The sequence below is a fragment of the Cyclopterus lumpus genome, chromosome 12, assembly GCF_009769545.1.
Source record: "Cyclopterus lumpus isolate fCycLum1 chromosome 12, fCycLum1.pri, whole genome shotgun sequence".
In the NCBI taxonomy this organism is placed as follows: domain Eukaryota; kingdom Metazoa; phylum Chordata; class Actinopteri; order Perciformes; family Cyclopteridae; genus Cyclopterus; species Cyclopterus lumpus.
In genome coordinates, this window is record NC_046977.1 from 12,566,752 (window position 1) to 12,710,930 (window position 144,179).

The 144,179-nt window shown below is 42.4% G+C and overlaps 5 protein-coding genes and 1 long non-coding RNA gene across 7 annotated transcripts; 4 read left to right on the forward strand and 2 right to left on the reverse strand.

The window, feature by feature from the left end:
• The first annotated feature begins 33,235 nt into the window (after positions 1–33,235).
• On the forward strand, positions 33,236–93,716 carry LOC117740501 (matrix metalloproteinase-17-like). The gene is made up of 10 exons (XM_034546952.1): positions 33,236–33,739; positions 66,418–66,550; positions 67,600–67,735; positions 77,464–77,750; positions 83,181–83,357; positions 83,848–83,950; positions 85,607–85,689; positions 86,263–86,415; positions 86,602–86,859; positions 91,646–93,716. Exons 1-10 carry the CDS (start codon positions 33,605–33,607, stop codon positions 91,969–91,971), a joined length of 1,791 nt encoding a protein of 596 aa, XP_034402843.1. The 5' UTR covers positions 33,236–33,604; the 3' UTR covers positions 91,972–93,716.
• Positions 93,717–100,096: 6,380 nt separating this feature from the next.
• Positions 100,097–119,962, forward strand: ulk1b (unc-51 like autophagy activating kinase 1). The gene is made up of 27 exons (XM_034546499.1): positions 100,097–100,825; positions 101,770–101,862; positions 102,260–102,301; positions 104,380–104,412; positions 105,615–105,651; positions 106,967–107,140; positions 108,768–108,841; positions 109,033–109,134; positions 109,514–109,572; positions 110,082–110,164; positions 110,390–110,440; positions 110,560–110,651; positions 110,814–110,979; positions 111,139–111,193; positions 111,358–111,444; positions 111,850–111,993; positions 112,082–112,230; positions 112,815–113,077; positions 113,458–113,663; positions 113,873–113,994; positions 114,219–114,344; positions 114,828–115,012; positions 115,433–115,611; positions 116,254–116,372; positions 116,499–116,656; positions 117,025–117,160; positions 117,437–119,962. The coding sequence occupies exons 1-27, from the start codon at positions 100,736–100,738 to the stop codon at positions 117,490–117,492; spliced, it is 3,081 nt and encodes a 1,026-aa protein (XP_034402390.1). The 5' UTR covers positions 100,097–100,735; the 3' UTR covers positions 117,493–119,962.
• On the reverse strand, positions 109,574–111,925 carry LOC117740238. Its single transcript, XR_004610598.1, has 2 exons — positions 111,810–111,925; positions 109,574–111,514 (listed from the first exon to the last, which is right to left on the reverse strand). It is a non-coding gene; the product is annotated as an uncharacterized LOC117740238 (long non-coding RNA).
• A 61-nt stretch (positions 119,963–120,023) lies between the features above and the next one.
• Positions 120,024–125,289, forward strand: si:ch211-222n4.2 (uncharacterized protein LOC101885505 homolog). 2 transcript variants are annotated; one of them, XM_034546905.1, is made up of 7 exons: positions 120,024–121,201; positions 122,132–122,179; positions 122,548–122,665; positions 123,833–124,028; positions 124,160–124,260; positions 124,367–124,426; positions 124,573–125,251. In XM_034546905.1, the coding sequence occupies exons 1-7, from the start codon at positions 120,892–120,894 to the stop codon at positions 124,697–124,699; spliced, it is 960 nt and encodes a 319-aa protein (XP_034402796.1). In that variant the 5' UTR covers positions 120,024–120,891; the 3' UTR covers positions 124,700–125,251. The 2 variants fall into 2 exon arrangements, with proteins under 2 accessions (XP_034402796.1, XP_034402797.1); XM_034546906.1 differs by lacking the exons at positions 124,160–124,260; positions 124,367–124,426 and having other exon boundaries at positions 124,573–125,289.
• Positions 125,290–127,333: 2,044 nt separating this feature from the next.
• On the forward strand, positions 127,334–136,100 carry crkl (v-crk avian sarcoma virus CT10 oncogene homolog-like). Its single transcript, XM_034546511.1, has 3 exons — positions 127,334–128,604; positions 129,318–129,792; positions 133,766–136,100. Exons 1-3 carry the CDS (start codon positions 128,294–128,296, stop codon positions 133,898–133,900), a joined length of 921 nt encoding a protein of 306 aa, XP_034402402.1. The 5' UTR covers positions 127,334–128,293; the 3' UTR covers positions 133,901–136,100.
• Positions 136,101–138,734: 2,634 nt separating this feature from the next.
• On the reverse strand, positions 138,735–141,723 carry LOC117740630 (T-box-containing protein TBX6L-like). Its single transcript, XM_034547144.1, has 9 exons — positions 141,708–141,723; positions 141,232–141,379; positions 141,008–141,110; positions 140,127–140,291; positions 139,892–140,038; positions 139,683–139,759; positions 139,456–139,529; positions 139,118–139,319; positions 138,735–139,000 (listed from the first exon to the last, which is right to left on the reverse strand). The coding sequence occupies exons 1-9, from the start codon at positions 141,721–141,723 to the stop codon at positions 138,802–138,804; spliced, it is 1,131 nt and encodes a 376-aa protein (XP_034403035.1). The 3' UTR covers positions 138,735–138,801.
• Between the last annotated feature and the right edge of the window lie 2,456 nt (positions 141,724–144,179).

Here is a 144,179-nt window from a genome sequence, read left to right on the forward strand (position 1 = left end):
AATAATATAAAGTTTCTTATCATTTCTGGTGCAACATACAGATATAAAAGCAATCATTTGTAATCTTCAACATTTTACAGAAATGAGTAACAGCTCTATGAATAACAAAGAGGGAGAAGTAGCACATACATAAATAATCTATGAGCTAATATTACATTCATATATATGGCACCCGTTTGAAATGCTGTCAGCCCCTTAAATGGCTGTTATAATCTGTTATCACTGCCATCGTAATACTTCAGCCATCGTAATACTTCGTAATACTTCAGCCATTGTAATACTTCGTAATACTTCAGCCATTGTAATACTTCGTAATACTTCAGCCATCGTAATACTTCAGACTTGGTCGAATGTGCAAACTGCACTGACCCACACGTTATGAAATGGTCAGAGTTTTAAATACATACAGATTTAAATACATGCTTAATTGTGTGAATTATAACTAATATAAGTTCCTGGCCTCAACTCAAACCAGCCTTAAACTCGTTGTGTCTGACGAGGGTCGGTAACTTTCTCGAAGGTAGATGAAATTAATGATTCATAATTGATGTGTTAATCGATAGCCTAATCTTAATGAAAGTAATATTCATACCGGATAAAATACACTATTTTATGATTGTAGAAGATGTCCCATATTTGCTGAGCAAGGGCTTTATACGAAGGGATTTTAAGGCCTGACCCATATAGTCGCTTCTCCAAAATATTTGCCCGTTGAGTTCAGTCAAGCAAATGAACGCCTCGGCTATTAATTGCACTAATACATCAATTCATTGTGTTGACTTTTGGTTCCACAATCGGACACGAACAATGGCCTCCTGGGAGAAAGGCCTGTGTTGTTCTGGCCCATCTTACTACTTCTCTGTCGCTCCTCTTACTTTTTATCCCCTGACTTCGTCCTTTGCTCTAGTTAAAAGGACTATGGCCATTAGACGACGCTGCTATTGTGAACCTCCCTGTGGTGATCCAGTTTATTAATAGATGATAACGGCCTACTAAGCCAATTAAGAGGGAGAGTACCTTAAATCTATGCTCCCGATGGCAACTGATAACAGACATTTAATCACCTGATAACATTCTGAGGTTTGTCAAGTCTCAACCGTACAGCTTTGGGAAGTAGACAGACAAATGGACAGTAAACGTTGTGTTTCACTCGAATTGCAACAATGAATGCTACGTGACATCATATTGTCAAATTGCCTGGGATTCAGTAGAAATAACGCACCTTGGATATATATTTAAATTTGATATTGTACCACATTGATTTTCTCCACCGTATTAAACATTTGTAATGGATACCCAAATCTGCTTTTAATGGAATCAATCCAAATGCTGCTGTATGACTGCACAAATCTGTTAGACGGGGAAGCCTCCATGATTAAATAAAACACTTTTGCATTCCTTATTCCTATCAGCATGTGTCTTGCCTTGATACTCTGCTAGGCATGGGTCAAGTAGTTCACCTGGCCAATCGTGCATGTGTGAAAAGACAATTATTTTATTATTTTCGCCCCTTTATCTGTACAGCTGCAGAGGCTTTGATAAGGCAGGCGAGTGATGCCTTATGTAGCATTTTTCAACGAGTAAATGCACGCTACCACTGAGAATAGATAAGTGTGAGTCAGACAGAGTCCAGTGAGAAAAACGTATGCAGGATGAGATTCATCCCTTACATTTCTAATGTGTGTGGTCCTTCACATGTATGAACTCTGTGTAACATTCAGCTCCTTTGGTCTATATTTAAAATATAAAAAGGAGATGAAGGAAAGGTCGTCAACACGGTAGATCAATATGTATGCCTCAGCAAATCTTACACTCACTCTGTTTAGCATCCAAGTTGGCAAATGGTTGCCGATTATTCTGCTTTAACTGCCACAATAAATCAGGGGTAACGGCCAACAAGGTTAAGGCATTCTTGTGGGGTTAATTGTCAGATACTGACAAAAGGCAGTAAAAACCGAGGGTAGGATATTATAGCAATGGGTAAACAAGGTTATCCTAACCTCTATTCTTCTCTTTGGGAACTTTCGTGTCATGTTTGCCCCTCTTATTAGTATGCAGAGAGGATAAGAAGTAACAGGGGAAATGAGAAGTGTCAATATTTTGGGCAGTCTACTTCCTGCTTAAGCTTTATATGTATCATGTCAGGTGCTAGCTGTCTTTAAAAAGTCGAGGACTCAAACATCTGGGCGCCAAACGGATTACTGCAATCCAGTTGATCCTCACACACAACAACTTGAGGAAACATCCAGTCCACTCGAAGCCTTTTGGGAGACAACCCAAAGACAATCCTGAAACAATTGTTGTTTCAACATGAAGAACTAAACAGAAACCTCAGATTTTTAACTGCTGTCCCATAGCAAGTCCTATTGCTGTGTCTGTGCTAAAGAAAGGTATATGGCTCCATACATTATCATGATGATATTTAGGGAGAAAAAACATTCTGGCTTGTTTGTATTTCTTTAAATCAATCACATTAGTCTTAGGCATCCTGGGCTTAGGCTAAGCCCAGGATGCAGCAACAGTGCCCTTGCACAACCCAAAGTCTACATCCAACTAACGGCTGACAGACTTCCAATACTGTAAATACTCTTTTCTGATTATCAGAGACATTAGTGCACAATAGTCCAGCAAAAGAACAAGACAAATAAGTCATGTGAATAGTCACTTCTGTCTTGTATGTTCATACCGCTGTCTATTGTGACTATAATAACCACAATGCCCCAACCAAACTTTAAATTACAATTGTATGCATAATCAAATCAAGCTCAGCACATCTGCACTGATTGATTCTAGACCAATTGCTCCCTGGCATTTGCAATTTCATTAACTCACACAGGCAGAGATAGATTGTGTGTGTGAGTGTGCGTGTGTGTGTGTGTGTGTGTGTGTGCATGTACGTGTGCCTGCGTGAGTCAGACTTTGAAACAGGAGAGCTTGCAGGGCGGGGGGAAAGTGACTCATGTAAGTAGTTAAAAAGAACCATGAGGGCATGGAGTGTGATTTGTGTGATTTTTCAGTGAGACATCTGAGGAGATGGTGAGGGGAAAAAACAAAGTTTGATTTGCAGAGGAAGGCTTCCATTCCCAAATGCAATTGATGTTTATTAAAACTAATAACAGTCCATATTTATGATTTTCATAGCCGTACATTAAGATGATTAAATCCTCAGCCTAATCTTTTTGTGGATAAGTATTGAACTTATACTGCAGAGTCGACTGATTTAACTCAAGTGGCTGAACTGTGATAGGATGTGACGTGGTGTTGATCTACCTCGAGAGTTCCAGTATGTGACTTTAGAAATAGGAGCATGGGGGAAGGAATCGGTTGTGAGGGCCGCCCGCTGTAGTGGATTTGACAGATGTGGTCTGACCACCAACGAGAGGACTGCTCACGGGGTGAGGGCACCTCGGCCACAAACCAGGACAGAGACACATTGGTCTAATTAAGACGTTGTAAAAAGGAAGAGAGCGGACTGGCAGGAGTCCCAGTGGCAAACAGAGTCTAGGATGTAGAGATTCCCCGTGTTTGTGTCTGTCTTTCCCTTTTATTTCATAAACCCTCTGTTCACATTCATCTCTGCCTTGAGAAATTAAACCACTATGTCTTTGTTTGGGACAAATGAGCCCCCAGTCCTCACTTAATGCAGTCTTAAAACCCGTCCCACTCACACTGAACAGAGGAGGCAATCTGCTTCCCCCCGTTAGAGCGAGGTAATGTGTTTACAGTCCTTAATGCCCTTCATGCCCTTCATGCCCTTCATGCATTCAGTCCCTCCATTATATAGGTTGAGCTCAAAGGGCCATTTAATTTAATGTGGGTTGACCTGCTGCATGGTGTCAATGTTCCGTCATCATAACGGTTTATAAAAACTCTGCCTATCTGACTCGGCTCTATTGCCAACTTTTTTTGGCTCAACTTTAAATGTGTCGTCCGCACAAACCTGCATGTTGTAAATGGATGAAGTGAGCTGGTGTCATTTTGGCATGAAACTTCACCAGATATGTGTTCAGAAGTTACTCTGATCATCAAATCGTGCGCTTGCAGGGAGCAGCTTCCCTTCGTCTTGGCACCCATGCCACCAATTAGATTGGACATTGACGGCTTGAGTTTTTTGGTGTAATTCTCTGGCTGCCACTTGCAGCTTATCACAGCTTGTGTTTGTTTACTCACCAACTCTCTTGTGTTCTCTCTGCTTCTTTCTTTGTGTGTTGAATGAGTGGAGGGAGAACGACAGAAAGATCTCACCTGACACACAACGTGGCTGATGTTTTTGAACAAGCATGCACACCTGCAGACAAACTGCACATGCGTGTAATGTGCTACCCTGTGTTTTTCATCAGTGTGCGTACGGTTCTGCCATCAAGGTGTAAGTTGCTTTTGACATATATGTGATATGGACCATGGTTTTGGATAAAGTACTTTATTATAGTTTTTTCCCCCTAAAGCCGTCCCCTGTGCCCACTCAGTCCTCCCCCGTTCCCTCATCAACCTCCAAGTGGAGGTGGAGGCCAGTCTTCTGTGCCACTTCTGTGACTTATGTCTTAGCATTTTATATTAATAATAGCCATTCCTGTCTGCTACCTGTTGCCTGTAGAAAATATTTATTTCTCCTCCATCTCAAAATGTAGTAGACCAACTTAACGGAAACAGTGAGATAAAAGCTCCTCAACAACAACGACTCAATAAAAACACCTGTTTCCACCGGGAATGTCTCATTTGAGATGAAAAAGAAAAAAAGCTTATGCCATCAGAATCATTTGGAATATTGTATAATCATATTAAAAAACACCGCACACTTTTAATACTTGCTGTGTCTTGTTCGGGTGGTTTGTCCTTTGAGGTATGTCACATGTGCCTCGTTATTAAAATACACAATAAAAGGGTTGGGTGTTTTTTTACTCTGGGACCAAAAGGCAAATTATCCACATATCTATGAGTATTCATGTTTCTGTAAGGGTTTATAGTAAAAATAACATTAATGTTTTCTTTTCTTGATAAGGAATTCCAGGAGAGCGATTGTCAAATAAGCCTCAAATTTGCAGGATTTGAGCGTGCGATCACTTTGTACTGTGTTTGTCAGAAATGAAATAACATTTATAGAAATCATTCACTCAATCATGAGGAGAGACGCAGACGTTTGTGTAAATGATGTACCAGCATTGTGGCAACCAGTACGACACTCACAAACACACCTGTCGCCACTCAATTTATATTTATCCCATCGCATCCCTGCATCCCTGCATCAACAGCAGGGTAATAGCCCCTGGGATCTGAGAGTCAACAGATCTTCTTTTTCAGTTGAAAGAATCCGAAAATAGACACAAAAAAAGAGAATGAGTGCCAAAGCAATCTCATTCGAAACCTATTCTCATCTTTGAATAGGGAATTTGGAGGACTGTCATCACTGGTGTACTTGATTACGCTCTATAATTACTTAAACCTGAATTGTGTTCCGAGAATCCCGTGATCTAATCTGTTCTCCAGTGGTGCTGTACAGTTAGCAGCTGTTGTTCACAGCGACGCCTGTATCATTACGAGTCTCTTGTCTGTCCTCACAGCGGGCTGAGTGCAAACTGGAGCTGTTCCCGAGGCATCATCCAGCTTCATGCTGCTTCCTCAAATTATGATGTACTGGTGGGCAATGATGTATCACGTTAAAATTGGTTATTGTGTAAAAAGGTATGTATGACAAAAGGTATTATGTATTAAATGTATTGCAAAAATCAGTTTTCGTGTCCTGATACTTTACAATGGATAATGTTACATTCGCAGCTTTTCTATGAAGCGATCTCTGTGCTTTACTGTCTATCATTGACCGATGGTCAATCCTGGAGTCTTTTGAGAAGAATATAGGATATTATATTGATTGTAATTATAAATGAATACAAAAAGAAGACAGCTTCCGCCCCCAACAACCTTCGAACAGTGAAGCCCAGGACAAACAAACAAAGTCCATAATGCTTCACCTGTTTGTAATCGATAGCTCTACGATCAATAATTGAACACATCCTTTCTGGTCATGCACTACACTTTACACATATTGTAAAAGCATTTTTTCATTGCTTCTTTGGAGGATCTGGAAGCGTTGGGAACCTGATCCACTCAGTTCCATCCTTGGAGAAATACATTCCTAATCTCCTGCCAGTATGTATGAAAAAAGGGCTTTTTTGTTGTCTGGAATGGTGATTGCAAAAAAAAACATTTTGCCAGTGAGCAAAATGGACTCTGTATCCAAGTAATATTAGTGGTTAAGATAAATGACACACACATTACATCTGCAGACTGAGATTGTCCAATGAAGATAGTACGGCCCTCTTTGATGATCAGGAGTAAGGACCTGTTGTGTCCAATGGAAAGCATCTTGCTGTGTTTATTTCTTTATTTTTTCTATGTACGTACACTTTTGTAAATTAAAGAAAAACTGCCTCTTATTAAATTTGATTGTTGTTACCCGGGACATTTGTGTTTTGTTTTTCTTCCATGTTTGTTCATATTCCAGCTATGCTCTCGAACAATACATATAACACATACACAAAAGTCCATACAGCACTTGCTGTACCTCTGTCTGCTACTCATTAAGCTTGTTGCTACGAGCCCACAATAATGATTGAACATGGACGAGATGGATTAGAATATCCTATATATATTTTAAAAGACAGTCAGAAGCTGCAGAACAGCTACAAAATAGATTTTGTCGTGAGCTTGTTCTGTCATCTATTTTCTACGGCGTGGTTCTATCATTCCAATGATATATATAGTCCTGTCATTTCAATAGAAACACGTGTTGTCTGTTTCATATACCCAAGCTGAGCAGCATCAAATCTTTGTAAAACTCTGAGTCAGTGTTACGGAGCCCGTTAGCCTCTGGGTCACAGTGTGAGTCTGAAAGAAAAAAGAGAGTAATGAGAAATCAGACTTTTAGTGAACTGAATTTTGTAAAGAGGCGAGTCGGTCAGCAGCTTTTTGTTTTCTGGGCCAAATTTACATTTCAATGGGTTTGGCAGAGGTCCGACTTTCCGGGAGGTGATACAGTGTTCAGAGTCGATGAGCAGGAGGAACACTGGAGATTTGTTTCTTCTCGTCTTCGGCCATATTTTATTGACAACGGCGAGCAAGAAACCGAGCACAGGATTCATTTTGTTCAGCCGGTGTGTGACCTTTTTGTGGTTTAATTTAAGTCTGTTAATAAGAAGCCTTTTCAGACACGGCACAGGCTGTCCTCATGTGAGGCAATTCAAAGATACACGGTGTTGCTGATCAACACTTGATCTACATCTGTCGCCAAAAACAAAATGAAGTATAGATATTGGAAAAGGCTTTAAAGTATGCGATTCGCTGCTGAAAGACACTGACACAAAAGTGTGTGGAGGATATCTGGTGTTGGTCATCATGCTTGTCGGGAAAGATGAATTAAAGATATATATGACTCCACTGCTGACAGTTGCTGTTATTCAAAGCTGCCATTTGGGAGCTCAGGATAGCTCAATAAGTATCGGCTTGTCCAGTTTCTTATTTTCTTGCTTAATGAAATTATGTTATGGATTTTCTTATAAGGTTTTTGGCAGGGCTTCCTTTGAAGTCTGCACTGTAATTGACAATAAGATTACCATCCAATGAACCCCTGTTCCTCAATTCCTTTTTTGAACTGTGCCAGGATGTTGGGCCATGTCCGCGCAATAACGTGCATATAGATCAAAACACAGGCAATTTCAAATGACAGCATTTTCAAGGTCAGGTTTTCTTTTTTATTATTGTGTTCCATATTAAAAATCTGTCAGAACATTTCTGTAAAAGGTACTGTGATATGAACAAATATTCTTATACTATATAAGATGTCTATAAAGCCCACATGCTGTTTAGGCCATTTATTTAGGTAAACGTACCAATACAGTAATACAAAAATACTCAATACTCAACTGCTGATACCAATGCAGTGTTTTTACTGTTGTAGCTGCTCGAGGTGGAGCTAGTTTCAACGCCTTAATGTATGCTAGGTCAGGAGACCTCAAAAGGTACCAAGATAAATCTGAGGGTTCGTCAGACTATTAATGAGAGAGTTAGAAAGAAAAGAAAAAGCTACGTTTTGATCAAACAAATCTGTAATAATCGTAATTGTACTTAAGTACAGTACTTGAGTAAATATACTTGCTTACTTTCCACCGCTGGTTAGACATGTAGGTCGTAACATATTAGTACTGTATATGGGAGGATCACAATAAACTGCCATACAACGATTAATAAATAAAAATGTGAATGAAAGTGACCACAGTCTTGTCTTGCAAAAATATATTAGCGCTGTATGTTCACATCAATCAGGTACAGCATTGATTATTTTTATATAATGTCACTCTTCCAACAGACAGACAAAGTCCGCCTCCAGTTTCTCCAAACAGACACAGTTACTTGCTGCAGGCTTGTGTTTCTACAAAGTGCCGCAGTCTCCACAGAAAACAAGTTTCCCATCGCAGGAATATCTGATACAAGCCACTCATCCCACTACATCAAAGCCCCGACCCGATCTGTTATCCTAAATACAGAATACAGTGCATGCAGACAGCAATCATTCTCAACAGAATTAGACAGAGAGCAATGCATTCCCCCACCAATTTCCTCCCTGATTTCAGAAGGGACTGATGGTTGCGCTGCAAAGTGGCACCTAATTTCACCTGAAAATGCATGGCAGTGTGTTTTTGGCATTGATTTCCCTTTCTATAGTCACAAATAACAGCAGAGGGGAAAAAAAGAAAGAGAGAATGTAAAAAGAAAGGGAGAGTGGTGAGGGGGAACTCGACACTAAAGACAAGCTGAGAAATTAGACAGATATCGGGGAAAGACAGACATAAAGAAAATATACCCCTCATTAGTGTTACATTAGTCTCATTAGTCCAAATCAGCTTAATGTCCAGAAAATGTCACTCACACTCTATCCTCCAACACAATATAATACAATTCAGTATATTAACAGAACAAATAAAATCCTAAAAAATACCAGAAACTCCTCTCTTTTTTTTAATTGTTAGAATTGTAATGTTAAGGTATCCCTTAACACGTAATGGGATTTGAAAAGCGTCCAGGACATCTGCCTCACCCTCCTCACACCCTTGCCGTGGCTTGGTATCTTTACCCGCCCTCTTTCTGAAACACCTCGGCTCTACTCCCACTTCTCCACGCTTTGCCAAAATACCACAAAGAAATACCAGCAAAAAAAATCCACGTTGAAAAGGCATTGAAACAGCTGCCTGCCGAAATATCAGAGTTCTGTGTAAATATACTACAGCGTTAAAATCAATGTTATGTCAGGTTGAAAGAATGCATCCATTGTCTTTTCCATTTATCTGTGACCGCATAGCCCGATAGCCGGGCTGAGCGGGCTATTCCAGACGTTGCTCTGCCCGGGATGTTTCCAGCTCTTCCTGGGGAACCCCGAGGCGTTCACAGGCCAGATGAGATATATTCCCTCCAGCTGGTTCTGGGTCAACACAGGGGCCTCCGACAATTGGATGTGCCCATCCTAATGCCCGGAAACACCTCAGTTGAACCCTTTGGACGCAAAGAAGCAACGGTTCTGCTCCTCGCACTCACCCTCTCACCCCCCATCTCTAAAGCGTACAGAAGCTGATTTTGGTTGCTTGTATCATTCGTTCGTTCACTACCAAAAAGCTCATGACAATAGGCGAGGGTCTCTAAAGTTGATGGATTGGTAAATTGAGAGCTTTGCTGTCCGGCTCAGCTCCCTCTCCACCACAATGGTCCGGTACAACGCTCGCATCACTGCTGATGCCGCACCGAACCGCACCGCTCCATTTTATCCTCACTCTCGAACAAGACCCCGAGATACCGTAACTCCCCCGCTTGGGGAAGGGACTCACACCTAACACGGAGGCACAATCCATCGTTTTTTAACAGAGAACCATATGGCTTCAGACATGGAAGCACTTCCTCTCTTAATAATATGAGCATATATTCCCACGGTTTTCAATATGAGACGATATTGAGCATGAACCTAAAATGATTGGCTTTTTGCCGCTGACTGCAGGTGACGGTGCGTCAGTGACCTGCAGTACAAGACAGAGATGAGCTCAATCTTGTTTTTTTTCATTAACCTTCTTTCTATTTTTCAGCCAACTGAGTGCCTTCAAGTGCATGCTTCAATTGTTCCACTCCTTTTAGTGGAGCTACTCAGCTGGGAGACGGTCGTCCCTGTGGTGTTAAAACCACTTACCAAACTCAGGCTTTCTGTACACACAAGTGAAGAGCTTGGATAGCTATTAGTTTTAGTCCTACACATGTGTTCTTTTAGCTCTCATTATGAATGAAAGCCTCTTTGTCACATCAAGTTCAGTACCTTTTCTAACTTTTGCCATCTTTCCCCTGATTCCTCCCGTCACCCTCTTTCTGTTTGTGTCTTCACTCCTTTGTATTCTAAAGGAATACACAGCCCAATCCATCTAAATGAGATCCTGGACAGCTGCAGTGGGTTTTTATTTTAACGGTAGATGTCATCGAGCTGTGTAGCCTATTGTTTAGAGGGGGTTGTAGGGTTTTTTATTGTCCTTCTCCATCTTCCCTTTCCCTCCTCATGCAAGAAAGCCAATAAACTATGGGAGAACACAGCAGGAGGGAACACTTGGGTTTGGGCCTGACTGCAAGGACCTCAGCAGCAGCTGTGGCAACGGCAGTGTTCCTGTTTCCATCCCATATTTATTCTCCTTTAATGTATGTTTTAGCCTCTTGGCCGGCTCTCAAAGACAAACCGCCCTGCGTCCCTGGACCCCACTCGGTGTAGAGTAGCCATTGTTCCCCCTAAAACATGAACTCCTTCACATTCATCCTCTCAGGCTCCAAACTCCGGAACGTGGGCAAAGCCGTCTAAACAATGGGCTCTGAATAACCGTGACACTGGATGTGCAGACAGCTTTACTAATTTGAAAAGACCCCTAATGAGTGAGGCTGAATGCCTGACCATGGGCCACCAAGCCTGAATCCTGAGAGTTGGTATTGTCTCACCCCTCTGAAGGCTTTGCATGGGACCATTTTAGAATTGTCTGTGCATGTCTGCTCGTGTGTGAGGATTTGCTCTGAGAATATTCATTTGGGAGAGCAGGTCATTCCCACAGTGCAGAGTCTGTTGTTTGGTCTTGCCTGATTTGCATCATCTCTAAAGGCTATACTCATGTTCACTGTTCTGATCTCTAGTCTCTCTTTGCATCCTAACTACCTTTTTTTTTTGGGAATGTCCATTTAATCTTTTTTTTAAAACATTTTATCAAAGACTTTATACTGCTTATCTATTTTCACTCCCTGCCTGCTCCACAAAGAGATGTGGTTAAGGACCGCTGGCTGAGGGGATGCAGTTCTTTCGATAATGAGCTTCCAGGCAGTGGAACAGCCCAGTCACATCTAATATCTCTTAATAAAAGGAGAGGGGTTACCTCCCTCTGCAGAGAATGCTATTCAGCTCAAACTTGTTGGAGTGATGGGTGAGGAATGGCTTTTAATCAGGGGTATTACAACTCTACAGGGAACACTAATGGTCTCCCATTGACCTCTGGCCCTAAATATTATATTATCAGCGACTTTCTTTTGGCTGTCAAATGTCAAACATCAACCCTTTCTCTTCCTTGAGACAGAATTTTCCTTTTCCCTATATCCCGGCTTCCTGTCTTCTCCTGCTTGCTGCGATACAGGCCAGCCACTCCACATTCAACAAAGCGGGGGGTCGCGACCTGTGTGAGCTTTATTTCGACTGGCAGGCATGATGTCTCTACTGGGTTTCCTCTTAATGGCAGTAACGTGCATTTAAACGGGCTTTTAGCCAAACCAGCCATGTGTGTGCCTATAACAGCATAACCCCGACCGACTACGTAGCAGCAGAGCAATAACAGAGCTGTGACACTTAGACCCTCTGGCTTCCTACAGAATTTCAGTTTTTCCTTTTCAATTGGATGACGGCTGTATCGACCAGTTCCCCTGCTGCGCTCCCGTCATATTGTTATTGTATAAATACGCCCTGTTGCCCACTGTTAAAATATTATGGTTGCAATAACTTTTCTCGACAAATCCTCAGCGCTGCAGTGTCAGTGACTGAGTGAGGTGAAAACCAGCTTTCTGCAACCAGCTGTGGTCTCTGGCAGACAGGACCACTGAGAGTTTAACAGCCGTGTCAGTGCTTAATTAGAGAGCCCGACCAAAGGAAACAGCTCATGTTCCTTGTTAAACATGCTGAAGGCCATAAGCTCACTGTGCAGACTGTCTGGGGGTCAGCGAGCCAGACAGGGTTGATGAAGTTTCCCCGTACGTGCTTCCTGAGTTCCAATGAGGTAAGGGTCTATTCGTAGCATGTGTTTTATGTCTCAATATCAATCAATATTTTGCACGAGACAAATATCACCGTGGCCACCGTTTATTTTAACGACTTAAATAGTCGTTACCACCTTTACATTTGAGTAAAAAAGCATGCGTACTAAAATATGTATTTACTTGGAGGCACAAGTGCAAAAGTTTACTTGTAGTTTTAGTTCAACTTGACATACTCCAAGTGCTCGTACTCAAGTATGTTTTTTTTGCGTTTTCACTTGCGTGTATACCTGCAAACATTCACGAATATAAAGTTTCCAACCCTATATTCCAACGGTATGTGCATGTAACACTAACACTAGCCTTGGCTCGAATGCCCTCTGATGATCCTGCTACATCCTCTCTGGCAGCTCTGGCTGCTTGTGTCTAGTTTAGACCTCAGGTGCTCGCACAGAGTCCCAAAGTCTCAGGCTGAGGTGCAGCCATGAATACCGGCATCCTGCTACATTCAGCCACTTGCCTCTCTCTTCTCTGAGATGGATTGCAATGATATTCATCCTGTCTCACCTATAGAGATGTGACCTTTTCACTCTATTCACAGCCGTCACTCTTCATCTTCCCTTCTAAGATGAAGCAGCTCTTTCTTCGCCTTCATGTATCATATGTAATTTAACCTGTTGGTCTTACATTATCTTTTTATGATTGTGAGCATATAAGCGAATTAAAATGTTAGTATACATATATATATTATATCATGTAAAATGTAATCCACTGTTTCATGATTTAAAATGGCGTCATCATCCGCATACTAAAGAGAGAGATGTGTAAACGAGTATAGGTTATGAGTCTGTAGTGTGTAGTCGGCAGCACTGCTGCATGGCAATTATGTTCTGAAATGCCCACCCATCTGACAAGGAGTAATAATGAATTATTACAGCTAAGAGCAATCCATCAAACCTTTTTGGAAGACATCTGTGTTACATCCTACGAGAGAATGTCATTCAAGTCATTAGTCAGTCAGGAATTAAATAATACTGTGTTTTTTGGCAGAGCAAATGTCCCCCGGGAATTGAACACAAATTATGAACATCAGGTTTGAGGGCGGAATAATGTTAAAAATGTCCATGACACTGGCATCAATTATCCCATAAGAAATTGTCGATGAATTATAATTAACTATGAAATGAATAACATCCATACCAACTGAAGTAAGAAGAGACCCAATTTGACAATTCATCTCAGATTAAAGTCGTATGATTCTTTGTCTGGGGTTTGTCTGGTGGATCCAAATAACAGCACAGGCTCGATCGGGCTGGCAAAACAAAACACCCCAGGGATGCTACAAAGGGATCAGCCAAGAGTAGCAGGACAGCGGGTCATTACACACAACAATTGTCTCGTGGGCCATGGAGCTACCGTGGTGGAGTGGTATCAGAGAGGAGTGTGTGTGTGTGTGTGTAGCATGGCCACTGTTTAACAAAAATATGTGCACAAAGTACGATGGTCGCCTGTTAGTGTTCCTTTTTCAGTGCCCACACTTCATGAACTCTCCATGAACTCTACTCATGTAAATCAAACTGTGCTCCTAACTTGATTAATAACTTAAAATCGAAAACTTTTTCATGCATTAATTAGCCACTGTAAACACTTGTTTAGCGGAAATGTGAAAAGTAGTGATGTTCATACAACAAAGTAAAAAGTGAGTGCATAAAGTCATGGACGTATTGCAGAATATTTGGCAATTTTTGGAAATGTTTAGAGGACTTGCATTAATTGCGGAAATAAAAACTGAATATAATTTCCTAAAACATCACCAGCCATATCCTCTCATGTAGCAATTCAAGATGTGCGCTGTCAGAGTCAGTGGACAGAAATGAAAAGGAGAACAGGGTGTTATCAGCATAGTGCCGGTGGGTGAAGTTATGGGACATTCAACCGTAAAGTTCAGGTTGTGATAACACAAGGGAATGAACATTTCATGAAAACACTGCCACATAGAATATTTTTGTTTATACGTGGTATGTTAGGTAGGAGGGCATGTGTTGGAAAGAATAATATTCCTTATCGTGTCAACTGAGGTCAGCACATTTTAGAATACGATTACATGTAAGAAGCCTCCATTAAAATGCCATTTCCATAAGACTGGATTTCTGCTCACCGTGAACATGTGTGAAAAGGATAAAGGAAAGCATCCTTTATCATCTCTGAGCAACGGAGGTGATGAGCCGCCTCCGTAATATGGTGTGACTGTAACGGCGAGATTGGAAGGGAAGTTGATGTATTAGAAATGGCGAAATGAATACATAATGCATCCACGACATCTTATCAAGTCATTGGATTTTTGTCATAATCTGACAGGATGAAGGAGATAATTGTTTTACAACAGATGGTTTAAAATGTCACATATTGATCTCTAAATGGCCCATAGGTGTGAATGTGAGAGTGAATGGTTGTATGTCCCTACATGTGCCCTCGATGGACTGGCGGCCTGTCCAGGGTGTCCCCTGCCTTCGCCCTATGTCAGCTGGGATAGGCTCCAGCGCCCCCGCGACCCTAATGAGGATAAGCGGTATTGAAAATGGATGGATGGATATATCTTCCAGTCACAGTTAATTTTTAACTCCTCATTACGTCTCCATCCTACATTCTCTTTTTCCCCCCATCTCATCTTTTCTTTCATCGCCTCTCTTGCCCTCCCTTTGTCTACAAAGCCCTCAAATGACCCAAGTGGAGCCTGAACACTGAAAGGCTAGTGTCTCCCTCAAGCGCCCCGATTTCCTTGATTTAAATCATTGAGCATGTTAGTGACTTCACAAAACTACGAGTTTTTCTCGGAAAATTGAATAGCAATCCATCCGATGTGTTTTGTCACACAAAAACAAAATGTTTAATACAAACTGGAGATCAGTATCCATAGGACGGGATGCATTATGTTGCCTGGAACCATCCCAGATCTGTCTGTTGCGGATGCTGGCAGGCGAGAGAGTATAATCATTTTCCAATTCTGAATGGAAATGTAATCAAAAGATAATGAATGTCTCAATCAATTAGCAAATTCTCAATTATGTATTTATGGAGCGCTGAGAATAAAAATAGTGTTATTTTCGTAATTCAACTTGAGTTCTCAGCTGGTTTAATGGGATCGGGAAATAGTTATTGAAAATACATAGTGTTATGTTGTTGAAAACTAAATAAAAAAAGAGAGTTAAAGAAAAAGAAGAAAAAAAGAAACGTGCCTCAATTAAACAAACTATTTATAAATGGTTGTTTCATAATCTTAAATGCACAGCCTAGGCTGGAGATAAATACCTTGGTTTTAATGCAGACAGATAAGTGAATCTTCACACGGGTAGCCCTTGAAATGTCCTTGCAGATGCATAAGACCAATGAATAGCCTCCACTACAATAGCTCTTATCTTTTCTGTGGAACAGGGCTGCATGCACAAGTTCTTTGCCACGAAACATCCCACAAGTATGGATGCAAGGGAGAAGAGCAGTCAAATCCTCTCCTCTGATCCCATTGATGTCGAAGCTTAACTCTAATTGAGGAAGTGCTCACTTGACAGAGAACCTCCTATATTACTCATTTAAGCAGCTCTCCTTGAGCCTGAAAAAAAGATGTCCTTTACTCCCTGGTGTCCTGCAGTCAACTTTCAAAAGATCAATTGTAATTTGGGCTGAATAACCTCAATGGCTTCTGATGGATTGATCACATGGGCTCATGGGGATCAAGGGATCGATGCATTTTAGAAAATGAAATAGGCGAACGAGTGCTCTGTGTTTACTGCCATCGGAGTGAAACGCACATTCAGTTTAGCTCGAGCTCCACCAAGCCTGGCATTGCGTTGCAGATGGATGTGTCCACTAACAGTACGTCATAAAAGGCATGTATAATTCATATGGGGCCGAGGAAAATGTGCTGCCATTTGTTGATTTTAACGCGCCGCATGTTGTTCATGGAGATTTCATGGGTCTTGTTGCTGCTTGGGATAACTGATGCTAGTTGGTTGACAAATGACAATATGACTCCGGGTCCAGTAAACACATGGACTGGATTCTGCATGTGAAAGTGTATTTCTGTAGAAAAATGAACATACGATGGTTAAAGACAAATCAAACAAATGTGCTCCGATTTGAGGTTTTACTCTAACTCCGGGGCGTCCGGGGCGCTGCTGCACAAACAGGAGGCTAACGCATGTCATGTGGTCATGGAATGATAAAGGCGAAGGACGCGCACAACGTTGTTAGTTTTGCACAGGGGTCCTCCTTTCTAGACTTTGACAACTGTGTTCTGCCACTTGAACATGAATATGTGCAGCACAGGAACAGAAAAATTCCCTCACCCGTCAATTATTACAAAATAAATGTCTTTTGCTCTGGAGGTGTATCGTCGACACAGCTTAATTTAACAACTGCTCACCGGTGAGGGATTTTCATTGTTGCCGTCAGCTGGATAAATAACTCCTGTACACAGTGCACACAAATACACTTAATCATCGGGTTAGATCAGTGGAATTGTGTGACCAGCAGTGCCAGCACCATGGAACAGGATAAAGGATGATAAATTCCTCTGAGAGCCGGTTGGCTGGTGATCCTTCCGAAAGAGGAGCACAGATGCAATCATGAGCTTGGTTATTTTCAGATAAAGTCACACATGCAGTCACACACAAAATGACACATGCATCAAGGTGCTTGTCCATTTACAGCTCATCTCAGGAGGGCTTAAGGGATCAAAGGTTGTTAGTGTGTACATGCAAGATATAGCTTCTAGTAACTCTACGTGGCAGCATCACTCCCCGCGGACCTGAAATCATCTTCACATTGCAATCTATGGGTTCTCAGCAAATGCATCATTGTTATTGTTTCTCAGATCCGTTCCACCCATGGCCTGTGATGCTAGACTAGTGGTCGAGCCACCGGCCCATCACATCTATTATTTAAAAAAAACATGTGTTTGCAATTTTTTCGAGGCTCATTAGAGAGAGATCATCCAAAGACTGAGGATACAATTTTAGTTGTGGTCTGGCTTTTCAGTCAGGCAGTATGGACGGCTTCAATTCTGCCCTGTAACACAGACTGAGAGGGGAGGGTACAAACAGACGTAGCTGTTTGCAGAGACAATGTCTTTGTTTTGTCACATCATAATCTTCACACACAGATCCTCCAAATCTGAGAGGAATTGATTGTTATGTTCCTCAGCAGAAACCCATTTCTATTTGAAGGCGTCTGGTGAATGAAGAATGACCAGTGTGCTGCATTCGTAATTTGTAAATCTAATTTGTTACATTCTCACTGAGGACCTTACTCAAAACATTTCCATTTGGAGAGGAACAGACATACGGCTTCTGTTTTAAGTCTTTTTGTAAATTTGGAAAGAGGAACTTGAGATAAAATATTTATTTTGAGATGACACCCTCTTAACCTCTGCTAGATAGACTTTACACTACATTCAAGGATTTGACTGTTTTAAATGTTTTAATGAATGTTCTTAATTGTTTTTAAATCTTGTTTTCTTTTGCTTTATGTTTTGATGCTTTTAATGGTTTTATTTGAAGCACTTTGAGTTGCCTTGTTCTTGAAATGTGCTATACAAATAAACATTATGATTCTCAGTGTACTCATCTTCATAAAATCTGATATCTGATTTCCTCTTGCGGAATAATGGAGGTTATCCTTGGTTAAGACCAACAGAAAGGATATCGTACAATAGGGGATTAGCTATGGTGGTTAATAACATGAATGACATACTCGGTGTGTATCATTTAAATGAAGCACAAAGTGAATGCTGCCACCACTCTGATGGATTAGTCATTCATTTCAAGATGAATACATTTGAACTAATGGCAGTCATTAGTTAGTCACACGCTTTGCCAAACATCTCAAGCTAGATCCATCGAACAAAGTGACAAAAAAGCAACCGTGAGATCATAAGAGGGCCAAATGTTTCCAGAGAGTCTCCAGATCTCTACCCACGATGACAATCGGAGGTCCAGATGGAAAATCTGCATTGCAGAATTATGTTGTGACCGGAAAAGAGGTTTTACAAAGTACAAAGCAGCAGTTTTATCTGCTCATTATGGATATCACTGACTCTTTTCTCAGATGAATAATGAAAGAAAGCTTTCTACGACATGATGTATTATGTGCCACAAACTAATTACATTATTACAAAATTATAGTGAATAGAATTACGTGCTATTACAGTAAAGTGTTTGAAACATGTGTCCAACTACTGGCATACATCTTTATCATATATGAAAAGATTAAAGCAATTGGTTGTGAGCATTCTACTGGGTATTGGGTGAGGGCACACAACCTCGAGAAGATCCCTCTATTAAAATGAGAATAGGTCATACAACTGTTTAGTATGTTATTGGAACACAAGCTATGGGTTCTGCTACAGTGACACCATAATTAATCAGCATGCTGAGGTGGAAGCTCGCACATGAACTCCGACGCTTGCGGAAATTAACCCCAATTACTTCCCTGCCTCCACAGAGGAGACAGTGATAGCTCTGAAGCTCGGGGTGGACCGTGACAAAACCACCGGTCAAAACATCTGCTGAGACTGACAGCAGAGGATGGTGCTGTTCCACACATGTTTTATTTTCCACAACTGTGGGAGAGGTTTCAAGAGGGGCTTCCAGTCCGTCCCAGTAAGGCCGGGGCAGCACCTCTGTTGATTTGACGGTTTGGGTGTTGAGGTTGAAGCCTGATATTGAAGGAGGATTCACGTGTCTTGTTAAATAGTTAATGTTGTTCCAACTGACTGACATTAAAGAAATAATGTAACTCTACAAAGATTACACGTCAGGTCAGATCTTGTGTAAAAATGAGTCGGGTGGTAACAGATCGATTCGTGTTTATTTGGCTTTCTCTGAGGTTTGCAGGGTGGCATACTTACTGCATCTTAACATCTTAACATCTTACCTGCATACAGGATGGATAACTGTGTGGTGCTCGCTGAGATGTGCCCCTGATATAACCCTACTCTGTTTGTAAGTTCCCCATCTTATCGTTTTGTTGGGAGTGGGAGTCTGACTGGCTCGAGGGACTTTAAACGTCATCTGTCTATTGGGGAAGGAACAGCATCAAATGCAGGCGGTGCAGTGGGTTTGTCGTTGGGCTCGTCCCTATACGCACTGCAGTGAGTGTGGCACAAAACTTTTGGAGAGGAGACACTGTGTTTTCCCCGTGACGGTCCCCTCGTTGTTGTGCTGGGGGACTTCAACCCTCATTTGGGCAACGATGGCGAAATCTGGAGGGGGGTGATCGCGAGGAAAATAAACACCGACTGCACGCCGCGTGACGCCCATGCTGCATTGCAGGCCCCGCTGGAGGGAAGGAAGGTATAGGAGAAACCGAGCGGGTCAGACTGCCAGATCCTGCTGCAGTAAAATTAGAGGTTTTTGATGGGAATGTGGCGCTTGCAAACACTACCACTTTCGTCCACAGGGACAGGCAAAATCAACACAAAAGTTCTTAGTAACTTTCACTTGACTTCGATCAAAGATTGGTGGTTGACTTTAGGGTTAATCTCATACGCAGCTTGAACCCCGAAGAGAGGAGTAGAACTGTCATGCATCCTTGCGGAGGTTGGGCACATGGTATCCAAGTGGGCCGTGTTTAAAACTTCAATTTTGGGAAGCAGTTGCTTGGAATTAAGGTCAGAAGGTCATTCATGCCTATCGCGTTGGAAACCTGCCCATTGGTGGATATCGTGAGGAAGGAGGCCCTTCCGGCTTGGTTGGCCCATGGGGTCCTCTGAAGCAGCAGACAGGTAACAGGAGGCCAGAAGAGCGACTGTCTCAGTGGGCACTGAAGCAAAGCCAGAGGCACTAGAAACGAGTACGGCGACATCAACTCCACAACCACATCCGACTGCCTACTCAAAACACATCGCTTTAGTGCAGTTGTATGACCCCACACAGGAGTTCATTAGAAGTTAACTTTTTGAAAACAATTTACAGCCCAAGTCTTCAGTGGTTCAGGGGTCATGCACAGTATCCATGAGCGTCCTAGCTGGGAAGGTAGTTCTCATTTTTAAAACATCTTGTTGGAGGTGCTGAGGGAGTATGGGGTGCCGGGCCATTGCTATGAGCCACTCGGTCCTTAATAATCAGATTTGTGTCCACATTCTCAGCAGTCAGACGGGTGCAGGCTCGGCCAGGATTGTCCCTCCTTCAGTTTATGATCTTCACGGATAGAATCTCAGGCAAGCAAGTGTGTAGTTTCTCATGGGTATGCAAAAAAAGGAAAAAGCTAAATGAAACCCAAGGAATTTGTTTTAATGGTTTGATCACTTAACACCAGCTCTCTCCTCTGCCACAAGAACAAAGTAATTTACTGTAATGTTCCACCTTGATGATTTGTCTGCTGGGTTATGGGATACACAACTGAGTTAAGGTGCAGGATCTGCAGCACGGAAAGACACAGTAGCAGCCGATGAGAAATGCTCTGCTTGCTTCTTTGGTTGAGTGGGTTATAGACTTTATTACACATGCTCTTTGATGCCCCTTATGTCTCATCCGACACCGGAGATAGTGGGGCAATTAAGGGAAAAGCCCCAATCCCCCACTAGTCCTTTCTGTTACGCTCCGCCCTGCCACTTACTTGTATCCAGCTGCTGATGAATGAAGTGCCATGAAAGGGTTACCCAATCAAATCACTGACCACATAAATCAAAGACTTTTTATTTCCCCTATGGGATGCCGGCAATATCATCAGTGCCACTATTCAGCAAAGTACTTTGTTCCTTTTTGTGTTTTGATGTTCCCGGTAGTGTGCTTCAGCACACAAACGTTTTCTAATATTAAAGGGTGCATACATGCATGTGCATGAGCATACATGTGTTAGTACAAAGGTGCACATTTTGTGCGTGTTTTTGTTAGCAAGTCTGTACATCTTTATCGCACTTGCTCTGCCCGGTTGCACAAAGGCTGGGCCCATTAACCACTTTCATTTGAGAGATTGGATGAACATGGAAGGATGGATGAAGGGAGACGGGACAGAAACAGTGACAGAAAAGAGGGAGAGGGAGAATGACGAGGGGAAAGAGAATGATAGACAGCCGCGTGGAACAGTAAAGAGACCCGAGAGGAAGAGAAGAACATGAAAAATGAAAGAAAGATGAAGCGAAATAGCGAGAGAGGAGGAAAGGCTCATGGGAGAAAGAGACCGAAGGAGTGAGAAATAAGGTAGGCGGCAGAGGAAGATTATAAAGTGAGACAAAAGGAAGGAAGGGGATATGGATGTGGGATCTTCTTGTGGAGGATAATGGCTTCCCTTCGCCACTCTCCTCTATTGCTCACTGAAGGGCACATCAGTGTCTGGGGGCACGCATGTTTCAGAGTTGGGGAAGTTTAGGAAATTCCATGGACCTGAAGAAGATGATGATAATCCAGTTAAATTGAAAAATGGGAATGTGTATGGATCCTCGTTCATCCTGTAATCAACCCTTACTTACGCTCATGCAGATAGTTTATATGATTAGGATTGACTGAAGATAATACTTTCCTTAGTAATGCCCGACTGAAAAGGTCATCTATTTCAAGCGTGTACGTTGGAGAGCCCTCCAGTGTTTAATGGAACAGTTAAATGGAGAGTCACCTACAAAGACCAACAACAAGCGTGAATTATTACATGCATCTGTTCAAAATAAACCTCAGTCTTCACAGGAAACAATTTGTGTTATGTTTAGTCAACAGAACTATTTGGTTAGGTTTAGGAAAAGGTCATAAATGAGCGCAGAGGAGCAATAACCAAGCTGCGATATTTGATGGGTTGGGAGTGAGAACTGTTCAAATGTATTTGAAAATCAGTAAAAGGGCAGAAGGCTTCCTCTCAGAGTGTCAGGGTATTGATGCACATAAGCAGGATTCGCTTCGTTGGATCAGTCTTCGTTGAGAAGAAACAGCCGGACGGAGATGGATGACTTTCCTAATCACCGCTTTACTGTTTCACACCTAAATGCATCACATGACAGAGCCGGACATTATAATTCCATTGTTTGGGCACCGTGTAAAATGTGAGGGAAGTCGCTGATAAAAGTATTCAAACACGTAAATATGTAAACCATTGTTTATATAGAGTGACTTCAGAAACTCTTCAGACTCTTTACCTTTTAGTCGATTTGATTTGTTCCAGACTTCATCAAAAGGAATTATTTGCTACCCAATCTGCACACAATATCCATCAGCTAAAAGCTATTTTAAAGACGATTGTATATAATTTAGAGGGGCCCCACGTAACAAAATAAAGCCACATTTCACGATGCATTTCAGAGATAAAACACGTCTTTCAGTGCGAGGACATCTAACTTGAGGGTGAGATCATCTTAAACGAAGGTAATGAAGAAATTGTGGACTTCAGTATTGTAATAATCACAAGTGCGTGAACATTGTGGAACCACCAGAGCTCTTGCTGTTGCTGACTGTCAAACAAGACATGAAGGCTGCCGGTCCGAGAACAAGCCATGACCCCCAATGACCACTCAAACAGGGCATCAGTGCCCGGGCACTGCGCCAATCGAGAAGTTGCAGTAGAGTAAGACTTTGAACACTCGATGGCATATGAAGACACAATTGAGATTTGTAAAGCACTTTAGGACTTAGAGCATGTGGGACATTATTTCTGGCTTGAGTGCCGAGCTCTACATCTGGGGACTGTCCGGGGCCATGCAAACCATAATTGCACGGTCTCTAATGGTGGAAGTGTGGAGAACCCAGAGACCCTCGAACAGTGGGGAGAAGCTACTCTGCCTTGTATAGTGCCTTTTATTCCTACAACAACAGTGCTGTAGTAGCTTTAGGACAAGTCGCTGAATCCTGGCTTTATAAACCTCCACAGCCACTCTGACAACGGCGACAAAATATGGAAATAAAAGGTGAAAGGATCTGAATATTTTCAAAGGAAGCTGAATCTACAAAGCAGTCTTTTTAGACTCCAGGATGATTTCTCTCTTGCTAAAATTGTCTTAAAGTGCCAAAAATATAGTTGTTATGCTTTTTCATTTTTTCCCACGAGGATCCTGAAAGAAACACTCACATCTATTGGACACAAACACATACGCAAGCAAAGATGGGGGGGTGGGGGGGGGACATACAATGATGGGATGGAGAATAACATTATTTATTCATGAGCTGAGTGGATGATGGCCGGTCAGTGATTTCAGTGTAAAAAAAATGAAATATAAGTCTAATGAAATGAAGCTGGTTGTTTGAAGCTCAACAATACCGTGGCCACTAAGAAGATGGATAAACTGCAGACAGACCAGGAACAGGGCTGTGTGCACTCTAGCGGCACAGAAACGCTGCACTCTGTTTATTTGCACTCTGATGATTCCATTAATGTTAATTTAAGGGAGAAATCAAAAGAGGAAATGGAATATTTTGGAAAGCCCAGAGCAAGGCACATTTATCTCAACTGTGTTCACATTTATAAGTAATCAGGGAAAAGGTTAAGACAGGTTGTTTGTGTGCGCATGGGATGAATCTTTAACACCACACTGACAGATTTATGAACTGACAATATCTGACGTATCAATAACTGGAGCCACTGTTGTTAGGAGCGTGTTTCCAATGTCTGTTACTTTTTCTTATCAATAAGTTATTATAGACAAAGTGATGATTTCATTTATTTAAGGGCTGGGTCTAAGAGCATATTGACAAACTGAATGAAAATTGTTATACCAATTCTTTTTGAACCCCACCGCTGGCAGTTATATCCGTGAAAAATATAATTGTTCAGAATGATTTCCATTGTGTTTTCTATTAAGAAGTATGCAGTGATATCACATTTCAATAGTTAAATAAGAATAATAGTGAGTATCTGGCCACCTCTCAAATAGTAAGCTGATCTGCAGGTAGGAGCCACTTAATATTTAATATTCATTTAATATTTATTATTTTAATATTCATGAGCTCTGTTCACAATTTCACTGTGCAGTGTTCTTAGTTTCTGAGAACTTGAAGATAGAAGATAAACACATTTGTGTTTCTGCTAAATACCTTTCATCTTTATTCAGTCAAATATTATGATAGATCATATATTTCACATCTGAAAGAAAAGGGGAGAAACTAATTGGCGCGGTGTGGGCTGAATAATTCATTGTCATTTTAATAAATATTTAGGAGTACTGCCTGTAATTAATGACTGCATTAGTTAAAAAGTGTATCACCAATGTTTGGGATGCATTTCTGTGCTTGGTGGGGCGATGACTGCACGCTTTCTTCACACATTTCATTATATTTCAGAACAGCAATATCATCCTTCAGGGATGTTACTCCGACAACAAATTGGGACAAGGACACAGAGAGTGGCGAGGAGCCGGCTGCAGATGTAGTAAAGTCAGAACTCCCTCCCATCGTTCCCCTTATCAGCGTTTACTAAACTGCCAGAGGACGAGGCCAGCCTTTAACACGGCCTGCAAAACTGTCAATACCAAACCATTTGGCATTGTAAACTCCTCCAGTAAGTAATGGGCAGTATCTCTGTCTTCCCACTCCTTCCATTTATAGGTTCACTCTCTTTTCTCACATTGCCTCCCCTCCACTCTAAACAAAATCAATTTAAGGAAGGTATTCAACTATTTGGAGGCTTACATTTTAATATTTGACCAGATGTGCACCTCCTGCACTCTATGCCAGTTAAAGAGACAATGCACTTAAAGGAATCAGGTTTTTTAACATGCCATTGTGCAAACCTGGGCTCAGCAGGAAGCTGCCGGCTGGAAATTAAGCTGGATAACTAAATAGCTATTAACCTCACAGTTTTTACTGTTACTTGCTAATATTAGAGCCTTTAATTGCACTCCTTGGGGTGTTTCCATGGCCTAATTCTGTCTGTTCCATAGAAAGAAAGAAAGCACTTGTGTGTAGGGATTCATGTAAATTATAAGCAAGCCTTTTACGGCAGTGATTGTCAAAGTGGGGTCTGGGGACCAGGGGTCTATGTTCTGGAAAATCTTTTCATATTCATTCATTTAAATTATCATGACATATATTTCTATAATCTCTATAATTTCTATAACAGTGAACAAAATCTAACACATCAATAACTCTTAGAATCTTAAAATATGTTTAATATGCAGAATATCCGTCTTTCCAATACATGTCTCCTGTGTTATTCTCTCATAACTACAGCACGGGGCGTCTCCAGTATATTCTCTATATTGTGTCTGAAAGAAAACGAGAACCCGTATTTAGTTTTAAGCTAATAATAATAATAATAATAATAATAATAATAATAATAGACTCACAGGGTTTAGTTAATATTTCCACATACGTGTGTTTCTCTGTCCCTTAAAGATTATTTAAGTGTTTACTCTCGTACCAATGTCATCTAGAGACATTCACAACACTTATTCTTGTAAATCTAAGTACAAGTGCTTTTCAGGTGGGCCGACTCCTTTGGTTGTTGAGTAGAATGTAACCTTGTAAGACTTAGGCGCTCCCTCACGTTCAGAGAGTATGCAAAAGAGGGAGGATTCTTCTTTGAATTGCTCTACTTGATAAACACCAGTTGCCGGTGTTTTTTATTGTGAGACACAGCAAGGCTTTCAAAGGCAAGTGGTATACGCTGACAAATACAAAGTATGCAAATGACATGGGCGATGGAATAGCGGGATGTGTGAAGAGCAGATGAAAGGGGAATATTGAGAAGCAGAAGGAGGGCGGGGTGACGACAACGTTCCTTCCGTGATGCATTGCTTTTGCCGCATCCCCTATGGTGCGGCTGTTTGTTATCTGTCAGAGCCCCCAGCAACGTCGAACTGAGGGAAAGCAAGCCATTGTGATTAGCCCGCCCTGTTCTGGCACTTACTAACATTGAAGAATGGGAGCTGAATAGACCACCCGTTACGTGCATTTCAAAGTGATACTGAAAAGCATTTGTGGTGGGAAAGAGGAAGCTGGAATGGCTGCAAAGGAGCAGAAGGTGTACCGAGGAATGTTGCATTTAGGATACGGGGATTGGGAAGATGGAAAAAGAGGACGGTTGTGAACAAATTAGCTGTATAAAGCAGCAGGGTGGTCCTACTTCATGCATTAAGTAAGACCACCATTGCTCATATTTTTACAAATGTCATAGTTTGTATACATACATACATACATACATACATACATAAGGAGAACACATTTTTAAAAGTTGAAGGAAAGTCCTCCATTAAAGGTCTTTATAAGTTTCTGCAATGTAAAATTAAAGGGCAATCTCCTGATCTTGGAATCTTAATGTGTCGCTAGATGCAACTGGAAGGACTTACACTATGCCATTTATTTGTGTGGGCACTGAAATTACTATCACACATCCTCGGGCGACCAGAACCAATCGCAACTACACTAGACTCTGATTAGCAGGGAAATGAGAGATGCATATCCACAACATGTAGACCTATACAAGCTCTTGACCTCCCTCTTTTTAAGTATCCCATTCCTGCTGCCGCCTATTCAGACTCGAGGGAAGAGAAAGGAAGGAGATGGTAGATGTCGGACCGCCGACATTCATCTTTTTTACAGCGGCGGTCTCTGCATGCAGCAGCCCTCTCTCAGCCAAGATGTCAGATTTCATTAGACTGCGCTGCAACTCGGCTGTAGCCACAGATCTAATCAAGCATGTAATCGTACTATTGCTACTAACAACAAATGGAAATGCGTTCTCGGATCGATATGCACGTCATGAAAGCAGAATGATGTGGCCGCACGCTGTTAGATTAGCTCTACGACCGCCCTCGTAAGGCCTCTTAAGGCTCGACTACGGTGGGCGTGAAGTGCAAACTATAACGGCGAATCAGCAAACACGGCAACATATATATATATTACTTATAAGTAATGCAAGTAAGTAAGTAATGCAAGGTCTAAACACTCCGTTGTCGGGGCGATCTAAGATGCTTAGTGTGTAACCTTTGCCAGTCACGCCCAGTGTTTCAAAAGAGAAACATTCTTTTAATCACAGCTCATTAATTACGCTTCTCTCAGTAGAATGCTTTACGAGGCAGTGAGTACAATGTAAAAAGAAACCCCCACTTTACACATTGTTAGGAAAGCAAAGAGAGAGAGAGAGAGAGAGAGAGAGCGTGAAGGACTGTTGCTTGTAGTGCCACTGTGGGGAAGCTGGAGCAGAATTGATAATGTTTCAGTGATGAATGATAGTGCCAGAACACCTGCGGATCCTGTTAAGGAGCGAGGAGAGTGCTGTTGATCTAAATCATTGATGGCCCTCGCTGATGGCCCATGCTGGGGTGCTACCGAGGAGACGAGCCGGTTCTTAACACAGAGCACGTTTTCTATTAGAGCGGTCGCTGTGACAAGGTGGGAGCAGGTGCGAGGCTCTTTTCGCTGCTTCGGCCGCTGTAACACTGGCGGGAGCAGGCGCCGCCTTCAGAGGACGGGCAGGGAAACGCGTGCTGTGGACTTATCTCACATATCTTGAAGTTCTTTCTCCTTTGCCGTGCAGTTGGATGTGTCAGTAGCTTATGTACATGCTTTTTTTTTTCAGTGTGAAAATTGAGGAAATGTAACATTTACTTTCTTGCAGACTCTCATATCCATCTGTTAAATATGAAGCGGAAGCTAGGAGGCTCCGCATATGGAAATAGGTTGAAATCGCCTGGTTACGTCCAAAGCTCACAAACTCCACCTCATATCACCAAATGACACAATCATTTGTTTGTCTGTCCAAAAATACAAGTCGTGAAAAGTTTTTAACGGTTTTATTCGGGAATGTGTTCTAAACTATTTCTTTCTTCATATTTAGTTATCGATCTTCTCATCTAACTTTAGGCAAAATAGTGAATAAGGGAATATCTTAAAATGTCAAACTATGTTTTGAATTCATTTCAGCTTTTTTAATTTAAGAAAGAATAACTACTACTACTGCTTCAAACTTTGACATTGGCTTCAATCAGGTCTGTCCTTTATGTTTAGAAAGGGAGCCGCTATTAATGAAAGTGTCTTTGTTTTAGGTTAATGAGAAAACTAATAAAAAAATAAAACATAAACTTCATTGATCCCACAAGGGGAGATGTTAAACATCGTGTAGGACTCATGTACTCTGGTATTTTCAGGGGACACGAATATATAAATACTTAAACGGATAACTTTGATGATGGTGTGACAATAAGTGCAATGCTTTAATATTATGATGATAATGGATAGACATGAGCTGCAGCAGTTCAATGTGGCTACAATCTTTTTATGGAAACACACACATACGCAAACACACGCTCTAATCTCTAAAACACATGTAAAACAGACGCAGCCCTCGAGGAGGCCCTTATCGTAAGAGGAGTGCAGCACTCTGGCTTTTCTGTCTGTACGGAACGCTTTTTCTGTCGACAAAATGAATTACTGACGACAGGAAATCATACAAATTCACAACAGATTGTTAGAAGATGCAACAATAGCCTCGGTCAAAAGATACTGCTCTGGTTTTCACCGCATAGTCATCACTTATCTGTTGCTATCATTGATGCAGAAGCACTTTAAATGAATGGAAAAAGTCAATTACAACTTTGCAGAATAGAGATTTTCCGCATTCAAACTTCCTCGGGGTCACAGATGCTGGATTATCATTTATCCAAATTCCTCTCAAGCCTTGATAGACCAGTGACCTCTCCAGGTTGTTTCTATGTATTCTTGCCGAGATGATTATGAAGGATTTATTTTATCTTTTATTTTGTTCTAATGCCCCGTTCCCCTTTCCGTAGAGCACAATGGAAAAACTGCATTCTAAACAACCCAAGAGGATTCTTTTTGTATGATAATAAGGTTTTCTTCTGGTGTTGCTGCACCGCAGTGAAGGTAAAACAAGCTGTATGATTTGCTCAGAAATGTGACAATACATGCAGTCTTTTGAAAAAGTAAGGGTGGAAAAAGAGTTGACTTGCTCTCTGAGATTCAGTGTGGGAGGAGCCTTTTAATAAATTGTGTCTCCCATTCACATGAATGCATAAAAAACAAGGTTATATTTTTCTTTGTTAATTTGCTTTGAACCTTGTGGCACTCATATGTGACTTTTTACGTCATGGGATCTGAAGTGAGCTTCGAGTTGATCATCAGACTTGGTGAATGAAATGGTCTGAAGGGAGAGACCTTTCATAACATACTTGAGTAACTCTATGTATTGTGCTTATTATGAGTATACAGAATGTTAACTTAGTGTTTCTTAGGTACAGACAAATGTGTTTGATTCTAAGATGGGATATGAAAAGTGCAAGTCAGTTGCAGCTTTATCTGCCAAATCATGCACTACTGTATGTTATCACTAGAAATAGAAATGTAACACCTTTCCGGGAAAGAAACATATCCAATGTTGAGGCCAAACCCATCAGGACCTCCTTGTGAACTGCTGCACAGTCACCTGTAAAGAGATGCTTCAGAGCTCATGACATGAAACGGAGTCTATATTCAATAGGGATTTCACAAAGTATGGGTTATGAAACCTTTCAGGAAACCTGCCCTGTGTGATCAAATATGTTTTTCAGTCATGTTGATAACTATGAACGTCCCTAGATGTGCTTTTTGTAAACCTTGTGATACCGACGATCAGCTTCTCAGACGTGTTAACAAACGGTTACATTTACAGCAGTATTCTCCCAATATGATCTGGCAAAAATGTTTCCTCTCATTTCTCAAAAGGGCGATAAAGCATTCGCAGAGAGCCTCTAATCTTTGGAACTGTCTGCCTATCTTAAAGCCAAATCTGAGATCTTAAATCCAAACTAGTTTTCATTTTCAAATCCTGGTTAATTACCGTCTATTGGGTAAACGGGTGGTGGAGCTCCCATCCACCACCACAGAGGCCCAGAGAACTAATCCTACTGCACTCAGCCTCGTGGTCGTGGTCCTGCCCGGGAAGCTGCTGGTTCGAATCCCTATAGCTGCAGTGACTCCTCACAGTGGTCGGTCACAGTACTGCGTGACCTTCCTTGATAAACCTGCTTTTGGCCTCAGCTTTGTTTATTTGCTGACTCGGTTTTTGATGCTCCTTTACTGAAATATTTATTTTTTATGCCGATGATAATAATAATCCTGATTAATATTATCAGAAACACCATTTGCATAAGAAAATGAATGAATATAAACAAGCTTTGCACACGTAATATTACATATATATATATATATATATATATATATATATGATGGATGATGCAAAATGTTTCATAGAATACCCATTACGTAGAATTTGAAAAACTATATATTCAAGGCTTTTCCCAATTAAATGTGGAACACACACACACACACAACACAAACCACACACACACACACACACACACACACACATGAGCGATAAGACAACGAGATTAATGAATGTTGTTGGTTTTTAACACTGCAATGCTAACTTGACTAATGGGAAAGCCCATTAAGTAGCGCTGACAGTGTGAATACAAAATACATTAAGTATGAATTATGTTATTAACAACTGCAAACATTGTCTCCATAATCAAACAACATCCCACGAAGCCACGCAAAGACACTCTACATGCCATGATTCGATGGCATAGAAAGATATTTGACAATGTTCCTTCATCTTTAGGGTTTGATCCTCACCAATGGAAGGGGGGTCCGCATGCAGCCAACTTGGCACAACATGCGACGGTGAATATTAAAATGTGCAGCGTTACAATGGTGGCCACCTTAATGTGAAACCGAATGGCTGAAGCTTCTTTTTGCCAGCAGACATATGAGGCACAATATACAGCTGCGACAATTATCATAATATTGTGGTTACACGAGAAGTGTAACAGGGACTGGAGGCGGTAAACTTGAGAAGTTTAAAGCCTTAAGCGGTACGACGGCAGAACTCCATGCTGCCGAGCACAAAACACATCTTTCATGCCTTCTCTCCTGTGGACCGCTGATGAGCGACTGCTGTAACGGATCTGAATAGGAAATAGAACCAGCCAAGGAGGTTTATATGTGTGTATGGTCTTTGGTGGATGGACTGGCTGATCAAATCATTGATCATGAAATATCCTCAGGTTAGTAAATGGAGTGCATTTTGATATTTAACATACAATATGAATACATTCATTATTCTCTCATCATGGGAAGCAAAGAGCGGGCTGCTGAAGTTGTATTATGCGTTAACTAACTATATTTCTGCAGTTGCTTTTCTGTTATGTTTTTCCACAATAGGATGAATATGGAAGTGTAATGAGCGGTGCAGCATCTCTGCATTTCAGAGACGAGTGCCCTTTCTTCGCATCAAGAAGAGAGATATCTACTGATATATGGATTTAATTGGGTGTCAATGCATTACTTGGTGCTTCACAGCATGCCTAGACCTACAAGTGGGAAACAAGGATATAGACATTAATTATTACATAAAAAAATGAAAACTCAATAGTTACAGCTGTGGATGCACTGGATACGCTTAATTTGTGTGTGTGGGCGTTTGTGTCCATGCACTCATTATGCATTTTTTTGCAGTCGAGACATGAGGCAGTGGTACAAAGGAGAGCTGTGAATCATTAGAGGCAGTGCACTGGAGGTTAAGGAGACTGTCAGTCAAAGTAGACACAGAATAGTTAAGATGCTTGCATGTGGCTGTTTGCATGTGGGTGGGCATCGAGGCGTGTGTGTGCATCTGCATTATGATTCAAGCTTTAAATGGATAATTCACCTTGATGCTGTGGAGGCAGTCAATGGCGATTCTCAACAGTGCTTACAATTGGTTTTCACTGTTTAAAATTCAAAGAGGGAACATCCTTTTTTTACGTGCACAGGTCCGAGAGCAGTGGTGCAGGGTCGTCGACAGGTCAGCACGGCTAGAACTAATAAGGATTTCAGAGTGTGGCTTGAGGACATTTCACGAGGGTGGATAATTGCCATTTTAGGGGATTGATTTTGAAGGATCTTGCTTGTCATTACGCTACCGTGATGCTCTTAAGTTTCAAATTGAGAAAATAAAATGTAATTGCTTGTTGTTCAAGTACTACCGACTTTAATTGACAGCAGGCTTTCTTTTGAATCCATTAATTTTAAATTAGGGTTTTATGAAGTTGTATTTAATCTCTCATGGTCTGTCCAAGCAAAAATAATAATGATCATTGTTATGATACTAATATTATTAGTCAGCAGTAGAAGCAGCTATTATTACTGATGTATATTCATGTATCTATTTCCCACTATCACATAACACAACTACTACTGCAACAACATGGCCAGACTTTAATTATCTTATTGACTGTATATTTGTGATGACTCATGAATAAAGGCCAAAGAGATTAACTAAAGAGGCACCTCAAGCCGAATTCAAATTATCTCCCAGCTGCGTAAATATGGTAAGAAAGAAAAAATACCAAATGACATACTGTAAGCGGCTGGAAGTTTGAAGACTGAACTTCAAAATAAAAGCACAATCTCACAGGTTTGGGTTGGCTGGTATATTTTAAATAGATTACGTAATGCATTTAATAATTTGGTTTAAAACATGTTGAAAGTTTAACACATCACACACGCGTTATAACACGTTATTAAACAACCCCGGAGTTGTGTTTTCAAATTGTTTGTATTGAGAACCAAATAACAATGTACAGAGATATGAAACCGTGAAGTGTACCAAATACTTTGTTGGGCATGCACCCAACTTACACAAATTCAACAACTCTGAAATTAAAATGTATCATTCCTGTAAATTATTTCAGCATACACTGACTTAAATAATATGAACATTGGGCAAACATGGTTTTAACATGAATATATATATATATATATATATATATATATATATATATATATATATATATATATATATATATATTTAGATGAAGGGACCCAAATCCCTACACGGTTAAGTGCGCTCGTGTCATTTACCACTTTCAATTTCTCAAGTCCATCAAAACTGGATTTTATTTTGAGTATTTTGTCCGGAAGTGTAAAAGGTTATTGTGGCCGACTTGAGATCGATCTCCGCTTGCGCGCGACACCACCGCACGCAGCTGCTTTCATTTTCCAGCAGCTCGAGACGCTACGACTGAGAGTGGGAGCTCGCGCTTCTTGCTCCAGGGGAATATTACCTCCGATGCACTCGAGATAACAGACAAGAACACGCTGCTCACCTCCTGGTTCCGACCACTTGCGCGTGAAGTTACGAGCGTACAGTTCCGCCGGCGCACGAGCTGCTCTCGTGGTCTCAAGTGTCACCGGCGCCGGGTTTGAATGTGTTTCATGTGTTTGCGCTCAGCGGCGAGGAAGACTTATTACTCGGGCAACATTTCCAGGCGCGTCGGCGTGTGGCTTCACCCCCGTGGATGCGGCTGTCGGGGTCGCTGTCTGAGCCCTGCGGGACCCGCCTGTCATAGAGCACCATGATGTCTCTGCTTCTTCACAAGTGGATGAGGAATATTTCACCGGAGATGCTGCTGTTGGTGCAGATCTTGTGTTTTTTACCTCTGACTGGAGCCGCTCCGTCCCAGACGACCGAGCAGCTGGACACCGGGGTGGTAAGTTTTCTATCTTCTCTATCTACTTATGGGGAAAGTGTGTGTGTGTGTGTGTGTGTGTGGGGGGGGTGGGGGGGGGGGGTGGGGGGGGGGGGGGGGGGGGGGGGGGGGGGGGGGGGGGGGGGGGTCGCAAGTTCTTCTACCTGCTAGCGCAAGTGTATTTTGTGTGCGTGTGTTTTTCTTCTTTCTGTCATAACCTCCTACCAGCAGCCCCCCCCCCTTCCTTCCTTTCATACTTGGGCTACTCGCGAACGACCAGAAAAGAGCACGCGCTGTCTTCTCCCAATACTTGCTCAGAATTTTAACGCCGCTCTGCAGCTCAACGCACGAGGCAAGAGTGTCGGCACACACACTTACACACACACACACACACACGCGCACACACACACGCACACTGCGCGATAAAACACCTATATGTCTATAGGAACTTTATTTACCTGCTCAGGAATCACCCCCATTGCAAAAATATATAACTAAAAAATTGATGCGCCAAATTGCCTAATAAATAGATGAATGTGAGGAGATGAGCCTTGAGGTTGGATATCGACCTCTTTCACGATACGCTGACATCCTGCGCTAATAAGATAACTGGAGCTCAATGGGACAGCATGGACCCATGAGAAATTAAAGATTATTTAATCGTTTTTTTTTCTCAGTGATACCTAAGAAAAGACTGGAAACCAAGAGTAGGCAATTGCTGTGTTTAAAAAAAATAGAGGATCCCATACTGGAGTCTGGTGGAGCAGTAGATCGGCAAGACAATGACTTCACCCCAACTATTAACAAGTTAGATATATCCTCTTTATATTTTCACTCAGGCCTATGTTTTACTTTAGTAATGGGGGAAGCTACACCGGCTGTAAAGTAGTCATTGACTATACATCTTCTTCATCTTCATCGTCATCATCGTCCCACAGTATATGCAAAGCATACAGCCAAGACACCTGCAAATGGACTGATGCGTCTGTGTGTTTTCTTATCCTTTATCTAGATATGCTATGCTGTACATAACATATGATCCTATCCAAAATTCCTTTTGAAAAAGGTGTATTTCTTGACTTAAAGCTGATTATTATTTTTTTTTAAGTTGTGTTTTTCTTTTCTTCCCCCTGAAGTTGCATTTTACACAGCATTGTATACCTTTCCTATTTTGGCTACCTGCGTTGTGAGATTGCACAGATCATTTCTGATCTAGTTTAGGCTGTGTGTGGGCAATACAAAGAGAATTTCAACTAAAATAGTATGTTTGTACATAAGTTACATGATCCAAGATATGGTTTCTAGAGGAAAAGAACCCCCCACAATAAGCCTGTTAAGCTTTAATTACCCACGCTTTCTCATAGCTGCGGTGGATGCCAACAACCTTGACATCTGGACATGGTCCGTTGCACTTTTCGCTCTGAATCAATTTTCTTCCGGTTTTCCAAAAGGTCAGTTTGGCAACACCTGGCAGGATTTTCATTACAACCTGTACACATTTCTTTCTTGCTGTGTAGTTCTGGCCCCAAACATACATCACGAGAATAGCCCTCCTACTACTCATTTTGTTTCCCAGTTGCAACATAATTCCATGACTCCCACTCTGAGAAGTAGCCATATTTTAGAGCTTCATCTCAACATTTGGGTATTGATAAAGAAAGAAAAAAATATGTTCTACCGATGGAAAATTTCCTTTCTGACTTTTGGTTAGACAAAAACACACACCATTGCATCTCTTTCACTCTGAGCTGTTTAGTAGTGCAGCAAAGCAGAGGGGTTCATTTGAGGATTATCATTAAATCTTGAATTGAAAATGTGTCTGTAGTTGGTTGGACCTGTGACGTATAATCCGACACTATTGATGTAAATGTCATGATCGTTATTGGCCACTCATATCTTTAAGTGTTGTTTTTTACTAAAAAAGTTGTGGACTTTAGCTGACACGTCATTCTGGGTAAGGTTTTTATTGTTGTATACAGTTTTGTACTGTACTTCTTGCATACACTTTATGTCTTTATTTTCTGGAAAAATGGGTGAACTATGACACACAACAAACTCATTTTCTACCGTTTTCCATGGCAGAGAAAACAACACTCAAGGTGGAAGCTTGCCTACATTACTATAGATCTGTGTGATACGCTCCAAAGTGGCACTGTAGTCTTTGTGCAGTCTGAGGGCCATCACATTACTCCTGCTGCGATGTCTCGGATGCCCGGTCCCGCTTCACTTGCCAGTAAACGCAAAGCAACACTGCCAATCCAGTGATGGATATGGGCCCAATAGTGTCCACGCATTTGTTCTATGGACTTAGAGGCACTAAATATGACTCTCGGTGGAGGTCACGAGAGTTTACGCAATAAAAGTTACCATTTCCTGAATGTTGAGCCTCTTTTGCCAGCATATTTCTGCTGAGGAAACTCCTTTTAAAACAATTATTTCTCACTATGCATGTCAATTTAGCAGAAACAGAAGATTACTTAAAAAAAGTCTATACCGTCTGCTAAAATCCCTTAAACTTAGCATTTGAGAATCTCATATTGCATTTTTAAATTGATAGCCAAACCGAAATCTCTGTGTGTACCAAGTGCTCACACCCTGGAGGCTTGCATGATGGCTATGATGTGTTTGTAGAAGAAGAGCAGCTTTAGTGACAGGTTGGTCTTTTGCCTTGGTGGAAGAAGACATGCATTCCCTGGCATCACAGCATGTTTCTTAATGTGTCCACACAAAACAATCTGAGAAGTTACTTGCCATACTCTTAAGGGCTTTTTTTTTTTTTTAGGGCTCTTAAGGTACCCCAAAGGACTTCATGTCGTAACTTCCTGCGCCAAGAAACCACAAAGACATGAAAGTGCTATATATATATATATATATAATTTCTTTTTTTGGGTGACCAAGAAATAGTTGGAACACAGATTCTTTCTTCCGTCCTCAAGAGAAGACACGGGAACAGGATGTCTTTGTAGCAGCTCCAGGGGAAGTCTGTTCTCCGATCTGCTGTTTAGCATGTGACTCCCTCACTTCGGAGATGATGGGCAGTACAGAGCTAACGTTCAGATTCGTAGGTAACTTTTGCACTAAAGAAAAGCTATCATACCGTATGCTGAAAAGCCCTGTGAGGGGACGGCATATGTGAAGGCTTGCAAGAAGATAAACCTGATAAAGGGGAATACTCTTTAGACATAACCTGCCATCAATTACGCGATGGATGAAGTTTTATTCATTGTAAAAACAGATTGACAGAGCTTGATCACCGATGGCACAGAGGCAATTTATCTGGACAACATAATCTAACCACAGCTCCTAGTTCATCTGGAAAAACAGAGAGAAAGTATCAGTGCGGACAGCTCCGATGATGATTACTTGGCCAATGACGGATTCCTTGTCTCTGGGGTGCAGCGGGGAGCCAGAGGGCACACAGAGCATCATTCTGCGCCACTGGTAGGGCTGTAGAGTACAGATGTGATCAGATGATTGCACACATCATTATTTCTCTACTGTGTATATATATGCATGCATATGTGTGTGTGTGTGTGTGTGTGTGTGTGTGTGTGTGAGAGAGAGAGATCATAACTGCCATTCACCCAGGACTTAAAACGCCCAAAACGACCAACTAACCTCAGAACAATCCTCTCATTTAAATCTTTGCTCCCCCCTCCAGTCCCTATCACACTTCATCGCAGCGATGCTCCATCACTTGGCATATAGTCGAGACTGTGAATCTTATGTATCGTCTAGTGTAGCGTCTTCATAACAACCGCAGACTGACTCCTTTAAGTTGCTGAACCACAGCACAGATCAGAGAGTCATTTCATAGTATTGCTGCTATCCAGGTTGATGTATCGCTGCATGGAACTGACTTGCCATTTCAGCACTTGGGGGACCTAAGTCATAACAGCTAAAACGTACTGTAATAAGTTTTCTGCTCATCGTGTTATGTTCCTCGTGAGGAGTATTTTCTTCACTGAAACAGAACCGCCAAGCTACCCAAAGGAGCTATTCACCTGGACATTCAGGGCTACTCCTTTTTATGATTAAGTGAGCGGGAGCGGAACAGATTAGCGTCTGATAAATTACCTGAATAACTCTACATCCAGCAACCAGTGGAATTATATACATTTAAAGAACCACGACCAATTATCCACAGGCCTTAGACTGTGCAAGTGTGTGTGTGTGTGTGTGTGTGTGTGTGTTTGCCTGGAAGGGCATCCACAACCCGCCAGTCCATTTCTCACTCTCATTTTGCAGTTTAATTTCTTCAATGAGAACACCATCTGGCATCAATTCCCCTGGAGCAGTAGGCACCTCCCCCTTTTTGCTCCCATGTCGCAGCCAATGCCTCTGCCTCCACACAAAATATCATTTTGATAAATTCTTTAAAAAACCCTGATATTTAGGAATATCTGGGGGTGTAATAGTAGTCCCACCAGGATCCAACCCAAAACTCCTCAGTTTGCAGTGGCTTCTCTGATCAAATTATGATGCATTGTACAATCCTTTTGGGTTATTTTGAATGGTTAAAAAATGGCAAGGTTTCTGAAAAGACTGCCGATACGGCTCACGTGATAACACCCATTGTGGGTTCAGTAATTAGGTAATTGGTGTTCTTAAGAGAACCATAACAATGAGCATGAGCATTCGGCACCAAGATACGCAAGCTTTAAACATAAGAATATCTACTTGCTCTCTGCTGTTTGAATCCGCACTCTTCAAGTACCATTAATCCTCCACCCGACAGTGGCTCAGGAATTTATAGATGGAAAATGTACATTTTAATAATTCAGTTTTTGTTCTGAAGACTATAATAGGGACATCATTTCATTTCCAAGGCACATTTCTCTGGCCGCCAACAGTACCACTACCCTCATTAGTACAGTCTTTGCCTAAAACGTGTGTACATTTATTTCTCCGTCATTACGTTTCTTTCCTTTCATTATGCTTCTACTCTTCACGTAGAAGGCTTTCTTTCTACCAGCACATCATGGTTCTTCTTATTACAGCCAGAGGTCCAGGGATGGAGGAGGCTCAAAAACATAACGGGGGTCCAGTGACCGCCAAGGAGCAGCACGATGGAGGGATTTCTGCACCGAAACAACAAATTGATAAAATGGTTAATTAGCATGTGCTAAATGAAGAGGATGTTTCAGCCAAGAACATGAACTTCTTAGTCTTTGATTTATGGATGTTATAGCTATAAGAGAGATTGATTTGTTAGCGCTAGCTCAGTGGGTGATGAGGTGTGCAGGAATATTTAGCCACACCAGAAAAAACCCACACTGGATGCTGGTTTGCATGTAAATCTGTTATTACACTCCCAGCCCAGGTCACAAGGATACTTTTAGCACCGCTGTTCCACTTCCATCGAGCTGTGTGACCTTCTGTCTGTAGAAACACATCTTGGGACTCAAATTGAGGGCGAGGAGATTATTTCAGGAACAATGTCTTGCGGGAGAGGACTTGAGTATATTTTTCCACCAAGATTGACAGAGAGCGAATGTTCAGCGTGTTATACACGGCACATTCTCAGCTTCTCAGGAAAAAAGGGAAGCCAGTCCCTCAAACGGCTCCGATCTGTCACCCCAGCCTTGTTAAGCGTAAAAAGTTCTCTAAGACTGTCAGCGTTACCCAGGAGTTCATGATTTCCTCAGGAATGAATCCTACAAGGGTCTCAAGAGCCACCTCATTGCATGGCGGCTTGGGACTGATGCGTGGCAGCTGCGTGGCTTCTGTGTGACGCTTTCAGATAATGACAACGCGTGGACGCCAATGAATTCAGAACTTGATTTATGCCATCTTTATGTTGACTCACGAGTACAATAAAAGATGATTGTCAAGACTTGCAAGACCTTTGGCCACATATTCTCATATCTTGACATTCAAGTGCAGCGGTTTGAGGCCTGAAGAACCATCAGCAGTCAGGGAGCAGATTTATTTATTTTGGTGTTTGTGTCTCTCTTTGTGAAGCACTGAACTCTAATTTGAGGCTGCTCGAAACAAAATCAATACTGTTCCGACATTTGACGTGATACAGTGATAGTTCACAGGTGCGTGTCTGATGGATTAATTAATTAATGACACAGTGTGGGTGTCTCTGAGTGCAGCAGCACAATATGCTAAAAAGGGCAATGAATAAATATCAAAATACTTTGGTGTCGGCAATTACATGATGGCATCTATCTGAGGCTGTTTGAGTAATGTCTCTCGCATCTTAAAGGCACATCAAATCCTACTTGATGTGACAGCAAAGTTTCCGCCACAATCTGTTGGAAAAAAATATATAGATTAAAACGCCACCCATGGAGGTTAAAAATACGACATACAGAATTGATTCAGTGTCTGCTGCATAAACAGGCAGAACACGGAGTTGTGAGAGACATGGGGTTATTTAGGAGCAGCCTGCTGTCGTTTGCATGTGATTACATCAAAGTGAACGGTCATGTGTAATGACACTGCGGCACAATCTGAGACTGCAGCTTCATCACGTATTACTGTCCTGCTGACTTCAGATGGCTGCAGGGATTTAATGAGGTGAAGAAGAAGGTTGACAAGCAGTATAAAGCAGATATGGCTACTGCTGAAACCACTCAGTTGACCTTATACTGATTGATTTAAATGTTGTTTTTGCTTTTTGCTCTTCTTAATGTGGTTTTAAGAAGTTTTTTCTCTAAGACTGATTTTCCACTAAAATGTTTTCCTTTTTACGGTCTCATTTGAATGACCCCCCCACACCTCCCTCACCACCTGCCGGCGCCTCACCTGCCACCTGCACACACCTGCTGTGCTGTCCTCACCAAAATACGACGCATACGGGAACAGCACATTTTAAGGACCGCCAAACCAACGGGGCTCTTCTCTATTGGTGTTACAGCTAGCCACATAGGGATTGCTGCTCTGGTGCTGATTGATGACTGAGCCAATTCAATTCCGTGAAATTGTGTATCATTGAGAGTGTGGGGGAGCAGGTAGAGGCATTTTATATGCAGAAAGGCGATTCAGGGCCTGTACATCCATCTATGGCTAACTGTGAGAGAGGAAATCAGGCTTGTGCAGGTACGCCAAGTCTCCCAATGAGGGAGATTTATGACTCGGAACCATGCATATGCATGACTTTATAAATCAACAATAATGTGTGCACATATTTCTGCTTTTGTTTGCATAAAAGCGTTTTGGCACAGGCAAATGTCAGTGAGTCGGTGAGTTTACAGAAGTAATGGACCGGACTTTGTGAGCAGTTGTGCTGGTATCACTGTTTTCCTCAGCTGCATACGATTTCCCCCTCCCATTGGCTCTTACTGGTTTCATGACTTACTGTGACTGTTGGCTTTGAAAGGCAAGCTGGCTCTCTCTGTCTCGGGCTCCCCATGTTGAAAACCCCAAATCATCAACCGACCAAGGTCTCGGATGCCGAAGCTATTCAAAGGATTGACCAAGTCTTGTAATTATGGTGGTTTTGTGCTGCTTGCATGTTGAAGTTAAAATAATCCAGAAGCCCGCCAACTGAACCGGAGGAAACCCCAAAGCAACAACAGAGCTCCTCTGAAGTTTGCCATTCGAAACAGAATTGTGGTAAATGTGTGTTTGTATGCGTGCAAGGATGAAATGGAAAAAGGCTGTTGCTTCTCCGGAGCAAGATACAGAACATACTGATTTTCATTGCTGCCGTTGGCCCATGGAGTGATGGGCGCTGCTGACTTTTAGTTTATTTCAAATCAAAGTGAAGGACAGTTTGTGATTTAAAAAATAAAAAAAAAAGAGTGAAAGGAAAAGACACTTGCTGAGTGAGCCCTTCATGTGTACTTTGGAAATCAATTCCAGAACTGTAGGATATGTTTATCTAAGTTAAATGAATAAAGAAAGAAAACCGAAAGACAAATAAATTGTACAATGGCGAGGAGATGGGTGTCTGTGACTAACAGGACTGGATATTGTTTGGATTTGAACAATTTCGATTCCAGGTTTTTGCTACAAGTTTCTCTCTGCCCTGTAAGAGGCTCCTCTTTCCCTCTCCACCTCCATTGTTACTGCCCGCCTCTCTCTGTCGCCGGTCTGTGAGCGTGAGAGCGTGACTGTCTGGCCAGCGGCCCCCGCAGGCGTTCACTTGCTATCGCTCCAGATGTGGAGCTTTTTCGTACAACTGCTGACATTGGAAGTGTGCACAGTTGATACATTGCCTCAAAAAAACTTCCCAGAAGTGAATTTAGTGATGAAATAGCATACGAAATGGTTGAAACTGTTCGTTTTTGGAACGCTGTTGTTCTGACCATAGACTGTGCCGCTCCAGCACTTTGCATTGCGGGATACATTGCAGGATGTAGACTTGTCCGATGGATAGTTAACTTTTTCTTTCCAAATAAGCACGACATCCGGCAGTTTGCAAAACACTTGACATTTCAGACAAATCTGACAAACCCGGTGCCTTTGTTGAGAACATAAGTGGAAACAGGACAATGGCTGTCTTCTTCTTGGCTCCCAGGACGGCAATGAGAAGAAGCCAAGCCAAGACGACGGGACACGGCGGGTATTTCGCACACTGACATCCAAGTATTTGTCCACTGTGATTGGACGGCCGGTTAACAAGTGACGGTAGCGTGTGCAGCTTTTCACCCAAAGCTGAATGATTTTGTTCTCCATAAACCAGACCTTTAAGACAGCCTGTCCACCGGGTTATGTGAAAGGGATTAGATCGAATATGCGGGTCCTTGAACTCGCCAACCTTATCTGTATGGCGACGCTGGAGACGCAGGACCCGATCGCCATAGAACAAACAGTGCAGTCGTTGAGTTTTTCTGGTGCAACGGAGGACGCCCGTATACATTATGAGGGAGAAGCCTCAGAATACAGAGTGAAATTGAAAGTGCCTGTCTGTCCACAGATTGTTGCTCTCTGTCGTCCTCGATGGCGCTCTACTCGTAGCTGCATGCGTTCTGACCAGCGCTTCTTTGGAATCTGATTTTAGGGGTCAGGTTGGTTAGGGATCTAATTTGCAAAATGTGCATTTCAAGTTAATACTTCAATCTGGATACAATCTGGGTGTGCCAAAAAAAACTGATTTGAGCTTGCAGTTTGAACAAGGCTTTATTAATCTTCCAATGCATAAACAACAACCCACACAATGTATCACTTTGGACGGCATCTTCCTGTCCAGCAGTGTGTGGTTGTTTAAGAACCAATCAGCGGACCAGATTTAAAAAAACATTCATTCTTTATAGGCACCCTGTTCTTGAGTGAGTAATGCGTTTTACAGTTTCCAGAGTTGTATTGCAAGCCCACTGGCCCTAAGTTGACTCCCCGCCGGGTTTAATACCAGGGCATTATTTATTTTTAAGACATGTTTGTAAACTAAAATGTGTTAATGCCAAAACTCTTATAAAAACCTGTGACAAGTTTCCATGTTTGCTTGCTGCCTGTTGAATTAATGTGAAAGGGTTTCGCCCCGAAGTAAGCAACAACTGACCTTTTTAGGTGGACCAGCTGTTCTCATCTTAGTGGCCAGCTGCCCCTCCGCGTTTTGCTCTACCACCCCCCTAAAAAAAATCAAGACACAGGCCATGCCTAACAACTTATCTGGCAAAAACCCTGTGTTTATTAGAATTATGATAAACGTTTGAATGCAATGAGCATCAAAGCATAACAATCTGACATTGCTACAGAATCACTTTGTCCCACCGCACAATACACAGCCCCATTAATTTGGAGAGTGACTGTAAGATTCAAGATTGTATCTTGAGGTGCCCATTAACTCAGCAATTATTCATTGCCTAATTAGGTATTTGCAGTGCTTTTGTCTCTCTTTCTCTCCAGCCCATGGGAGAGAAACAAAAAGAGTTATTTCTCAGTGTGCTTTTCCCTAAGTGACAATTAAACTAATTACATATCCCCCCACAAAAGAACAATTTTTTTACTGACTGTTTCTCCGTGTATCGTAAACTCCAACTAAATATTGTATCAATGACATCAAAGTTCAGGATCATGCCTGAAGAACAGAAGATACTTGGAGCAGGTAACCCAGCATCAACACATCGGACGGGCACCATAGATTCCAGTTTGATCTTGATCGATTGTATAAGGTTGTAAAATCAGAAAATATATAGGGTTTTAAAACTGTTTTTGTTAATAGATCAGTAAATGTACACAGTATAACTGTCCATTTGAATACGGTTACCACCCTAATAATCAATTAAATGTAATATTGCACTGAATTAATATGGCAACACTGGAAGTGATCTCAGTGTGCTGTATATGATTGCAGAATCTGAAAGGAGTTTGCTGAGCCGTGCTTCCGTTTACATATTAAATTGGACCCTTCTCGGGTTCTTGGACCGGTACTCTCAGTTGCATATTTCCAGGAGTGGAAGAGGAAAACGGGTAGATTCTCTATTTTGATTGATTGGTGCATCGGTACAGAAAACGACTCGATCTTAATTCAAAGAGCTTTGCAATCATGCCGGGTCAACAGCAGACCATCCTCCTTAGTCTGTCCGTGTTTTAATACCACGGGGAAGACGCGTTCATTTGAGTTAATTATAAGTGTTCAACGGCGGTTCCAAAGACTTCATTGTTTATTATCCTCACTGACAAACGACGTCCCTCTGTGCATAGCTGTTATGAATAATATAGTCTGATGGAGCTCATCATATAAACTATTCAGATAAATGAACACGTCACTGTTTTCCCTTTTTTAATTGTCATTTGAAATAGTCGGACCAAAACTATTCAGAGACTCTTCATACTGCTCCCGTTTCTCACACTCCAGTCAACCAACTCCCAGACGTTTCTCTCTGGCTGAGTCTCAGCTGTCATTTTCGATTTTTTCCAGCAATCCAAAAAGGACACATTTTTGGATTTTACAAATTGAATGGGAAAAAGGGAGCTGGATGAGAGCCATACGGTATACAAACTGGGTCATGCAAAAATCTAATATTTCAGTATTACAAGTAACATCCACATTTCCACCTGGAGCTGGAGGAGTTGTTGATGCCAAGCAGAGAACCCTGGAGCAAGTGTCAAAGTGGCGCACATTTGTTTAGTTTATTTGAATATTCACACTCTTGGAGAATATACTGACTTCCCCCACGCATGCAACCTTCGACGCAACCCGGACACGTTGGCTTTTATTGTACTTGCAGCACTGCAAATCGAATGTAACCTAGAGATTTGTATAATAATAAGCAGAAATAGGCAGTGCACTTCTGTCGAGTGTCTTTTCAAATGACTTTTCGCAGTAAATCTGAGCATTTAACAAAGTCTGTGACGGTGTATTGATATTATATTTGATGCTGCCATTTATTAAAACCCGTAGATGCAAATCAAACTCTCAGACCTGACAGCCTGTCTTGTTTAAACGTCCACATTCACGAGTACGGGCACATAATTGGAGCTCCACTCAGTGAGGGCCCAGTGCACTGTGGCAGTGTGCAGGGCAGAGTGTCTGCAGCGGGGCAGTGGGAGTGACCAGACCAGCCGATAACAGCACATGGTTGTCTTTCCTGTTGGCTCTGAATGCAGCATGAGGGAGCTGCTGTGTCTAGTAGCTATTAGATCAAACCACATTTAAAGACTAGTGCTACATTCTAATTATTACTTCATCATCAAAACGTATTTTTCATCCAATTAGACTTTGATGTGTGCAAAAAAACGAAATATAAAAAGACCCTCAGGTAAAGTCTTACTTATATTCTCCAAACGAGGGATTTAGTCTTTAATGTTCTTTAATGATGATAAAGAGAGGCTCCAAATGCTTTCATCTGACAGACTGGAACCTATGAATATTGGGCATTTTTATAGAGAAACTACAAAAAACAAACGAAAAGTTGATTTATTTTCCCTCGGCCCAATGCTTTCAAAGTGATGTGCCTTGTATTGCGGTGTATGCTAGAAGCTATTGTTTATATTAAAGTGGGGTTGTTGGAGAGCATTGCAACTTGTAATACATTTGTAATGCATGTAAAATGAGAATGAAGGTACATTTTGTGTTTTGCAGATTCAGAACCAACCAGATGCTCTTCATAACTGGGCTTGCTCACAGCGGCGCTATTGTTTGAAGTATACTGCAGACGTACACTAAAAATCCTGTAGCACCACAAACTCGGTTAAATACTCATTGGACTTCTATGTCTCTCCCCAGTGGTCTTATCAGATTCTGTCAGCATGATAAAAACATATGCATTATATTTCAGGACTGTAGGCCTTTCTCTCTCCCTTATCTGGCTGTACCAATCTTTGTCTCATGAACACAGACCCAGTCTCAATCTTTACTTTGTTTTATCCACTGTGCAATTGTCAAGATGATTTGTCTTTATAAGGATATAATAGGAAACTGATCAGTTATAGTTGTTTTTCTTTTTCTATACATTCTGCATGTATTGTGGTTATTGATTGATGGGTTGATTGGATTCGTTTTCTTTGCTTGGGTTAATTTGGTACTTTTTGATTGTTCTACTTTGGCAGCCTTTTACAGATGTGTGGTTTTCTTCTCGTGGAGAGAATCAGCTGGAATGATCCCACAAGATGATTGGCTGGGAAAGTGCTGTGTATCATGGTATTTGTGATGTTTCATCATATTGCAGGAATCCTTTGTGTGCGTTGTGTTTTTTTTTATTGTTTTCACCCTGGTTTAGTTACTGTCAGCGATTTTCAAAATCACACTAAGCACATTTAAAAACATGGGAAGCAATTTTCTTTTCTATAACGATGTATCATTTTGGTAAATGGACTTGTACATGTATAGTGCCTTTCTAGTCTTCTGACCACACATTTGTCCACTCCACGCCATGCACCCATTCACACCCATTCTTCTGATTGAATCAATGCCAGAACTTTGAGTTGACCTGGATAGGAGCTGCGTAGAGTTACGTCTCTGTTGGTGTTACCTTTCCTGTTTCTTTTCCTTTTCTTTCCTGTGTGTTACACCTACACGTGTTGTTTTTCCGCTGTGCACTTTTAGTGCTATTCTACCCTACAGACAAGATGAATAAGAACATCTGCAATCCTTTTTTCCCCGACCTCCATAACTGGCATGGGGGTAACATGTTCTCCACTTGGATGTATCTCCTATTGCTGACTAGATTTCTCCTAGTATAACGTTTCACACTGAGCTCTGCAGCTGGACTGCGCAATGTGCTTCCCAAACATCTTATTACCATATAGCACCACAGCTTTCTCCACAGGAGGTGAGTTGACAACACCCACATAAGCACCACTATCCTCCCGGCATCCAGCATGGAGGGAGAGATGCATCGGGGATGAAGCCATTGAAGAGTAACTGATAGGCCTGGAAACAAATTGGGTCATTCACATGGATGTGCATATACACGCATGGAGAAACTGGAGGTCAATCCGGAGGTATGATGATGTCACAGCACCCCATTTCATTCCCAGGCCAGAAGTATTGCCAGAGTTTGAACTTTGACCTCATTTTCAAGCTACATCAGTGTCAGGTAGCAGAGCAAGCAAACTCCCTCTGGACCTCATTCTGTTCAATTTAACTTTCCATTCTTCAGCCTTGAAGTTTGACTTTGTTGCGCTATGAGCTCACTACTGCAGGTTTTAGCGTCCGGCTGTGGCGAAATCTGCTGTTGTTTCATTGCAGCAGCTTTATTGCTATAGGTCCAGTACAGCTCCTCTCGGCTTCACTTCCTAATGAAACCGCACATATCCAGACAGCTCATGTCAAAGACATGCAAACACACACACACACACACGCACCAACATCCTACCGCTTCTTCTTTTGTTCTAGTACTTTTTTTCAGGTAATGCTTCAGTGGTGTCACAAAAACTGCCCGTCACTAAATAGTGTGTTTTTCACAGCTGTGGGGGGGTTCTAAGTAAAAAGCTAGTTTTTCTTTGACTTTTTCTGGATGAGGGAAAGAGGGGGAAAGGTGGAGGGGTGATTACGTCTTTTACATGCTTTGTAAGCCCTGCAGGGATGAAAAGTTAGTCTGACAGGTAAGGAGGTGTTTCGTGTTGTTGTCGGGCCACACTAGCATGCAAGAGGTAACACAGACAGCATACACACATACCAAATGTTGGGCTGCATTCAGACAATATCTGACTTCAGCCTGAGAAAGGGTTCAAGCAAAAAATGAAAAACCCTCAAGATCATGGAGCTAAAAATGTAAATCTGCTTCAGCTTTTGCCAGTTCAATGCGTTCAGCAAATACATGGTAATTCCAGGTGGATTACTTTGGGGAAAATACCGTGCAGCGTCATGCTAGCTCTACTGTTTACCATGCAAGCTTTGGCTACGGATCAGCAAATTGTTGCTGCCACTGTGCAACAATCTAGACATTTTAAATCCTACCTCAAGACAACCTGCTTCCACACCAAAGGCCAAAGTTTGACATTACACACAGCAAGGTAATTTATTTGATTGGAGAGTGAGGCTATCATTATTTCCATAATACGTCCAGCTCTTTTTTTGCATTCGCCCATTACACTAGTATAATAACTTATCATTGCATCTTTACGTATTTAGAAATGTTTCCTTTATTTTGTGTTACTGGACTGCTCCAAGTGCCTCCATAACATGGATTTCTGTAGTTATGTACATGTTCCGTTTCTTTTGGCTGGGATTATAGAAAGTCAGACAGTTAGTAGGGTTTTAAATTTGAATATATATTTGAATAGTAAAAAATATATGAAACGTAATATTCGATTGTGAAACAAATTTAAAAAACTGCATTATTGTGGCCTGTCTGCCTCGCGCACACTGAATGCACTGCACGGTGTGAGTCACACAGCGTCACTTTCATGAAGTGAAAATGCAATTTTACGGTAGGGCAACGAGGAATAATTCAACAACAACCGTAACGATGGCGGAGAACTAGGCCACAGAGTGACGCAGTGTACAGCCGGCACTGCGTTGAGACTGGAGGCGTAAACACTTAAAAGATGGGTCAATAGCATTTGCTATATTCGGACATTTGTTCTTTTTTACAAAAGAACATGTTTTGTTATATTGGGATATTTACTGGAAGTGACAAAGTATTGCCAACAGCCAGTAGGAAACTTTCAGGCCATCTCCCTCCAGCCTACTGCCACCTTATTTATATTGAGAGTGGGTTTATTGTAAAGTTAACTCGTATAGATCACTCTTTTCAACTTCTGTTCCACTGTCTCGTGTCTTGGCTGCTGATGAACCAAACTCGACTTCCTGGCTCCTTTTTTAATATGTCCCTGCCAACAGCCATTTCTATTTTGTATGAAGATTTTATGGGCTTTAAGGGGCGGGGAAATCCAGCATGGGAAGACCTGTGGATAGCGTGTGTGTGCCTCTGTGTTAAGGCCAGTTGCCACCAGTGCTCAGTGTGTGTTGTCATGTTCTGGCACCATAACTAAACCCACGGGCCTATAAATTGCATACGAGATCCATAAATACACTCCTATATATTCCTGCAGCTTGTTTGAACTTGGGGGGGCCGACAGAAATACCGTCCCTCATAACTTCGCACGAATGCAACACGAGCCAATCAACCTATAAATATGACTAAATAGAACATAAACACATCTGTCACTGGATTTATTTGGACTGTCGCACATGAAACTTTGTGAATCCTGAAATTGGCTCACAAATGCACCCTCTCGGACAAACGCTTCAAGTCAAGATTATTCTTGTCCGAGGTTTGCTCATGTGACAGTTGAGCAGATCTGTCACGCAATCAAGCCCGCGTGGGTCTAATCTACTTGTGTTTGTACGCCTATCTGCATGTGTGCGACTTTGCATATTTCTCATTCATTGCGGCGTATGGGATGAATGCCACAGCGGGGACACTGGGCAGGCGTTATTCAATCCCTGTGTTTGTGGGCTTTGGCTGGGTGCCATGCCACATTACCTCCCCACAGAGAGAGGACTTCAAAGAAGGTTTGTGGGCTCTTTTTCCCTGAGTGGAGCCACTGGATCTTCTGCCTGTTAAAATAAACTCCAGTTACGGAGGCATGTCTTAAATTAGCTCCAAAAGCCATCAGTTTGTTTATCTTAAAACCTAAGCTGACTTATTTTTTACTGCGTGCACTCTGTGTGACTCACCTCCGGAGCTCATATACAATATGCCATTTGGGAGATAATTGTGTCCAATGTTCCTCAGAAGTCCTCAACACTCTGACAGCGGTGGGAAGACTGACACCTTTTATAGTGTTAGTGCTGTTGCTCTTCACCGAGCACAATTCAGAAACCCACACACAGCAGCTCAGGCATACTGTATAAACCAATGGATATATACCCAAATGGAGCATTGCAATATACGTTGTGCTTCATTTTGCATTAATGGTGAACACAATTATTATTGTCACTCCAGCCCTATAGTGACAATAAATATATTGGTATACTGATAGATGAGCCTATGAGATGAACCTCCTGATTTTGCACTCAAAATGCTGTCAAAATGTTTATTCGTAATTGTCAACGCTCCCTCGACTTTATTCCAAATCACTCCGATGCTGATTTACACGGGACAAATGTTATCACATGACAATTTTTACTTGATAAATTACAGAGTGGCAGATAACTCACAGGATCAAGATCACAGACAACTTCTACAATCATTTAAAAACAGAGAGGGTCCCCAGGTAATACTAGTCCCATGCAAATAGGCCTTGTGTCAATGCCACTCTTTACTTTTAAATAACCTCACAGGAATGTATACCCGCTGCTAAAAAGGGCTGATTCCTACTCAAAAACAAACACAGATGTAATGATGTCAAGGAGCAATAGCATTCATGGAAATATCTTTTTATTTTTGTTATACAATACAGTTTTATTGTGTAATTAAATGTTTATTGTAAAAGTGTAAGACCTCCAGGTTTTCCAATAAAAACAAACTAAACTTAAATAACTTCCTCATGGAAACCTCTATGGCTCTCTCCTGCAGCGGGACGGACTTTATGGCAGTTTATAAAAGTGTTGTTTGAAGTACACATTTGGTCAGCATTTACATCTGGAATCAACACTTTTTTTAATGGAATACATGGTGTTGCATGAGCTGCAGTGGTAATGTTTATGGTATCGCCACCATGTGCAGCTTGGCTGAGTTTTTTCTGTTTTCTTTGTTGCTTCAGTGGATTCTGGCCCATATTTGTTTTGAACAATCTTTAAACTTGGCATGGCAAACCTTTGCAAGCTTGCCCTGAACAACTTGAGCTGCGTTGACAACATTTTTAATGTTCTTCCCCCTTCCATTGACATCAGAGAAATCAATGGAAGGTGGATACAAACTCCCACAGCAGGTTACGGGGGCGGCTGTCGTTCAGGTGGAACTGTCCTTGAGGAAGATGCTGAGCCCCAAATTGCTCTCCAAGAGTAGGATAGTGTCTTTCATGGCGGGCTCGGCCACCATCGATGTGTGCGATTGTGTGTGTGTGTGTGTGTGTGTGTGTGTGTGTGTGTGTGTGTGTGTGTGTGTGTGTGTGTGTGTGCATGGGTAAATAAAAGGCGTTGTGAAACGCTGTGTAAGCAGAGTCTAGTGGTACTGATTGTGTAGTGACGTGCCACCCATGTGACTACACATTCGGGGAGTTTAAAACTGGCCAAATGTAAAAATAAAAGACTTGCAACGTTGTACCTCTGTAACCCATCAGGTCACTGTGCCCTATGTGCACAGCTCAAGTCATTATGCGTGTGACATTACATCGGTGTCTCTGTCAGTTACCTCCAGCACCGCCTGCTTTCCCTCCATTACCAACTCTCCATCAATGCCTCCATCCTTGCCTCTTCCACTGCTCCATATTTAACAGGGTTGATTAAATGGCAGCCTCCATTAACCAGGCATGTCTGGGTCATTTAGTGTTGACGATCTAGGGGGGCTGAGGTACCAATTTTAATATCTCCGTCCTTCTCTTTAACTATCCATCTCTCTCTCATTTTCTCTCCCTCAGTCAGCAGACGGTGGTTGGGTCTCAACTCTGCGTAGCACCAGCTGTCTCTAAGCCAGGGATTAAATGATTCACTTACAAGCCGTATTTTTAATCCTCGCTGTCACACTCTCCCTCTCAGATACACACACACACACACACACACACACACACTTTGTTGCTTCACGTGGGGTTCACTAAATTGAATTATATTTGAATTATATCCGAGAGTTAGATATGTGTAATTAAACGTAGCGATTCTTCTGCGAGTGGAAACTGGGTGTTAAAGCAAGCACATCCAACAGAATGTATCCTTACAACACGTCAGCCATGTGTTCCATTATAAGTACATTAGATGGAAGTACTTGTCTAATGAGGTGATTGAGTGCTTCAGCAGGCGGGGGTGCATGCCATCTGTTTGCAGAATTGTGGCTTTGAATCCAACCGATTAAGATCATACGTGTCACTCCTTGGCAGTCAGTCCACGGCATGTAGTGTCGTGCTGCGGTCATTCAGATAATCGATTGATAGTTTCGGTCATGTTGTGATTGAACAACACATACAACCTGTAAGGCGTAGACATCTTGCAGTCTATACACCACTGCTCACAGCTTTTTGTTCTCTGGCTGGAATATTAGGAGAATGGAATTGATGGATCACTAATTTTGAAATAATTGTGAGTTGCATCCCCAATGCAGTGTGAAAATAATCAGCCTGATCTCATGAGAAGGTGCATGAACAGCACCACATGTTAAGGACATTGGAGGATTTTGTGTTGTCAGTTTATTCCACGTCACTACTGTGAAACAGCCACAGTTTGCACACTTAGTCTGGTTTCGGAGTTTAAAACAAATATGGAAATAATGTAAACAACGTAAGCACAGAAAACACGTCGCAAACATCACTAACGTAATTTAAAAATAACTTAACACTGGGACCCGAACAGCGGTCTCAAACGCTGGACTCCTGGTTGAAAGTTCTGTTTTTGTTTTACACTCCCACCTGCCATCAGTAGTACGTTCACACCACGTTACTTCCTTTAGCGTAGCATATTCACACGCATGTGTTTAAATTGCAGTCCGTACAGACTACATGGTGTAAATTTGGCACGCAAAAAGCTAACTTACTTATAAATTGTTGGTTCATTCCTGTCGGGCTGAAAATTATAGTAAAATATGGTTCATCATGGTCTTTCGACCTAATATACTTTTTTGATGAAGAGGAAGACAAACTTCTAAACATTGGTTTACAGAGATTTTTGATGCCAACCTTGGCACTCAAATATTTTGGTGCCAGGTTGCTCTTGCTGTCTCTTCCGTGCTGTTCCAAGGGCATTGTATAACTAAACTTAGCGTTTGGTGAAGGGGAATATGAGTTGGAAAAGGAGAAGAAAGAATGCCCCCCCCCCCCCCTTCCTTTGCTGCTGGAGGAAATGAAAATACAGATTCCGTGTGGCGTCCTTTTTCCGATGCTACGTGAAGTAGCGGCCCGCTCTGCCACGCCACAGGACGACTTCTGTGAAGTGCAGATTGTCTCGTGCGTCATGTCTGCTACAGTTTGCTTTTGGCACAACCCTAGCAGCCTCAGTGTTGTGCGCTGACCCACTTGGAAATGTGGCGATCTGAAAGAAGCTTAAACACTTGAGTTGACTTCTCCTCATCTTTCCCCGTAAATCAACAACACAGCTGTGAATGTGGTGGGCTCATTTCCAGCTCTCCGCCATGGGAGGAGACCAATCTGTTATCATCTGTGCGTGGCCTCTCCACCTCTGTGGAAGCCCTCGTGTGCGCCACAACCTGCTCTTGCACCGTGGTCAAGCTACAGCATGTACTGGTGTACACAAGGCAAAGAGGCTAAGCGGCCACCAACTGCTCTCGACTGAGAATCTGCACGAAGGCAGAGCCAAGAAATAAGCAAGAAAGTGCTCGGCTGAGCCTTGCTACCCAGGAAACCATCTGTTTCTGTGGCCCTCCTCAACAAAATGGTACTGTTCTATCTTGGTCAGCGATGTCCAACACATCAACGGCTCCTTATCCATCGTGTTCTCTTGGCTCAGTCTCTCCTGGCTTGAAGTCAGATCAACTGAAACACTGTTATGTAAAGATTAGATTCCATTAATTACAACTCCCACACTAGAATGGAGCACACAAAATGTACTGTTTTTAAAGTAAAATCGTAGATGATAACCTGTCTCACATCCCCGTATCAACAATGAATATGCAGTATGGCCCAGGGTACACAAATAATATATTTTGTTGTTTTACTCACTTGAGGGCACGGACGGTGCAGATACCCGCAGTAGTGTTGGGGATTGTTCGCTCTCTGGTGTCCACTTGTAAAGGGACATAAAAGCATATATGTATCATCTCTAATACCTACAATTTATTAGTTAATGACTTCAATATATCAAATTCAGTGTGTGAACGCGATACTAAGAGCATATACGTGTGTGTGTGTGTGTGTGTCTGTTTGTGTGTTCTGCTCACAACAAGCTTGCTCTGTACATGCACCCCAGTGTAATATTTGCTTCATGTGGCTAAGCACACTCCAAACCCAATCTAAATGTTCTTCCAGCAAACACATTACCAGAGACTTTGTAATTTAATTTAGAAAGTAAAAGGTTGATAGTGTTGAAGTCCGCCTACACGGGAGGTATTGCTATTTATTTTATATATATATATATATATATATATATATATATATATATATATATATATACATGTGCGTGTGTGTGTATATATATGAGTGTGTGTGTGTATATACAGTGTGTATATATATATATATATATATATATATATATATATATATATATATATATATGTATATGTGTGTGTGTATATACAGTGTGTATCTATATATATATATGTATATATGTGTGTGTGTGTATATATATATATATATATATATATATACACATGTACTGTACATGTATGTGTGTATATGTTTTAGTTTGGTGTTCATGCCAATTTTACTGATGAGAACAGCTGCGAGGTAGAACGGCGATGTCTGCATGTCTGCATTTACATAACGTGTAAAACACCCAGAGAGATGATAACAAATTTAAATGCACAAACCCAACTGCGGCGGCTGTGGCTCAGGAATGACGTGTGTCGTGTTAAAAGCGCTTTAAATGTCCGTAATACTAGAACGGCGCTTTTCAAGTACAAGTGCACTTCCATTTACCATTCACGCAAAATGCCACACTTCGTTTGACATTCTAAGAGCGTGCCAAACGATTTGCAATTAGCTTCAGTTAACGCCCCGGTAAGCCCAAGTAGTGTTGCAGCAGATGTCCTTTGCATGTAGACGGCAACAAATCTGGCCCCTCAATTTGGCAGAAAGATACACAAACTAGACTACAGGATGCCTTCTACAAAAATAATTAAATAATTAAAAAGAAATCGGCCACAGTGATCATACCATCTGAAGATTGGATCCGGAAAGCAAGTGGCATGAGAGCTCCAGACAATCACAACGCATTAAAATACCCCCACACTGTTAATGCTGCATCAGCTGGAAACTTCACAACTGATGAATAAAGAATTGGTTTGATTTAAAATTTCATGTTCATGTCTCGCAGCCAAGAGAGGAAAAGAGAAGGTCAACTCACTAGAGATGGATGAGGGGTGGTGCGCATGTGGAGAGATTGCATTGATGGTTGTGAACTCCAGTTTTCCTCTTGGATTGAATTCATAGCGGTACACAACAACTACAAAGTCCACAAGTAGTTCGGAAGTACGGAAGATGACTGCAAGATGCACTCTCGACTATGATGCCTCAGAGTGGAATTGACTTGCCCACTTGTTTTGTACTTTACGTGACCTTTTTTGAAATGAGTTTATTATTTTTTAATCTCACGAAAAGTGAGTGTTTGATGAAATAACACTTTTTTCAGTGTGAAATACCATTCAAAACATTTTAGACTGCAACGTGATTTATACGCGCTGAAGTCTTGAGGACAAAAAAAAAGAAGGAAATTTAGATCATTTTTGTCACTTGAACACCCACCGCAGCATGAATCATATTGGACCTCAGCTTAATTTGATCTCAGAATACAAAGTAAAAAATACAAGAGGTCCAGTCTGTATTTTTTTATGTGAAATGAATGTGTTTTATAGATTTAAACAAAACTGCGTTGGCACATCTGGCTGTTTTTGACTCACCGAGATGGGGGGGGGGGGAGCCTATGAAACTGGAGGACCACTCCATTGTCACCTGCTTTCAAAAACCTTTTCTTATTCTATTTAAATCTGTTACATCAGTCACACACCTTTCTAAAATGGGCCTGTGAGGCTTCAAGAGACAGACTCACTATTCTTGAGCAGAGAAATGATGGAAAGGTGCAAAAGGACCGATCACGTCTAGACGGGCATTAACATCGTTGCCCACTTTAATTTAATGCGGCGTCTGTGTCCCCAAGGCAGCACTCGCATCACCATTTAAGATGTCATATTCTGACTATTCTGATAAAGATGTACATGTTGAAGGGTGACATGGATTGACAGAGTGCGGCGCACAAAAATAACTTGACCCACTCTTTCGAAAATGTTTAAAATTCCAGAGCACTTCTGGCAGAATTCAGGTGACGCGCTGGTAGAGTTCATCGAGTCAGCGAGATGCGTACAGGCGGCTCATGAAGGTTTCAAGGTTTGCCCCGCAACATTTCTGTGAATGTGACGGCTGCAAAGTCACTTCAGGTACCGTATGGGACATTCACTTTGAATCTTTAGACGTGCCACAGCATCGGGGCAATCGGTAGAACAAAGAATAGCATAGATTGCAAATGAAGTGCAATGTGATTTAAATAAAGAGAAATGCTGAATGTTTTATTTTTGCCCCTTGAGAATCAATATGCTGAATACACAGCCACGATATCATCACCATTACACATCCAGGGGGTCATGTTTCTGGCCTCATGATGAATATAAAGGAAATATTCACTTTGTTTACTCAATATTACTCCTCGAATATGGGCTCCACCAACTCTAAATAAAATATCTCCCTGTGATTTGCTCCAGCCATCACATATGGTTAATAAAGAAATATTGATAATTTCAGCTTCACAGTTGGTACTTTGAAAATAAATATTTGCAGCAAAAAGAAAATCAACGCCAGCATCCCAATAATATTGGTCCAGAAGTTCTAAGACTCAAACAGTCAATACCGCGCCGTGCAGTCCCTCCACCCATCCTCCGTTATTGACGCTCCTCTTTCCAATTTTTCTTTCAGCTGGTCGTTCTTACCCTTTCTGACATCATGCTTGGAAGTGTGAATGCCTCACACACACACACACACACGCACACACACACACACACACACACGCACACACGCACACACACAGACAGACATATTGTAAATACATCTCAACATATGCTGTCGGTGTGGTGCACATGCAGCACTACTGCTTCTGTTTCTCACTCGGTATCATACTCTCCAACCAGCTGAAAGCAAGGCAGCAACAACTTCCGGGCGGGCTGGGTAGAAGAGAGTGAAGTATTTTAATTCATTAAAAAACGCAGTCTGTGCAGCTGCTGTATGCTTGGACACGAGGGTCGTTGTGAGTTGTTGACCTTTTACTTTTCCAGACTGAGCAAGGAAGTAAACAAGCGCCATTCTGAGGAACGGGAGATTGATATGGAGAGGAGGGAGTTCCAAATTTAGACGAGTTATTATCATCTGCATTACTATTATAGTATTGTGTTTGTAAAACTGACCACAGAATCAGATGTTGGACTCTGCTTATAAGTAGTATAAATAGTATTAGGTGAATGTAGGTTGTAATTGATTAGCGTGGCAGCAAGCAATATAGGCGAATGAACCCAACTAGTTTGTGTTTTTGAATTATTTAATTAACTTATTTGCGTTGAGCAGTCCAACATTTAAAACATTCATTCCCTGGGAAGTTGCATTGCAGATGGCTAGCTATTGTTCTTATTGGCTCTCTTGCATGCCATATGCTTTAGGATCTTCAAAAACCTAAACAAATAAAATGGTCATGAATTTCAACCGGATTAAGCAAGTTGACTCAATTGTCTCACAAAGGAAAAGTGGCCGAGCGCCAATCCGACACACTTCTGCAGCGCGGCGGCGCCTATGCATGCAGGAGATAAGACCCAGCACAGATAATAATACAAATTGGATCGTTGTTGGATAAACATGAACAGTTAGGAAATTTCACCAAAGACCAGAGATGGAAAATCCTTGTGCAACGGGGCCGTCATGTCTGTTGGCGATGGAGACGTCCCCCGGCTCTCATGCTGCTTATTCAACCTTCTTTAAAACGACCTCTGTGTTTTGAACTCATCACTGTGTGCTATGTGGGGAAAGAGGGCTGATCATTGTTAGCAAGAGAACTGCAGTCATCTGCAAGGTGTTTAATCACAGATGTTCTCTGGCGCAGAGACCAGTTCATCTATCTTTGTTCATCTATCTTTGACCAGGGAGAGAGAGTCTGGCTCTCTCTCTCCGCTGAAGAAGCGATACACTTGTAGAGCTCTCCAGAGTGGTTTGTTAGCTAACAGGTGTAAACGCATCACAGTAAAACAGATGATATCGAGGCTCGTGGCATAATTCTCTTTTTTGGTTTGGGGTGTGATCAAACAGGTTTTATAAGGCTGTGCGGCCCATCCCTGTTTTATCATCTGCAATGTGTCCTGAGAGCGAATCCTTCCTTTCTTCAGGAGATGGCGTTGGCTTTTAAAAGTCTGTCGAGGGGTTTCAGTCCTGATGAGCTACTCAGTCAAACAGTCATTGCCCGCCTGTTATATCGTTTAATGCTTCTAAGTGTACGATTCCTCCGAATAAGCCAGTGATGTGAGATGGAAAGCCGCTCAAACTGCTTTGGAGAATGACGGCATCGCCGCCGCGATTGCACACTCTCCCTGGGTGTCACGGAGAGATCTCCTTGGCTGAGAGCAGAGGGTTTGTGTTGATGGATGGGACACAGAAGGGGAAGGATTCTTTATACACCTTTTGGAGCCTAATGCTCACACTGGATGAGACACTGGTGTGACACACATATCCATATGAAGCAATATGTCAAATTGAGATTGTTTTAGATTACTTTTGCAGCTGCTGCTTTCTTGTAAACCGTTAGATCTGAATGCACGCTGGATATATTAAACATGTCAAACCACTTTCCTGCATTTCTCAGGAATTTAAATGACGAGAGTAAAGCTGTCTTGGATTAAGTTTGCTTTCCATGCATCTTTTTTCTTGTCTGCACCTTTTCACCGTGGATGTAAATTCCTCCCATGTTTCCTTTGCTAGTGTATCTCTTCAGCCAGCAATCAACTTCCTCCAGTTCCTCCATTTCCTCCCTAACCACCCCCCTGCCGTTGGTTTGACGTCGTTCAACAGGCTGCCGGTTGATGAAAGTACCGCTCGCACAAACGCAGCAACATTATTTAGATTAATTAAAGAATGAGCTTTGCCAATGTTTCACGGGGAAGGCAGCGCATGTTTGTAAGAATTCAAAGATGTCGAGAATGTAAAAGAAATTAGCTTTTAATTTACAAGGAAAACTTCACAGGACACCTTTTAATTGCTCCCAACGACAGTAGACATTTCACACAAATATTACAAAACGCTTAAAAATCCCAAATGCTTTGTCCAACACAATCAGTGAAACAATGTACAGACTTTTAAAAGAAGCCAAATTGGGACAGAAGTAAGTTAATTCCCTCTTTGATTCGCTCCTGTCTGAGCGTACACACGATTAGTCATTTGATCACTCGGGAGCTGCTCCTAAAGATCTCTCATTAGGCTGGACGGATCGAGTCGTTTGATACGTCCCCGAATAAACCTCAAAAGGCCTTCGTTAGTCTCCTGTGAAGTGCTGCTGCTTTGTATTAGTACTTCACTGCTTCATAACCTGTCAACAGGCGGGGGAGTAAAGGTCTGCCTTCATCCCAGAGGCATTGCAGAACAATGTAAACACTGAGCGGCGGCCACTGCTTCTTCATCGGGCTCTGAGAGACAGTGAGGTCCCGGGGTTAAACGTCCCGCGGTGACTCATTCCCCGTCAATGAGGCCGAGGTTGAAGGGACAGCTGTTCGTCAGAGACAAACAGAGGAGGGTTTTGTCAGACCAGCGAGGAGGATGAATCTGATTTGAGCTTTATATAGAGGCCGAAGGGATGGCGGGGTGAACTTTGACCTGTTGGGGGAAAGAGAGTTCGTCCCCTCTGACAGGATGTGTTGCATCATGTCGGAATTACTTTAATAAGAAACAGGAGGACAAGGGAGTCGAGTCAAAAAAACCAAACAGAGCGCTCTGTTCAAGGGCTGTTTTTAGGCAGTTTTCCTCAACTTCCCGTGTCACACTGTTCATGCAAATTTTTATTTTCTTCTATTCTCTCATTTCTATGCCGAGTGTCACTCTTATTTGTCATCTGACCGGGCCAGTGTGTATATGAGGCATTGCACCAAACAGGCCCGGGACAAAGGCCGTGTGTGTCCATGGAGAGAAATTGAAGTGAAAAATTAGAAATACTGGTAGAAAAAGACTGACGGGAGTGAAGGAAGAGCTGGAGAAACCAAGCCAGAGATGTTTCTGTAGCCGTCGTCCTCACTGTGCAGAAGGGTTACAGTGACCAGGGCTCACACATCTCTGAGCAAACGCATTATGTTTCACAGATAATGTAGCACGAAATGGAACAATCCGAACCTTGGATGATTTAATACCCACTTTAATACCCATTGACAATTTGTCTGAGTGTGACAGGCTGGAAATGTGTGCATGCGTATGTAAGAACTGTTAAATTATAGCAGGACTAAACTGAGAATCGTGTATGGATTGATTTTCCCGTCCCTTTTTTAAAAAGATGTGTGGATGAAATTCAAACTGGATTAGTTGTTTACTGTAGCTGAGTGCTTTGGAGCTTTATCAAAGACTTGTGTTATACACTCTGGATACAAGAGGCTTCTTGCTTTGCATATTCTGGGATGCTTAAAAGAGTGACACTTGTCCTGACGGCTGGATTAGTTAACTTAAGTGGCTCGCAATGCAGTGGTTCCTAACCTTTTATGGATTTCCACTTTTAAGCAAAACTTGTCTACTCACGTCCCCTGTCGTCGGTTGCATAATAATGTCCAAGGTGTCAGAATAAAATAATGTTCTTTTTTTTATTAATTCTTACTGGAACTTGGACATCCTCTTGTGACTTCAGTTCTTTTTCTTTTTTTTGCTTGCAACCGAAAAAGAAGGTTCCAAGCTTCTCTGAGCCATTAGTATAATAAAAAGCTTTTTATATTGCATGGCTGGCTTTTGTATTTGTACAGTGTGAGGCCGTGTTTTAAATCCACCTCGAGAAAAGCAGTGTATAATTAAAGTGTGCCATTCTTAGTGAAGCAGTATGCTGAGTGATGGGGAATATAATTATGTCGCTTAAACTCAAACTTAAAAAGTATGCAGAGTGACAAGGATCTTAATTACGTTCCATAATCACTCTCATTATCAGCTGTGTTTCTTTCTTCCACTCCTACCTGTTTAGAAATACTTCTCTCACTAATCATTTTGTATTCTGCATAAGAGTCCGAGAAGTGGTTTGATTTGTAATATTAATAATAATAATAATAATAATAATAGTAATAGCAAATTGTATAAAGAGACAAAAAGCAACAGATACAGTGACACTGGGAAAAATAAATTTATTTTCAGGATATTCAAAAACTAATATTGCAATGTTTGGGTATTCCACATTCACTCATCTTTGCAGAAGGTCCTCCGTGTGCTGCCTCATTTCTAAATGATATCAACTTGGGGGAGATCAAAGTGTCTCATTAGGAGGCAGAAACAAATCCCAACCACACTTTGCACAGTGAGTGCAGAACGCGTTTTCAACCAAATGCTTCACCCAGCAAACATAAACAACACAGCGCGGCTCGCCCTGTGTTTCAATACAGGCTTATGACTGTTATCCTAATGGAGCAATGAGTCGTATTGAGTACAACAAGTACAGTGTGGCCCTGTGTCTGCTGTCGTTACATCCACGTCTACCTCCGACACTCAGTCGATGTCCTCTTTCTTGTCTGAGATCTCCCTTTTGTCCGGCTGACTCCTGCGAGCGATAAGGAGGACCAGCTGACACGATCCGCTTTATGTTTCCGTCCCTCGACCACTGCCTTCACTCAACCCCCTTTTGCAGCTGTGGGTGGAATAGAAAGACGTTTGTCTTTGTGGTTCACGTTCTTAGCGTTTATGAGACATTGACAGAGAAAATGACCCAGGCGATGTGTGCGAGACGCAACGCCAGCGATGAGTTCAGTGATGATGAATATGTGCCAATTATAGCGGCCAACTCCAATTAGAGAACAATGCTGATTTGTGCTCCATAGAAATCCACTTGAACTTTCTGGATGATGCTGTATAATATATGTGTTTTTTCCTTCTTTTATATATCTATGTGGATACCAGTTCACTAATTAATGTATTGGTGGATGATGCAAACTATAAATCAATAAATGCAGTTGGTGCAAAAGCTGCCACATTCTCCTGCCAGAAAAAGAAAGTTTTCTTGAAGGCTTAAACTTTAAGGTAACACGGGGTGAGTAGTTGATATTCAAATGGTCACTAAGTATTTATTTTAAGATGACGGGTCCCTCTCTACACGGGACTCTTTTCATTACTTGTGCTTTCACTTGGTTACTTGCACAATAGATTACAAAGCGTTAACGGTATTCTCAATGCCCATTATTCTGGCCAGGATTTTCATCATTAAACTCTCAAAAATAGACCCCAAAAAAATTCAGAACGGTCTATAAAATCACCGTCTTATGAATTTAAGCACTTTTCTCAATTATTTCTCCTTGATTAATTCCACGTTGGCCCTTTTTCTCTTCGTGGTAAGTCTACATGTGTCGTGTTAAACCTTGTGTGTCTTTTTAGCACAAATACTTACACAATTTGGCTTGAAAATTGTCAGTTAAAAAGTTTGGTGTCTTTTGGCCTTCATATAAAAACATTGGCTTGCATGCGGTCAGATTAAATCAGGAAACATGTTTCTACACCGGAGAATAGTACTTAAGTGCTCACAGGAACTTACATTCCACCAACAACAACAACAACAACACTTCCCTAATCAATTCAAGTCTCTGTAAAGGTTGGTATTAAAAACACAGGAGGGGCACACACTCGGACCCGCTGTCATCGGACGGTGGTCGGCCAATAGGCGTGCGTTTGCGTCTGTGTGTGTGTGTGTGAGAATCTGTGTGCTTTTTCTTCTTTCTTTCTTTCTTATTTTCTTTTTTGGTCTGTCTTTCATGCAGCTCATGCATTCACTCTCTCCCGTGGTGTGTGAAATCACAGTCAGTGGTTGGGTTTGATGTTTACAAGGCTGTACACCAGAAGGCTCCCTTGAGGACGAGCAGATCTTAAGACTCAAGACGCCCTCCTCCTCAGAGGTCTCCTTCTATCTCCCTGACTGCCTTTCACCGCCTTCCCTTTTTTTTCCTATTCCCCCTCACCTTTTTCTCTCTGCTGTGTGTTTTGTGGGGTTAAGTTCTTTTTTTGCTTCCACACACATACACGGCACGCTGACACTCACACTCGCTGTACAGTCACCCTTCTAAGCAGCAAGCAATCCTGACAGTTAGACAGATGACTTCCGGGATTTTTGACAGCGTAGGACAAAGACCTTGCTGTGTGTCCACAAACACACACACCACAATTGATTCTTAAACAACCTTGAATGTTGACGATTCAGAAAAACTCCAGATTATGTCCAATGACACCGTTTTTTACATTCAGTGCCAGCCTTTTTTCTTTCGTCTTGACCTCCACACTCGTACTTTCCCCGCTTTTGTTAAATAAAGGTTGAACTTGTACCTGCTTGTGACGCTGGCATTGGGTCTCGTGCACACTAGAAATGTTGAATATAAAGACCGTTTCTTGAGGTGCTGCACTGCAATACTTGCCATAAAATCTGGTACAATCAAGCTGCCCAGAGAATGAATCCCGTATTGTTTTAGTTGGGTTCCAGACCGTTCACATTCATGGTCATAGCGTTTTTCTTTTCTTCTGAAATGTCTTAATAGAATGCGTACATCCACGTCCCCCTCAGTTGATGAGTCAACTTTTGACCAAGCACCAACAGCAGATGGGCCCACATTTCTTGTACACAGTGATAATGTGTCAAAGACAATTATTCCTCTTTTTACCGCTGCTTTCTTTTCTCAAAGAACCCTTTTGAGTCCATGTGACACGAGCACGTCCTTTTAAGTTGTTGTGCCAGATGTTTACTCGATTGTCGAATCGGCTATTTTCTGGTTCCGTTCCACTTGGACAAGACACCTAAGGAAACTTTTGTGCCGACCACAGCAGAGCGGCTGAGACACAACAGATTACTAGTGTACAAAGCAGCGATTTGATCGTTCAGGGCAACAAAAACAAACAGCTGGCGGAGCAGGTTTTCTAAAAACATGCCTCTCATTTGAGGATACAAGAATATGGGAATAAGTTTGAATATATATCTACAGCCTTTTCTGTCTGCATGAGAGCAAGATGTCCCCCCTCTCTTCGCTCTACACTTCTTTCTTCTTATTCTTTTAAGATCTAGTGTAATCAAACGCGGCTATCGGTGTCATGCATTTTACATCTGAACATTTGTTCTAAGGATTCTGGGCATCTAACACGTCATCTTAAAATTAAGACACACGCAGTGGTTTAACATGCTGGTAATTGTTGCAAGGTATGCTACCCACTGTGTACTGTAAATGTCTCTCCATTGTCTTAAGAAACAAGCTGCCACCACACTGTGTTTGAATGCTACTGTGGATATTGCCATTTCCTTTTGCTGTCTAAAAGCATCAAAGACGGCACTTTTGATTGATGCTATCTTAGTGGATTCGGCCCTACCGTGTCTGCAGACATTGCGAAGTGGTAGTCAAAAGGTCCCCCAAGGCATACAAGCCTAGTGTGGTAGTATCGTATTTTTGATCATGTTTTCATTTTGCATTTGTGTGAAGCAAAGTCAGTTCTCTGGATATGCAGACCCTTGCTGTTACATTCACATAGTTCTTTTCTGGACATCATATGGTTAAAAAAAAAAAAAATAATAATAATATTTGTTTAGCAGTAGCAGGGTTGTGAGGTGAAATCTGTAGCTTTTCTGTAGCTGACCCTGTGCTACTGCAACTGCCCTGAAGACGGGAAAACGGGAAGACACTGGCATGGACATTTCTACAACAGGGATCAATTTTTTACTGTCATCTTCATATATTCTTTTCTTTACATCTTGCCATAACGTTCAGTATGCTGACACTGAAAAGTGTGTCGGGTGGCTTCTGAACCTTTTTAAAGTGCTTTTCTTGAACCTCCAGCTCAGCAGAACCTGCCCCTCAATCCCATTTCCTTTGAACCAGACCACAAACACAACGTGTCAACTCTATCAGGCCGAGCCTTTGATGCTGTTCAGACTCCAGAATCAGCCGTTTATTTTGATCTTCCCGGTTTACTGGCACATTTTGTTCCATCGTTACTTTTTTTTTTTTCTCCTTATGTTTCTAACCTTTTAACTGCTGTGCATGTGATAATAAACTCCTAGTATGTCTCGATCACCTGCCCTTGGACCCAGGCTTCAGCCAGCTTGCGTCAGCGCAGATAAAAGAGCACACCATCACACAGATGGTTGCTTACGGCTTTATGAAAAGAGGTCTGTGACATTTATCAGGACATTATAATAAAAGATGGTTTCGTATATAAACAGAGGGAGTCGTTATGTTGTACACCAAATATATAATAAAGTCAATACTGAAACCTGACTCGGGTAACATAAAGTTTATTGTCTCAGTTGTTATTCAGACACACATTCTTAGCCCTCTGCTTTCTATACATAATCAAATTATTTTATTTTTTTATTTCTCGTAATCCTGATGATACTTGAGGTATCTGTAAACTGGGGAGGAGGAGCTAAGATGGATGCAGGTCAGAGAGAGAGAGAGAGAGATATCCCAAACCATATTGGCAACCAAAGGAAAGAGCCTAATCATTAACGAGCCGAGTTGTACAAATCTTCTTTGACCCAACTTAATATGTGCTCACACATGATACTGTCATTGAACGGTCCAAACAAAGTTATCATTTTTCTAAAGCAATCCAACAGGAATCAACATACGGGGCGATAACTGATGAATATGGCCGTTTTGTCACAGAGGGAAAAAAGCACAGATACAAATAATGAAATGAAGGATCTCACAGGGACACCTAAATAGAACTGAGTTATTACTTACCCCTGTGCTTTTTCCTGCAATTAAGAGGTCAAATGTCTGATTTAATGAGTGGATGTATTTTCCAGCGATGCAGTCATAAGTTAATATGTAAGAAGAAGAGAAAAAAACATACACAATTCAAGTTGTAGTGGCGCTGCACCTGTACACCTGCCCATTAACTGATTCATGCAGCAAAGGTGAACTGCGGTCGATAAGGCGCCGCCCGCTGCGGACTGGACAGCAGAGCCCTGCAGCCCTTTTCCCCCGCTGCTGCACGGAGCGCCGTGTGCTTGTTTATCCAAAGTCCATCAATATTGAACATGTCACGTTTTCTTAAATTGCACCAAAATTCGACACTGCGCTCCCTCGAGTCTCCAGCAATACAACCCGTCAAGTGTGGCTGTGAGCGGTTCTCGAGATATGCAGAGTGCACACACAGATGGAGGTTCCTTGCGTTAAAGTTGGATATGTGTACACACATATGCGCTCAGACTTAAAAGTCTCACATAACCTGAATGTACATATGCACATATACACCCAGTATCAGCAGACGGTATCTCAACACCCTCTCAGCGGCGTTGGGATACTTGGAGTCCTAGAAATGCTTGTGATGACCCTTGAACTCTGTGTCTACTGTTTCCCCTCCAGGACTGGCTGAGTAAGTTTGGCTACCTCCCGCCCCCTGACCCAGTGACTGGTCAGCTTCAGACTAAGGAGGCCCTGACCAAGGCCATCAAAGCCATGCAGAAGTACGGAGGCCTGAAGGAGACCGGAGTCTGGGGTATGTGGCCGTGTGTGCTGGTTGCTGAAACGGGATGATTATGTTGGCACTTTGGATGGATGGAGGCACCACGTGTGCGTTTCACTTCCTGACTACCGCATGGGAGAGGGAGGGAGTGACTTTAGAAGTGTACCTGGGGAAGAACATATAAAGTGCACCCTTCAGTAGAATGCCATCCAAGCAACACACAGGCAGAATATGGCTTTAGAAACTGGCAGTTGGAGTCAATCATTCTGACAAAGCAGCCCATCGAACCTTAGACGGGTAAAATGTATTCCAGCTCTTTAGTATTGGATTGCATGAGATCCCACAGATGCCCACACCCCCTTTGCAACACTTTGTGAACATAAATCACACTTGATGTCACACACACGCAGGCACACACTAGAGTGACAGTACTACATGCCATGTGATTGATGATCCTTGTATATGTAAAGCACTGTATTGATTAGTATACCATCTTCTATCCTCTCTTATACATCATTTATCACACAAACCGTATATTGTCAGCCTCACACACACACACACACACACACACACAAACACACACAGCAATTCTCTTCTACAAACAATGTAATCTCTCTATCACACACACCACTGCTCCATCTCACGTACACACCTGTAGAGGGTAGAAAGCCTCTTACTGTGTGAATGGGTTTTAGGACGATGGAGGCTGTGCGTGACCAAGTATAATTTATGGCCCAGCGTGAGAGTGGGAGAGTGATTATGCATGTGAGAGGGAATCTCACGGAGCACGTGGGATTTATGGCCTAAGCGGGCTCTCTTGCACATGTACATGTATGCATATGGTCACGTACACTGTGAGTTACAGCTACTGAAATATTGATTTGCAGTCGTTGAGCCGTAGTGTTTGATGTCTTCCACTGCGTTCATGTTGAACATAATCTGTAATCAGGGATTGAAGTAACTTTCCCAGCTGTCATGAAACGGATTTAATGAGGTCCTATTTACGGTGTTGTATTAATATTCAGTGTAATTGATGTTCCTCCATTAGTATGGATCCCAATCACCTGTCCTCTCCCCTATAGACCAAGCCACGATGGGTCTGATGAAGACACCCAGATGTTCTCTGCCAGATGTTTCTGAGGCGGAGGGGTCAATGGGCCGCAGGAAACGCGGCTTGAACCCTCAGAACAAATGGAGTAAGAGACATCTTTCCTGGAGGTAAGGATACAGTCAAGAATGATGCTGAACGCTGCGGGGTGCTTCACTAAGATGAGATCATCGAGTCACTGGAAATGTACCCAATTCATCCTACTAGGCTGGAGGGAACAAAACACGAAATTAAGGATATAAGTGTGATAAATTGTACAAATACATACTACATTTTTTTAGTGTTGGTGTTACAGTATAATTCAATCTGTGTCAAATGAGAGCAGGTTATTAAGCCTCACACAATTCCGTTCAGTCCAGCTCCCATAAACATCACACTTTCCCTATTGTTCCTGCCTTCGGGAGATTAGATTATGCCACTCGTCCTCAAAGCGGAAATCTGTTGGTTTGAGGATCAATTTGGGCAAAGAGGAGGAGCATGAAATGCATGGAATGGTTTTTGTTTGCGCACAGACCGCAATTGCATCTCCGGGTCTATGCAGTTCTACAGCCAACAGTCATCCTAAAGATGAAATTAATTCTACAGACTATACCGTCCATGATGGAATAATATGGTCCAGATGGTTGAATGCAGCTGGACCGTCAGTCAGGGTAGCGCACAGCTTAGTGGTAAAACGGAAGATGACGACACAGTGAAGCATTCGGTTTGGCCTTTGCTGATTCACAGAGGCTGTCGGGGCTGATTCAACGAGGAGATGATCTAAGCCGGTGCAGGCCAGTCTGTGTGATGTGTGTCCACCCGGGAGGAAAACAATCTGCACACGCAAAATGTAAAACGTGTAAAACGTTGTTGTGGTTTGTGGTGACCAGGATCAGAAGGAGAGAACGCATTAGACCAGTTTTCAAATCCTTATCTTGGTTGCCTGTCAGTTTCTCTATTGATTTAAACATGACTGAAACCTGTTCATGGTTTTGCACCAGCATATGCGTCTCACATGCTTCCAGCGTATGAACCGCTGCATCCCCTCAGGTCCTCCTGCACACGTCTGGTAGCTTTCAGCTGCTCCGCTTCGAGCCGTCTGATGAAACGGTCTGCCTGAGGATCTGAGAGCTGCTGGAGCGGTTGACATCTTTAAACATTAACTTACGTTAAGATCGTTCTTTCTTAAATAAAAATGATTTTGTATTTCATTTTGTTTTAATTACTAAATGTTGATGTCGTTTTACTTCTCATTTACAACACACACACGGTAACAATCAGACTAACCCGCACTGAGGTTGGACTTCCTTCATTCTCTCCCTCTCCCTGCTGGTGAGATGTGCTTGTGAAGGGCCGGTCAGCTATAAGTCATAACAGTCTCACCACAACGTTGGATCAAATCACCCCACTGCTCACCTGTTCATCCTCTCCCGGGATTCGGCCCACAGTGTTGCTGAGTGAATTATTCATTCAGTGAACCAACTTCTTCAATGGTGTGACCGACCAAATAGTTTTGGTCATTGTTTTTCATGCTGGCACATCTGGACTAAGACGGTGCACCTGCTACACGTCCGCCTAGCGTATTGGCTCTTGTTAGCATTTAGCTCGAAGCACCGCTGTGCGTAGTGTACCGCATCACAGAGCTGACGGCGTGGCCGTAGACTCCAGTTGGAAACATTTCGGCACCAAATGTTTGCGCGCACAGTGACGGCTGCCGCCTTGTATTTGTTTCCCAGCACCAAGCACAGCTCTCCCAGCTGGTTTCTAAATATGGATTGCTCAGCCAGTGTCGGATGTACATTTCTGGCCTTGCAAAGTCTGTGATTATACAGAAATAATAGCTTCTAAATGGTATGATTACACATTAGGAGAACTAGCAGCTGCAGAATGTATACAAATTAGACCGTGTTGGCATACACACACACACACACACACACCGAAAAAGAAACAAATATTTTGTGATATACAAAACACCGTATTACTGTACTGTCATCCTGGTTCTATTTGTACTCTCCTCCTAGCTGCTTGCTAGTGGGGGGCCTTTTTCTCACAATTGTAAGTGGTTAAATTGCCTTAGTTTGGATGAGGAGCGCGGTGTTTACTGTTGACAGGTCAGCACAGCATCTCAGCCCAGTGGGGTGTTGCTTTGCCAGGAGCGGCAGTGTGTACCTGAGTGCTGAAATACACTGAAACAGACCGGGAGGCTGTCAATGCCCCGGTTACGCTTTTAGAATATGTAATGCTGAAGTATCGTTGGTCAATTTAATTAGTATTTGTTTGAAGTGTATACGCAGCGCTGAGGATGCTCGTGAGGGCAGATTAAAGGTGGCGGTAATCGGATCGTTGGACACGTACGAGTTAAACATGTATTCATGTAACCGATGAAAGCCTTTATTTCAGAAACTCCTCCAGCCCGAGTGGAGAAGAGTGAGCACACTGGTCAATTGGGTCAAAGCAACCTGCAGAGGAACGATGACCCGAGAAGGCTAACGGGTCTGAGATGAACGGCGGAATGAAGCGAGATGCGGAGGGGGGAAGCAGGACATCGGGGCACTGGAGGATTGAAGAAGCAGGTCGACATGCAGGAAACGGTGGAAAGGCTGTCGGAGCACTAGGGGAGTGAGGGGGCTGCAGGAGTTCTACTGCAAAAGCAGGGCAGAAAATAAAGTAGAGGGAAGATGTTGAAGACGGCGAGGCGGCGGGATGAAGATGAGTTGAGCTCCTTTCTGAGAGAAACAAAGACGTTGCCTGCTCTTCCTGCTCCTCATTGCCGCAGGAGAAGAGTTCAGAGGGATGAGTCCCCGGTCACCCGGAGCAGGATAGTTATGGCTTATTGATAACATTATGGCGGCCTCGTCCCTGTGGCGTTGCCTTGTTGAAATAATCCCCCACATCCACCCACCAGAGGCTTTGAGTGAGAGATACCGACACTTCTTTGGGGTCAGGGTATGATTGCTCTGGGGCTCTCGGGAGGTCTCAGCCCAGCTGGAAAAACCAAGTGGCAGCAATCCAGCGTCACGCTGCAACCGATGCTGTCAACATCTGCTTCAAGGGGAACTGGCATGCACACTGCGATGTAGACGTGCAGTTTTTTATGACTGGAATATTTTATTATCTTCCTCTCCTCTCTGCCCCCGCACTGCCAAAAGTACAACGACCCAATATCCCGCGCCTGTAGATGCTTTGAGCTTGGCCCCACTCATCTTGGTCTTTTCAGTCCTGCATGGAAGCCACCTTTCTACTTTCAGCTCCACATGTGTCTGCAAAGAAGCCACAGGTTACTGGAAATTGAGATGTATATTACAGACCGTGTGTCTTTAGTATGTATATTTTCAGGCTGGAGCTCCTGCCACGAAACAGATGGTAAATGTGAAAGTGCTTTTTATTATAGACACTTGTGGATTGTCTGTTTAATTTTAGGTTCAGTCACATTTTCAGAGGTTGCCTTATGGTGGGGTTTATCAATAAAGCAACAATAGTAAAGCGCTGATTTTCTATACAGAGCTGCAGCATCTGGGGTGTTTGCTGTAATTTAATGAGAGCACTTTTTTATCCAGGTTTTTTTGTTGAATGTGGAAAAATGTGGTTCCTTGTTTTCCTCTTGTTTCCCTTTTCATTAGAGAGTCCTACAACCTTCTGCCTTCTATTGTACCCTGTGCTTTTCTTCAGCTCCAAGGTCCCTCTATTGTTGATACGTTGCAACGCATTCATATTATCTGCAGCAGATGATGTGCCAAGGTACTGAATTCTGCTCGAATACGCCATTTAAAAATGAGTCTAACCTAACACAATATAAGTTATTCACTTCTGTCTGGAGGTCACTGTTAAGGGCAGAGAGATGTCGAGTTAAAGGATATTTGGTTTATCACAATAATAAATACAAAGGTTCCAACATTTCCTGAGAATTCAAGTACGCAGATGTACATGTACATCACTTAAATGGGTTATTGCCAGAAGTACACACTATATGCTTTATAAGTCTCAACAAATATACAATGAAGTTACATTACATTACATTAATCCTGTTTTGAACCCAACAGACATTATACTGGCCTGACCTTTAAGGTGCAAGGCAAACAGGCTTTAGATACCTTAATGCCAACATTGTCCAAATTGGCTAAACTAGCATTGGCACCAGCAAGCCCCACGATGATTCGCTTGGCGTTCGTTAAACAGCCTTCATAAAATCAAACAATATGCAGCGAAAGTCCCAATAAATGTCCCTTTCGGTCAGAAGTAACAGGTTCCACTGGCGCGTCGTCAGTCACGCATAACTCGCACCACTTGGAAGCAGTAAAGTGCACTTTGACTTCTGTCCTGCTGATAATCCCGTTAAATACTGACTGCGCAGCGCCATGCGCTCAATAGCGCAGTTACGCACTGTGCCACAAGAGGGCGCTTCAACAGCAGTCAACAGGCGTTGTAAGTAGAAGCTGAACAATTCTAGATTTTCTTCAGGTGAATGGAAGCAGTATCCCAAATAATATTAAGTATTATCTAACGTGCTACTTTATCAAAAGTAATTTCCCTCCAATAGGTATTTATAACATTGTTTGATTAAGAATCTTGCAAGGATGGCTTCATAGACATTCATCTGTCGGATAAGAAGTGAAACGTATTTTATTTATTTTAATTACAGGATGTCTGCAAGGCTTATTAGGTTAACTTAATGTAATTATACTTTCTCATATTCATGTCATTCCATCTGTTATCTTCCCTGTTGGGGAATTCATCTCACTCTCATTCCAGTGCAATAGAAATGCAGCCTATAGGAAGGATATAGTGTATTGTTTATTATTATATATGTGCATGTGAGGCCCCTCCATGAACTTGAAACAAGAATCAGCAGTATGATTTATTTTATTTTTTTGTCGGGGAAATATAGGTAGGGAGAGTAATGCGAAAAAATGATTCAGTACGCGTGAAATGCATTGCAAAACATTGCCCCACTGTTATTGATTTATTTGTTAATATCCATTTAATAGCCATTCTTTTCTTACAACTCGATAAATTGAAGATTAGCTTTTTAGACGAGGGGAATTAAGAGACGGACTTCTTCACTAAATCCAATTTCTGAGAAGAAAGCCGACCCTACTTTAAACGAAGTCGAGCAGTGTATCACTTTCAAATTAAAATGCATGTTATTATCCAGATTCTGATTAGCTCTGTTGGCATGATGTCAACACTTTTTCTTCTTTTTTAAAAATTTTTTTAAACCATTGACTTTTTATGTGCGTCGATGTGAGATTAAACCCAGATTTATGTTTTTTTCCAATATGTGGTGTTCCGTAGATTGTCCAGTGTCAAATAAAAACACGCAGAGCCAGAGACAGACTTTTCCATTGGTCGACACGAACGGCAGACATAAACCAGGTTTTAATTTAATGACAGACTCTTTTTTGGATGCATGAACAAGTATAGAATCATCTTGAATACTGTGACATTGACCTGGGTAGATCACCCCCTTCAGTCTGTAAAAATGCACCTTCTTCCTCCTTCTTCCTCCTTCTTCCTCCTTCGTCCTCTTCCTCCTTCTTCTTCCTCCTTCCTCCTCCTCCTCCCTCTGTTCGTCAGCTAAGCACCATGGCCTCACTTCCAGTCGGCCTAGGACTGCCTGCTCAATGGTGTCAGGGTGTGCTTTGATGTAAGCAGTTGTTTATGGAGGTATTATATTTGATTGATGTGGAAACGTCTGACCGTACACTCTGTTCTCGGATATTTATTTGTGAGTCAATGATGCACACTCCAAAGCTAAACAGCCCTCAGCCCCTGAGCCGGTGAAGGCTACGGCTTTATGCCGCAGCTCAAAACTCGTATATATCTGCACTTTCTGCCTGCAAACTCCGCTGGCTCGTGTGCTTATCACTTTCAACTGCCCATCAGTCACGGACATGAAATCTGAAGAAAATAAACATTCACGCCATCAGCTTTGATCAGTCACGAGTTTATTTATTTTGAGGGAAAACAATGCAATCTTATGATCTGTGACTGCATTAGTCAGGTTTGACTTTTTTACCCCACGGAGGTAACAACAGTTGTTGAATGCAGCTTCCACTCAAAACCAGTTTGACTTACTGGGAAGTGTGGTTATTCAGTTTAGGAGTTAGTCGAAAGGATTGATACCGCTTGCATTCCCTGCAAACTGAATTTGAAGCTAGAGCCAGTGTTCAATTAGCTTAGCTTAGCTTAGCAGTGACTTTCTGCTGATGTCATCGCTGCCATGATTGACAGGGTGCGTTGGATAAATGTTGCAGTGAGACTTTTAAGACATTTTTCAGTGTATTTTACAGTGTATGACCACATATGTCATGACAGAAAGGATGATTTGATAGTATTCATTTTTTAAGAGCATTTTTATTACATTATAATAAATAAATAAAAATTATTGTTAACAAATATCCTTCGAGAAAAATGTTGCATTATAGCCGTGACGCATTAATTCAACATATTCAATAAAATGACAAAATGAGCTTAGCGATCAAGAAGAATAATAGTAGAATAATATAAGGTGAAAATATCTACTCAGTCAGTTCATCTGTAGATCTATTATTGTTTATTAAAAAATATAATAATGTTAATATTTTATATATATATGTATATATATATACATATATATATATTTATAATATTATAATAATTTTTTTAATGGTGGAACAATAGAACCGAAGTAACAATAATGGTGTGATCTCAGGGCAGATTTCAACATAATCAATGCGGTTGTTAAAATCAAGGCGTACGGTTCCCAGCCGAGGTTAACCAAACGCGAAGGAGGCGACGCCACGGGGCGATGACACCTGGGTCATTTTCTTAAATGCACCTATGGCTTCCTTATGCACACACGCTGTTCCCTGGAGCTCCAGCATTCATCTGGAATGCAGGGCAAGGAATGCTGTGACCTTGGTGGACCTCTCCACGATAACATACACACGAAGCGGATGCACATACATATTCACGCCGTGACACTCTGCCTCTTCATCTCTCGCCCTCATCAACATTCTCTCAAACGCACAGCCGTACACTTTCGGCCGCCCTCGTCCGTCTGAATTAGGACTAATAAGCAGGTGGGTTGTCTGTGGAGGGTGAGCCATTTGCAGTGACCTTGGCTCACTGTGATTTACAAGTGAGGGTCAAACACTCAGCGAGCGGTAAGTGGGCTGTGTGAGCACTTTTTTTTTTTTTTTTGTGAGCAAATCAACACACAAAAGAATGAATCATACTCGCTGCAGACAAGTCTCCGCACAGACGAGTCGATCTGATTAGGATTCGAGGTAACCGGCTGCATGCATTTTCATCCTAATGAGGTAAAAGTCACTTTTCCAACTACTCCTACCGCATTGCTCCAAGCTACGGTTGCTCACACCGCCCATGTGTTCTGTGACAACATGTTGACGTAGACGTATTTGCTAATTAATACATTAATTAGCTGCACTAATGGCCTCATTCGCATCGCTGGGCGTGTTAAAGACGTCGCGGTAACGGCAGAACAACAGACAGTTTGCATCGAGGAGCGGGAGAAAATATCAGCTAATGGGGCCTGAAACTGTGGATGTTAAATACCAAGTTGTCCTTGAAATGGTTTGACTGGAAAGAAGAGAGCCTGTGAGCGTTGATGGTTTCCTGTTTGTAATGAAGGGCTGATTATGCTCATCGCCATTAATTTTTGATACAATTACACACTGAAAGAGTTCACAGGACTGCTCTTCTATGCTTTCTTCTTTATAGCCGTAATTCAATTTCAATTCAATTCAGGTTATTTTGTGTAGCCCAATATCACAAATTACGAATTTGCCTCAGAGGGCTCTACAATCTGTACACCTACGACATCCCTGTCCCAGGACCTCACATCGGATCAGGGACAACTCCCAAAAAATATAGAAACAACCTTTCAAGGGAAGAAACCTTCAGGAGATCAAAGAGGAGAATCCCTCTCCCCAGATGGACAGACGCAATAGATGTCATGTGTACAGTAGTCATGACTATTCCGATATATTGTTGAGATCCCGGCGTTGATATTATCTATACTCTCTGAGACTAAACGGAGTCTGTGAACTTAATTCTGCAATCGCCATAAACACATTTTCCTGAGGGAAATATACGCCTCTTCAACGACTAAATGCTGCTCTATGTTCACCAGCTGGTCGTTAACTTTGTCGGTCTGGGATATTGTGCCGGGCCGGTGGGGGCTTTGTGGAGCTGATTCTGCTGAACACATTTTCAGATGTTAAATCATGTTCCCACTACGTGCCCTTATTATCATTGATGTTGTTGTTGTTGGTATGGTTCGTTTTTTCTTAGGCGTTGTCTCTTCTCCATCAGTTACAAATATGCACGCACCCATACACGACAGAACCAGTTTACATATTTGGAATAACAATAATATTATCTATGTATCTTTGTTTTGTTTCTGTTTTGCTTATTAGTCCGTCTTCACTGTATTCCTGTGTCTTTCCATTTCCATGTATTGACTGCCACTACCCCTGTTTTGTGTACTCTCCTTTACACTAATTATTCAAAGAAAAAAAGAACACGGAAGTTTTCTTGGAAATATGAATATTGATTACAGACACTTTATATATCTGCTCTATCTCCAAATGACCGTATAAACTGGAGAGGTTTTGGTGAGCTTGGATGGAAAGTTCAGGAGACGAAACAAATATTTTCATGAAATTGAAGAAGGTACATATGTTTTTGTTGTAGTTGTAGGGCTTATGGTCTCTGACGGAGAGATTGTTTCCACGCTGAAAAGGAAGGAGGACAAGGAAGCTTTCAAAGGAAAAAAAACACACACATGTGTTCCACCCCTTCATGTTGCTTGGACCCCTGAAACAAAATCAATCACGGAGAATGGTGAGGTAGAGAAGAGTCTGTGAGCTTGGCTGTGTGTCTGTGTATGAGTGTGTGTGTGTGTGTGTGTGTGTAAAACAAGATAAATTGCCGAACATCGAAGAGTTGATCAAAAGTAAGCACTAGATTAATTCAGCTTTGAATGAAAAAGCTCAAACAAAGATAACACAAGACTGAACTTGCTTACTTGTACAAGTGATACAAAGATTAAAGATGGTGGTGGGAGCTCCTTTGGCTGGTGTTCAGAAGTTTGATTTGGAAAGGAGTTTAGACTCGGGAGTTATCAGTAAAATACACTTTTGCTATGAAAAACATTGGAAGTTCCACTGATAAAGGACTTAAGATGGGTGGACAGTGGTTGGTCCAAGTTTCCTTTTATTCATTCATCTTGTTAGAAGAGCAGGAAGTCAAGCGTTGTTTCCTTTTGCCACAAATTTCACGGGACGTTCTCTGCTGACCTGGAGCTTCCAGCAGGAAGAAGGAGAAGGCAGGCTCGTCCACCACATAGAGCATGTTGACTAAAGTGGTGACGTCCGGTTGGCAGCTGTTAATGTGATCACTTCCCACCTAAAGAGCAACCCTCAAAGTTACTCAGAATGTCGGGATATTAATGAAAACGATGAAAATCTCGAATGATCTGCAGCAGCAGTAATTTAACACCAACGCCTTTTGTTTTAAGCTTGGCTAAAAATGCCAGTTTAAAGATTGAATGTAAGAATTCCGGATGTTACATTTGTATTTTCCCCGGAAAAGGTTGGACACAATAACTAAAAGGAGGTTATGTTGGGTGTCCTTCTTTAAATGGTTGGTAGCTACGGATGACATGTTTGTGAATTTCTCTCGGGTGTAAAACGCTGTCTGTTCAGAAAGGGGAATTTCTTGAGAACTGCTACGGGGCTTTCTGGGGGAAATGAACACAAAAACCTAAGAGTGAAACTCTGGCACCTGAAACTCCCGCATCTCTTTCTTTCTTCTCTTATGTAACATGATCTGTCTCCCCCCTCTCTTCTCTCAGAGTGAGGACCTACCCTAAGGATTCGGCCTCACTGGGCAGGGACACGGTCCGAGCCCTGATGTACTACGCCCTGAAGGTCTGGAGTGACATCGCACCGCTGAACTTCCATGAAGTGGCCGGCAGTGACGCGGACATTCAGATCGACTTCACTAAGGCCGACCACAACGATGGATATCCCTTTGACGGGCCAGGGGGAACGGTGGCGCACGCTTTTTTCCCCGGAGAGAGATTCACAGCTGGGGATACACACTTTGATGATGACGAGGCCTGGACCTTCAGATCTCCAGGTGAGGAACGCTGCTATTTGAACAATTTCTCTATTACTTTGAAGCGTCTCAATATGATATTCAGAGATTAAATACAGCAGTAAACAACTATGTTTGTGTGTGTTTGTTTGTATGTGTGTGTGTTTATTTATTGTCCCGCTGCTTAGATAATAGCCGGCGCTCTGCTCTGCGTTCTTAATGGATGCCACTGATCACTGCTCTGAATGTCGCATTTTAACTTCAAAGTGTCAGGTGCTCATGCGCTTGGATATGCATAGTAATTGGTAAAAGACGGTGTGTGAAGGAATCAAGGGGTAGAAGATGGATCGATGATGGGGCAGATTGGATATGGAGTTGTATTCTAGGAAACCTCCAAAAGTTTGACGGAAACTGAAAAGAAACTGAAAAAGAGGCTGAAAAGTGGAACTTCATGCTCACCAAACTTCTCTACCCAAAACTAGAACGCTGACTGCATTTTGCAGCCAAGCTGGGCTTCTACCCTTTGTTCATGCTCCAGATTCTATGATTAATATTTAATTGGTTTGAACAATGAATATAACATACAATGGTTCAGACACAGGACTCGGAGTAGTGACTAAAGCAGTAGTGGTTGTTATCACAAGCTTATTAGGATGCATAAAAGTTTATTTAAATAGTTATATTTTTCCACATGAATAGAGTCATTGGAATTTCCAAACAGATAATCAGGAAGAACATGAGTGATTATTGTATCGTTACCTGAGGGCAAACTGTTTCCTTTTGATTTATGGGCAAGAAAAAGCTGAAAAAAGCAGAAATGAACTAATGACAATTGATAAAAAAAAGTGATTTAGACACAATGTGTTATGGTTTGTCTCTGACCCCAAGCGCACGACAACAGCAAGGTTTAGTTCTAGCCGAACACACGGCGTAGTTTATTGAGCACAACAAGTCACTTAGAAAAGAAACACAAAAAACTCAAAGTGTCCCCTTAGTCCACGGGTGATCGAACATCAAACCCCAAAAAATCCAAGAAAATACTCCACACAAAAAAGTCAGCAAAGACACGAGGGAAAGTTCAGTGACGACACAAGGAGGAAAGTCCACGGACATCATGGCACGAACTCGCAACGTCAACACAGACAGTCCTGATCTTTATCCCCCCCCCCCCCCCCCCCCCCCCCCCCCCCCCCCGAATACAACGAGCTGACGAGCTGCAGCTGTGGGACGAGCTGAGTGGCTTCAGGTGTGAGTTGGAGCGCCCCTGGCTTGTCCCCGCCTCCAAGCCCGTAGCTCCCTGGCAGCGCGCTCTGAGGTACCGGGTGTCACTGTGTGAACGGGCTGAGGAGGGAGTCCGGCTGGCTGAGTCCTGACACAATGTCACATGAGATTTATGGGGTTGTGGACCTTATGCTCAGCTAAGTTAGCTAGCTGCTGGCTGTGGCTTCATAATTGGCGTACATTATTTGTACATTATTCATCTAACTCTTTACAAGAGTGGGGCGACTGTGGGTCAGTGGTTAGCAGGTTTGGCGGTTCAATCCCCGCCCTAGTCGATGTGTCCTTGAGCAAGACACTTAACCCTGAATTGTTCCTTGTAGCTGTGTCTACAGTGTTTGAATGTAACATGATTGTAAGTCGCTTTGGATAAAAGCGTCAGCTAAATGACATGTAATGTAATGTAATGCAAGAAATATCAAGGTATCTCCCAAAATGTCAAACAGTTTCTATATAAAGGACTGGATTCTTCCACCCCTGGTGAAGTCATCACTTATTAATAGCCCATGCCTCTCAGGTTACTAGAATAATTCTGCTTATGTGTGCAAGAGCATGAGGATCCCTTGATTTTAGACGGATAAGACTCGATTCTTCATGGCACTTACTCGTGATGATGACTAAAACCTCAGGCTGGAAAAATAAGCTCCTCTGGGGGAAGAACCGGCTGGCTGTGTTGTCCCGCCCCCCCAGAGATGGAACTTAAAGCTTGTAGCCGGGGTGTAGATGCCACTGACAGATCCAGCTGGTGAGTCTATGATGCAACCAGGACCTGTGTTCATTTCTGTTCATTTGCTTCTGCCCTGCAAAGCTGTGAACCATATGCTACAGCAGCTCAATCTGCTCCAATTAGACCTCACAGCCGGCCATGGTGGCGCTGGCAGGACATGATGGCATGATGCTGTATTTACAGAGTAATCTGCATAGATTGCGGATGTAGTTAATGGGAGCAGGGCAGTGAAAAGAGGTGTGTCTTCATGAACCCCAACGGTTTCTCTCTTCCACATCAAAATGTCCAACATAAAGACAAAGTCAGGAATGCAACCGAGAAATAAAACAAAGAAAATCCTCCGGCCGGAGAATTAGGATCTCAATCATAAATCGTTTGATGGAATTGTCGGATGGAAGACGGGAGCGAGAACGTACCTCGTTAGATGTTCCTGCTTTCAGGGTTACTTTTGTCACTTGAAAGGCAAAATGTACATCAAATAAAACCCATCAGACTTTTTTTCATTTGTAAGTCGGGCATCTGTATCCTCCTCACTTCCTGCTGCACTCTGTAAAGGCATTCAAGGCCCCGGTTTCTCATTGCCAATATATGCCAATAACAACACGCTGCCACTGTGTCCTGCTGCCTTTGACTTTGTAACATTCATTTAGGGATTATGCAAGTTTAGTTATTGATAGTACAATAGAGACCCCATTATTTGTATGCTTTAAAAACAAGATATCGATCCCCTACGAAAGTTTGCCGAGATCCTTCCTAATTATACAATTTCAAATATTATTTATTTCTAATATACTATAAAAGCTAATAGCTCCCCAATACATGTTCAAGCAATGTGGTGTTAACATTGTTCAGCATTAAGTGCACTTTTACTCAGAAAGTACTGCACCTATGATTCTGACTGTGAGTTGTAGTTCTACTCAATTTGAGTACAACCTTTTCTATCACAGTTTACTTTTATTTTGCCCTTTCCTGTTTATTAAAGCTGCATTAACTGATTTGTGTCCACTTAGGGGCAGTGCACAACTTAGGGAACTGTTGCTTATTTACACGTCCAGCAAACACAGAGCAACATTAGCATTCCTTCAAAGTCATGTTTTATGAATTGTAGTCCAATATTCACTCTCCCTTTTAGCTAAATTCTCCCCCATGATAGTCGCTAACTGCCGCTTGCTGCTGGGCAGGTAGCGTACAAGAGATTTATTTGTTTTAGTGACTTTGCAATTGTTTCATGAGGAAGGAAATGTATTCAACACCTGACCTCAAGGATACACAATGCATTTTAGCTTTGAGTACGCATTTCTGAAATGTTTTAATAAAATCGTGACAGTCCCACATTATTGTTTTGAATAGTTGCCAAACAGTCGATTCAGTAGCTTAGAGGAACGATTTCTAGAGATGTCAACCTGATGCAACACACTTAATTCAGAAAAGGAGTCAATGCAGACTTCCATTCCTCCTTTCTTTTCAACATTACATAACAGCTCTTTATATCCACTTTGCCTTAGTCAGGGCAACATCACAGAGAGGGGAAGTATCTCCAAACACATACAAATGAGCTCAAAGGAGAAAGTTACATGTATTAAATGACCAATATATTGGCACGGGGGTTATTATCGATCAATTATCTGCTGATCCCCCAGTGGATACAGTAATGCCAAAATATGATCACGGTCATTTGGATACAAACTTTGTTTCATTTTGCAAATTATGAAATGCAACATATTTCCAGAGCTGTGGTTTAAACTTAGGTAAATCAAACGTTGAAAAATCAACGACCGAGTGGCCACAGTAGCCAGAGTGCTACAAGGATTGACATCAAATAAAGAGGATAGCCCTTGGCTAGTTGTGCGTGTACTTCTTTCCATCTGCTGTATGGTACACCGTCCTTATTAAACTTGTAGTTAAATGCTGCAGGCTATGTTTGCAGCATCCTGGATGTATCACACTACAATCAAGGTAGAGGTGCCTCTGAATGTGTTGTAGTTGCTGTGCATTTAAATAAAACATTTTTTATACAATAGCTTAAGATATATTGATAACAGTTCTGTTCGTTAAATAATTCAGTTTGACTGTGTACTCTGAACCTCTCTGTCCTGCTCTCTCTTTCTGCCATGGATGGCTCACTCAATGAGTCTCGTTCATCCACACAAATCTCTCGCCTCTAACTTTGTCCGCAGGCTTTAAGGTTTTTATCTGTCAAACTCAGATGGACTGTAAATACGATGACACGGTACCTACTTTGTTCTGGATCCCTCGTCTTTCCCCCTCGATCCGTCCTTTGATCCACCTTCCCTCTCTGTGCCATGTGCTCCTGTAGATTAGAGTTGGCATTTGGCTTTGGAATATCCCAGGTGTAGTAAGCACAAGTGCATGTCTCTAATTGTCCTTTGTCTTTTGACAGAGCACGGCACTGAGATGTTCCCAAGTCGAGGCCAACCTTAGGTGAACTGAATGCAGAGACTTCAGCCTGCAGGCCACCAAGGAGCTCTAAGCTAGCTTGGCTTGATACGCTAGCGCTTCCGTTTGTGCAAATCTAACTCTCTAAACCACAGGTTTTGTCTTGCTTAGCAGAGCCAGACAAGGAGTTTTTGGAGGCTTTGCCTTTTTCTTTTTTAGTTGAACATCGAGGGAAATGAGCTTTAATAGCCTGCAGCCTCTTTAGGTGTCTTTCCGCACTCAGATTTTGATTGGCAGCCCAGGAGCTCAGGCAGTATTACCATCTTTATCTCACTACACCACATGCCTAACAGCATTGACAGCCGCCAGAGCTGTCTGTTACGGCTCTTAACTTTCAACCTATGGAGTTCACTCATGAAAGGGATAAACATGCAAACGGGGGTTGTGTTGGTTCTACAAGAGTCACAAACCTCAAGCAGCAAGGTGATCGCTTTAAAGGTAAAGCTGAGATTGTTGCGGTTAAATTAGAAGTCTAATGTATCATTTGCTAATATTGGCATATCTTGCTTCTCTCTCTGTTGTTTTCTCTCACTGACCCAAAAGAGCGTCGATTCATTTTGAAATCTTCAGAGAAAGGAGCTTCGTCCAGGATTTTGAGTGCGCAATTATAGGAAGAAATAAAATGCTGTGTGCAGCATTCTGGAGCAGCTTCTGTGTTTGTATTGACTGCACCTAAATAAGTCCAGTTTGAAAGAGCAGGGGGCCATTCAAAATGGAAGAATATGTTTCCTCCTGATTTATTCAAATTTCATAGCTTTTACATTTACATATAGATGAACAGGAAAACACTTAGATAACAATGCAGACAATGATAACTTAAAGATGCCATAACCCCAGATAGAAGGCAACCGATAACCTCTTTAAAAAAAACATTGTGTGTAAAATGTTGACTTATTCGTGATGTATTTTGAGCAGGTAATCGGTCCCATTTATGGATATAAGATATATAAAAACATAATGTCAAGAAGCCCGATGGGGGATTTCAGTGTCTCTCTCTCTGTCTCCATCAGACTCTCATGGGATGGATCTGTTTGCGGTTGCGGTCCATGAGTTTGGTCACGCCATCGGCCTGGTCCACACCTCAGCCATAGAGTCCATCATGAGACCGTACTACCAGGGTCCTGTAGGAGACCCTCTGAAATACGACCTACCCTATGAAGACAAGGTCCGCGTCTGGCAGCTCTACGGTACGTGTGTGTGTGTGTGTGTGTGTGTGTGTGTGTGTGTGTGTGTGTGTGTGTGTGTGTGCGTGTGTGTGTGTGTGTGTGCGTGCGCAATTGCTCTGTGGAGCAAGGTTATATTATTAATGAAAACACAGATTCAGTTAATTGGACCTCTTTATGGGATATGACCTTATCGCACCGTTGACTGGCATAGAGAGTAGCATTGTGCGGGAAAGGAACTAATTTCTTAATGAATTAATATTAAAATGCAGGAAATATTACTAAGACAAAACTAAGAATAAGCATCTCATATTGTATATTGCATGTTATACTGTGTTGCACTACAATGAATACATAGTAATGTGAAAGAAAAGGAAGGAAGTCAACAAATTAAAATTAGCAGAATGTTTATGAGTTTGGTATTTGGATTAACAGATGCATTAGTCCAAGAGCACACTGTCAAGGGAGTGCCTTACATTTTGAGTGTTTATTTGATCCTTTCCTTATCACATAGGTGTCAGAGACTCGGTGTCCCACACAAACAGACCAAGCAACCCGTCCCAGACGGCTGAACCTCCTGTCCTTCTGGACCTTCCTGAAAACAGATCCACTCTCCTGTAAGCATTGCGACACAAATAACTCTGGTTAAATAACTCTGTTTGACAACCTATTCCGATTGTCAATCATCCATCAATCCAGCGAAGAGAGAGATAATAATTACGTAGTGATTAAGTAGTAATTACTTGATGGAGCATACATATGATTAGTGGATATGTACATGTTGACTATAAAAGAAAAACATCACCACAGGTGTAGTCTCACTCACCACCTACATCTAGTGGGTATACGCCTGCCATTGGCCGCCTACTTAACGTGGCGCTGTGTTATCTATTTAGCGTCGCTGCATCCCACGCCGCCCAAGGACATTGTGATTGGTTTAACAAAATACAAACAAGCCAGACTACCGCCATCCTCTGTGGACCATTTTTTACATTCCCGTTGAAAACCTGATGTGAAGGTGGCACTATTGGAAAGGTGATGGGTTCATCAAAAACATAAAGAGTCATAAAGCGAAGGACCATTAATGAGTTCAGTAGTTTTAAAGATATCTCACTCTGGACCGAAAGGCTTGGGCTGGCTAACAGACCCGCCCTAAATGCACAGCAGTGCAGCGAGTCTGTCACACTGCACAGCACATGAACCGTAAGTGAATTTTGAGTGATGACCTGGATTCAGTTTAAGAGTCTCTTGTCTGCTATCTCGCATGATGCCTTCCATCAGCAGCCAGGCCGTCGTGCTACAGTATCTCTCCTCCCCATCAGGAATTGTCTTTTTACTCCTATCTCTATATTGCTGGGGCTGTGGCTCGTGTACGTCTGAATACTGTTATAATATACAGAAAGTGGCACGGCAAACAAAAAAGAACGCTTTGTATTTTTGCCAACATAGCACTGACCTTATAGAGCTTGATATGTTGATTACTGTGAAGCAGAAACGGAGGCTTTGCAAGTTGACTAGTTAACAGTTAACTGCACTCTGATGATCTCTTGAATTAATAGGATCAAGAGAGGGCAGCTCGCTTAGGGAGTGATCAAACTGTGCTTCAAACCACAACAACACCCAATGCGTGCTGACCTCCATGCATACACTCACACTCATGCAGCAGTTCCAAGCTAAACTAACTCATAAAACCCTCTTTCCCTCCCTGCCTCCGGCCTTGCACTGCACTTGTTACTCATTCTTCACCACCTTCATCTGGCCTGATGCGTGGAAAAGTTGGATTATGCTTGACACGGGTCACGAATGCCGACCACTAGGCAGCGGTACTGCATTAATAGAGCTCTGAATGGATATCTTTGTTGATAATGCGAGGGCTGGCGGCCTCCCACTCACAGAGGCAGCCCTGTGGCGTTAATGGCTTCATCATTGCCAGGCCGGCCACGTCAGTTTTTGAAATCACTTATTAGAGGATAAATGCAATGGGGGACCTCAGCATTATAGCATTTCACCCAGTTGTTTCACCCTGTTTAACCTATTAAATTAAAGGGAGGCCCATTCAGACTCTCTCAGCAGAAGGGTGCAATTATCACATAGTTGTTTTCTTTTTATGCAAATTAATTTAACTGGTTTCAGGAACTGCATGCTTGTCAATAAGTGAGATTGTGTTATGTAAAGATGTATGCATGTATGTCGCCTCAAACACTCAATGTTCAGAATTTGAATGCCATTTCTTCCTTGTTTCCTTTTTCTTTCCTCCAACTGTTGTCTCTCAGGTTGGCTCGGGACGCCCCAGACAGATGCACCAGTAATTTTGATGCCGTGGCCCAAATACGAGGGGAGGCCTTCTTTTTCAAAGGTATTGGAGCCTAAAAGGAGAGAGTGAACAAGAGAGACTGATGGACGGACAGATAGATAAACAGAGAGCGACAGTGAGAGAGAAGAGTGAAAGGGGATGGAGAGGAGATCAAGTGAAAGAGTGAGGGACAGGGGCTGGGCAGAATGGTGGCTCCAGCGATCGATAGAAAGTCATGAGCCCGTATCACAGGCTCACGATCGTCACATATTCTGCAGGCTAAAGAAAAAGGTCCTTTAGGGCCCAGACGGTTTAGCTTTACACTTATCTTTCGAGCTTGAAATGTATCTTTCTGGCTTATTGGCCAGTGTGGTAAGAACACTTTCAATAGCCATAACATGTTAAACATAGTCACGTTGAAAATAACACTATGTGATGTGTATTGCCTAAGGTTCTGCTTCTTGCTCATTAATTACACCTATCCTCCTAAACACAAGCCCAACAGGAATCGCTAATGTGATTATTGCACACACAGCGTCCATGAGTGTCCTAACTCAACATGGCTTTTCTTGTAATAAACTCCGACAGGATATTGTGAAGAGGTTTGAAGCTCTAACCTGTTCCTGTTTCCCACAGGGAAGTACTTTTGGCGACTAACAAGAGAGAAGGACCTGGTGTCTCTGCGTCCGGCTCAGATCCACCGCTTCTGGAGGGGCCTCCCAACCAATCTGGACAGTGTGGATGCTGTTTATGAGCGGCCTGGGGATCACAAGATAGTCTTCTTCAAAGGTACATATCTCTGATTGATTGTAACTTTCTCTTGTGTGAGTTTTGTTGAACTGATGAGATAACAGTGCAGTCTTGGTACTACATTTATTTTTCAATGTTTCTTTAGTAAACGGGTGGAGATATTCCAAACTATGACGGTGGTGTTTCTCCCTTCAATTGTGCCCTCTGTGTCCCCCCCCTCTTCAGGTCTAAAGTACTGGGTATTTAAAGACAATAACGTGGAGGAGGGCTACCCTCGTCCAATCAGTGACTTTGGCCTGCCCTTGGAAGGAGTGGATGCAGCCTTTGTGTGGTTACACAACGACAAAACCTACTTCTTCAAGGACAGCCACTACTGGCGCTACGATGACCACCTGAGGCGTATGGACCTGGGCTACCCCAAAGACAGCACGCTCTGGAAGGGGCTGCCAACACAGCTGGATGACGCCATGAGGTGGTCTGATGGTGAGTGACCTTCAATATCAACACTCGCTTTTTCTTTACTTGTCATTTCACTCCAGCTAAATGAGTTGGTTGGTTATCTGCCGGATGTGATTCAGTTAATGAATGCCACAGAGAGCTTTCATTTCCATCTTTATATTGTCTTGGCTGTGAAGGATCATGCACATCTTTAATTAAATGTAGACACGTGCACAGGAGAAAATGTCCACGAGCAAGAGAAGAAAGAATCCCTGCACACTGTCCTTTTACCTGCAATTCATTTTATTGAGAAAATACCCGATGAAGGTCGAAGGACCGTAAAGTTGTATTTCTCAGTAAAAGCACATTGTGTTCTTATAGTTTTTGAAATACACCAACATCAGTGGTAAACCTGTGAAAATGGAAACGCGGGTTTATAAAGTCACATGTATGCTCAATAAAACAGTTCTTGCCAGAAGTCTGGAATCTGGCAGAAGTGGACATTATTTAGGCCTTTGCCATTTGAGTGTGCAGTTTGTGTATCGCCTTCACCAATACCGTGCCACAGGTCTTGTATATGTGTGTGTGTGTGTGTGTGTGTGTGTGTGTGTGTGTGTGAGATAAGACCTGTAGCATGGTATTGGTTGAAGTGCAGGCACACACAAACACACACTTGCCTCCACACGCAGCCTCATATGCCGGTTTGGGCTGCTTTGCATTTGACAGACTGCCCTCTGGCGTCCAGCTTCGTTGAACCAGCCCTCACACTCTGCCTCAGCACCAGTTTCCTCCCTGCAGCCGTTCGCTATTAGTTTAGTTATACTCGTCTGTCTTTGCAGGTTGAGTCTACAAAATGTGTTTACCGCTATTTTAATTCAAACTCACACACTACTAAATGTCATTCTTGAATTGTGTAACCATCACATGACTGAGCAAATGTATTATTTCGCTCAATGTAGCATGAATTATCATTTACATGCGCAGGAATGTGTTTGCGAGATTTTAAGCTCAATATTTGTATACCAACAATGGATCCAATGATAACTCTTAATGTGAAAGGTGTGGCTTAGTGGCAAACAGGACCAGGCTCTGCACTTTCTGTTCTGCGAGGCTTTTTGGCATCTTTCGGCACAGTTTTGGTTCTTACAACCAACTGTTTGATTCACACTCACAGCTCACATCAAGTCGGTTTTCTCTCGGGGGTTTGGGGAGAGCTGCTGGATGTGTAAATACATTTTGAGAGTCATAAAACACTCCTACAATCAATAACAGCTCCATATAACAGTATAAATGTGCATCCACGGGCACCACTTTAATCATTCAAAGCATATAATCATGTAATCCTTTGTTTTAAGTGCACACAAACATGAAGTATGAGCATTACATATGACATAATTCCAAATCGACACGCTGCCCTCTGCTTTGGCTTTTCTCGACACTCCTTTTGTAGCTACGAAGGGAATAACGGGTGTTCCCAAAGTTGTCTCTGCTTATCTCTGTTTATCTTAAACGTGTGGGTACCATCCTCCCGCAGACTGCAGCATGCAGTATTGGAGCTGGCTGGTTCTCAGGGGCCGCCGTCTCTCTGAGAGGATCCGACTCATTTGTTGTCGCTGAGTGGGTCGCACACGAGAAATGTTTCACTGTGGCAGCACGGGCGCTGCCTTCTGTCCATATATAATTAAACCGGTTCACGAATATGATTGTGAAGTTTCTGAAACGCATCGGGGAAGAAGTGGCAGCGGCAGATGGACGACACGAGTATTATTCCCTGTTAACGGCCGCTAATTGGCTCATGGCTTTTATGACATATGGTCAACTGCTGACTCAGCAAGTAACTGCGTCGTAAGCAAGTAAATTCTGATCTTTGATCAATCGGCGTATAGCTCCACTTCATCGTTCACTTTAAGTGCTCCAACGCACTCAACAGCAGCGTAAAGAATACTCGTATCATTTGAAGTACTGTTACAGATTCAGATGGATGTCTGTGTCTCACACACGGAGTAGAAGGATATTATTATCAGGTCTCAGAGCTACACAGGTTTTACCTGCCTTTGTTGAATGTTTCTAATTAACAAGCTGAGGAAGTTGGAAGGAGTTAGTTTAATCGAGTATAAGAAACACGTACAGAATATTCCTGAATGTTAATATAATAATAGAAACATTCAAAGCATTGTTCTGAAAGTACTGAACAAATGGTTACCTTACATTTAATGCATGTACAAATAAGGTCATGATGTCCAACTCGTCAATATAAATTGGACCTATAAATGAAAAAAAGCTCAGTGATATTCAGAATTTTAATTAACAACTGGTATGCCAATTAAATGCATCAGCTCAAATGCATATTTCGTTTATACGATTCAATTAGTGTGTGCGGTGTGTTTTTTTCTCCCTTCCATCTATCTCCCTCACCTGCCTTTTTAAACCTTCTCCTCCACCTGCCCCCCCCGCCCTGTTTTTACTCCTCTCCATTCTCTGTGCAGCTTCATAGTAGGAGGTGGGGTAATGTGATCATTATTGGAGCATGTCACGCCTGAATATGCCATGTCAGTAATCTTTATAGACTATGTGCATCTGTGCCTGTAAAATATTCTGGTCTTTCACCCATTGTGAAAGGTCTATAGTGGCTTCTAGAAAAGCCAAGCATACACGTGAGAGTGAAAATCTGTGTTTGTGTGTACGTGAGCTCGCAGCAGGCCCTGTGTAATTTTGTGTGGCATGAGAATGACATAACTCATTATAATGAGTGATTTATTAGTGTGCGCTGAAAAAATAATTGCATTAATAGCTTTAAAAAAAATAAGATGATAAGCAAAATGTACAACTGAGAACTATTTTGCATGAATGGACCTTTTTTGATAATGTACATAGTAGTCACAGTTTTGGTCTGCAGCCTATTCATTTGAATGTTTCTCTCACAGTTGGAACTTTAAACGTTAATTAGTTAAACTGAGATGTTAAAACGTGATGGATGGATGGATGGATAAAATTGAGAACTTTGAGAATTTTGAGCTTTGAAAATGTCTGTCGCAAGGAGAAGAATCAAACATCCAAACGTTTCTTCACAATTCGGCGTCAGCTCATGTCCGTGCGAGTGATGTTGCGGAAAGTATAAGAAGCTTTATACTATCAAGGAAATTATATTGACTGCCATATCCACATCAAAGACTTTTTCATTGCTTTGAGAATGAATACATTTTATCATATATCAGGATAAATTGCATATATTCTATATGAAGCCAATTCAAACACTATACTTTCCCTTAGATGGCCAGCATTAGGTCCACTGTTTAATTGAGACTGGCACTTGAACCAATCGGTGATGGCTTCAATAAACATGTTGTATTTGGTCCTTAAGAGCAAAATGAGCTCCCGTGCTTGGTTATAATTGCTCTTTGCACGTCGTTACGGCAACCCAAGCAGCGTGCGTACATTCTGCCTAATAAGGCAGTAGGACGTAAAGAGTTCTCTATGGTTCACTAGTTACTGAGGTTATGTCAATAGAAGACTTTGACAGGCAAATAAATGACTGAAAGGGTTAAACATTATGTTCTGAATTGCATTAGCAAGGGATAATGTTTTAATTCTATTTTATTACTGGAAAATCTTGCAGCTAATATCCTACTTTTTGATCATACTGTCTCAGAAAGTGACACTCATCAGCTCGGTCCTGGCATTTCCTTTGACGGGGCCGTGGGTCCCCGGGTGCTGGAGAAAGGTTGCCTGCTGTTCATAAGCAATTACAATAGGTCAGACGCTGAGGACATATTGCCTCCCCTTGGGGATTAGCAATGTTTACTTTAACCGGCATTGTTTTAACAGCCTTTACCAGGCAAATCCCCAATAAGGAAGGCCTCCACCGGTTGGCTGTGCAGATTACGCTTTGATGAAGCACCTGTCGATGTTCAAAACTGGTACAAAACCCACTAATTAGCCGCAGGTACCCAGTCCTTATTTCAGGCTACTCTCAATGGAAACAAGCAACATCTCCACTTTGCCCTGCAGGAACTCCCCAGCTGAATGGGTGGAAGCTCTTTTTCCTGTCAGGTGTTTAGAGGTCTGTGTTGTGTCTGGGCTTTTGCCAGCTTCCGAGGTCCTTCTTTGATGCATGTGGGAACGGGCCCAAAGCAAAAGAGGGGACAGTCCAACACAAACCCCATTATATGGAAAGACACATACAAATGTATGTGTTTGTGTGTATATAGACTGTATGTATATGTATATGTATATATATATATATATATATATATATATATATATATATATATATATGTATATGTATATATATATATATATATATATATATATATATATATATATATATATATATACATACATACATACATACATACATACATACATACATAAAAGCACATTTGTATACACACGCACACCTTTGTGCCAGGTACCTGGAGCCACATCAAAGCATGTATCTGCCTTTAGGCTGCTTCCACAAGCCAAGGATGAAGAGACAACAGAGCGATAGAAGGAGGAGGGGAGGAAAATGAAAAAGACGTGGTGACAACTCCTGGTGATCAATGAGTGAGAAAAGTGTCGGGGAAAGACAAAAGCCATTAAAAAAAATCACAGGTTTAAGAGACTGATGAGAAATACACTGAAAGGATGTGAATAATGCTGATGGGGAAGCATATGTAAGTTATTGGAAGCAGAAAAAGAACATCATATTCATTTATACATTTGGCTTTCTCAATAATACTTCTGATATATTGTTTTTCTGTCTTTGAATACTTCATTTGCATCCTAGTTCTGATCTATGTGCTGTAAACATACATTCAAACCAACTCTCTCTCTCTCTCTCTCTCTGAAGGCTCATCCTATTTCTTCAAGGGGAAGGAGTACTGGCGAGTGCCGACCAGCGACATGGAGGCGGAGGCCGGATACCCGCGCCTCATCGCTAAAGACTGGCTGCTGTGCACCGAGATGCAGTCGGACTCTCCGGACTCAGAACCCAAAAGCACGGAGACGAGAGTCAACGTGCGCCATCAGCCGGACCACGCGGAGAACGGGTACGAGGTGTGCTCCTGCACCTCTGACACCGCCTCGCCTTTGGGAGCGCGGCCCTCCCCGTCTCCCCTGTGGCTGCTGCCGCCTCTCTGGACGCTCTCGCTGGCCCTCCGCTCAGAACTGCTATGATGCCAAAGCACGGGACAAAGTTCCTGAGCTGATTGGTGAAGGCAGAGACTCATTGGTGGCGCGCCGGAGGAAACTCGTACGGAATACAAACTGGAACAATTTGTTCATATACATATCAATTGGTATGTTTTTTTTTTCTATTATTTTTTCTGTTATTTATTTCACATGCCATTTGATGGTCATTTAAAGCGTCTTGCTGTATGGGTTGTACATACAGTTATCATATTATCATACTATGATGTATGTCTGTGTCTGCTGGGCGTCCACAATGCTAGTGCCGTGCTTCACAAATGGAGTTACACAGAATCATAACTTCTATCTCTCCGTTTCTTCTTGAATGGCTAAACTGCATCTTCTTTGCTAGGAAGAGTACTTGAGTGTGGCATTTCTGAAATATGTTCACTTGAAATACAGCAGTATTCCAACAGACTTTTTTCATGTTCAACAAGTTCACAACAATACAACAGTTGAATGGTAACCTGAGATGTAACAGGGGGATTCATTTAAAGGCACGTTGTTACCTGAAAGGAATAGTTCGACATTTGGAGAAATGTAATATATTTATTCTCTTTCTTGCCGACAGAAATATGCTAACTTAGCTTAGCATTTAGATGGGGAAAAAGGGGGAAACGGCAAACCAGGCTTTTGTTAGATTCGGTCATAGACAGACTAGCAGTTTCCAGGTTTTGTGCTAAGCAGGTCCAGACTGTAACCTTTTATTTACCTTACAGATATGAGAATGATATTGATCTTATCATCTAAACCTCGGCATGAAAGCACAAATGTGTATTTCCCAATGTCAAACTATTGCTCTATATAATGCCTGGAAAGTGGAACTTCCTGCAAGGCTGCTTACGGCCTTCGATAATTCTCCACCAATCAAATGGTTATGATTAAGTGTAAGTTGGTTACAGATAAGGTTGTGACGGTGGCTGGAGAAAGTCTTTGAACCCTGACAGGAAGCGCTGCCTGCAGTACTCAAACCAGGGCACAGGATGACATCTCGGATATACAGTAGATACAGTAGACAGGTGACTGCAACCCCGACAGACAGCTGAACAAGTACCCCTGAAATGTAGTGGAGATTGATAGTTAGGTTAACAGATGAATGGCCCCATGGGATGTTGACAGGGAGATAAATAAATGGCATGCTGGGATGCCGACGGGTAGATGAATTGCATCCAGGGCTGTGAACAGGTCGACCGGTGAGTTCCATCCACAGCTACGGGAAGAGAAAGGCACCCTGTGCCGTGGGAAGTGGGACAACAGTAGGAAGTCTAAATGTTTCTCAGTGTCGCTTAACGCCATTATCTCGGCTTATATCTCTTACCTATACTACCACGCTCTGTGAAGAACTGCTGCGCACGTATCTCCAAAGGTTCCTTTTAAACTGCGGTTTTGTAGTACTTTTGGTATAAATATGGACAGATTGTGATTCCATATTGCTTTGATCAGATTACAGTTCATCTAGACTTATATTTCCCCTCACCGCTGGACGACACCCTCTTATCAATCCAAGCTCCTTCTGGTGACGTTGTTCACGAGATAGCAACCGAATTTATTCTTCTTGTTGATATATTTACCTACAATTTAAATAAAGACACAGATATATTTGAGTCGAGACGTCCCATGGTTACTTCAGAAATCAAGTGGACTGTGTATATTTCAAGGTGTGTTTTCTAATGTAAAATATTTTTGTAGAAAAATTAAAGTATATGAATGAATTTATTGACCTGACCGTGGTCACATGGCTTTGTGTGGAGAGCGGTTATTTTGAGGGCTGTGGACGTGAGTGTGTAATTAATTTCTTTAGCGTCACTGAAAAGGAGGACGGCCTTGAAGACGGATGAAGGAAACACGGCAGCTTGCAGACACCAACTGGGAGCTGCTCTCCATCTCTCTGATGTTCGCCATGTTTCCTCTCGTAATGACCACTGCTGCTCATCTGGGATGCAAAACACAACATGTCAATCACACTGCACATTCATACTGGCTTTATGAATAGATTCGCTGGCAGAGGATTGTGTATATATATCTATAAATACAGACTTAAAATGAAAGCAATTAACTTCACCAAGAGGCAGCGGATGAAGTCTTCCGGAATAGGCGCGGCGATCAATCCATGTAGAGGTAGAATTAAGTTTAAAAAGCATCAACCATTATTTCTGCTGTAATGACCCTCCGGCTTGTTTATTATCCTGAGATTACATGCACAAACGCATTTGTGTTTTCGTCGTAATAGGTTCCACTCCTGATCAATACACTTGCTCAGATTATTGTAATTTATTATCACGTCGGTTTCAAATGAACCCATTGTTATTCCCTCCCCATCTCCCGTTTCTCGAGCTGTGACGCCAGTAAGAGCAGCCATTTTTCTTCCCTCCTCTTGACACACTCGGGTGGTGTTAATTAACTGGTGTGGAGCACCTGCACCCCGGAGGAGAGTTCTGCACGAGCAGTTTGTCCCACTGATCCTACTCGAATTGCAAACTCTGTTGTTGGAATTTTAAAAAACAGAATGCAGGTTTTCTTTTTCTTGGTCTGTTGAATTTAAAGTTATTGCCTTTTTAATATTCATTTAATTTTTTTTTTATCAGCCATTTCGCATTCCCTGAATTTAATGAATACATCACAGCCGGTCTCGGTCTTGTTTGGCGCTGCTCTCTGACTACTGTGGGAAATATTTCCTGCCAGGCAGGTTTGCATAATTAAAATGAAATATTTCTCTGACTCTGAACTGTGACTGTTCCAGGTGTTAGGGCCTGCAGAAAAGTCCCGACAGATCGCAATACAAATACACACGCACACCAAAAATAGATAATATTGTAGTATTTTCTTTTGTGGTATATTTAATAAGAACTATGAAAAATAAGGCGTAATCATGTTATGCAATGAACATCTTAGTGGAACCAAAAATAAAACCATTGATACAGCTGAGGCTTGGGTTCCGTATTGAAAATACAGAACAATATTATCAAACAGAAAAACAAACTAAAGACAAACAACCAAACTAATTATTTCGACACATTCACATGATCAGACCCCAGTGAGTCAAACTATGACGCTCCACTCCGGTCACGTGGTTATCACTCAAATAAGTACGCACACTAAGTAGCCTAAAGCGTAAACAACATAACTTAAGGACAGATCACGTCACTAAACTAAACTTCAAAAGAACTTAACACGCACCAAAGTACACCCGTTCCCCACAGTCTCCGCACTGTCGGGAAGTGACGTCGTCACCCGGCTCCGAGTCTCGATGCATGGCGGTGAGGTTGAGGTTAGGGGGCCACAGAGGGAGCTGGGTCGATCTTGCATGGCGACAGAATCATTTGGCACACTTGTCGAAGCGAGATCCGGCAGCCCTCATGTCGTCAATCTTTAAAAGGTCGTATTGAATTCAAACACTTGCCCCCAAAAGCCGGACGATTCGGCAGGAAGGAAGGGTGCAGCCGATCGCTTCTACTCACACCGGTCGAAGCTGGAGAAGAAGCATCGTCTCCACTGCTGCTGTCTGGTGTGACAAAGCGACAGCGTTGGACACAGGAAGGTCCACCTCAATGGAAGGTATGTGGCTGGTGCTGAAAGATGAAGGCACATGGTGCAAGCAATGCATGGAGCGACAACGTCTAATCAAAGCACAAATAAAAAAGTAAGAACATTTTCAAAATATACAGAATACAGTAATTTTCCTAAATCTTTTGAGAGAGAAAAAACTGGGTTACACCTAATGTCAGGAAACATCATTTAAAAAAAGAAAGGTATTGGGCAGTTGATGGGAGACGAGACTCCTGGTTTTGTCAGCCTGTCAGTCTGGCCTTCCCCTGGTGGACAAACCGACATTTTATCAGGGGATGACTGAATTGCATCTGAGGCCATTAATCATTTATAATCCAACAGGTATACAAGTTAAAACGTGACTCATTAAAGCCTTCAAAACAAACAACAAAGGTGTGCTGCTTTGCATGTCGACACTTTGGAGTTGTGTGCAAGCATGGAGATAGTTGCTCCAGCTTGAGATTATACCAACTGTCTGCTCACAATCATAAAATGCCTCAAGTGATGTCACCTAGTAAGCTTAGAGTTTACTATTGGTTATCGGGACTTGAGGCTTCATTAGCTGCTACTGGCGTACAACAACGCTGGGGGAGCGACCTGTCCGTCACAAAGTAGCCACGCCCTAAAGCAGACATGGTCTATTTCACTCTAAATGGGACCAGAATTTACGAAATGAACATCATGCTGCATTAAAAAAAAGACTTGAAACTATAGATTGAACCAAAGAACTCATGTTTACAATGTTTACTGAGGAAATACATTAAGGGAGAAGTAGAGTCATTTTGTCTTAGACTTCCATATTATCAGACTACTTTTAGCAACCAGAGGAGTCGCCCCCTGATGGGCTTTAGAAAGAATGCAAGTTTAAGGCACTCTTCTCTTTTCAGAACCACAGGTTGACACCTGTATGTAACACAACTCCTACATACGACTCAACACGACGTCAGACCCGACTCCATAATAAAAGTGCCCCTTTTCGATACTGCTTCAATTGTGAGTGTGACCTCCCTCAGCCACCTTACATTAATATGATGCTGGTCAGTATTGTGGCACCACTGTCAGTCAACAACAGCTACTAGAAAGGCTTTATATCCAGTCTATGAATACCAAAGTCTCCCCTGAGTCCAAAGCGCCCTCAGTTGTAATAGAGTGTAGTGTATTGAATTTCCCTCTGCTTCTCAGTTTAATTATCTGGCATGACCTATCGGCGGCCATCACACGCTTGAGCATAGCAATGCAGTGTGCAGACAAAAAACTATTACGTTGATCAAGTCTTGGAAACTCATTTCAGTGCGGAGATGGGTTAGAAAAAGCATCGACCTTCATGGCAAGACTCGTGGTTATCCATCTGAATGAAAAAAAGCTTGGCCACCATTCAGCGACGCAACTTCTTCACCACGGAGGGTCTGAGGCGTTAGGCTGAACAGATGAGCAGGGCACAGTGCCACAACACTGGATATTAGCTAAGTGGAATGGTGAAAGATTGTTGTCTGGGCTTTTCTAAGGGAAATAATACAATTAAAAAGTCTAATAAAGCAAATAATAACATTTCAACTATGCGTCAGTAAGCATTTTTCAAAAGTGCATTTTTTTTTAAAAATGAACTTTTGAAAAATGAACTTTTGAAAAAAGCTTTTATTGAAAAATGAACGTTTTTTGAAAATGTACTTTTGAAAAATGCATTTTTCAAAAAAATGCACTTTTGAAAAATGCACTTTTGAAAAAATGACCTAGTTCACACGCAAACACACAGATTCAGAAATCTCCACTTTGGTCGTTTTCCGTGATAAAACCTCAGTTTTTGTGTAAATGAAAGGCCAAAACGCATTAAAATATATGCGTTTTCCCATCGTGTAAACCACACATTTACCCAGCTATGTGTAAATGTGGCCTAATTGTGCATCCAGTGTGCACGTACATTGGGACACTGCTGGCTGTGGAGTACCTGTTGAAGGCCTTTGCATCAAGTGTCAACAGCAGCGACTTAACGTGAGACAGGAAGAACAAATCAATCATTTGGAGTGAGCCACAGAGCAGAGTGCACATCTGGATTGGTGGCTCGTGAAGCTCCGTTCAGCAAAATGCACTCGCCCAGTTTAGCAAAAACTTTCTGACACAGTGAAACGCTGAAGAGTAAGAACTCTGTTGGCATTTGTTCTGTATGTGAACAAATCATAGCATCAACTGTAACTGCGTGCTGTCCGCAGTGCATCATTGTGTGCTCGGCCCTCTGAATATAGTCGGATTCTTGGCTCGGGAGAAAACCACGATGAGTAATTCATGATAGCACACACCGGTATTGTTGGACAATACCGCACCAGTATTCTACAATGGCTGTCATCTCACTTGCTATCAGCTCGGATGCACTGGCTCTTGGATATCAGATTGCCGGTTGGAGTCGGATGTTTCAAGGTGATCTTGCTGGTCCCCTCACTGTGTGTCAAAACATCTGAAAAAATATTTACAATGTGCCTGCAACGTTTCCACAACAACTCGACTTCTCAAAAGCTGTTCTTTGATGACTGCAGACAATTATTTCCAGGTTAAACTTTACCTCATGATGCCGTCACTGATTTCATGATGTTTCCCAAGTGAATATTGTGACAGATTGTTTCATGTCTAAGGACAAACGATTATCCAAAGACTAAGGTGAAATAAACGGTCAAACATTATATAATGACCTAATGACATTTTCCTACGGGTGCTTATAGGGTGGTCATCGTGATCAATATGCAGTCTTATGCAGTCCTCTACCGCCCTCCTCTGGTTCTTAAATATACACAAAGGGTTTAAAATGCTTATCGAATACCTCTTGGACAGATTAACCGGCTTGAATGAACTCTGAGAAACTCAGGCTGAAATTTTGTGACCGGAATTCATATAATTTTTTCTTTTTCTCTTTGGTCGTAATGTTGCAACATGAGCACAGTTATCATCTGCACTTAAGTGTGGGAAAGACATTCCTCTCCCAAGAACAACACATGATAATCACGCCGGCTGTGTTAGTCAGATATGCATCCACTCATTGGACCAAATTGAAACAAAGATACCGTACATTGGATTTAGCCTCACTCGAGGGAGATGTTCAACTTGAGGCTCTCCCACAGCAGCCTCCTCCTTCTTCTTCTCCTCCTCCTCCTCTTTTCTCCAGCCTTAAAAGAGCCTTTGGAAGGTTGCCTTCTCAGAGGAATTAATACTAAATTAAATGGCCATTACGCAGCATCCATAGTGCCGGACACGTGTACAGATTTAATATATCATAACATAATTGTTACCATCTTATTTGGATTCTGTTCGTAGAGGCATCACAGATATGGACACCCAATTAGCCTAAATCCAACCAGTATGCAATCACCCATGAACACAATCAGACACGTCTTCACATCTGTTGGAAAAACTCTGGATTAGTGTGCCACTGCAGCATCACTGTGCCCTTATATACAGCCACAGACATGCATCATAACTCCAGCTTCACGAAGACCTACACCAGTCAAACTCCTCTGGGACTACATTCATATTCTCAGTAATATTACCGGTGCCAAAACATCAGGTCTTAATTTGGAGTTGAGCTGTCGTGCTTCCTATCAAATAAACACTTTTTTAACCTGACACCTTCCTTGTATAATCAACAGCAAAAAAAAGAAGAAAAAAGAAGGAAAGGGGTATGAAGCTTTGAACCGCTTGTTGATCTTTTCCGTCTGTATGCAAATAATTATTAATATACATGAGATTAGTTTGCATGCTTTGATTATAGTTCCGTGTATGACTTTTAGTTAGCTTGTGTCCATCAAGGCAGGGCCCACATTTGATGGGCGATGACATTAATTTCCATTTCTTTTTCCTGTTACTTTATCTTTAAGCCATCTGTGTAAGTGGGCTAATAGATTCATTTGTTCCTCCAGTTTTGTTGTTACGCTCTTCCAACCCTTTCCCCTCCACTCTCATGTATTCTACACAACAATTGCAAGTTGACACATTGGTGACAAATGAAGCTAATTTTCACCAGGTGTGAAAACGTCCCCTCGGCAGCCCGTTATGATGACTGATGATTATCATGAAGATCATAATCATGATGGTGATGATTGTCCTTTTCACCTAGTGGTGAGTTAAATACAAATTAAACTGTGAGGTCATCAATTAAAACTTTAATCGAGGGAATAGTGTTGTTCTCCACCCTTATAAAAGCAGTCATTGATTTTATCAATTTTGGATGATAAATTCCACATACTTAAAACCATTCTTTTTTTTAAAAACAGTTTTTTTCTCATTTGCCCAACAGCAGAACATGTTGCGTAACTGCAAACATATCTCTATGATATTTTCACACACTTGTAAAATTGCCAAATAATTCTGAGGACATGGCCAAAGTGTTTCTCCTGAATATTCTGGTCTACTGCGATGTGCATGCCTCCTGTTTTGTTTCTCCTCGCTCTTCTTTATTTTCTCCTAAAGTCAAATACACACGCTCGCGTGCACGCACACGTCACTCCTGTCTAGTGATACTGTCGACACGTTTACTATGAAAAGACAAGTATCTAGTGTTCCGGTCTAAAGTAGTTCACTCGCCGAGGACCCTGGACGTGACGTCAAATCCTACAGCTGGAGTAGCTCTGCGCATGCGCTGTGTTGCAGAGGCTAGCCGCCGTCTGCTTTGTTGAGACCATCGATGCTACGACTTTTCGACGAGTCCACCGCGAATTTGCAAGACATAAACGGGACGACTGACAACGGTTTCCGGTCATTGGACGCCGTTCGCTCGTTTTAAGTTCGCCGTGTGCGCGCGCCAGACGACGGGAGCGAGGATACCCCCCCCGCCCCCTGCATATAAACAAAACGCAGCAAGCTGCTTTTTTTTTTTTTTTTAAGGTGGCACGTCAGAGAGCCGCAACAACAACAACTCGCTCGATCCAGCCTGTGTTAAGTTCGCTAACTTGGTGTCGGCCGCGCTGTCGGCGATGGGAACCCCCGTGGAGCTTCGTTAGGAGTTAAACTCCCAAACCCGTGCGTGCGAACATGAGAGAAGAGGACAGGCTGTTGTCAGGAAGGCAGCCCGTGGCCAGTGAGAGAGGGGGTGCACGTCCCTGCTGCTGCTGCTGCTGCTGCCCCGACTTGACAGAAGGAGCGATCGCTACCGAGAACGGTGACCCGAGGCCTCCTGCTCATCTGTCCGTCTCTCAGTAGTATCACATCCCGGCGTCGGCACAACATGGAGACGGTGGGCAAATTCGAGTTCAGTCGGAAGGACCTGATAGGACATGGCGCATTCGCTGTCGTCTTCAAAGGCAGACACCGAGAGGTGAGTACTTTCCTTGTCTGCTATTCTTTTTACTTCAAAACCGCCCAAAAAATGAATACAAATACAAAATACTATTGCAAAAGCGATGCAAAAAAAAGAAAATGAAATGACAGGTCGCTTATTGAAGTGAGTCTCATTTTATTGGCCATCTGGGGTATTTGTTGTCATAGTACGGCCTTAAGAGGCCCGGGAGCACGAATGGCGTGTACTGACACAGTTATTGGATATAATACTTGTGTTTTATTTTTACTCTATGCGACCTTTTCTTAATGCATGGACTACTACTTAGTGAGTCCCTTTTTATTTTATTATTTGTCGTCCATAATCCTGTTAAATCTGAATGTAGAGCAGCAGACCTTTACTGTTTCCATGAGAAAGCTCCTTACTGAGACCAACAATGAACAAGTTGTAACATGCCCTACACCTGAAATGAAAGAGTATAGATCATGATGGCTTTGCAGTAATAAAATACATCACACCTGCTAAGACAGACAGATACTTAGGGTAAATGTAGGCATCGTTGTTGCTGTGTTAGTCAATGGGAAGATCAGTTTCATCCATAATAGAGGATAATGGCATCTTAGAACACATATTGCAATGTACACATAATACAATACATGTCAAAGGTCAGAAAAAGCAGGACAAGGAAATTGCATCGTATAGAAGGGAATGAAGTATGGAAGTAAAGAGTCCCCAACCGCTCTCAAAAACTATCTCAGTAACCAGACCTTCTGATAAGTAACCAACAACATGATTCATTGTCTCCTATGTAGACCATGATTGTGACCCATTGAATATCTAAGTATTATAAATGTATAAATGAGTTTGTGATTTTTGACACATTTTGGAAGTTGAAACATACTGACTTACTTACTACGTAGTGCAAAGAATCTTAATTTCTTTATCCGCCCCCCAAATAATATTCTGCGTGTCTATCCTTCTAGAAACACGACTGGGAGGTGGCGGTAAAGTGCATCAACAAGAAGAACTTGGCCAAATCCCAGACGCTGCTGGGGAAAGAGATTAAAATACTCAAGGTAAGTCAGAAGTTCTCAAAAGTATTCCTTTCCCAAGAGGACTTCACTGGTTTCCAGTTATTAGGTCACTATGTATTACAATGAACAAATATAGTATTCATTTGCATTTAAACTGTCTGTCCTCGCAAGCAGTGGTAAACCCCTGAATTACTCTGCTCATCACATGTGTCACCTTGATATGTCAAAGTCTTATAGTATTAGTTCATTTGGCCGGTGGCTGTCATCAACACTTCAGTATCTAGAGCTGGAAAGGTGCCACATGTCAGAGGGACATATGAGCACTGGTTATTACGGTCACATTGGGATGTCATATTGGAAGTAAATCGGATAGCAAAAAAAAAAAGAATTAGGCATACACCATCCAAGTATTGATTTTTGTCTCTTGTCATTACTGCAGGAGCTGAAACATGAGAACATTGTTGCATTACTGGACTTTCAGGTATGTAAAACAACACTCACTACTGGCATCTGGGTCCAGGTCATGTGGTCAGGCTGACTGAGTGGCGTCAATGCGTCTGTGCATACATAATTATCACACACATTATTACGAAATAGAGCAGATGGGTGCGTGTGTTCCACATGACCCACTTGGTTCTCATGCAGCTTGAATAGGCTTGTTTTTTCCCTTACACGTGAAATGAAGCTTTGCTAAATTTGTTTGTAAACCTTCTGTTTCGGTTCAATTCTTCTGCGTTTTTTGCGAGCGCAGCCACGTTGACATTCTGTCTCCAGTTCCTGCTGGAGCTCCTTGATGAAGGAGGCTGTCTGTGAATTGTAGCACCTGTATCTTTGATCATCGCAAGAAAAATCTTGCCACCTTTTTTTTCCGGGCACGAGCCGCGGGGGTGTCGACGAGGTGTTGCCTGCGCATGTATACATGTGCAGATGCTCGTATTATGGTATTGTAACCTCTCAGCTCGGTGCCACAACAAAGCGGTCATTGTGACAATGATGTTGCCTGAAGCCTACAAACCAGTCAGGAGCTTACTGGGCTCACTGGGGCAACACCTGCCAGATGGATTTAGACAGCCTGACCCACTGCCCCCGACACAAATACACATCTAAACTCCCTATGTGTTTCTTTTGATAACACACCATCTGGTTTAAAAACATCTCATGTTCCAATTATTCTTATCGCGCCATCTGACGAGACCCCATTGTTGCACAACGACGTGTGTCGTCGAGCGTTATTAGCGAATGTTGACTTCCATGCTGTTCCACTACTGCCTCTCATTAATCGACTGGCGTGACTGTGGTCTCACTGTGCTCTCATAAATCTCATAATAAAAACTGCTTATTAATTCTGAGTACGACAAATACTGCGGACCTCATTGCTTTGTGTTATCCAAATGGATTTAAAGATTAGCCGGAGAGTTGATAAATAATCGTAATGTTCGACATTATCTGAGAATTGCAGGCAAACACCCGTGTGACAGTCACACTTTTTAAACCCTGTGAGACAGTGAATAGTTGCCACTACAAAAGTGTCCTGGTTGTCTCAGTGTTTTGTAGCAAGTCACAGCACGAGATGAAGATCGCACTTCAATACGGCGCCAAAACGATCGATCAAGCGGAAGTTCGGTGCACTTCTGTCAGAGAGACAGCCGGTGGAAACCAGTTGGTTGTCTCTGACTGACTGGCTGCCTGGTTGGTTGCCATCCAGCTTCAGTAAAGCCAAAAACAACCAATTTAAAAAAGGCCTGACTCAGCGGAACTATAGAAAACAGCCTGGCCTCTTACTGGTAGATTCAACAAGATACCGAGATGAGGTCAGAGTGAAAGTCCACAGTCATCTGTTGCCATGTGATAAGAGGGCTTCTTCTTTTCTTTTTTTAAAGCAGGCATCACTGTGTTTTATTTTCCCCAACTTGTGCCTCAGACGGGTTTAAAGAGGCCAAGAGGGGAGATCGCAGAGGAAAAATAGATGCTTGAAAATATGTTAGAACTCTGAATCCCCACACACCCCAAATGTGCAATATAAAAAATGATCCAAGTTGTTAGTAAATTAATTGCTATTCCTTGTTTGTTGGCATTGTTGCAGAAGCTTGTGAGATCTAAGTTTTAGACTGTTAACTGCTCCTCACTGGCTCAAGTTTCACCCACTGTTGTTGAACGCTCTTGACAGCGGAGACAGCCATCTGATTTACTAATTGTTTTTGGCTCAGTATTAATGGAGCAGAGCATTGCTTTTAAAAGTGCAGTGTTACAGGAGTCTGGGGTAGAACCAGTTTGACTAAATTAGTGTGTTAATGTAGACTACTACATAAAGCAATGCTTTAATTTGCTCTCACCTCTAACTTGTGCCTTTTCTTTCTCAAGGCTATGCCGTTTTTTTGTTTTGGTCTACGCAGTCAGTCCTCAATACTTTCGACAATTGTACATTTCTCCAATCTGGATTAACCAGCTTAGTTTGAAACAGAATGGCTGTGCACAAGTGCCACCTGTTCCTTTCCTTTGTCTGTCACTGAAATGTGTTTTCCCCCCCCCCCCATCCTCTCTTATCTCTTCCCTCTTTAGGAAACTGCCAGCTCAGTGTACCTGGTAATGGAGGTAAGCTTGCTGTGATGTTTGGCTCTGTATGCTGAGCGCTGTATTGTCTCAGCCTTTGCAGGCAGCGCTGACGGGACCTGGGCTATAATTAGCTGTGTCCTCAGGCATCAGGGAGGGGGGAGGGGGGAGGGGGGGGTCACATGGCCACTGGTCACTGGTCAACATCCACAGTATACCGCTTGTGAATCTTGTACCTACGACTTCATAAGTACTTCATACTAACTTATTATTCCTGCAAGGCATGGTCTGTCACGCTAGCTATTCAGACACCATAATTGGCCATTTCAGTACTTTTTTAGAGGGCTAATCAAATGCTATTTGTGTAAATTTCCCTCCCCCAGCCTGGTTGTTGTGTTAATGTGCATCGTACACATGCATACAATACTGTGTGAACACATTTGCCATCCGAGCAGAAGAACTCGCTCAAAAACAACTTCAACAAAGTGGCGTTGCTCGCCAGAGGCACCGGCTCTCAAAAAAATGTGTTCAGTGTTCACGATGAATACTGAGGACTGAAAATGGTTGGAATATGACCTAGCAGGAATATTTATATTCTTCATGTGCATCCCCTGAAGCGTCCAGTGTCTTCCGGGGTCCACATAAAGTAATAAAACAGCAACTAAACATCACACTGTATAAAAGGAAAAGTGTGTGTGTGTGTGTGTGTGTGTGTGTGTATATATACACATATATATATATAATTATATATATATATATATATATATATATATATATATATATATATATATATATATATATATATTTGTTTTTCAAATATAGGGCCAATCTAGTGTCTTCTATATGTCTTTATATATATATATATATATATAAATATCATCTTAATTTGTTCATGCTTATGTCAGTGTCTCGGAAAAGGAAATGACTGCGGCAGCCTTTCAGAGCCACCTATCATAACACACCTTGTCTCTTCCTGGATTCATTCATATTGATGAGCGCGTGGTTATATATTTGTAAACACATCAATCTTCAGGAAATCACTGCTCTGATCTCCTTCTGCTTTCTAGCCCCTTCAGAGACAGGTTGATATCAGAGACTTATTCACTATGGTTACACACCAGCCTCGGTTTTACCTGTGTGTCCTAATGTGATTCCTTTTCATCTCTCCTTCTTTCATTTCCTCTCCTCCCCCCCCCCCCCCCCCCCCTCTCCCTCCCCCTCCCTGTCTCTCTTTCTAATCCCAGTACTGCAATGGGGGCGACCTTGCTGACTATTTACACTGTAAGTGTGACAAATCATCTCCTAAAAGCTCCAGATGCGTCTCAGTAGAAAACAAACAACGATTGAACTGATGTTGAAATGCCATCTTTGTTGCCTGGTGACAAGAAAGGGAGAGTCCTTGCTCGTCCCTGAACGCCTCTCTTTATTTCTAAAAGCCGAGATCATAAATCATCATAAAACACTTACAATTTCCAACAGTAGAATAATAGTTTCTATAGGTTTAAATCGTTAAAGCGACCAATAAAGGCATTTAAGTCACAAAATCAACTCTAATAAAATGTTTTAAATAGTCAAATGAGTCCCAGAATGATGGTCTTCAGACAGGAACAGCTGGTTAGGACTGTGACTAGTAGAAGAGGAAGAATCATTTTGCAGTATACCAAGAACATTGAAAGAGTGCAAATAAAAGTAAATAACTTGTAACTAAAATATACGTCCCAAGGCGGCTTTTCAGTTTCCTGTTTGACTACAGGAAGCTGCCTTCTTATCTGCAGCCCTGAACATGGAGACTTCAGCAACTTTTGGAGGCTTAAAATAGAGTTCAACATGCAGTGTAATGAAACCCCGTCGACTCTTTGAGACATATATCACATGCATACGGTACACCACCTCAGTACTATGCTAACAAACGGGCCATTAAAGTAACGTCTAGAAGCCTGTCCAGGTGTGCCGTGTCTCATAAATTGCTGGGCTCTTAACAGCCAGTGCACTCACCTCGTCGGTCAGCGTGGGCAGCATGGGAAATTAGACATGTAGCAGTTAGCACACTAATTACAGCTCTAGCTGTTAACTTTGTCTGCCAGGTACACATAGTGTAAAGAGAGGACTTATTCCAGTAATAGTCTTTTCCTGCCAGGTAAAAAAAACTAGAAAAAAATGAACAATCGGGCATAAAAGAAACAATCTTTTTTCTTGGTCAAGCCTTCCTTTGTGTCTGGCTTCAAAGGAAGGGAGGTGGACCCAGAGAGAAATTCAAGACACGAGAGGGAGGCTCACATAGAACCATGTTGTACCACCGTGAGATGAGGGAAATGATTGGAGGGAAGGAAGAGACGGGGAGCAGGAGGTGGCAGTGGGGTGATGCGAGAAAAGGTCAAATTAAATTATATTTCAGTGTCGCATGATGTGACTCCAAAATGTTTTGAAAACTAGTATGATTTGCATAAATTAGAAAATCTATGTTAGAGGGTTATTCAGTCCCAATCTGTATAGTATACTCCCACAATGTTTCCTACCTCAGTAATTCATCAATAAACCACATACGTACAGGATACCAAAACATAACCTCTAGTCAATAAACTCTGTTTCTCTGCAGCCAAGGGCACGCTGAGTGAGGACACCATCCGGGTTTTCCTGCAGCAGATTGCAGGGGCCATGAGGGTCTTACAGGGCAAAGGCATAATCCACAGGGACCTCAAGCCCCAGAACATCCTGCTCTCCTACCCACCGGGACGCAAGTCGCACTCCAACAACACCTGCATCAAGATCGGTAGGTTCGATGGTGTGAGAGCCTGCTACGTGGTGGCATGTGCATGCGGCGTGGTGGCGTGTGCACGCGGCGTGGTGGCGTGTGGACGAGGCGTGGTGGCGTGTGCACGCGGCTAGGTGGCGTGTGGACGAGGCGTGGTGGCGTGTGCACGCGGCGTGGTGGCGTGTGGACGAGGCGTGGTGGCGTGTGCACGCGGCTTGGTGGCGTGTGGACGAGGCGTGGTGGCGTGTGCACGCGGCGTGGTGGCGTGTGGACGAGGCGTGTGCACGAGGCGTGGTGGCGTGTAGACGAGGCGTGGTGGCGTGTGGACGAGGCGTGGTGGCGTGTGGACGAGGCGTGGTGGCGTGTAGACGAGGCTTGGTGGCGTGTGGACGAGGCGTGGTGGCGTGTAGACGAGGCGTGGTGGCGTGTGGACGAGGCGTGGTGGCGTGTGGATGCACTTGTTAACTTCTTGAGATTTCTAATATTAAAGTGATTTTAAAATGTGGCAGAACTTGTGCAGCCCAGTAGTTTCTATTCTTTAATACAGAAAAACAAGTTTATAGGAAATACAAAGAGCAACATTTTTTATATTTCTAGACATAAGACCAAATCTAGTTGGTTTACATTAGGATTTTATAGTAAAACACTAGGACCCTCAACAGGAGCACTGTCTCATGATACAGCCCATTGGAAACACCTACGCTGTAATCCAGCTCTTTACAGACAGCAGCAACAAGACCTAATATTGATATAGTCTAAACTAGTTTGAGGAAATTGATTAGATTATATATATATATAATTTCACGTTTTCTTCCTCTGATAAACACTGTCGGTAAAAATACCCCAACAAGTAAGAACCTTATTCACAGAGACATGCGTCTCGTCGGTTTCGAGTTTGGCTCATTTGACCATAAACAATGAAGTCGGTTTAATGACCGAGCACTGAGAGCGAGTTTGTGTTGTTCAGCTAATACTTAAACCTATTAATTCTTGTTCCTCTGGAGAGAATGGATTGCCTTGTGGGAGTGAAGTCTGAGGCTCCCAGTCACTGCAGAATGTTATTCTCCTCACCACTCTGGGAAAACTGTCACAGTCACACTAACAAACAGACTGATCGCACTCACTGCACCTCCACAGACGCAGGTACTGACACACGAGCACATCCGCACTGCTAAAGGGATTAATAAACATGTTGGATGTTGAAAAGGCTGCGTGCTCACTGATATTAGGTATCGTTTGTTGAGTTTTTTACATGTTTTGATCCAATAATCTGAGTAATTTAATAAGCTACACAGAGATTAATTGGAGTATTTTAATATGTACGTATGTGTGTGTGTGTGTGTCTGTGCGTGCACACCGTTGTTAAGAAAACAATGGTGCTTTTTGATTGGCATTGAACTGTCATCGTACCTGTAATCACAGTGAAGCTGCCTCTCAACCATCATCGGTATTAGGATTTATAGTTTTATTGGTTTTTAAAATAGATAACGTTTAGTTGAGAACCAGTAGGACACAAAACATAACTTTTTTTTTAGAGCACTATGGATTTCCTTATTTTGTTGCAGTTTTTCTTCAGGGAGTTCTTTTCTATTTTTCCTGATTGCATCAGTTTGAGTTTCAGCATGTGCACATTTTCTCTCCACAGCGGACTTTGGCTTTGCCAGGTACCTTCAGAGCAACATGATGGCGGCAACGCTGTGCGGGTCCCCGATGTACATGGTAAGCCTTCTTTACTCACCCACACCTGAAGAAGGTGTGGGTTGTTATGTTTAATTTGGGAGTGTTTGCTGAACACCGTCTCTAATACTCTATACGGCTTGGGTGATACTAACTTAATGGTCTCATTAATTGTTCATCAAAAGTTCCACCGAAGTGTCGCAATCTCACTCTCTTTTTTTTTTTCTCACTAGGCGCCTGAAGTCATTATGTCCCAAAACTATGATGCCAAGGCTGACTTGTGGAGTATAGGAACCATATTGTTTCAGTGCCTGATTGGAAAGGCTCCTTTTCAGGTAAACACGTTTCTTGTATTGTTGCAATATTAACTGCTTCCCTCATACCTGCAACGCCATTTAGGGATGAGCCAGCATCAAGACTCCATTGACCAAAGACATAAATGAACAATTAACTGTTACCACTGGCTTTTAAGTCATAAGCATACGTGTACAGAAAACTGAAAAGTAAAAAAAAAATGCAATAACATTAGTTTGCTTGTCATTTTGCAGAAGAAAATGGGATTGAAGCAGATATTTCAATATGAAAAGATGGAAAACGCATGCAGTAATTTAAAAATAGTGACAAAATAAAATGCATGTACATACATGATGTACATACATTTGTAGACATTTGCATGTTTTCAACTATCGCTCTGGCCTTTTTGTCATTTTTTAGGCTAGCAGTCCCCAGGACCTCCGGCTGTTCTATGAAAAGAACAAGACTCTCAGCCCCAAGTAAGGACAGCGCATTTATTTCCAATGTGATCAACCAATGTTATGCATTCGTTTTATGGGTTTCACTCATAAGAAATGAGAAACTTTGCTGCGATACATCTCGACTACCCGACAAAAAGTGAAGCCCTGGCCTAAACTCTTCAGAGAGACCCAATTATCTTTGACAGTGTATTTACACAAACCAAAACAAATGCACTCTTTCACATAAATGCTGCCAGTCACGGCCATGCCAGCTGGGTGGTTTAAAACAGTCGAACAGCAGAGTATTCACAACACTGTTAGCGATGACAAGCCCGCAACCAATCCCCAACATCCCAACCTAATCAGCGTCTGTGAGGCTTTACGTTTCAGTTCCGCACAGCTGCCTAATGAAAGCACACTGCGGTTTTCATTCATGTAATTATTTCAAGGCAATAGAGAGAGATCATATATTTGGTGACAGTACAAACGTACACAAGTGAACCGAGTGCAGCTAAAAAGTGATCCTGTATCTGTTCTGTATTTAAAAGCATCCCCAGAGAGACTTCTAGCCACCTGAGGCACCTGCTGCTGGGTCTGCTGCAGCGCAACCACAAGGACCGCATGGACTTTGGTCAGTCAACTTTAAAGGCCGGAAAATGAATGAGACCGTTGACTACGTGGTGACGATGAACTTACTAATGTAGCATTTCATAAATGCTTATCGAGTCCAAATATGATGAAAACGTATTCCCGTGTTGGTCTATATCGATGAACACTGGATGGGCAACACTGTTCTGACAGGTCGCTCCGCTTCACTACCTCCCACTTATTCTGTTTCTCTTTGTGTCGTTGCTAGACGAGTTTTTTTGTCATCCCTTCCTGGAGGCGAGCTCATCTCTGAAAAAGAGTAAGTGAGAATAAACAATCCACTTCTTCATGACATGACGTGTCTTAGTTTTTTTTTTTTATTCATGCACATTTCTGTTTCTCGAGTTGTCTAACGAGTTGTCTTGCATTTGCTCGCAGCAACTCCGACTGCATCCATGACCTGCTTCCCGAGCTCTGCGTCAGCCAGCTCCTGCAGCAGCTCGTCCACCTCTCACCTCGCCTCTCCCCCGGTTTGTGTTTGTTATTCCTGTATTATCTGTTTTGAAGTGCAATCGTAGAAACCAACCAAGTCGACGCCTGTTTCTCACACGGTTTTCTCTCTTTCGTTGTGTCGTTTCTGTGCTTTCTTTCTTCGTTTACTACTCTCTCTCTCTCTCTCCCCGTCTCTGCAGCAGTCTCTTGCTGAGGGTCAGCACTTGCGTGCCAAAGCTCTGGCCTCCCCTACCCAGGAGGCTACTGGTTTCCACCTCAAGGACTCCTCTGGTGGGGGTGGCAGCAGCAAGAACTCCTCCTCCTGTGACACGGATGACTTTGTCATGGTGCCTGCTCACTTCACCAGTGAGAAAACGTATTATTTTTGTACCTAAATATCAAATGCCGCTGTGCAGAGTCCATGCCCTGGCATATTTTATTATGTGGCATTAATAGCATTTCATAAGCTGGAACTGTACTCTTGTCGTCATTTTATTCTGATTTATTTTTCCCCTGGTTTTCCAGCGGCTGAGCTGGCATGTGAGAGTAAAGTGCTGCAGGACAGCCTGATGTACAGCAGGTAAGACGCGAGGATGTAACAGTGTTAGAGAACCCCGCTGGTAAAAGAGGATAACTGACTATCCATAATTGAATTCACAGTCAAAAAGTGAGAGCATGTTGTATTCCTTTTCAAAATGCCATCTCGATAAAGCCCTGATGACGTGTCTTCTCCTCTTTCACCAGCTCTCTTCTGGCTTCTGCTGGTCTGTGCAGCCAAGTCAAAACCCCACCACACTCGCCTTCCTGCAGCGCGTCTCCAAGTCCCGTCAGGTAACGCCTCTCCGCTCTCTGCTCGGCTGTGGTGATGCCTGTGCTGCTGTGTAGCTCAGAGGGCAAGCCACTGAAAGATAGATTAGTGGTAGAAGAAGAAGAAATTGACGCAATTGCCAAAATAGCTCGATTTAATTAATTCCCTGATATCTGCTAAATTAATGAATTAATTTAACTAACCTCAGTTCACATTTGGAATGTAATGTTTGTTTTTACATGAGCGATATTGTACAGTTTTGGCAGTATTAACAGATTGTCTCTTGCAAAATATGTGGAGTACTTATTCATGTTAAACTCGTCTGTGTCCACACACACACACACACACACACACACACACACACACACACACACACACTCCTACTCACCGCTATGTTGGCACACTGTTCTTCTCACTGTTGTTGGCAGGCCCAGTGAGTGCCCAGGAAGTAACTACGGTGGGAGCTGTGGAAACCATGTTCAGTCACTGCCGATCCCAGTGCCCACTCAGGTCCAGAACTACCAGCGCATGGAGCAGAATCTCCACTGCACCAAACAGGATGGCTCACCACGGTCTGTACCGCTGCTGCTAATGTAAACGCGTGTTGACATTTCTCGAAAAATTGACTGCAGTGACTCGTGAACGTTGTTGCATTATTAGGCTGTCGACACCGGTGCGTCGTTGCAGCAGCGGAAGCTCGTTGGCGTTTGCTCGGGCCAGGCCTTCACCGCCCCACGGGCCGGGGGCGGTCACCACCAATTCTAGGCTTTCCCTGGGAGGCGCCAGACCTTTCCAGCTCTCCCCTCAAGGTATCTCAGAGGCTACACTTTGCTTTGTAAACCACTTTCACAGATCACAGCTTTCTCTATGCTACTTTCTATACTATCTAAACAAAGAAGGAGTGTGTGTGTGTGTGTGTATGTATGTATGTATATATATATATATATATATATATATATATATATATATATATATATATATATAAATGGTTTATGGTAAATTGATGAATTAGAAAACAATCAAACAGAACAAATTATTATAAAGTAATGAGGTGCAGCCCTGGAAAGTCAATCGGCTTGATGTAGGTGAAGTGCAGACAAAGAGGGAAATACTTTTGTGGTTAGTATTTGCCAATGTTGCTCTGAGTCAACCAGTTTATTACTGTTGAAAGTCCTTGGTCGAGACAATAAACCAACCTCCTACATACACAAACACTCTCTACTCGCCTGTGCCTCATGCTGGCACAGTCCCTTTGCTGTCTGGACATCCAGCATGGCAGCGTGGGAGTTGGGCAAGACTTGTCCATCTCTTCAGTCTCTTGGTGCATTCCTTGTCTTGTTGTCTGGTCTGACATCTCATTGTGCGACGACACCTGCCGTCTTCTGTCCCACAGCTCCTCAGCACATTGAGTCCCGGCTGACTTCTCAGCAACACCCACAGGCGGCGGCGGGACTGGGCACGCGGCTCCACAGTGCCCCCTGCTTGTTGGAGGGTACCGGTGGTGGTGGCAAGCAAAAGATCAGGAAGCAGCACTCCGACCCGGTGGTGGCCCCCTCGGCGGGTCTGAAGACTCTCCGCCCTCTACACTCTTCCCCCAGACTCAGTGAGCTGATGCAGCGTAGCCCCCTCCCCACAATCCTTGGCTCCCCTTCCAGGGTGAGTCAGCACTGTGTGTGTGTGTGTGTGTGTGTGTGTGTGTGTGTGTGTGTGTGTGTGTGTGTGTGTGTGTGTGTGTGTGTGTGTGTGTGTGTGTGTGTGTGTGTGTGTGTGTGTGTGTGTGTGTGTGTGTGTGTGTGTGTGTGTGTGTGTGTGTGTGTGTGTGTGTGTGTGTGTGTGTGTGTGTGTGTGTGTGTGTGTGTGTGTGTGTGTGTGTGTGTGTGTGTGTGTGTGTGTGTGTGTGTGTGTGTGTGTGTGTGTGTGTGTCAGAGAGTGAGACAAATGTGTGCGTACTTAATTCTCTGGAGATACACAGAACAAGAAAAGACTACTAAGCAGTTTGAACAAGCCTGTGGTACTTCTCTCGTCTCCGTCCTCAGACCATCCCTCCGTTTGAATTCCCCAAGCCTCCTAGCACTCCAAACCTCATGGCCTTCCTGACGCAACAGGGTTTGGTCATCGGCTCCCCTTGCAGCAGGACCGCTCCGGCAGAGCCCAGAGACGCAGGACCTCAAGCGCTCACGCAGGTTTTCCAGCCGGCCCACTGCATCCACAGACTGAGTGATGATACCAAGGCCTTTGGAAGGTTTGATTATTGTTTTTGAGGTTGCTTTCTATGCGTTACGTTTATCACGCTGATGCTGTGTATTGGGGAGGAATTGTTTGTCTGCAGAAGGAAATAGGCAGCTATTAAAAAGAAGTAAAAGAGATGAATTAAACAAGGATCTGCACCTAATTCCCATCCCTTTCTGTCCGTCCATGTTCTCTGCTTTGTTTCCTCTCTCTTCGGCGCAGGTCTCAGAGTGCCGGTCGTCTGTCTGACATGCTGCTGATGGCGGCATTCGGACCAGGTGGGCCTGTGGCTGATCGAGGCAGCACAGAGAACTTGACCTCTGAAAAGACCACAGGCATAACAGGTAGGAACTCTTTGTGGATTTACATGAACAAACACATGTCTGATATTTAGGATTGCTGTTTTTTAGTGGCTCATTCCAACGATGCGTTGGTACAGTGCACACGTCTTTTAATTCTGTCATTTACAGTGAGAGCTTCTTGGTATTTATTGTAAAATGAACATGGTCAATAATATGCAGTATATACCCAGCTCGACCTTCACAAATGGCTCTTTTCTTGCCTCTAGTGCCCCCGGGTGGTGGGGGAGGTCTTGCACCTGGCTCGGTCAGCCCTGCCCAGGTTGTTTTCACTGTGGGCTCTCCTCCCAGTGGCAGCACCCCGCCTCACACCTCCAGACAGAGGAAATACTCAGGTAGCTCATGCACATTGGAACACAAATAAATACAAGTAATTGTCTCTGCCTTTGCAGATTATACAACATAGAGCATGGGGAAGATATTACTTTCATTTTCCAATTATGTGGAAACTTAATTAAATATTAGGGAGGCGAGCATTAAAGGTTGACTTTATTTTATTTTTCATTAAACGCAACTGTGGAGAGATGTAGCTACATTTAAGGAGTAATAACCCCAATTTTTTTTTTTTTCTTTCGAACACACAATTTTCCAATTGGTAATTAGAGTTTAGAGCATATTATGGGAAAAGAAAAAATCATGTAGCTGCTGGCAGATGTTGATCATTAACTGGAACGAATCTCTACTAAATACAGTGGTCATCAAGTGTGAATGCCGAAAGCAACAAGCATGGCATTTGATGCAGAAAATGCGTATGTATTGAATACATTTCACATTTTTCTTCTTCTTTTTTTCACCACCTCTTTTTCTGACTCCTGCAGGCTTGTTCACTTCGATCAGCCCTGCAGGTTCCTTCACAAGCCGCTATCCCCAGACCGCCACCTACGTGGATGGCTTTGAGGCTCCTTCCAGTCCTCGCTACAGTTTCACTGATCCTATCACAGCCAACATGGGCGGACCTGTAACCTTTGAGGCTCCTGAGCTGCCTGAGGAGACGCTGATGGAGGTGAGAAGCAGGTTTAATACACAGCTCAAGAAGGAAATGAAAAAGGAGTCCTCCCTTTTAGAGCCTGTGCATTCTGTGTACTTATGCAGCTACTTGTTGTGTACATCTATCAGGGATTCATTGTCAGAAAACCTTGATATGAATAATCTCTCTTGACAGTGCAGACTGTAAGAAAAATGTAACAAGAGAGATGATAGTGTAGTTGAAGGGTCTTTGGCTCAAGTCATCGTGGTAAAATTAGCCTAATGTTGAATCTGAGAATGGAACATTGAAAAGCATTGATTGACCAGTCTCCTGTTAATGCCTCTGTTAACGCAGTCTGCATGCGAAATTACAGTCTGGTGCCCTCTGTTTCTAAGTTACATCTCTAAACAATCTGTTTCTCCGGCTCTCTTTCTGGCCGTCTCTGTCGGAGCGCAGCAGGAGCACACAGACACCGTGCAAAGCCTGCGTTTCACGTTGGATTTCGCCCGCTGCCTGATGGAGGTCGCCGGAGCCTGTGAGGTCGTGGTGTTTGAGGAGCAGGAAGACGTTCCTCATGTCTTTCAGCAGCAGAGCCTGGTAGCAGATCAGATAAGCTCACTGAGCCGAGAGTGGAGGTAAGGCCGTATCGATCAACTATCGCCCTGAGTCTTTGTGGATGGCGATGATACCGTGGATCCAATGTGGATCTCCTGCTTGTTCTCCATGTTAGGGGAAACCTCGGGGACAAACAGTTCTTCTTCTTTTTAAGTGGCAAAACGTTTTGTCAGACTTTCATGTTGCACAGTTGGCAGATTTATAGAAGCTGCTCGCGAGTATTGACTGATATGTCGAAATGTATTGCGCTTGGTATGAAACAAGATGTGTAAGCTTGAATGCATTAATTTTGCGCCAGAACAAACAAAGACACGCTGACTTAAATATGATAAAATCAGGGAGAAGAGGAGGAGATTTCATGCCTACTAGCATTTGGGAAAACACACCGCGTGTGAGTTTGATAATGGGGAGCGTGTAATTTAATGAGAACGACTTTGATCTCATCTCTGGTCCTCAGGACTCTGCGTGATGAGGACGATCAGAGATGTTGTCTGCACCATAGCCAGTGGTCGCATTCACGTTTTCTCATTTTCTGTGACCATCTTGCTGCATAATGGCCCCACACAACTCGATCATGCAGATATTTCCCTAATTTTCACAATTGAACACAATTTAAATTTGAGTTTTAACCTGTGTGTGTGTGTGTGTGTGTGTCTCCTCAGTCATGCAGAACAGCTGGTTCTCTACCTAAAGACTGCAGAACTCTTGTCCACTGCCTTACACACAGCCATGGAGCGAGTCAAACAGGGCAAACTCTACCCGTCCTCGACAGTCAAACAAAGTATGAGTCATTTCATGTTTTCCTTTAATGAGGATGTTCTTGTTAAGGCATCCGATACATGTATGAAACAGGATGCCCGATGAGTGTCCTGGCAGCATATTGAAATACATTTCTGTCCGTATACAGTAGTGAGAAGGCTGAATGAGCTGTACAAGTCCAGTGTGGCCTCCTGTCGCTCTCTCAGCACCCGTCTGGAGTGCTTCTTTTCCAGGAAGCACCGTTTAATGGACCAAATCACTTCCATCACAGCTGAGCGGCTGCTGTTCAGCCACACTGTGCAGATGGTAAGCCGCCATTGCTGAAATTGGACAGTTGGGATGCAGAGGAGTAGATGAGGGTTATTGACCCGGCAGGCCAAAGCGTAATCATTTAAATACTGTATGTGTGGGCAAAAATTCAACAAGCATTTATTGCCAACTTCGGCGCCAGTATGGCAACATTATTAAACTCAGCCTCCAAGCTCTTGCTCTCAGATTGTTTGTTGCTTTATGGCCACAGCGATATTGTACGGCCACTGTCGGCTAATTAGAGTGTTTGTATATCTGCTCACAAAGCAAGGAAAACAAACGCTGGTGAACGATGTCGGTGTTTTTAATCCAGACAAAAATAAAACATTAGTTTTATTGACTTGAGCCTTCCGGTGTTGTCTCAGGTTCAGACTGCTGCACTGGACGAGATGTTCCACCAGGGGGAAGCGTCCGTCCTGCGGTACCATAAAGCTCTCCTGCTGATGGAGGGCCTGTCTCTGCTGCTCACTGAGCAGGAGGACATCCTCAGTGTGAGCAAATGTAAGTGAGAGAAGGGATGCCTCCACTCAGCACCAGCGCCATAGTTCGCCGTGCGATGTCCCTGCAGAAGAAACACTGTTGTGACGATATATTTTGAAACAATTTGCTATTTAGATTTCCTATTAATTCAGTACTTTCCATTGATACAGTGATATTAAAATTCATATTTCAGCCAGTTCATCACAGAGCTAATGCACAAAAAACCATCATAGCACATGGAAGAAACCCTTAGCAGCGTGGATATGACTTGCTGTCTTTTCTTCTTTTTGATTGCAGGTAAGGAGTGCATCGAACGCCGCCTCACAGCTTTGCAGTCGGGACTCTGCGTTTGACCGTCCCACACTGCTTCCTGAGCGTGGCTATGATGTCAAGTCATTTGCACCCTTGCACATTACCAACTAACCAAATCCTCGACCAAAAAAAATCTCCTGGTTTTCACTTAGAAAGGCTTTTATTTTCACGAGAAAACCGCAAGACTTGCAGTTTTGACTTGACCGCCAGGGCTTGTGTGCTCTCTAAATGGCTCGCCATTCATCTCGGGTTCTGGACAGCGGCAGTGACTTCCCCCGCGCTAATCTCGTGCCAGTCTCGGACACGAAGCACTTGTGCTGCGAAAGAATGTCTGCGCTCTCGTCTATGTGAGTAGGACTTTGCTTCTGGCACTGAAAAAGGGGGTTATATTTTGCCAAGAAGAAGATTCCTCTCACCAGGCGTAACCCGAGCAGGAGTAATTGTTGCCAAGTAGCCACATTCATACAATACTTTACTAAACACAAACAGATGGCGTAAGATGGACAAAATGTTATCTTTTACCAGGATCAGTAGCTGGAGGGGGAAGTCCTGTACCTGCTGTACACTTCCGTACAGTGTGGACATGTGCTGGTGAAAGGCTGGAATGTCCAAGTATCAATCTCATCAAATGTATGTTAGTGTTAACCCCATTGTTGAGTTTCTTTTATTTCTGGTATTTACCCAATTGTTACAGCGCTCCAGCCTGTATGGAAGCCCACACATGCACTATTACAAAACTATTGCCAAAATGAAATGTAGTTTTGTTTCTGTGTTATATTTTATTTTAGAGTACTGTAGGTTATGCTGGTTTGGGGAAAAAAAGATCCCTGTGTTTGTCACTTTACTGATTCTATACTTTCTTAATGTTAAAGACCACGTTCCATCATTGAAACCATGGTGTAATGGGGATTTTGTGTTTTAAAATGGTGGCTGGTGTTAAAGAAACAGACAGAAAGGGTCCATGAAACACCACACTGTTAAATGCAAAATATAGTTTTTAGTTCAACAGGCTCTTAAACTGCTCTGTTAGCATTCCTGGTTGCAATCATGTTAAATAACCTGGGATGTATTCTTCAGTTATACAGAAGCTTAAGTGCTGCAGTTGCTGGTAATGCCTTCACACAATTCCATATTCGGTCTGATCATATGTTATCAAGCAATCATGTTGGAGTTGAGCAGGTTTAATCGAATTTGAATGTAGGGCCGCCAGAAGAGAAACGGCGTTAATATCAACCCATTGTTACTACAATTGAGGGTTTGTTAATTAACGTCTGAATGTGTTTGCACTGTTGAAGTACTGTATGAGATGATCTTGAGTGGAACATGTTAAACGTGTCCGGTTGTTCTATATACCTAGACAAGTTTGCTTATTTAGAGATTTCTATTCCATGCTTTTATTGCAGTTCAGTTGTTTTACAGTTGCCGTCAATAGGCGAGGTGTGTTCGATGTGAGATTGCTGACACAGAGATGGTATAAGCTATGAAACCTTAGAAAGAGTTCTTTAAGAAGTAAAAAGGAGAATATAAATTGCTTTTACACTGAAAAATGATGTGCATTGCCTGCGCTGTGTTCGGTTTCAGAGTAGTTAGTAGGTTTGTTTTGAAAAGTGACCGGTTGATTTGCAGTGCTAGTTAAAAATGTGTATTTTACCTGAAATATTTATGTATTTGTTTACCATAGCCATATATTTTAACAGGATACCTTTACTCCCCTAAAGTGTGGGCCAATGGGAAGGGTCAACTTCTACTCTGCCTTCTGTCAAAGAGAAGTTTGTGTGCATGCATGCATGCATGCATGCATACATGTTTGAAGTGATGTTCAACGTATTATTGGATAGCGGGGTGTGTTCCCTACAGAACTAATGGCATTGCTCTGCAACAAAATGTGAACGATTGGATTTTGACTCCACTACTACTGTGGATGTAGTTCAACAATACCCACTGAAAACCAGAGGTTCCTCTGGTGTAACCGACTTTCTTTTCCCGAGGTGTGTTTTCCTCTGCCTTTTTTAAGTTTATTAACATGGGGACTAAAGATGCATATTTTGAAATACGTTGTTGATGACAGGGCTGAAGATCGTTGAAGCTGAGATTTTTTGAAGCCAGTATAGTAGCAGTATGTCAGCAGAACAGAATGGAGGAAATAATATGATGGACATATACATCATTTGTATTTGCTTTTTTGTCTTTTGTCAGATATTTTCTTTCATACATTTTTTTAGGTACAACTCTACCGAGAGCATTCTGTGTGTGTGTAATGTGTGTGAGAGTGTACATTCCTAATATCAACTCATCCACAGCCTCTCTGTCTCTTACGGATGCTGTTCTGCTCTGTTATTATGGAGTGGCGATGTCTCAAAAGATACACATGGCAGAAAGGGATGACATCGTCCCATTAAAGAACTGATGCATGGCTCACTTTTTATTGTTCCCTACAATCATTGCCATTGGCCACCCTATCGGTGGACGGGGTCAACAGATAATCTGTGCAGCTGTTTTATATAATATAAACTGAAAATCATATATATATATATATATATATATATATATATATATATATATAAACAGCAGGTAAAATAGTGATCATATAATCATCTGTCATTTATTTAGATTATTATGTTGTATGTTTGCTAAGAACATACCTGAATGTTCTAATTTCTTGATTTGACATTATTCATTCTGTATTACCTGTACATATTGTAAATTAAGTTATTGTTGTAGTGTATATGACGCCGCAGGAATGGAGAGAATGGCACCATACCACCTATACATTTCATACAATAGGCCTTCTTCTGATTTTCCATATTGTCTCTTACTGTTTCAAAATCATTTTAATGTTGTCATATCTATGACCGACACACTTTCTCAGTGTCCCCGTGTGTGGTGTAACCTTTACTGTTTGAGAGTTGCAACATGAATAAAGTGAATGGAAAGGTAATTTGTCCTGCTGCTGACCAAGTGAACCCACTGCTATAGGACCAATTAAAGTTGGGGACTTAACATTAAGTCTATTTAAAGGAACATACCAGTGTGTTGCCATGTTTTAGACAATTCATTACAAGTCACACGTCTTCAACATTACAGTTGGTAATTTCTTAAAACAGAATGTGTGTTTTCTTTCCTCACACTACATGAAGCCAATCCCAAGCATAGCCTGTGTGGGGGGGCGGGACTTTACGGCAGCTTGTTGGTTGTCACGGCAACGTTGTGTGTGAGTGGAGAGCATGTATGTCAAACGGGTGCGAAGGTAATTCATGGAGTCGACTTCTACTGGAGCTGTTCACAGACAACCGGCTGCAGACCACCAGGATAACAATGTAGGTCGACCTGCCGACACCGGAAAGCAATGAACGTCGACGCCAGTTAACGGTTAACGTCAGTTCGTCGCCTTGCTAGTATAGCTAGCTAAGTTAAGTTAGTTAGCTGCATGAACCCGAGCCATGTCGAGTCGTAATCTCCCCCCGGTGCGGCATCTGCCTCAGTGGACTCGAGTCGGGCGACTCGGGAAGTCTTGCTCTCCGCGACATTTACCGACGAGCCAACCGCAACAGCTGCCTGTCGTCCCGCCGGCGACCCGGGCGACGGAGGCGGGGCCGGAGCCGGGGCCGGGGCCGGGGGCGTCCGGTCACGGCGACGTGGACCCCCGCAACGCGTCGGTCCAGAAGAATATCCAGTTCCTTCAGCAACAACACAAGGACACTCTCGAGAAGCTCCACACAGAGATCGAGTATCTCAGACGGGAGAATAAAGGTGAAGAAACCAGTAGGAAAAATACCACTATTTGTTATGAATTTCGTTTCTAAACATTATTAAATACTCACCAACTTACATATACTATGTGACCTAATTTTTCACATATACTATGTGACCTAATTTTTCGGGGTCATCACAAATTGACAATTGAGGCATAGAAAGTAAGTAGTCATCTTTAGATAGTTACAAAGTGCTTCGCAGAGAAAAGGGAGAACACAAATCATTGTATTTGTTCAAATGAGACAACATATAATATACAGGTTTAAAAGCGTTTAAATGATGTGAACTTATTTGGCCTCTTACTTTGCAGTAGTTGTTTTCTTTTATAGTTGAGGAGCAAAACAGCAAATAATAATGCTTTGTGATCAATATTCGTATTCATAGAGGGTTAGATTAAAAAAGAGTCGCTTTTTTCATTCCCAAGAGAAAATTGCAGGGTAATAGTGTCCGTCGAGGAACTGGCTACTTCATGGACACAAGGCCCAGAAGAATCCATATCACCTTTATATTGTTTTCATTTCAAAGGGGGTGAACTCATCAACCTGCTGTTGTGTCCACAGCACGCATTTCATGTAATTAATTTAAGTTAATGGCAAAGAGCTGCCTGTCTTCTGATAAGGTGATGAAAAGAGAGACATTCAATAGGTACTGCGGTCGCATAGCAACTCCCGGGTTTTGATGGTCTCTCGGTGGGAGGTAGACAAAGATCCAGTGTCACTTTACTGAACGGGTCAAATGCTGTTCCATATAAATGCCTCTCGCCACCCACCAGGAGACTCTCCAGGAGATCTGTCTCATGCAGTCACAGCAGTCAGGCCCCCGTGGAAACATAGGCTGTCTGTCGGGTCCGTGTCTCAAGATTGTGCCTCTTATGTGCCTCCCTACAGTATGTTGCACACTAAAATACTCTCAATGTGGATGTTGCAGAGTTGCAGTATAAGATGATAATGGAGCCTCAAAAGTCAAGCGGAAAAGGTAAGCTGTAATCCCTGATTCACTGTTGTTTTTGGTTCTTTCTGCTATGCTCAGAGGACGTTCTTGCAGGATTGGGATAGTTTAAAGTAGTGAACAAAATGGCTACCATCTTCTATCACAATATATCTGTATATTTTACATTCTGATATGAATGTATATTTATGTATATAAATCAACCAGGTATTAACAGTATATCACTGAACTATCCCTAACCTTAGTTCAAAGGCATCCTCAGAATAGAAAGGCAATGTTCTTGGTATCTCATGCTTGGCCAATTAGGTGAAACTCATCTGCCAAATAGCACCAAGGGCTTTTGATAATATTTCACGGTTTCTAACACTCCTCGTCTCGGGTCCTCTTTCTTCTAGGGATGACATACAGTCGGAGAGGCGTTAGACCACCCACTCAGGGAAGTGATGCTCATACGGGACTCTACCTGGAGGAGCAGCTGCAGGACACGCGGTCCTCACAGGACCAAGCACAAAGGTGAATTTCCATCCAGCTACATCTAGTTCTTATTCAGTACTCACCTGCCTACCTGCCTCAGTGTGGATGTAGTGGGATTATTTAAGGTAGGATTTTTGAGAACCCGTGCCGGTTCAAAACTGTCTTTTGAGAACAGGCTGAATGCTCGGCCTGTGGTGGTGCTGCGCATCTTTCTCTAGGAAACCGCTCAGACAAAAACAACTTGACACTTGACACTTGGCTTCCTTGGGTCCTGAGAAATGACCGGCCATGACATAGTTGCAGCTCATCATGGTCAGAAACAATGGTGAAATAGGTCTACTGTCTGCTTCACAAGAAAAAACGCAGAGGGCAGACTTTACTGTGTGGCAATGTTTTACAACCTGGGCAATTATAGATTTATTATGATATTAAAAGTATTGAATGATGTACATGACACATGACACATGACATCTATTGCAGCTGTCCATCCGGGGAGAGGGATCCTCCTCTGTTGCTCTCCTGAAGGTTTCTTCCCTTTTTTCCCTGTGAAAGGTTATTTTTGGGGAGTTTTTCCTGATCCGATGTGAGGTCCTGGGACAGGGATGTCGTATGTGTACAGATTGTAAAGCCCTCTGAGGCAAATTTGTGATATTGGACTATACAAAATAAACTGAATTGAATTTAAAATGTATATTCTAACTCAATAACTTAAAAGGCCACCAACGCACTTAATACATATGCAACTGCAGCCACCTTGTGAAACGGTCATGCAAAGGAGGTGCTGGTATGAACACATAGATCGGTTAACATTCAGATGTTGGACCACTTTTCCAGCATTTCCTCATGTGGGGAGGCTACTCAGAAATTGTTCTGAATTTAATAGTTGCAATGTCCTTTTTTGTAAATGCAAAATATACCTTGTTTTTTGACAGCCACATATTTAGATACAATCGACACGCTTGTTGTAGGTTGATCAAAATTAGATGGCAAGGTCTTAGACTCCTCAGAGCTCTCACCACTCCGAGGAGCCTGGGCCATAAAAGACATAATTGTACATCTGATCTTGTTGTACAAGCGAGGCAAAGGAATAGATTTGAGTCTCGATCCGTACCTGTAGGTGAAGCTACTGGTTTGCAGCCCAAACATCCTTTAACAGCTTGTACGTTATTGCTCATTGATATTGTCTCCCTCACTACTGGGCAGCAGCATTGGAGAGGGCAGCGACATTGTGGGATCTGCCAGGCCGGACCATAGCCCGGACATGAAGGGGGGCCTCCTCACCTCATTACAGCCTCTACGAATTCACAGCCATCCCTCCCATCCGCCGCGCGCTCCCACACTGCAGGAGTGTGAGGTCATCATCCGGCAGCTCTACAATGCTAACAGTTTACAGTCTCAGGAAGTAAGTGACCCATCATAAGCCAATATTAGGCAGAATACAGCTTTCCATAATTGTGGTATTTCTTATTATTTTGTTGTTTAATAGATATTTTTTTGTGGCTATAATTTCATGACTTTATGACTGTCATTTAGATTATTCGTGTGAAGGCATTGCTGAGAGATATTGTTTTGAGCAAGAAAATAACCCCGGAAAACCACATTCTGACCAAGGCGTACCTTGTTGATGGTACCCGGTAAAGTGATACAATATTATCATTTTTTAAGGTATTCCTTGATTTACTTTTTTTTTTAAATAGCACAGTTGTGACAAGGGTATCTTTTGTTTTTTGCACTTCTCAGCAAATCTTCAGAAGAAAAGAAATTTCCAAAACTTGGTGTTCAAACATATCCGGAAAAAATGTATCTGTCTCTCCCTATATACCGGTAACTCATTGCTCTGATCTCCATAATATTGCCTGTTGTAACTAAAAAGAGGCTTTTTTGGGGCACTAAAAGACTAAAAGCCATCTCGGCCCTCTCAGCTTCTGTATATTTCCTTTTCCCAGGTCTGGACCCTCTCATTCTGGGGTGGTCCTCCCAGCCCTCAAACAGAGCCTCAGCTCCACCATCGCGGAGAGACAGAGGAGGACCCGGGCTGTGCAGAGAGACCGCTTCAAAAGGACGGTGCAGTGACGGGATCATAACCTACCATGGCGTCTAAGTGCTGGGGCTTGTCATGGTTGTTCTAAAAAGCCAGTTATTGATATCCATTTGAAGTATTTATGTCCTATACAATAGGACATAATATGAAAATTTAGAAAAAGGTCGATAGAATTTAAAAGCTTTTAATTTTGCACACAAAAAGAAGATGACAGATGGTCCCAAATCTACCTTTGTACTGGAAATGGTAAATGTATTTATTAATTTGACCTTTTTTAGTTTAGTTGTCACTGCACGTTTCTTGTAATTCTGCCAAAAGGATGGTGGAATTGTTGTGTATCATATAACTTGTATATAACCAATCACATGTTAGGTTTAAAACAGCTCAGTGCTCAAAACGTTCATCAGTGCAAACAACCACAGTTAAGCCTTTAAAAGCACATGAATTAATGAAACTGGAGAGACTCATCAGGCTTACTTCTCAGGCACTTTTTGTATGGGTTTGTATTTATTTATTGTAAGGAAGCAGTGTCCTGCTGGAACTGGCCTGTGCGTTATCAGTCATGCACCTGCAGTACAGCTTAGCGCAACAATACACAACTCTATTAAAATGATCAGCAATCTACTGTGTTATTCTTTGTGTACCACTTAACACCCGAGTCCATTTACCGGAGGCAAATAGAATGACATGAGATGGAATTCACTTCTCGGGAAAGGCTGCATAGCAAAGCATATCTCAGACTGCATCTCACAATGCCAGCTGTCCTATATTCATCTGCACGATGTCGGCAATATCTCATAAAATAACTAACTTTGCATGAAGAAACTCTTCTGTGAGTCAAATCGAGGATCACAAATGTTTGGATGGTTACACACAGGAATGTAATAACTTACCGTAGCCTTGTTTTCAAACTTTTCACATTGTATTCTTTTTATTTTGTATTATTTGCTGCATGAAACGTGTGTATTTATAATAACTACCATGATGCAATTATTTATATGACCTACACTGAAAAATCCATCCTACAGCATGGCTGACATTACCTTTTCATGAAATCAGAATATATGGTTTAAACAAAGGTTTATGCCAATGAATGGCTAAACCATAATATGTTTAATGATGCTTAGAGGTAAACAGTATGTAACCCTCAATATTAGCCTTTTAAAAAAAACTTTTACTTCTAAGGAGGAAGGGGCTGTTTGTTTGTGTCTATCTTAATTTTTGCATCACTGAGATGTTGTGGAAATGTGGGAATTGGCCGGCATTAGCCATTAAGACCCAGTGGGTGTGAATCTATTAACATTCAGGCAGCGCTGCTCTCTGCCAGCTGCAGCCTCATGATGCACGGTCACGGAAACCTCAATAACCAGAGGAACAGAGCTACAGCGTTATATATATATATATATTTTACTTTCATCAATTAGCAGAGGTTGTCCTGACAAGTTTTTACGGCTTGTCGTGATCAATCGGAGATTTCCAACATATTCTTTGGTTTGTTTCACTCTTTATTAAGGCTTCTTTTGAGCCACGACACCCCCTCCATTTAAATTCCCTCTCTCCCTTCCAGCACATTGTGCTGTGGGTTGGGGAGGTTGAGGAGCTCCGAATCAATGTGTCACAGTGCTGTGTCAGATAATAATACTAAAATTATTAGTTTGAATGGAAGGGAAGTTGGAGAACAACAGGAAATTAAAATAGGGAAACATGTCAAACTTTTTACGGGTGGCATGAAATAGCTGTTGACTGAGCAAATGTACTGTACCTCATGTGAGCCACTCCCGAAGCCAGTCAGCTGCAGCCATATAGGAGGCGATGAAGAAATACATCATGAATATGGATTCACATTGTATGACTGTCGTTTAATAGGACAGGCAGACAGACAGGGATGCTGTCAGATAAACTGTCATGACTTAAATCAGCGGTCACTCATTTATTTTCATTTTAAGTTACTTTAAACACCTATAAAATGCACTACGTTAAGTTTACAGTTATTGCGACTACTTACATTGCAACTTAAGCTTGCATCAATATATTAAATGATTAGCTAAGCATAAAGTTTAAATAATTACACCCCAATCAACTTCAACAGCAAAATGCCACTTGCATGTAATGCTTCAGTTTTAACAGTCCAATGGTAAAACATTGAAAAGGAATACAGGAGCCAATGTTTGCATGTTCTGAGTACCTTATTTAGATGATAATATTAGTTTATTTATGCAGGACTTGATCTTGTAGTATTTTTACATTGTGGTATTGCTACTTTTATTTCTTCAACCATTGCTTATTCTAGTTGGACAGGATATGTGTGTGCAAGATCATGTGAGATTTACCCGTCATGTATGTTCATATAAGTTGCACCATGATATTGAGAGTTATGCAATGAGAAAATTAGTCAACTTGTTTTGCACATTACTGCACACTGTTTAAAAAGAAGAAGAAAACATAGAAAACCCCATAGAATAGGACTGTATGGCCGTGCTGCTGTTATAACTTTTAACGCTGGTAGTTTGCCCTGTGGTGGTGATGACGTCACTGCTTTATCGTTGGTCATACAAAATGTTCTGGAGCTGTGTCACGGAAACATGATCGACACTTCGCTCTGGGGGCGGGGAGCTGTCCGTGGCTCGTCACCGCCCACCCCGTTTCCTCCTCCTCCCCCTCCAGGCGTCAGTGACGCGCAGACAGAAAGCGGGACCTGCCCTCCCGTCGCCATTTTTCGGTCTCGTACTCGTACTTCTGGTGGCTCGGGTGAGGAGGGGGGGGACGAGCAGAAATAAGGGAAACTATAAAATACAGAACCCGTTTAAGCCGGGATCCCTCGTGAGCGGTCGGAAATACACGCACGAGCTTCAGCATAACGGCGTGGCACCTGAGATGAGCGCGCAGGAGACGCGCCGCTGCTGTGAAATCTCTTTTTGTGTGAAGACGTGTTGCGGGCCGCCATTTTTTGCTCCGCCGCCTCAAAAGTCTGCTCCGGCTCAAGAAAGGGGATTCAAAAACGCATTTTTCATGACGTGTGCCTCACAGTGAGACCACGAAGATACAAAGTAGCCGTCTCGTTTCCGACCCGTGGCCACTGGCGACTTTTTCTTTGGCCGACAGATGTAACACCGAGTCGTTTTTATAACTGACACTGACTGGAGGAGATACCATTATTCGAAGACTGGTGTTTCTCGGAAGGCGGAACGAAAAAGGGAAGCTTCATTGATCCGTTGTTGCTTTGCTCCTCGTCGGCTTTTTGGCTGTCGCAAGTTTGTAGTTTGGTGGTTTTTTTGGTGCATTTTTGGCCGCTGAAACAATCCACTGACTGCTGAGCACAGGAACCACATAATGTTCCAAAGTTGGATCAAGCCAGTCTCAGCCTGTCTCTGAAACACGTCAGGTTGTTTTTGTTTTCTGTTGCTGGGTTGTTGTTTGTTTTATTTTTTTTAATCCGCGGTCTCCAGAGCCGGCAGCATTTGTGCAGAACTCCCGGGGCGACGAGTGCCCTGCCCTGCATCTCTCTAACCCCTCCGGCTGGTCGTGATTAACTCTTTTTTCCCCCTTTTTTTCCCCCAACCGCGTCTATTTTGTAATGTTTCCTTCTTATTTTTAAGTCTTGATATTAACTTATTTGGGGAGCAGACATGTCAAACGCTCGGTTTGATTCGGCTGATCGGTCCGCCTGGTATTTTGGACCCGTGTCGCGACAAGAGGCACAGAACCGGTTACAAGGACAGCGGCACGGCATGTTTCTTGTTCGCGACTCGTCGACCTGCCCCGGCGACTACGTGCTGTCGGTGTCGGAGAACTCCAAAGTGTCTCACTACATCATCAACTCTTTGCCCAGCAAGAGGTTTAAGATCGGAGACCAAGAGTTCGAGCACCTCCCCGCTCTCCTGGAGTTCTACAAGATCCACTACCTGGACACGACCACGCTCATAGAGCCGGCCCCCAGGTAGGAACGTCTCACAATACCGTGATTACACACCACCGGGCCCCACGACGTGTTGCCACCGAAGAGCTGGGTGATCTGGGTTAATAGGCTGATCAAAAGCAACCCACTTTCAGTCTGGCCTCAGTACCTTCCTCACGTGCCATTGTGCATTCGTGTGTTGGCCACATTTTGAAACTGGTGGCACTCCCAGCACACATCCAGTGTATTAGTTTTTTTTAGCAAGGCTGTGTTGTATCCCAACAAACAAGACAGCAGCCCAAGATGCTGATGCACGTGTGTGTTTTGCCTGTTTATGTACTCTGTTGGCCATGTTTGCTTACATACAACAAGAGCTCTCATCTGGATATTACCTTTTGCTTCCTCACCACTGATGACGGGGCTTTTTAAAAAAAAAACAATCTGTATGTGGAATTGCTTGCTCAGTCATTTTTATAATAATATGGAAGTTTCCTTTACAAGCCTTTTTTGCCAACTGCGTATATACACTACATTATTATTAATAAACATTAATGTGCCTTCCTTGGGGAGGCCAAGTTACTCTCACAAATGTAACATATTTGTTTTTAACTAACAATGCCAGTCAACAAAAAAAAAGTGACACTTGAGCAAAATGTGTCCCTGATTTCATTAGAGTTTTAACACTATCCACTTTTTTTTTTTATGGTAACCGCATTGTGTCTTCTGGCTTGGCCTCATTGTTATGTTCTCTCTAGGTACCCAAGCACAGTGAGTGGTCCTATCCAGCCCATGGGAGGCCCAGATGAGAACCTGGAGTATGTGCGGACTCTATACGACTTCATTGGCAGCGATGCAGAGGACCTTCCCTTCAAGAAGGGGGAGATCCTCGTCATCCTTGAGAAGCCAGAGGAGCAGTGGTGGAGCGCCAAGAGTAAAGAGGGACGTGTCGGGATGATCCCTGTGCCCTACGTGGAGAAATTGGTACGACCGTCACCTCATCCTGGCCAACCTTCCCATGGATCTCGCAACTCCAACAGCTATGGGATCCCAGAGCCCTCCCACGCTCTCGTCCACGCCTATGCCCAGCCCCAGACGCCATCGCCATTGCCCCCCGGAACGCCTGGAGCCGTTATCACCCCTCTACCGTCCATGCAGAACGGCCCCGTCATGGCAAAGGCCATCCAGAAACGCGTGCCGTGCGCCTATGACAAAACGGCTCTTGCTTTAGAGGTATTGTACATTTGGCGTTCACTTATTTAAAATGTGTTTTCTCTTTTATTTTATTTCCCTTTCTTCTCTTTTCTGCCTGTCTAGGAGATAGCATTGAGTTAATCAGCTGTTTTAAAATGACGCATTAATGGATTGCTGCTTTTGTGAGATTAAATGTTGTACTCACTACAGTCATAAAACTCCACTTCACCAGTTGTGGGTTGTAATGGCCAACAGAGCAATATGGAGAGAGTTGGGGAAGAGGTGTGTCTTTGGATATCGGTAGACAAAAACTTTGTTTTCATTTCCAAATCAATGTGTCTGAGGTCTAATTCATTCAAGGGAAACAGATTTCCAACCGGGTCTGTCACTGCAGTGCGGGCAGATACAGTCCGCCGGATGACTCGATACAAGGGGTGGACGTTTGCCGGAGGGTGAGCGGGGAGCGTTCACATGCACGTTGTGCCCGAGCTGCAGTGACAGAGCCGGTTGAACATCGCTCCCAAGTCCTCATCCCAGTCTTTTCTGCCCTCTCCGGATAAAATATTCAATTCCTTTTTTGCCTCTGACCTCTGTCGTTGGGCGTCGTCAGCAGTGTGCTCTATTGAATCTGTAATCACACTCAACAGTGATGTTACAGGGTTTTGTTGCTCACAATGTACGTCACTGCAGCAAGGCGAAAAGTCAACTGTTGGTCAGAAAAAACAAGCTTTGAGTGTGTTGATTTGACAATAGTTCAGAGTTTGTCATAAGATGCATGTCTTGTGCTCCCCAAATCATCACAGTCTGCCTGGGAGCTCTAGTAGAAGAAGCTGTGAGGGCTAAGTGCACTCTGCGTTGAGTCAATAGCAATGAAAGGGCCCACCAGTGCTGAACATCTTGTTATGTGTGACTGTCATATGATAACTTGCATCCCTTCTGCAATCATTTTACATTTAAGGCTGCGTGGTCACACCAATAGATTCATAACCCAACAGCAGCCACCCTATCTACAAGCCCTATTTAATGTGCATCAAGTTGACAACTGGTTGCTCTGGGTACTGGCATCGTGCTGCATGCTCATTCAATGGTGGATAGATGGTATTTGATAGCGTTCATTGAAACTGAGTGAATGTCTCCCACATTTATTTTCTTATACCAAAGGCATCTATTTATTTTTTGTAGACACTTTTGGGGAATGCTAAATGAAATGCTAAATACACTTTGGCACTGGTTAAATTGAGGGTTGGCGGGTACTTCAAATGATGGAGGTGAGTGGAGCCCCTGTAGCTCAATCTTCTTGCTAGCCGCTGTTGCACTTCACAGCTCGATTGTATTTGCATGAAGTGCACTCTGGCTAATACAAATCTGCTTTGACTGTGGTAACATGTCGGAGCGTGTCATGTAATGCACAACGTGCGCTTCATATACTTGGCCTCCGGAATGCTCCACTCTTGATACCAGGCTGAGCTGCAGTGATGCCCCTGGGGGACAGATGGAAATGGAAGGTATCTCTGCTGCCATTCACTGACATCAGAGTGAGTCAGTGGACGTAGGAAGTAAACTAGGCCGCTGCAGTGTGGGCGCTGTGCTACACAATGTCCCTGTGACTCTGAAAGGAGGTGTATATTTGGACCATGAGCAAACCTGGTGAAGGGTATTCATTTAAAAGGCTAGGCCGCTCCTTCTCACGACATCAGTCTTGTTGTCTCGCACCCCTTTGTGTTCTTTTCTTTTTTTAATATATTACAATTGCTATTAACAATCACCTGAGGAAATGCCTAATATCTCTTTCAGACTGACACTGAAGTGAGTTAAATGGGTCAACATGTTAGCTGGCCTGGCTCTTCGCCCAGCACTACCTTTTTTTATTTTTTGTCAACAGCTGCACCGAGTAGAGATGGAAACTTCTATTAAACTACAAGTTAATGTAACCATCACCGCAAAGAGAGAAAGAGATGGTAATAGAGGGGGTATGTGATCACAAGTAGGCAAGCGTTTGAAAATTGAAACATTACTTTATTTGGCTCTTTTTTATGTTACGCAATTCCATGTAAGGTGTGGTGTATAGAGCTGCAGTTGCAGACTTGATCTAAGGTTTACCGGCAACTAAAGTTTAACCTGTGATTTTGTTTCGCTGTATGAATGGTTCAGACATGTGGAAGAAGTGTGTCAGTGTCACCGTGTTTATAACTTCTATTGTTTTATATAAAAAGAGTAGAAAAGGTATTTCTGTTTCAGAGAACCCTTGAATCACAAATAATGTAACAGTACTGTTTCTCATTTACATTAATAATTGCCTCAGTAAGGACTCATTTAAATCAGGTTTTGATCCATTCTGATGGTTGCTCAAGTTATTGATTATGCTGTATGTCAATGAGTAAGTTACCAGGGGTACAGAAGTTGTGCTTCCATACCCGTTGCCAAAAAACACAAATCCAGCCTAAACATGGACAGTCTTTTTTTTTCAAACTGGTGCAATGCTCATAAAGGTGTGTGTGTGGTCCCCAAAGACTACAAAGTAGTTAATAGTGACAGTTTTTTTTATTTTATTAAATGTGCTGCTTTCTTTGATGCCTATAGTCCTTAGTTCCCCTCATATCAACCCTGGCTTAAAACAGGAGTACTGAGGAAACCCCTTACTCGGTTGCAGCTGCAGTGTTTCCCACAGCTCTAGAATAGGAGGGTCAGGGCCACCGCACGCTGCCGTCGTCACGCTTCGGTCCCCAGCGGTGTTCTGACACTTGAAGTCCATTGGTTATTCCTTCAACTCACAGTTGTTTTTTACAGAAATGCTAATGTGGATCTCCAAATATATTTGGGCGACTGTTAATATACCTGTCCGACCCTCCCAAGTAAAGTATATATGTGAAGAAACACTGATTTGTTCTGGATTATCATCATTAAATCCGTTGTCTGTCGTTCCACATTTGAATGCACTAATTTACTAATCTTTCGGTTTCTTTTGCAATATCAATATTGGACATTATTAAAACTTTTTAAAAAGAAGTCCTAAGTACGAGGTTAACGCGAACTTTAACATATTTAAGAGTCTTTTAATTAAAGTCTTTCATTAACAATCAACCTATTTCAACACTTGGACAATTGAACAGGTACATTTTTCCACCGTAAATCTTGTTTTTGTCTTCAAACGAGAATGTAAGTGTCGTTCAAATGGGAGCTTTTCATGACGCAGTAGCATTCTGGTCATTCCATGATGGCGTAAAGGATTATTGTTTCACATAATGTTTCGGACTAGATGTCCTTGAAGTTGAAGCTACTGACAGCGTGTCCTCACATTCTCGTTTCAATCATGTTTTTTTCCCGATGAAGACTTTGCCCTTCTAATCCTGATAAAGAACATATGTCTTAAACAGATTGGGGTCACAAACCCATCTGAGCGTCAGCGCCGTGCTCCTTATCGTCTGTTCAAACCACAGCTTAATGCCGGTGTGGCGATCTGACAAGCGGCTTTTATCTTTTAAAGTGTGTATTAATAAATCCGTTGGCCTGGATATTGTGTAAGCAGCATACAGTTTAGCGTAGTTTGGAGAATATTTAAAAATAAGGGCCATGTGTCAAATGCTATTAACTTTGCTATATTTTCTTGTCTCTTCGTTTGTGCTTCTTTACAGTCGAGTCTGATGCTGCAGTTATTCACCAGCTTGAAGTTTAAATTAAACCATTGATTTATGTCGTTTAGTCTGCGGTTATCAACATGCGGTTTATAACTTTATTTATCACGTCATAGCAAATTAGGTAGTGCAAGATGTTTTAGGAGTGTGCAAGGGAGGCGTGCTCAAGCGCCCTGCGATGAAATTATGTAACTTTTGGGACGTCACACCATCCAAACAGAAGAGGCCCCTCAATGCTGCGATACCATTGTGGTATTATTATTTAGAAATATTTTTTTTGTTTTGACCACACTTCATTTAAAAAAAAATGTTGTACTTTGTGCACAGTTTGATAATCCATGCTCATCCTGTAATTTGGCGTCCTGTCCTTCTGCCTGCAGGTTGGTGACATCGTCATGGTTACTCGGATGAACATCAGCGGCCAGTGGGAGGGAGAGGTAAATGGACGGAGGGGTCTCTTCCCATTCACCCATGTCAAAATCATAGACCCCCAGAACCCGGATGAGAGTGACTGATCCAAGACCTCGACTGGACCGTCTCGTCAGTATTTCCTGTAGCTGAATCTGCTGGCCGTGTCCACCTTTCCCGCCAGTGTCACCACGGTTACGTGCTTGCCTGCTTAGGGCTGTACCATGATAGCGCCCCCTCTGTTGTTGCCAACCGTTGTAAGGCTTTCTGACTGTTTACAGCTTTGGACATTGGTTCCAAACTAAAAACCTGACCCCTCTTCTCCCCAATTCCCTTTCCCTACGACTGGGCAGTGTTAAAAAAAAATGTTGCATTAGTGTCCTTTTCATTTCCAGATCACTGGGCATCAGTGTGAGTGCGTATGTGTATGTGCGGATGTATGTATACTTGTGTATGTGTGTGATCACAATAGATATTTAGCACATTACATCACATGTTTTTTTTATTTTTTATTTCTCTGAATATTTGTTATGTTTGAAGTATTGGGGACTTTAGAAAGTGTCGGTGTGTGTTTTGTTTTGTTGATGTGAGGATATTTGTGCGAAGTAGGGAACAGCAATATCCCTATGGACTTTGGAGAGCACTGAGGCAATGAGGAGCTAACCAGCCAGTCAAATGTTATTTCTCCAAACAATCAAGTCACTGTTGTACCTTAACCATCTCTCTCACACACACACACACACACACACACACACACACACACACACACTGGCCATGAGTTATTCAGGTTGACAGTTTTTTTTACGTCTGTGATGTGTGACTGACGTCAGGAGGAAGCAGGAAAGAGAGAGGTTTGTGGAAGATCTAGGTTGTACCTTGACATAATATATCCCCTCCACTCTTCAACCTGGCACATGTCTGGCTGACGAGACTTATTTATATTTAGTTAATAAGACATGACACGGCCATAAGTGAGTTTATCCTTTTTTCTTATTTGTGCCACATGATCAAATATAGTTTTTTATTTTGTTTGTGACATTGAGAGGATGTATTGTAGAGGGCTGACTGCATGTCCACTTGGTACCTCTCTTTACTGTCCTTTGCATTATTTTGAACTGAAAGGACATTGCTTAGAGGTTAGTAGGTTTTTAGTTCCGACAGCGCCGAGCACTAGAAGAGGTTTCAACTTTCTGCATAGGAGTGCCACGCTTCGAACGGGTTTTCAAAAGTCAAGTAGCAACGTCCGCGGCCCTGGCCAGCACTTTCCCACAAGCATCCGAATAAAAGGCTGAAGGCTTTCCACTGAGGTGAGGATCCCTGCGTCCAGTGGCTCAGGTCAGGGGAGGAGTTAATGTTTCAGCAAGCCAATGAGAATCCCATCAATGCCTTTTTACAGAGAATAAGATCAATGCATCTTTTTTTTTTAGCGTATGCAATCCTCTCTGCAAACTTGTGTTTTTAAATGCTATGTTGCTCCCGTCAGGTTGGGATTTCAACCATCTTTATTACTTCGATATCTGGTCTGTGCACAACTTGTCTCTTTATGCAAACTGTCAGAGTAGCGGGGAAAGCGTCTTTGTTCCTACTGTGCTGCCACCAATTTGGCCAGTAGGAGCAGCCAATTAATTTAGCCAATTTTCTGCTGTAAAAATGCCCCCCCCCCCCCTCCCTCTAATGCTTTCCCTTCAAATCAGTGCTCAGCCATTCACTCAGAGTAATATTGTGCAGCTTTTAGTTGTATCCCTATTTTTTATTTATTTTTTGCCAGTTTATAGTCGGCTATTAAATGGAGCATTTTCTTAAAATGATTGGTGTTATTAAACTTAAGTATCTACGGTGACATTTACAAAAGGGAAAAATGCCTGCTGGTTGCCTCTGCATGACCTCTTGGCCGGGGGAAATGGTTCTGCCTGGCCAAATGCTGCTTAATGCCATTTTTATCCTTATTAAATCAAGGTTTATCTCATTTTAATCCCCCCATGTCTGCGCAAACAAACCGGTGTGGGCTTTTCCTCATCAAACTTAATGAAATCTACTAATTAAGCAATACACCCTGATTCTTTCCTTTGTTGAGGTGAACTTGCTTTTCTCTTGCTTCCGAGTTGTTTTGTAATGGCATTAACAGTATTACTGTGCTCTCTTCTCATATTCTAGGAAAGCCTGTCTTTTACTTAAGAATTGAAAATTGTGCCTTTTTATTTTCTTATACCATTTACATGTGTTAATATTTCCCATGGTTAACACCTGTGCTGGTATTGACCCTTTATGTACAGAACAAGTAAATAAAATTTACGTCTACTTCTTTAATTTCCTCTCGGATGCATCTCTCCTCCATATTCATGTTGTCTGTTTAACAGATGGGTGGGGGGGTTTGCAGCTGCCCGGAGTCACAGGTTGTGTATCTAGAGCACAGGACAGTTGCTCTTGCTCTAATTTTTGACACTTCCAGTTTTGATTCTGGCTGCGCCCAGGAGAAAGGAAGCAATTAATGAATTTTAATGAAGTGCTAATAAAAGAAACTCCGCTGACCTAGAGATGGGGAATGGAAAACTTTTCAAGGGCAGTATTTGAGATGGGCATGTTCTGTGACTTGTTTATTCAGCACTTTTCAAACCAGCAATACATATAACAGTTTAAAAATGTTAATCCAATATCTGCAAAAAAAGTGATCTGTATACTGAAATATACACGTCCTGGTGCATATACTTGAGAAGTAACATTCCCTTCCTCTGGCACGCCATTTTGAACTACATAATCGAATAAGCATAGCCTCATTGCCCCGCTGTCATGTCTTTTTAGATGTACAATACTGATTTTAATGAAACTCTTCCCATCGTACTACAAAGCGTTAGTCATTGGACTCCAGATCAGATGCTTCTGATGATGAAAAGGTGACGTGCATGAAACAGGGCTTTGGCTAAATGTAAGAGGATTCCAACAGTTCACAGTGGCTGAGACTTTATTAAAGCATATGTTAGATTATGAAACAGTTCCCAAGTATAGTAGCCAAGGGGCGGACATGGATCCACAAAAAATGTAGAATGACTAGAATGCTACTATTCCACACTGATAGTATTATTTTTTTTTTACACCATTGTGTTAATAATAAAATGTTTTAGGTTTCTTAATTTTGGTAAATCTTTTTTGAAATTGTGCTGTTTTAAACCCTTCCTCGATTCGGGATGCTGTGTATTTCGGTCTCTCCCTGACCTTTTCTGACCTTGTGCTTTGTGTGCATGTGCCAGGTTAAATTGTCATTAAAGCCAATCAATGCTTAGCTCCAGACCGCTGGGCGGTGGCTGCAGTGGGGATGAGCCTGACCTCTCCTCGGGCTCACTGCATGTTGTGTAGAAATGGATCAATGGAAGCTTTCCTGCAGAGCTTCAGCACCACCGCCCTCAAACTGGGATGGCCGCTGCAGCGTTTAGCACACAGGACATGCTAAAGAATAATAAGATAAATGATTTACAGAGGGCTACAATTAAGGTTAAGATAAACAAGAAACATTTAGTCACTGATGACTAATTTCACTGATTTAAAAGCAGAAAGAACCGCTATATACAGTATATACAGATGTGTGTAAGTAATCTTAATGTAAAGTCTGTAGGGTCTTAACAAGCGAACACTGATATATCAATGAAGAGAGGCTCTAGCCACAAAGCATTTTGCCGACACATTGTTTTATGTCATGATTTGACATTAAATGTATTATTTCAATTTTTTTATTTATTCAATTTATGTCATAGTATACTTTTTGGGATAAACTGAGCTTTGACTTTTCTTTTGCATACTAAACCGTATGACATGACAGACCATACTACTATACGTACTACTGTGACTTTTTTTCAAAATACTATGAATTGTTCACATGCTATACTAGGACTATTTTTGAATATGACTTTTTGAACATACTATTTTGTTTATGATTCACTCTACTATAGTTTTGTGAAATACTATACCACATTATTAAACCACGTACCACTTGACGAAATGCCATTTTCTGCAACATACATCTTTTTCGTCATTCTAAGTTTTTAACTCTAACTTTTTCGTCATTCTAAGTTCCTCAAAGCTTTGAGGACTCAGTGGCATCTAGAAGGAGCCAGCATGTACAGAAAAGGGCTCACGCATGATACTCTATCCATTCCTTCTCACTTCCAAATTAATCTGTTGAGTTGTACACACACATTTTTCATGCAATTTTAATGACTTACTTTACTCTTACATTTTTTATGATATTTTTGTGACATGCCCTTAGATGCTGGAATTACAACGTGTGCAAATGTGGTCAATAACATATTTCTTTTGAGAGGAGTCTGGGATGGACTACTGGGTGTCCCAGATAGCTCATACATCTTGACAACATAGATTTTAATAAAGCATCATGTAGAAACACAGACTGAAAGCCCGTCTGCTCTAGGGCTGGTGCCATTCACGATTTTGCCTTTCTGTATGTATTTTTGACAGTGATGTTATAAAAAAACAAAGTATCACACAAAAACATGTCAGTTGATATGCTCTAGAAAATGTATTTGCAGTGTCTGCTCCCTGAAGCTGTTTGAATGTCCCAGATATGGCCTCTCTCTTTCTTTCTCGTAAAACATTTACAGCACAGACGCTGCTGCCTTCTGCAGAAGAAACTATGCCAGACTGTGATGCTAATTTCACACTCACTATCTGCCATAACTTTATCAGGTCAGACTGGCTCCTGGATACACACATATAATATATATATGCATATATAGCCTTCCAAGCTATATACATATATATATATAAATATATATATATATATATAGCCTTCCAAGCTATATATATATATATATATAGCTTGGAAGGCTATATATATATGGCTCTCGGAAGCACATGAAATTATGAAACACTATACACAATGATATACTTTTTAACATAAACTGCTAGAGTGGCCTGCCGATAGTCCACCCATAATAACAGCATTCCTTCAAGGCTTTAAAGGTGTTATCCCCCATCAACGGTGTCGCCGTTGCAAAGTTCACCAACAGGAGTAGGAGAAGAGCGGGTACTGGCTCCAGTCCACTGGGTGGCCGTGGTGGTGAGGATGGTGGTAGTAGCCGTGCTGTTGAGTGGCGTGTTCAGCAGTGGCAAGGGGATGAGATGGAGGGTGGACATGGGTGTGCGCTGCATCAACGCCGCTGGAAGAAAGTGGATACCTGTGTGTGTACTCTGCAGACCTGGAGAAAAAGTGTGACATGGCGTTTACATTTCATGGATCATTAGTTTGCATTTTATTTTCCTGCACTGTCCACGGGTAATTAGATCTAAACCTTGGAAGGCTATCTTTAAATCACCTGTAGGGCTGGTATGGCACGGATGCAGGCACCATCTGTTCTTCACAGCTGTAATCATACTCTTGAGGCTCCAGGGTCTCAGTGTGTAGACTCTCAGGCGGGTCCTGCTCCGCAGCCAAGGCTGAAAGGTCACCGACCTTCAGTGAAACCTGACCCCGCTCTGCCTCCACTGGCGGAGAGGTCAAGGGCATCCTCTGCAGGCCTGAGGTGGAAATACAATGTTGAATAAGACCGATAGAGAAATTTAAAGGAATACCCTTTCATACTACTGTGATTTTTGTTGGTGTAGTATGATATTGTAAAAACTTGAAAATAACTGAATCGTTCCTAAAACTTACTAGGAGGACTATTGCAAAGGGTGTTCCTGTCCAGAGCGGATCTTTTTGGAGGAGGGCTTCTTTTTGAACGGCACCTATAGAAAGAATAGATATTTTAAAGCATTTTTGTTCAACTTTTATGCACATTTTGACCACATCTTTGACTTCAAGGTAACAAAACAAATGTCTGTCTTCAATTTAAATACGGAACATTGAAAACGTATTTTCATAATTTGATTAATTCCTACCTTTTGCTGTGGGAATGGGTGCCTCCCTCCCTGAATCCCTTTGCGAAGGGGTTGTGGTCGATTTTCAATTTGGTGATCTTAAAAAAGAAAAAAATAGATATAGTTGGCAAACTGTTGGTGGTACGGTATGTTTGGTTTTTAATCAAACAGGAATATCCTCACATTGGTGTCGGCTTAATGTTTCATAAACCTGCTGTACGAGCTCATACCCGTGGATTTTGGTAAGCGGTCGCTGCAGTGAAGGTGGTCTCTGGGAAGGAGACGGTCTGAAATGGGGCCCAGCAGATAGTGTAGGGACTGTCGGCCTGGGTGACATGAAACCGGGGGTAGTAGCGATGCATGGAGTGTAGGATGATCTGATGGACGAGAAGAGACTAATTGAAGTTAAAAGCACAAATGCACGAGCGTTATCATTTGAACTCTGCATGTAAGATGTGCTCTTACATGGCCGTGTTGGTCCAATGTGTTGTTAGTGAGCTTCATCCTGAGAAAAGACAACGCCTGCTTCATCCAGTGACTTCCTGGGGCAGGAGAGTCCGGGTGCATGTATGTCCGACACGGGGGCTGGGGCTCTGCCTTCCCCGCGACCTCCCACTGCTCCTTTTTCCACTACAAAGAAACGGGGGAGGGAGGGAGGGATGCAAAGTCATCAAGGGTTAGACCGGAGGCCATGTCTGATTAATCAGAAGTCTTGGTGAAGCATGAAATACCCTTTTTTTCCCCTCATAATAGCTGGTGCAGCGCAAGAGGTGGTGCATGAACACTATATCTTTTGTTGGCAGACTATTCTTCACATTGTGTTACAATGGTCAGGCGGGGTTCTATCTTTATGGTCAAGCATGCTAAATATATACTGTATATGTATATAATTTAAGGGAAATCATAAACTACCACTGTTTCTACCAATTCACCACTAGCCAAAAACCAAATGCTCTTCTACAGTACTTTCCCTTTATTATGTACCTCTTTGTTTCAAGTGTGTGCTAAAGGCAATATCAAGGCCCAAATGGGCCACAGCAGTTGGTGTAAGAGCCGTTGAGAGTATGAATGGCTGACTGCTACTCATTCACCGATCGTGAATAAGGAGGGATGCTAATTGATTGGGCCTCCAGCCGAGACTGCACAAACAGGAAGCAATGAAAGGCTTTGAAATGCAGCGGTGAACGGCTCAGAGAGGGCAGGCCCGTGTCTGGCTGCAGACTGACGCGTTTTACATACTGCAATCTGCTGGTTTTAATCTCCCAAATGATGTCAACAACAGCGCTATATATATATATATATATATATATATATATATATATATATATATATATTTATGCATTTACCTTGTATTTGAAGCTGTCTGCAGGAACCATGTCCATCATGATAACGTAATTAACAAAAGGCTGGAGCCCAGATACACTGATGCTGCAGTGTGGAAACATTCTCCTGAAACAAACACACAAAGTCACGTGTCAGGGAAGTCATTTCTTGTCGGTTTCCTGACTACGTGATAAATGACACAAAGCACTTGTCGGTATTTTCAGAAAGCAGCGTCCAGCATTGTTACCTTCCATGCTTTGTTATAATCATCTCTGTCCCAATGTTGTGAAAGGACTTCCAAAGGTCAGCGTTCTCCAGGGTCATCCTGACGCTGCCCTGCTGGTATGAGTCAGCTGCTGGAGGGGACTGGGGCATGCTCAGATGCGATTTGGAGTCTGTGGGGGGGGGAAATGCCCATGAGAACAGTTCTGCAAAATCCGATATGTGTATGGAACATCAAAAATGAAAAGAAAAGTTTGTGGGCGTATTGAAAACAGGGATAATATGTTCTTTCACGAAAGAAAGAAGAACTTTGTATCGGATAGTTTTTCACACCCTATTTTAATGATCAATTTCTCTTCAAATCAGTAAAAAAAATATTATTTGGGTTGAAAGTAAAGTAAATTAAATAACTATGTGATACTTAATGGCCAAACACATCTTGCATTTGAGAACAAATCATTGCACTACCGGCACAGTGAGATATAATGAGTTGAAACTTACCAGAAGTGTGTTGCATGTTACTTTGTCCGCCTGCTATCGACACCAATGCAGTCCTGAGACAAAGTGCTGCTTTCAGATGTTCTCAGATGGGTCTCTACCCTGACAAAGTCTGAGCTTTACACTTGATTGGTCATCGCACAAAAGGGTGGGGTCTGAACAGCCAAGGGGAGGGGGGGCAGGTGAGAATATTACCTGATGTGGTTCAATTGCCTCTCGGATGACACTGTGAGCAGACAAAAGCAGACATGAAAGAGATGCTTAGATTTGATTCTAAAACTATCCCTGAAGAGATATGAAAAGATAATCCCGTAAAACGTTCCATGAAATCATAAATATGTACAACGCCGTGGTGTGTTTGTTCTTGATTTGCTCTCTGTTTGGCCTGGTTGTTGTTGTCTTTTGGACAGAATTGTATGTGATTTAATAGATACCACCCAAAGCTGGTAATCTACCTGGGTGAAGCAGCACTCAAATCTACTGTGTGTGTCTGTGCGTGTGTGTGTGTGTGTGTGTGTGTGTGTATGTGTGTGTGTGTCTGTGCGTGTGTGTGTGTGTGTGTGCGTGTGTGTGTGTGTGTGCGCGCTAGACCTTAAATGCGTAAAAGATTCTCTCTCCTTCAGTCCAAGTTGAGGAACAGTGAGCAGAATGTCAAAGCGCCCTGGGGGGGTGGGGGGGTGGGGGTGTGGGGGTGTGGGGGGGGGGTGTGGAGGAGCAGACAGGTCCCTTCCTGGCAGCTCTGCTTGTGTATTGAGGACAAATCATGAGATTACAGAGGTGATTGGAGTTGCAGTGTAGCCTTGACAATGCTGCTAATCCTATGAGGCCGAGGAAAATGTCTTTCCAAACATACCAAACATGTCAGGCTTGTTTTTTCTTCTGTATACAAGGCTTCACACAACATCTTGAATCTTTCCATTTGATGGAACGGTTGAGCCATATAAAACACTGCTTCTTAGGGGGTGGAGAATTACCATCCGTGTAAACAAAATACTGCTTCAGTGAAGAGTTGGAACAAGCAAATACAGAATATATGAGGCTGTCTGAGTGGAATGTTGCAACCTTAAAGCACAAAGGAAAAGGGAACAGAAACTATATGAGGGGTTAAAACCTTTAAGACAAGCATCTGCAAAAAGGGGTTGTGATTGTTTCTACTTACTCCAATAAATACGAATGATAGCGTAACAGTTACCAGATGAATTGTTCTGAGCATTCACCAAATTAACGGGAGCATACAACAAAATATAAGATTAGATTAGATTAGAATAGATATACTTTATTCATCCCCAGGGGCAAATTTATTTGTTTACAATATAGCAAGCATACAATATAAAAATACAATATAATAAAAATAAAATAGCAGGGCATATTACATTTAAGAATTGTAATAATAAAGGAAATAAAATTCAACAAAATAAATAAAAATGAAAAGTGTATATAAAGTGAAGCGGTGCAAGGGTTATTGATGTTAAATATATTCATCTGTGGCCAGACATTGAAATTAGTTTGACCGTAATGCCTCATCAGCACCCTTTAAAATGAGATCAGCTATGAGTTGCTCTTGCTTTATGCACTCCCTGCTAAGATGAACTAAAACTAAATTAATTTAAATCCTCTCAGCCCTCCGAGTCACCCGAGAATTCAAGGAGATGAATGGTGTGCAATTTTATTCTCATTCTTCATTTCGCTTTTAGGTGGTTTTACTGACTGTGTTTTCTAGGTGCAACCAATCGGAGCTCTTTCCAGTTTTCGGGGTCACGGTGTGAGGTCATTGCGTATTGGGAAAGCAGCTGGTGGAGGACGCGCTCTCCAGTGTTACTCTCCTGATGTCACAGCACACGTAGAAGGAGCGTCTCGCTGTGAGAGCTTCCAGCTGTAGACGTGTTGAGACACTTCTCCTCCGTTTCAACTTCAGGCTTTAAGATGGAATTCAGTCTGTTCCTGCCTGCGGCACGAAATACACAGATACACAAAGTCAAGTTATTTGCAGGTACACAAAGTCAAGTTCGTGTGGAAGAAGATATCACTAACATCTGCCTCTGCTAATGGTATTTCAGCATGATTGGGCAGTGCTATAATGGGAATGCAAATGAAGTAATGTCAAAGTTTTGCTTTGGATTTTGGGGGTGATTTGCTTCACAGTTTCAGCCGGTGATCCGATAGGAAGGTGAACTGCAGATCTCCAGATATCACATGTTGTGTTAGATGATAGCAAATATTCATCCTGTATGTGCTTAGTGTCGTGTTTCTGTAATGCATCCAATCTGTTAAAATAAACTGGTGGCACAGGAAGTGTTGCGGTCTCCACATTTTCGCAAAGTCACACCTAAGCTGCAGCTGGAAGATGCAATGCATAACCTCGGTGGACGTGGATGTGTGATCTGCTCACTGCTTCGGAGGAAGTGGCTGAGTGGGTGGGATGTATAATCTGAGGTTCTCCCCCAAGCAAGTCATATCAAATACAGAGAAAGGGAG

Coding starts and splice junctions, on each gene's coding strand:
- LOC117740630 (XM_034547144.1), bottom strand. Junction 139,530..139,682: donor ACCCATTCCCACAGCAAAAG/GTAGGAATTAAT, acceptor TTCTTTCTATAG/GTGCCGTTCAAAAAGAAGCC. Junction 139,001..139,117: donor GTGCCATACCAGCCCTACAG/GTGATTTAAAGA, acceptor CTTTTTCTCCAG/GTCTGCAGAGTACACACACA.
- ulk1b (XM_034546499.1), top strand. CDS start 100,736: ATGGAGACGGTGGGCAAATTCGAGTTCAGTCGGAAGGACCTGATAGGA. Junction 108,842..109,032: donor GCGGGTCCCCGATGTACATG/GTAAGCCTTCTT, acceptor TTTTCTCACTAG/GCGCCTGAAGTCATTATGTC. Junction 112,231..112,814: donor TTTCCAGCTCTCCCCTCAAG/GTATCTCAGAGG, acceptor TCTGTCCCACAG/CTCCTCAGCACATTGAGTCC.
- si:ch211-222n4.2 (XM_034546905.1), top strand. CDS start 120,892: ATGTCGAGTCGTAATCTCCCCCCGGTGCGGCATCTGCCTCAGTGGACT. Junction 121,202..122,131: donor TCTCAGACGGGAGAATAAAG/GTGAAGAAACCA, acceptor TGGATGTTGCAG/AGTTGCAGTATAAGATGATA. Junction 122,666..123,832: donor TCACAGGACCAAGCACAAAG/GTGAATTTCCAT, acceptor ACTGGGCAGCAG/CATTGGAGAGGGCAGCGACA.
- LOC117740501 (XM_034546952.1), top strand. CDS start 33,605: ATGATGTCTCTGCTTCTTCACAAGTGGATGAGGAATATTTCACCGGAG. Junction 67,736..77,463: donor AAGAGACATCTTTCCTGGAG/GTAAGGATACAG, acceptor CTCTTCTCTCAG/AGTGAGGACCTACCCTAAGG. Junction 86,416..86,601: donor CAAGATAGTCTTCTTCAAAG/GTACATATCTCT, acceptor CCCCCTCTTCAG/GTCTAAAGTACTGGGTATTT.
- crkl (XM_034546511.1), top strand. CDS start 128,294: ATGTCAAACGCTCGGTTTGATTCGGCTGATCGGTCCGCCTGGTATTTT. Junction 128,605..129,317: donor CTCATAGAGCCGGCCCCCAG/GTAGGAACGTCT, acceptor TGTTCTCTCTAG/GTACCCAAGCACAGTGAGTG. Junction 129,793..133,765: donor AAACGGCTCTTGCTTTAGAG/GTATTGTACATT, acceptor TTCTGCCTGCAG/GTTGGTGACATCGTCATGGT.